We start from the raw sequence: 144,179 nt of genomic DNA on the forward strand, positions 1-144,179 counted from the left end.
CTAAAGGATACCACAAGGCTTGCAACCAGGGGAGCAATAAGCAGCTGCAGCTCATCCTGGGCTAACCCCCTGAGCCTGTCCCCTAATCCCCTTTTCTCTGATTCTCCAGTGAGCTGACAGTAGCCCCACCTTGATTTATTTTCTATAACATTTTTAGGAATCAAATCAGCACCCCCCCAAACCCTCACCCTTCCTTCCCCGCCACCTCCAGGCTCCCTCTTGTTGCTTCTTCTAACCCAGAAGCTTTCCTAGTTTTACCGTTTCTAGTTTTAATAAATATATTATACTATCCCAAAAAAAACTTTTTAAAAAGTGTTTTGATTTTTCTGTAAGTGTCAACGGTAGAATTCTTCTTTAAGTGTCAACAATATAATTCCCTTAGGGATTATATTTTCTTTAAGTGTCAATAATTACTCTATTTTTTAAAGTAGGGACTTACTACATAATCCTTTAGGATCCCTTCCATGTTTATGGCTTTTTGAATTTCAGGCATCTTAAATAGTTACAAAAACATTTCTCAATTATACTTACAGCTTTGTGAAAGTGAAAACATTAATTAATCATAAAGGAATGTAATAGAAGATAAAAAATTAGGTATTTTTCATTAATAGTGAAGAAAATATAGGTATGTAATTTAGTTGTGGGATGCACTACATTGACTCCATAAAGGAGGACATTTAAAGTAGTTATTAAGGTATGTGCGTGTTTTGTATTGGTGTGTTTTAAACCTCTATTTTTTTGATAAAGTCAATGCAGACAAAACATTCCTGTAGCATACTTTATTTTTTTAAAATATATTTTATTGATTTTTCACAGAGAGGAAGAGAGAGTGATAGAGAGCTAGAAACATCAATGAGAGAGAAACATTGATCAGCTGCCTCCTGCACATCCCCTACTGGGGATGTGCCTGCAACCAAGGTACATGCCCTTGACCGGAATCGAACCTGGGACCCTTCAGTCCACAAGCCGACACTCTATCCACTGAGCCAAACCAGTTTTGGCATCCTGTAGCATACTTTAGTATATAACATACATTTAGTATATAATGATTTCAGAGACAAACCATTAGTTTTAAAGGGAAAAATGAGTTTAAGATGAACAAGAAAGAAATCCCCAGTCTAGGCTGCTTCATCTCCCCAAAAAGTGGCAGCAAAATGACATTACTAACTGCTTTAAAAATCGGAAATCTGTAACAGTAAAGAATAGCTTACCTGATACTCAAAAATGCACTCAAATGCCTCTCAAAAAAATTAAAAAAAAAAAAACTAAACAGGACAGTCACAAAAAGAATACAATTGTAAAGGTTTGTCAGCATTATTTCTTTTTTTGAATAACATATTAAAAGTTTAAATACCTATTTAATGTTTGCATACATTAGGGCTTACCATGTTTTAGGCACTAAGTGCCTTAGATAGTAATTCATATAACCCTCATACCTCTAGGAGGTAGTACCATTATTATCACTATTTTTCAGTGATAATAGGAAATGGAGGCACAGAAGTCACATTAGCCCAAGTTCACATGACCAGAAACTACTGAAACAGAGATTCAAATCCAGGCAGTCTGGCTATGGAGACCACATCACTGGAACAACTAAACTACTTACTTCTACATATTAATATTTGATAACAATTTTGAAGTTTGCAAATGTTTATAGCCTGCAGAGTTAGATGTATAAAAGTAAATAAGTGGAGATAAAAGGTAACTTTTCCAATTCCAAATCTGAACAGAAGAGCTTTCTTGACTAGCTTTGTGACATACATACATTGGTAGAGTGAAGAATGAGAAAAGACAGATATTACCGGTACATTTATTTTAAAGGCATTTGCCAAGAAATTACTGCTTGGATAAGATTTAAGTTCGATAGAATCTTGGGCTATCTGTTTTGAAAGACATAATTCACAAATATGATGCCTGGCCAGTGTGGCTCAGTGGTTGAGCATTGACTTATGAACCAGGAGGTCACAGTTTGATTCCTGGTCAGGGCATATGCCTGGGGTTGCAGCTCAATCCCCATTGGGGGGTGTGCAGGAGGCAGCCCATGGATAATTCCCTCTGTTCACTGACGTTTTCATCTTTCTTCTCTCCCTTCCTCTTTAAAATCAATAAAAATATATATTTTAATATTAAAGAAAAAGCACAGTCAGATTTTGATTATTTAATTACATGACTGACTAAAATGTTAATAATATTTTTAATTAAAGAAGAATATAATTGGGTCTTAGGCAAGTAAATAAAATTATGATTCAGAATAAACAAGCTTCTCTCAGTAACTTTTTTTCTATGATAGTATAATCACTTTATTTCTTAATGGAAATACCATTGACCTAATCTGTATGCTAGTAAAAAAGGAAAACCATACCAGGTACAATGTAAGCATAGCACATTAAACTCACTGTAAAACAAACAAACAAACAAAAGAGCTGATTTTAAAGATTCTACATAGTTCTCACATGTTCTAATGCTAAAGATATGTAGGTCTAATATAACTTATATCTCCTTTTAGCACTTGTGAAATTAAAGTCCTTTCTAGTTATAAAATTATCAGTGCATTCAACACATAGTACTAAGTACATTGAAACGAATATTGCCAAAGGCTGACTTTTTGACAAAAGAGGAAAATGAGGAAAATGGCCTACGTACTTCATCATGGCACTAACAATGAGTTTGTTCTTCTCAAGGTTAGTGTTTAAATGGATACGTGGTGAAATAACCAAATGTTCGCTCAGTAAACTAAAAGGAGACCTTTCCTAAAGCGTTTCTATGAGTTTCACATATATATTTTGACTAGAGGCCCGGTGCATGAATTCGTGCATGGGTGGGGTCCCTCAGTCTGGCCGGTGATTAGGGCTGATAGGGGCCAGCTGGCCAGGGGGAGGGACCAAGGGAGGTTGGCTAGCCATGCGAGCCCACTGGGGCAGCTCCTGCACTGAGCGTCTGCCCCTTGGTGGTCAGTGAACATCAAAGTGACCAGTCAACTGGTCATAATGGTCACTTAGGCCCATATATATATATATATATATATATATATATATATATTATCTCCTCTCATTACCCTCCTATCATACTGCACAATACATGTTAATACATTCAATATGCTATTGTATATTCACCTATCATCTTTCTCCACCTCTTGGCCCAATTTAACACAGTTAATCCTACTTTGAAAATGCCTTCGTCTGGTTTTCTTCTCATCCCTTAGGAATTATACAATATGGGGCCTTAGGCCATCTTTTGAACTCTATACCTAAGTTGCTAGTTGGTAGCCTCTAGTGAGTCCATAGGGCTCTTAAATAAACTTAAAATAATAAAGTTGAATTTAAATTAAAAATTAACTTCTTTGGTTGCACTAGGCCAGTGGTTGGCAAACTCATTAGTCACCAGAGCCAAATATCAACAGTACAACTATTGAAATTTCTTTTGAGAGCCAAATTTTTTAAACTTCTTCTAACACCACTTCTTCAAAATAGACTCACCCAGGCTGTGGTATTTTGTGGAAGAGCCACACTCAAGGGGCCAAAGAGCTGCATGTGGCTCGCGAGCTGCAGTATGCCGATCATGGCACTAGGCACTGCAAGTGCTCAATCACCACAGGTGACTCATGGCTATCATTCAGGGCAGGACTTCCATCACCACGGGAAGTTCTCTGGAATAGTGCTGCTGCATACCAGCCCCGAGCGATCTCATTCGTGTCTGTGGGTGAAAAAAGGGGGTTCTGTGGAAATTTACCTCTCAGGGTGATATGACCATAAATTCCTAACTGGGCAGGTCATGGCGGGCAGTCATGCCCCTGGCATATATTATTTTAGTAAAAGGTTTATCTTTGCGTTAAGCAAGCCCTGTCCATTGTTTCTGTGTGTCTATATTCACACACCTTTGAAATACACCATCCATTCTTAAGAGAGCACATTTTCTTGTGAACTATCCTGCAATCCAGTCCTCGCCTTGCTTTCTTCCTCCTCCATGTGATGTTCCTTACATTCCCTCCTTAATTTCAAATGCATAAATAAGCTGCAAAACTGTAATTCTATGGAGCCTTTGAGATCTTGCTCCCTGGCATATGTCATCAGATTGGCTCAATAAACTAGTAAAAAAATTATCTATAGGTTTGCATTTTTCTTATGTCGACATGTCCATGGTGTCAGTTATCTATTTGCACAAGTCTTCCACATTACATACTCTCTTAGACTAGTACAAACTTCCCCTTTGAGCTCAAAACCCATGTAGTCAAATAATTTTCCTCACTTTTTCACTTGGAGGACTCAAAGATACCTCAAACCCAGTATGCTCAATAACAAATTTCTTATTTTTCTCCAAACCTAGTTTTAGAATGTCTTCTCTTTTTCCTATAACATCACCACCACTTAAACTCAGGTAAATGTAAGTTAAAAAACTCATTTATCCCTTATTTTCCCTCATAGTGTCAACCCTTTTCCAAGTTCTATCGTTCTTTCTTTTTTTAAAACCTCATTGTTGAAAGTATTATATTTGTCCCCTGAAATGGAGGAGGTCATTTCCAAGTTCTCTGAGTTATCTTTCCAAATTTTCTCCTTCCCCATATCCCTGGCAGCCTCTATAATCCACACTTCTATAGCTTGATTAGTGGAGAAATCACCCTGGATTCAAAATCTTGGTTTTGGCTGAGTGACCTGGGACAAGTTATTCAACCTTTTTTTTCTTAACCAATTGTTTCATCTGTAAAATGGAGGAAATAATAAGATCTTCTTCATAGTGTTCTAAGAATAAAGATTATGAATGCAGAGTTTAGCACAGTAGGCAGGATATTAAGTTCCCTAATATGTTAGCTACTATTATTATCATCATCTCATGTCTACATTACTAAAATTGTATCCTATCTTTTCATGCTTATTCTTGCTCCTTTCCAATCTTTTCCCCACAAAATAACCAGAGACTGTTAATAAATGTAAATCAGATCACATGCCTCTCTATCTCCCTGGAAACCCATTAATGGTTTCATAGGCTTTTAGAACAGACAGACTCATTAATCTCTTAGCACTCTTGCCCCTTAATCACTATGCTTTAACCAAACTGGCTTCAAGCTCCCTAGAAAGGTCATGTTCACTCCAAGAAGGCTTTTGTCCACAATGTTTCCATTTTTGAAACTCCCCTGCAAATTAGTTTAATCCCAATCAACCTTCAGACTTCAGCTGAAAAGTCACTTCCTCTCTTAAGTCTACTCCCTCTGTTTTACATTCTCGTTGTACCATGTTCTTCTCTATAAAACTTTAAAATATACATATTTTTATTGATTTCAGAACAGGAGAGGCAGAGATAGAAATATCAACGATGAGAGAGAATCACCGACTGGCTGCCTCCTGCACGCCTCCTATGGGGATAGAGCCCATTGCATGGACATGTGCCCTGAGCTGGAATCTAAGCATGAGCTCCTGGGTCATAGGTCAATGCTCAACAACTGAGCCACACCAGCTGAACTTGTCTTAGAATGTCTCAGTTTGCACTTACACATTTTTGAGTGACTGTTTATTATTATTATTACTAGGCAATTATTTGTTTTCTCCAACAGACATCTCAGACTGAACTCCTGGTATTCTTACTGCACAAGGTTTCTCCATTTACCATCTTCTTATCTAAGAAAAGAGCAACACCATTTTCCTAGATGCAAAGACCCAAAACCCTTGGTTTCTTATTCATACTCTATATCCATCAGCAAATTCTACTGCCCCCTCAGAATTCAACCACTTTCCAAATATTCCCACTGCTATCTATTGTGGTCAAAGCCACATCACCACTTCCTACATTTTTGTATTACCTCTTAGCACATCTCTCTGCTTCCCACTTTGTCCCCATCACTTACTCCCTTCTATATTTACAACGAGGCAGCGAGACTGATCATTTAAATATATTCAAATTGTGTCATGCCTCTACTCAGGATACATTGCCATCTGCCAGGGATGGAATGGTGTCTCTCCCCACCTCCCCCAACTCAACAAAACCTGGCCGTGATGGCATGCTGATCTCACTTTAAAACTGCAAGAAAATAAATTTCTGTTTAAGTCACCCAAACTGCAAGAAAATAAATGTCTGTTTAAGTCTATGGTATTTTGTTAGGGCAGCCCAAGTTGACTAATAGCCTATCCCACTCAGGGTACAAGTCAAAGTCCTTCTAATAGCCTAGAAGTCCTACACCATTTGGTCTGTTATACCTCCAATCTGTGAACTCTCGGACCTAAAGGGCTTTTATTCTCTCTGTCCCTTAAGCAGTTTCAGCCACGCTGGCCCATATGAAATTCTAGGAACATGTCAGGCATGCTCTCGCCTTTGGGCTTTTGCTTTTCCTCTGCTTGGAATATTCTTTTCCCAGATAGTTGTATCACCCACTTCCTCAAATGTCACCCTCTCAGTGGGGCCACACCGTGAAACATTTTACCACCTCCAATCTCACATACATATCCTAGTCCTCTTTCCGTAGCCCTCAAAGCATGCTCTATATTTCTATATTCCTAGAGCATGCTATATACTTTACCTATTTATCATTTATTGTCTTTCCCCCTTCCCTCTCCCCAAGGCTTCATGAGAGAAGGGATTGTCTGTTTGGGCTCACGGCTATAGCCACAGAACACAGGGCACCTCATAGTGGGTGCTTACCATTTGTGCAGGTCAAAGGATGTTGAAATAGCCATCTAATTAGCTTTGGAGCTAAGAGGTACCACACAGGTCAGCTACCAAGGCAGCAGTCCCCTAGCAGAAGGAGCACTGCCTAAAGCACCGCCTGATTTTTCTGGCCTCATGGCTTTCTGCTGCTATTACAATGCTCAAGAGAGGATCTAAGAACTACAGCTACATGACCCAAGGACGGTTCCTTCCTCTCTCCTTCTTCACAGCGAAGATGATAAACCGAGATGAAAAGTTGTGCAGATCAAATAAGGTCATGGTTATGACAACTTTTAAAAACAATCCGGTTGCAGCTTCCCTCACAGGACTGTATTTTTCAAACAGTTCTGCAGACGCTGCGGCTCTTAGATCATAACTGCTAGGATTCAGCACAGGACGGTGTTAGTTCTGATAGATAAAACAAAAAAATACACATAAACACAAGTGACTGGAAAGGGGTTGCAGAAATCATTCATTGTTATGCTTTCATGGAGGGCTCTGGGTAGAACTTAGGCTAAAATGGATTCTGTTAAGGAAGTGGCAAAATAATTGTTTTCCCTTAGAGGAAACAGACCTGCAGAGGACTGTTCTGTTTTAAAGAAAACAGAGGACTCTTCACGGCCTCCGTCGTGCTGAAACTTCCCGGTTAGTTACCGCTCTCGTTTTTCATTTCTAAAACTTCCTCTGCAGTTTTGGAAATGCCGCCAGTTAAAAATGGTCCGGAGACCATAAGGTATCTATCATATCTAATCTCTCTTCTCTCACCTTCCAACATCACAGCTTTTAGAGGAACGGAGTCCTCGGAAGTCTGGACACACCCACGGCATCCCCGCGGGTGTCAGGCTCAGGTTATGCAAATAGGACGCTGCCCTGCGGGTGAGAGCGCGGAGGAAACCCTGCCTCCCCGCGGCTCCGGCCGCCGCCGGCGGGAGCTCCGGGCCGGCCACCCGGGGGGTGGGGGTGGGGGACCCCCCCTCCCCCCCCCCCGCGCCCGCAAACCCGGAAGCACCTGCGGCCGCCCGGCCGGGAGCGCCCCCGGCGTCACCCTGAGGAGCTCGGGCGGGCGGCGGGTCCTGCACCGCCGCGGGTACCACACGCCTGAGGGGAAGCGGCCCTGCAGCATCTCGCGAGATCTCGCCGGCTCAGCCCGAGTACTGCGAGTTGAGAACTTAAAAAAAAAAAAAAAAAAAAAAAAAAAAAAGCCAGTGGGCTCGAGCTCCTTGAGCCGCCGCGGGAGCGTCCGCGATCCGCGATTCGCGTGCGCCGACGCGGGGCCCGGCGCCTCTCCGCCGGCCGTGCCGGGCGCCGTCCGCCGCAGCCTGGTTGACCGTGGTCCGGGCTGCCGGGCCGTGGGCCGCAGCCCGGGAGGCGGGGAGAGCAGGCGACAGCCGCGGGCCCACTCCTCAGCTCCGCAGAGCGGGGCGGGGGAAGGAGGCGGAGGGGCGGGAGGAGGGCGACGACGGAAGAGGAGGCGGCGGCGCGGAGATCTTCCCGGCGACAGCGGCCCGGCGGCGCGCGGCCGCCCCCCGATCGCGTGGCTGGTGCCGCCTGAAGCCGGGCGCGGGCCGCTCTCGCGGCGGGTAGCGCGGCGCCCCCGGAGGGCCGGGCGCCCGGGGAGCGGCGGCGGGCGGCCCCGCAGGAGCGCGGTGGGCGGGCCGAGGGGAGGGGAGCTCGGGCCCCGCCTCCCGCGTGCTGCAGCGGGAGCCGCCACGGCCGCGGCCGCGCCGCCGAGCCTTTAAACAGCGGCCCGCCCCGCGCCGGCCGCACTCTCGCGCAGACTCGGCTGCCGGTGGGTCCGCGCCGGCCCGGGCTAGCGGCGGGGAGCCGGCTCCTTCCTCTGGTGTCGCGACCGCGGCCGCCGCGGGTCTGAGGCGCGGAGAGCGTGCAGCCCGCCCAGTCCGCCAGGCTCGCCGGTTCGCCGCGGGTCGGAGGCGATGGATCCGGGGCCTCCGGCGCCCTCCTCCGGCGTCCCCAGGGTGGCCCGAGCGGGAGAGACGCCGCCGGCCGCCTCCGGGGTGAACCTGCCCGGCGCGGCCGTGTCCGCTCCGCCGGAGGATGCTGCGGCCGCTAGCCGGGGCGGCGAGGGCGGCGCGGCGGCCGGGGACGGGCAGGGCAGACCGCTGGGGCCCACCCCGAGCCTGAGCCGCTTCCAGGTGGACGTGGTGTCCGAGGGCGCGGGGCGGGCGGCCGCGGCGGCGGCGGCCGGGGCCGGGAGCAGGGAGACCTCGGTGGATGGGAAAGCCAGCGGCGAGAGCGGGCCGGCCAAAGGCAGCGAGGAAGCCAAGGGCCGCTTCCGCGTGAACTTCGTGGACCCGGCCGCCTCCTCGGCGGAGGAGAGCCAGTCGGAGGCGGCGGGGCTCGGAGGCGACGGGCCCAACGTGAGTTTCCAGAACGGAGGGGACACGGTGCTGAGCGAGGGCAGCAGCCTGCACTCGGGCGGCGGCGGCAGCGGGCACCACCAGCACTACTACTATGACACCCACACCAACACCTACTACCAGCGCACCTTCGGCCACAACACCATGGACGCCGTGCCCAGGATCGACCACTACCGGCACACCGTGGCGCAGCTGGGCGAGAAGCTGCTCCGGCCCAGCCTGGCGGAGCTGCACGACGAGCTGGAGAAGGTGAGCGCTCCCGGCCCTGCCCCTGCAGCCCTCTGGCCAGCCCGCCCTCCTCTCCCCGCCGCAGGGCAGCGCTGGCCCTGGGATGTGGCCGCCCGCTCTCCGCCGGTGGGTGAGGTGGCCGGGATGGATGTGCACCACTCGCTGGCATCTCTGCACTCAGCTGTCAAGGGTGGAATTGCAGAGGAATGTAACGTAATCTCCTAAAAGTTTGCAGCGATACTGGAGAGGCTGCCTTTAACCTTCCCCGTCCAGGTCCAGTTATAGCTGTCAGTGCCGCTGGGTTTCTCACCCGCGGTTAACCATTACTGCCTCTCTGGATGACAGTTGTGAACGTGCAGGAGGTTTAAGTGAGGACATCTCCGGAGAGCACGCTTACCATTTGTGTCCTTTTTAAAGGTTGTATTGTTGTATGGCTCAGGGACACCCATTAGGGATCCCAAGAGTGTAGGAACTTTAGTGTTGGAGGGAAAAATCTTAACGGGGCGTGTTTGTGGTCCATGAATTATTAAAGCTCAATTCCTGCGACCTCGAATATGCAAAGATCATAAGTTTAGAGACATGCTGTTCTTGATAATGCTATAAATCCATTTTTAATGTTAGCCTTTTGGGAGAGGGCTATAAAAATAAGATGGGGAAGATTGAGGGGGAGTGATTTTTTTTTTTTTTTTTTTTTTTTTTTTTCTGTGGAGGAAGTCCAGAAAAACTTTCTGGGGTCTTGCATAGATGGTTATACTTTGTTAACAGAAAATAATCCCTACTATTTCTGTAATTCCATTTTATGGCCACATATGACTTTTATTTCTTGATGGTACAAAATTCTTATTTTGAGATAACTTTGATGCTTTTGAGATTCAACCAATATTTAACTATTTTATGGGAATACTTGAAGTTTGCTTTTACAATGTGTAATGACTACATTGATGAATTTTTAAAAAAATATATATTTTATTGATATTTTACAGAGAGGAAGGGAGAGAGTTAGAAAGCTAGAAATGTCGATGAGAGAGAAACATCGAGCAGCTGTCTCCTGCACACCCCCTATTGGGGATGTGCCCACAACCAATGTACATGCCCTTGGCTGAAACCGAACCTGGGACCTTTCAGTCCGCAGACTGACGCTCTACCACTGAGCCAAACCGGTTTTGGCTACATTGATGAAATTTTGTGAATGCAAAGAGTTGGTACCATACAAATTGAAAAAATCATAGTGTGGAAAGTTTAAATACAGAAGTATGTAATTTCTTTTTGATGTGATTATTTGATCTCATACAGTCATTTCATACAAAACTACTTGTCCCAATGTTAGATAATGTAACATTCATACAGTTTGAAATAATTATAGATGTCTCAACCCTTAACAGCTTATTGATTAGAAGCTTGACATCTTTTAGCTTTGGATAATGCTACTGCTATTCTGTTGTGGTATTTTGTTATATTAGAAGAAAAACACTTTTATAACACTCTGTAATTTCTCTCAAATCTGTTACTTTTTTTCCTTTTAAAACTAAAATTCTTTGTAGAGTAGCTATGTAGCTGGTAATTTTTCTTTCTTTAGAGAACTTTTATTGAACATATTAATGCAGGTGAATTTCAGGTATATTGCACCAAAGCTGAGCAGTTTGGCAGTAAAGCACTCTATATTTACCCATGAGTTTTAGAAAGGCATATATATGTATGTGTATATATATCATTGAATTCAAAGAGGAAGGGAGAGGGAGAGATTGAAGCTTCAATGATGTGAGAGAACCATTGATTGGCTGCCTTCTGCACGCCCCCTACTGGGGGATGGTGTCTGCAACTCAGACATGTGCCCTGACCTGAATCAAACCATAACCTCCTGGTTCATAGGTCAATGCTCAACCACAGAACCACATCAGCTGATCTAGAAAGACTTTTCAGATTAAAGGATGCTATATTCCTTGAATTTGTTTGCTTCCTAGGAAAGTTTTTGTTATTTTTAAATTCAGTAACCAAGCATTTGAAGTTCTACAAAACTTCAGGTTTTTTGATGTTTGTTTTGGCATTTTTGGTTCAGTTTACATTGTCTAAAAAAAGAACACCTGTATTGTAAGCTGTATTGTACTTGAAGTTACCCAGCTTTTCAGCCTCAGTTTTTTCAACTTTCAGGGTTATTCTGAATATTAGGAGGGAAAAATGCACAGAAAGGCCCATGTGCAGTGCTTGGAAAATAATTGCCAATGTAGTTATTATTTTGATCTTATATTGGTCCTTCAGAAAGTACATAGTTAAACACTAGGTTTTCAATTTTAGATCCTCTTAATACCTACATTATTAAATGAATGTAGCATGTAAAATGTTTTGTTAAGTTTCATTTATGCAACAGATAGTAATGAATTCTTTGTAAGTTTTTATCATATACAACTCTGGTCCTTAATGGCCAAAAAAAAGTTTTATTAATATATGATAACTAAGCATAGAATCTCATATTGAAGATAATTTTGCTTAGAATTCAGCAAATGGATTATAGAAGTGTTTTGTGTTAAGGAGTACAAATCTGGCCATACTGCTGTTGAAGGAGGGCAGGTGAGAGGGGTGATAGCATAAGTTGGGCAAATCCCTAAAAGTTATTCCTCGCCCTGTCTAAATTGAGTTCTATCTACTTAAACACTTTTCTAATGCTTCTAGCCTTCAGTGAACCCTATTATGTAGAATTTTATGACATTTAATTTTAGCACTTTGATTATTATGTAGTACTTTGGTCACTAAATGCTTTAAGTAACTACCAGGGATCTGACTGTGTGCTAGGAACTATTGAAGAATAAAAAAAGTAAAAAGACAGGCACTCCAGAAACTTCTTAGGGGAATTTGTCTTCCTCCTACTTGAATTCCTTTCATTGCCTAGCACTGGATTTTTAAAAAGTATTTGCCTAAAAATTCAACTGAAGGGAAATATCCATGGCATATCTTGTATTATGCAGCCATTCTAGGGCCAACACTCATGAGTTTTCTGTTTCAAATATTTATTGGTGAAAGGAGTTAGGTGTTGGACACATGACGGTGGCACTGTGAAATGATGCAGTGATTAGGGAAACAGATACTGACTCTGCTTAAACATACATTAATCAAATAGTTGCACATAACATAGTTATAGTTTTTTTTTAATGCTAGGGAAGAAGAGTATAGGCTTCTAGTGATGATATAACAGGACCTAATTTTAACTGGGTTGGAGAAGCCTGGAAGCTGAAACTTGAAGGATTTTGAAGATATGGTAGGAAAACATTCCAGGCTGAGGAAACAGCATGATGACGGTGCTAAGGTGAGAGAGGGATAGATCTCAAAAACAATAAGATGACCAGTGAAAGATTTTACCATAAATGTAGTCTGAAGTGATAGAAGGATTTTGTGTGAGGTGGCAACATGATCTGTTTTGTTTTAAAATTGGCTGCTGGGTGGAGAGTGGATGGCAGGAATAAGAATGGAAGCAGGGAGATACAAGCTATTAACTGTGGTCTGGCTAACAGATAAGGAAGGCTTGGTGGCAGACTGAATTGGATGTAGATGGATTGGATGTAGGAGTGGAAGAGAAGCTGATTCCTAGGTTTTGGTCTTGAGCAACTGAATAGATGGCAGTACTGTTGCCTGAGATAGGAAATACTGGAGAAGGAATAGATTTGAGGTATAAAAAAAGAATTCTGAGTAGCCTGTAAGACATCTTAGTCCATGAATCATTATGAGGGAGGGGAGCAGAAAAAAAAATATATAAATCATTATAAAAAATCGTGTGTGTGTGTGTGTGTAGTGGTGTGTTTGTGTGTTTGTATAGTGTCTAAGGTTATGCATGAACCTATTTAAGGAGAGTGATTGATAAGAGAACAGGTATGTGATCTGGGATCAGGCCTAGAAAATGTCTAAAGGAAAGGTCTGTTAGAGGTTGAGGAGACACTAGCAAAGGAAATTAAGGAGCTGCTATGCTCGTTAGAAATAGCTAGGAGAGCTGTTTCAGGGAAGCTGAGAGAAAAGTTTTCAAGAAGGCAGAAACTTCAAAGCTAATGCCTGGAATTGTGTTGTGTGTTTGTGTGTGTGTGTGTGTGTGTGTGTGTGTGTGTGTGTGTGTTTTGTTTTTTTAGTATTTCAAAAAATCAACTCAAAGTAGTGATTCCTGCCTCTACAGTAGGGGTGTCGAACTCAATCAGAGAAGGGGCCAAAATCTAAAATCCAGCCTAAATCGCGGTCTGAATGGTTTACTGAACAGTCATAAACTGACAATGTCATAAACTGACAGCGGAGTGCAGTGATGACAGCGCGGTGCGGGCCACATTGCAAGGCCTGGCGGGCTGGATTTGGCCCGTGGGCCTTGTGTTTGACACATGTGCTCTACAGGAAGAAAAAAGTGGAGGGAGAGCAGCATGATTATCAAATGTGGAAAAATATGATATAATAGCTCCTACTGGATCTAAAGCATTAATGTTATTATTTGAAATCACTGTTTGTTTTTAAATTGATTTTTTTTAAGAGATCAAGAGGAAGGGAGATAGAGAAACATCGATTTGTTGTTCTACTTAGTGATGCATTCATTGTTTTTTTCCTTGTATGTGCCCTGATTAGAGATCAAACCCCGATCCTTGGCATATCAGGACGGTGCTTTAACCAACTGAGATGCCTGGCCAGGGTAAAGCATTATTAAAACAGTTTAAAAGGTAGCATTACTTTGGCACAGTTATCATTAGGCCATGGCTTGGGAGCCTTTTGCTGGTGATATGTGGCCTTTTTAGCCTTTTTCATTAATACAAAGGGAGCATTAAAGAGAATAACTATATCATCGCATGTCTTTTATGTCTTACTGAGCTTGTGGATTTTTTAATTATTATGAAATAGGTCTTATCACATTTTACTCATGATAAAATGGGACCATTAGAAGCTGAAGAAATTGTTTAGTGTCACTCTCATAGAAAGTGATGCAAATGGAATTCACACCCAGGTTTTTCTGACTCCAATGCCAGGACATAGTATCTTCTTCTTATCTTTTTTGTTTTAAAGATTTTTTTAAAATTGATTTTTAGAAAAGAAGGGAGAGGGAGAGAGAGAGAGAAACATTGATGTGAGAGAGAAACTTTGATCTGCTGCTTATTACACACTCCCTACCAGGGATCTAGCCCATAATCCTGGGTATGTGCCCTGACCAAGAATTGAACCTGCAACCTTTCGGCGCATAGGAGGGTGCACAAGAGGACACTCAACCAATTGAGCCACACAGGCCAGGGCTTTCTTATTACCTTTTCTTCCTATCTATACCCCTGACCTACTCTGAGATGGCAGGGGTGTTGAGAGGGACACAATGAGGATTACCACCATCACCTCTCTACAGTGACGTCCCAAGAATAGAATCCTTATATAATAAAAGGCTAATATGCAAATTGACTGAACGGTGGAATGACTGGTCGCTATGACACACACTGCCAACCAGGGGCAGACACTCAACACAGGAGCTGCCCCCTGGTGGTCAGTGCATTCCCACAGGGGGAGTGCTGCAAAGCCAGAAGCCGGGCTTACAGCTGGCATGAGCCTCTCCTGCCTCCATGGCAGTGCTAAGGATGTCTGACCTTAGTGGGCCTAAGCCATCAGTCGACATCCCCTGAGGGCTCCTGGACTGCCAGAGGGCACAGACCAGGCTAAGGGACCCGCCCCCTCGCGCCCCCCCCCCACAAGTGCATGAATTTTGTGCACCTGGCCTCTAGTGATTACATAACAGAAATGCGTAGGAATTCTTGTGATGATGTATTATATGATTTGACTGCCTCTTCCATTGGATCTGAACTTGTATCTCGGTCATCTCCATACAGAGAATAGGTATTTAATAAAGATTTGTTCATTGAATGTCTCAAGGTGGACAATTCCTCCTATTTAACAAAGACTTCCTATAAAACATAAACAAGTATGTTATTTCCTCTAATGCCTGTAGCTGCTTCCAAATGGGCTTTATTGATTCTTGGACAAGAAATTTCATACACTAATTCAGTATGTAGCTTGAGTTCTTAAAAGTCACCCTGGAAGAACAAGAATGGCCCATATCCCTGGGGTTAGGGAGTAGAATAGTTCCAGGATTGAGTAAAGTTGGAACCCTGATAAGAAATACTTGCATGTAGCAAAGTCAAGCTTGGATTATTTCACAATTTTGCCAGAGGCTTCACCCGGTTAAACCCATGCCACCAGCGCTGAAGTCTGGTTTACCCATAATAAAATATACATTCTCCTAGTATACACCAACTGACTGCCTGGGTAAAAGGAAAGATAAATTTGGGGACTTAAAATGTGGAAAATAAATGTGCACTGCTATCATAATTGATGTTTTCTCTATGTATATTTGTGTTTAGACTCATATTTCTAATTCTGTGCAGTTGGGATCTCAAGGACTGGAGTAGTGTTTCTTGGTTCTTATTTATTGAGTATGCTTGCTTCATTAATATTTAATTACATATTTTATATATGTGTTTGGAAAGTCTGGTACTAATTAAAACGGTTTCTTGCTGAAGTGAAATGAATATGAACAAATTGAGTACCAGCAATACTTTTCTAAGCATTGGGGATAATACAGCAATGAACACAACAGAATTATGGGGCTTTCATTTAATGGTAGGAGACAATGAACAAATAGGTCAGATATAACTGAAGGTGATAAATGGTTATGGCTGGGGTGGTGCTGTTTTAGAGTAGTTAGAGAAAGCCTCTCTGATATGCGAGCAGACACTAGAAGGGAGTAAGGGATCACCCCATGCAAAATACCTGGGGGAAGAACACTCTATGCAGAGGAAATTGCACACACTAAGATCCTGAGATGGGTGTGTGCTTGGTGTGATTGAGAAATAAGAAGGCCAGCAAGATGAATGACAAGGGGGAGAGTGAGAGGAGAGGAAGTCAAAGCAGTAGTGAGGAATAAAGAAGTAGATCATGATACAGACTTAGGATTTTACTCTGAGTGAGATAGGGAGTCGTGGAGGGTATAATGCACAGACTTGACATAATTCAACTAACTTTTAAAAAATATCATTCTGATTGCTCTGTGGAAAATATCCTTCTGTAAGTGGGTAATTGTGGAAGCTGGGAGACCAGGATTTCAGTCAAGATGATAGGACTTTTATTAAGGTAGTAATTGTGTTTGAAACAGTGATGTGTTCATATTCTGGGATATTATAAGGTAAAACTGTTGGGATTTGCTGATGGTTTGGATGAAGGGGTGTATGGAAAAATAATGCCAAGGTTTCCCACTTTAGAATGGAGTCTATAGGATGGAGATAGGGAGGTCTTTGGGAAGAGCAAGTTTGAGAGGTGGACTAAACAGTTGGGTTTCATTCTATAAATTCTACAATTTGTTCAAACATAAAATTGCAACTACTGATTAGTAAAAGAAAATAACTTAAGAAAATGGGTTTTAAATAGTTGCATAAAAATGTGCTTTTATGCTACAAATTTAGGTAAAGCCATGAAAATCAGTTTTTCAAATAGAATACAAAGGGGTGGGGAACTAATAGGCAGAAACATAAAATGAAAGTGTTGAGGGACGGACTACAGGGAAAACTACTTAAAATACTGAAGTTAAATGGCTTCCTATTTACAATAAAGTATGAAAGCTGTCATCTGCCAGTGGCTTTATTATTCTTTCATTTTTTTACTAGATTCAGTACTGTCTTAAAGCAATAATACAAACCATGGAGCTGATAAAGAACTTGGTGATTTCTAATTGGAAGAAGGGGAAAATCTGAAAAGCAAAAATAGCTTAGTGGAATGTTATCTCTCTGCAGAAGCTAGTAACAGGTTGGTGTGTTTGTACCACCCTTGGGCTCAGAAATTTCTCTGCTTTAAATGTTCACTATGCTGTTCCTGAACATTCACAAATTAGATATTCATCGAGGTTAAGAATTCTAAAAACCAACTGGCAGGGTTGTCAGTTGGTGTGAATTAGTTCTTTGAGCAATGTGAGTTTAGTATGCAAATCATTTTGGAGTTTTTGTGGTCAGGTGGCTTGGTAGGACAGGCTTGGTTACTCCTGTGGAGGGAAACTTAGAGGATCCAAGACTTGCTGTAGTATGACTTCTTCCCCATCATTTCACCTAAATAGTTGTTAAAGTCACCAGTCATCTCCATTCTTATCACCAATTCCAGGACACTTTATTTTCCTCCCCTGCAGCATTCAACCTTCCAGCAGCATTTGATGTTCTTTTGCAGTCTTTTCATCACTTACTTGGCTCCCATAATAGCACTTTTTTTTTTTAACTTACATTTATTGATTTTAGAGAGAGAAGGAGAGAAATATCACTTTGTTGCTCCCCTTTTGTATTCATTATTTGCTTCCTGTGTGTGCCCTGACTGGGGATGGAACCCACAACCTTGGAGCATCGTGATGGTGCTGACTTACCAGCTCAAGGCATTACTCTCTTTTCATTCTTCTCCCTTTCTGGCTCTTTCAGCCCAGTGTCTTTTGCAGTTTCCTTTATCTCTAAACTGAGCCACCTTCAGGGCTTGATTCTGGCTTTTCTTCTTCTGGCTTCTTTCTTCTCTCCCCTTTAATTTTGTTACCCACCCTTACCCCTTTTCTGAGTTCTTGGCATCCAATGCCTGCTGATATTTTTGCTTGGATCTCAAAGGCACCCCAGACTCACAGACCTATAATTGCCTCACTCCCACTTCAGAAACAAAACAACCCAAGTCTTCTTTCAGCGTGTCCTATGTCTCTGTGAATGGTACCACCATGCATCATATTGCACAAGTGAGAAACATGAGTCATCCTTGACACTTTCTTTCATTCCTTCACATCCAATTCATCTCCAAGTCCTGTCACCTTTATTTCCTAAATATTCTTTTTATCTTCACTACTACCATCCTAGATCCAACTGCTGCACACACCCTACAGTAACCCAAATTCACTGTGCCCTCCCATCACTATTGTGCCCAGAAGGATCTTTTCAAAACAGAAAATTGATTATGTCATCCATAAGCTTAAAACTAGTCCTTCATTGTCTACCTCTGAGTATTAAAATTACTTAAAGACACAATGGGAACCATAGGAACTATTTGTGATACTGTGAACTCTTCCTTCCTTCCACCTTATACACACAGTTAACATTTCAGTTTAGAGATTTCACTTTAATCCTTATTTCCTATGAGAGGAAGCCTTATTATTCTCCAGTTCAGAACAAGCCCCCTTTCTCTTAAAGCACTTATTTCATGTATATTTATTAATGTGGTTATTTGACTCAACTGGATTGGACTTCAAGCTGTATGGGAAGCAGAATATGCTTGTGGCTGTTTATTAAAAATATATATCTTATATTTGTTATGTAGACTCTCTATAGTTCATTTGACAGGCATATTGCCACAATTTGCATATTTGGAGTTTAACACACAAAAAGAGCTAAGGAGCCCTTACAGAGTCATAGGGCCTGTAACAGGCAGCACCAGGGTTGGAACTTGCAGCAATCATTCTGACTCCCAGTTGGTGCTACTTCCAAAGATTTGTATTCCTCAGCTTCACTGTATGAATATATATTTTCCTAATAGAAATATCTTCAAAAAGAAATACAAAAAGGTATCTTATAAATGGAATCTTCCTAAGTTTTTTTTTCCTTCCATTTCCTCTGCCTTTCCTTATCCATGGCTCTCAAAAATGCAACCTAGATTTTTATAAGTTTTAGGGTTGTGTTTTTTAAATTCTGTAATCACTAGTCACATGTGGGCTATTAAACTCAGTTTAAATTAAAACTAAAGCTTCAGTTAAATTACTCAAGCCATATTTTAAGTGCTAATTGCCTACATTTGGTTGGTGGCTATTGTATTAGACACTGGAGATATAGAAAATTTCTATTATCACAGAGGTTACTATTTTACATTCCTTTTCCTTCTTTTTTATATATATAGACTAGACGGCCGGTGCATGAAATTCGTGCACAGGAGGTGTCTCTCTCAGCCTGGCCTGCACCCTCCTTTTCCTTCTTTTTTTAAAATATATTTTATTGATTTTTTTACAGAGAGGAAGAGAGAGGGATAGAGAGTTAGAAACATCGATGAGAGAGAATCATCGATCAGCTGCCTCTTGCACACCCCCTACTGGAGATTTGCCTGCAACCAAGGTACATGCCCTTGACCAGAATTGAACCTGGGATCTTTCAGTCCGCAGGCCAACGCTCTATCCACTGAGCCAAACCGGTTTCGGCCCTTCTTCTTTTTTTTCTTCCACATTAAATACTCACCACGAGTTTAAAATTATTCACATTCAAATTTTCATCTAATTTTGTATAGGATTCTTCCTCAAAGGTTTCTAGAACAGAGCTCTCAGTGAAGTATTTATTGAATCAGGGAATTCATTTTTTTTCTGAGAGTTAATTGGAAAGGCTGTGGAATTTAATATTGTATAAATTGTTAGAGTTTCTAAAGCACTCTTAAACTATTTGGTCTTCAAATCTAGTTTGGAGGAGTTGGGTTTTCAGAAGGTCTTGGAGTAGCAGACTCATTTTGCAAAGTTGTGATTTGCCTAAAGCCACATAACTAATACCTGATGAAGCTGAATTTTTTATTTTTTTGAAATTAGGTTTCTGTCTCTCTATTCTTTTCTTCTGGACCAGTGATCCCCAAATTTCTAAAAGAATCACTTGGAGAAAAATTATAGAAGTTTCTCTTTCAAAAGAATATATAGGTAGTTTTTGCTGAAACCGGTTTGACTCAATGGATAGAGCAACAGCCTGTGGACCGAAAGGTCCCAGGTTCGATTCCGGTCAAGGGCACGTACATTGGTTGCGGGCACATCCCCGGTGGGGGGTGTGCAAGAGGCAGCTGGTCGATGTATCTCTCTCATCGACGTTTCTAGCTCTTTATCTCTCTCCCTTCCTCTCTGTGAAAAAGCAAAAAAATATATTAAATAAAAAAAAAAAAAAGAATATATAGGTAGTTTTTGAAAAACTTTCTGGTGATTCTCAGAAAGTCAGGTTTGAGAAGCAGTATCCTAGAACATGTTTAGAGAGTTGTACACTTTGATTTTCCCTATAACTTAGTAAATAGTTATTTTCTTGGATGTGCTGATTCTTTACTTTGAAATACCCTATATAGACAAGTGTTAACAATCAAAGATTTGGCTTTAACCATGTATACTGAATTGTATTAAGTGGCCCTTTTAAAAAATATTTTTTATTTTTATTTTTGTATTTATTTTTAGACAGGAAGTGAGAGGGAGAGATAGAAACATCAATAAGAGAAACATACATTGTTTGGTTGCCTCCTGGGGAGGCTGAAACCTAGGCATGTGCACTAACTCGGATTTGAACTGGTGACCTCTTCTTGGTGCATGGGAAGACCCTCAACTAACTGAGCCATACCAGCCAGACTTTTTCTTATAACTTCAGTAAGGTTCCCCATAGTCTTCTTTTTTTTAAAAAAAGATTTTTTTCTATTGATTTAGAGAGAGAAACATCGATGTGAGAATGAGACACCAATCATCTGCTTCCTGCCCCCCTCCCCTTCCCCTACTGGGGATCAAGCCCACAACTTAGATATGTATCCTGATCTGGAATCGAACCAGCAATCTTTCAGTGCATGGGATGATGCTCAACCTACTGAGCCACGTCAATATATTATTAATTAATACTGGAAGGTACAAATTTTCTGGTAATTTGAATTAAAGCTAATAATTTTTCAAGTTATTAGCTTGTTGACAATAAGTTGTATGGGATTTGAAATGATAATTATGCTATTCTTAATGCATTCTGTTGTAACTTAGTCTTGAATAATTAATAAAGAACATGATGGGCTAGGTAGAGGACTGAGTTCTTTAACTGCAATTAGCAGTTCAGACTTGGTTTATTGTAAAGTCACATGGCCACGCCATCACTTTTATCTGTGGCACTTGAGTTTTGAGCTTTGCATTAATTCCGCTGGGTATTAATAGACCATTGTTAACCAGAGCAGATTGGACTCCTGTAAAACAATACTTGTTTTGAGAGAGTAGTCTGTGTGGGGAGCATTACACTGAATACACCAATCACCGACAGCACGGATAGGAAAAGTTGGTAGCTTTGGGATGAAGTAACTGGCTAGGGGTTGGTAAAAAAAACTGTTAGAATAAATCCAGCCACTTTGGCATCTAAATTTGCATGTGTGTGCATCATTTTTAGTTACTCATTTGGCTATGTGTCATGGTATTAACATTTTGCTTAGTATCAACCAGATGCTATTAAAATATATTAGAAATTTTTATCTTTAAAGTAACTTTATTAATACTTGATTTCAGAGGCTTGTTTTTAGAATTTTAATCATAATTTTGGGTGACCTTGAACATTTTTGAAGTGTAATTTGGAGTTTAAGTCAATAATAAGATGCTTGTAAATAAAACAATAAATTCTTTTATATTAACAGTGCCCTGAAATAAAGACTTCCACTCCATTGGCTGTCATTAGCAAAGATTTAACTTGCTTAATTAAAGCTGAGTCCAGAGATTTTGATAATCCAGTATGAACCTAAGCTAGCCCTGCTGTATGTAAGGTGCATGTTGGTTGCCACTAAAGGAAATAGGGAAGAAAGGAAGTTACTTATTAAGCACATTTTAATTTTTTTAAATATATATTTTATTGCTTTTTTATAGAGATGAAGGGAAAGAGATAGAGAGTTAGAAACATCAATGAGAGAGAAACATCAATCAGCTGCCTCCTGCACACCCCCTACTGAGGATGTGCCCGCAATCAAGGTACATGCCCTTGACCGGAATCGAACCCGGGACCCTTCAGTCTGCAGGCCGGTGCTCTATCCAGTGAGCCGAACCAGTCAGGGCCTAAGCACATTTTTAGTTACAGAGAAGTTGCAAAACATTTCTAGTACATGCCTCAATTATGGGTTTGATCTCTGTGAGGGGATATGCAGGAGGCAGTGGATCAATACAATATTCCCCTCTCATATTGATGTTTCACCTCTCTCTCCTCCTCCCATCAAAGTCTTAAAAAAAAAGGGGGGGGGGCATAATTCACTCTCCAATCCTGTTTAAAAAAAAATATATTTCTAGTAGTGCCATCTTTGATCATTAAAACCCACATTCTTCACACTATACCCTACTGACTTGCCAATGGTATCTATAATAATAAAAGCATAATATGCTAATTAGACCAGAAAGCCGAACAACCTTCCAGATGTCCTTCTGGACAACCTTCTGGGTGAAGCCAGGGCTTCAAGGCCGAGCCCCTTGCACAAATTTCTTGCATTGGGCCTCTAGTAGATAACAAATCCTTTCTCAACAGGCAGAATGGTGATGCCATGTTTAAATGTAAAGTTCCTCTAGAGGTGATTTGAAACTCTGCCAATATCAAATTATACGACGTATGTAGTAGAGTCTAGATCAGGGGTCTTCAAACTTTTTAAAGTGGGGGCCAGATCACGGTCCCTCAGAGAGCTGGAGGGCCGGACTATATGAACTACTAATTCCTAGTGTAACACCTCTGCTGCACTCACTGCCTAAAAAACCTGGCGGGCAGGATCAGACTCCTCTGCGGGCTGCATGTGGCCCGCGGGCCGTAGTTTGAAGACCCCTGGTCTAGATGAATGACGTTTTGCAGTATCTATTTTTTGTGTTTGTTCAACATCCAGTTATTTAAACTCATTACATGGGCAGTTGTAATAATAGATCACTTATTTCTTGTTCATAATATTAGCCAAAATTTATTTAGCACTTATTTTGTTAATGTCAGGCAGTATACCAAACACTTAACATATTTTTTGCTTACTTTTTTAAAAGGCTTTCTTTTTATTGTGGAATAGAGCAGAGAGAAACCCATAAATATATAACTTACTCAAATGATCATCATCCAGGTCAAGAAACAGTTCCTTGCTGGCACCCATAGCCTCTGTACACTATTTTCTGATCCCTCCATCAAAGTAGCTGTTGTCATGACTTAAAGGTAATAATTTCCCTTGGGCCTTTGACCTGACTTTTTCCCACCCAAAATGATTTTTACTATCTTTATGTATTGTTGAAGAATATTAAAGTTGGTCCTTGAGTGGCACAGGTTTGAACTGTTCCTGGTCCACTTATATGTGGTTTTTAATTAGAAAAAGAAAATCCTAGGTACATAGAAAGGGAATGACTGGCCTATTTTACCTACTCTCTCTACCAGGTTAAATAAAAACACATAACTCTATCTACTACACAATTTCATACTTAAACATTGGACATGCCTTCCAGATGGATTATGTTTGGACACTAGCAATTCTTTCTCCTCAATAGGTGGTTGGGGCAATTGTCTGTAGTAATCCTCTAGGGCAGAGTATCACAGATACTGTAAATCCTGGAGGAATTTCTACAAAGCACAGAGATAAAAAATAAAAAAAAATCCACCTAGTGCCATCCAGTGCAGAACTAATGTCATTTTTATGAGGACCATGTCAGAAGCCCTTAGTTTGGAAGCACAGGAAAGAAGGAAAGGTGAAGCGAGGTGAGGAGTGGAAATAGATGGGAATTGGGAGGTTCGAGCAGGACAGTTTCCTGAGTTGAGTGAGTTATCTATCTTTTGTCCCCTTGCCCAAAATAGTAAATAAAATAATTTTCCTTGTGTAATTCTACCATTGGGAAGATTCTCTGCCCTGCCACATTAATAGATATATGATTTGGGGTAAGTTAACGTCTAAAAGACTGTCTCCTCATTTGTTAAGTGGGGGTCATAGTATGTACCTATCTCTCAAAGATGGATAATAGGACAATCTGCAAAGAAAGAAAGAAAAAAATATGAGATCATTATTAATTCAGGACAATAGGACACCTAAGCATTAGGGAAGTGTGACACACAATAGGCTTTCAGTAAATCGTAGTTGTTATTAAAGTAAGCCTGGCAGATTATGAGGGTCTCATAAATCAACTTTTGGTTTATCAGTAACCATACCTAGATGATGTACAACCAGATTTTATAGGAAACTCTTGTTTCTTCAAGTCAGAAAAACTATTTTGTTATATCTTGCAATATTACTTAGCAGAAAAACAAAATCTGGTATATATCACAGTAAACTTGAATTGTGTTAGGGTTCACTTCATCCCCAAATATGGAAAGCCAAATTATTTCCTAACCTACAAACCAGTTCTTATCAAGAATTATACTGGGTTGTTCATTGATATGTGAAAAAAACCATCCCTTCCCATTGTATTTTCAAAGTGTTTGTGTAGTTATATCAAACTAGAGGCTTGGTGCATGAAATTTGTGCATGGGTGTGTGTGTCCCTCAGTGTAGACTGCACCCTCTCCAATCTGAGATCACTCTCACAATACAAGACTGCTGGCTGCCAACCGCTCACCTGCCTGCCTGCCCTAACCGCTTCTGCCTGCCAGCCTGATCACCCCCTAACCACTCCCCTGCCAGCCTGATCAATGCCTAATTGCTTCCCTGCCGGCCTGATCACCCCTAACTGCCCTCCCTTGCCAGCCTGGTAGCCCATAACTGCCCTTCCTGGTTGGCTGCCTCCCCTGTAGGCCTGTTTCCCCCCAAATGCCCTCCCCGGCCAGCCTGAGTCCCCCCAACTGTCCTCCCCTGCTGGCCTGATCGCCCCCAATTGTCCTCCCTTGCAGGCCTGGTCCCTCCCAACTGTCCTCCCCTGCTGGCCATCTTGTGTATTGGAGTAATGGTCAATTTGCATATTTACTCTATTAGATAGAAATTGTAAGGGTATTGCTAAGAAACATATGGAAATAAGGAATATTTAACTACTAAGGCAGTTTGTTACACTGATAACTAGTCTTTTCCATCTTGTTTTTCATCCAGTGCAAGTGTTAATTGGGTTAGAATTTAAAATTAACTTCTGAAAGAGATTGCTGTATTATTGGTTTTATTTGTGTGTGCTCTTCTTTACTGTTGGACTTGTAATTTTTTTTTGGTAGTTGTAGAATTTTTTAAGCATTTAAATGATGTGGTCTTCCAGAATAATTTGAGTTTGGATAACCTGAATGAGGTAAACATTTATGTATATTTTAAATTTTTTGAATGCTCTACAATAGCCATTACCTTGCACCTTCTTCTGAATGAACAGTTGTTAAATGCATTAAAACTTTGTAAACACCCCCCCCCCCATTTCCCCCGTTTATGTTTTTTCTGTCATGTTAGATTATTGAGTAAAGTTGATTTACTGTGTAAAAAGATACATGAATGATGATTGGAATCTAAATGGTATTTCCCAGATCAGAATGCTAGACACAGTATGGTTTCCTAGTCTTTATTTGGCAGGATTAGTCATTGTTGACCCATGTTTTGTGACAGCCTGAAGCTGATTAGCTAATATATATGACTTTGTCTTAATGAAAAACTTTCTTTCTTTGTAGATTTCTTCATCTTCAATAAATAATCAACCTTGTTTTTTGGTATATGTGCTGCTGAAGTGAGCACTTACCCTTGTTTATTTTTTGTAAATCAATATCTTATCTTACACAATATTTACATTAACTATGTAACTTATTCAAGGGCCAACTGTAACTATGTATTAGTTTTAAGAACCACTCGCTAGTTGCAGAGGTGATGCTAAAAGTAGATTTTGTTCTTTTAAATAAACGGACCTTTATACAGAAGCAGTGAGTCCATGACCAAGAGTTAATGCGATATGTATTTCAGAGACCCAGTGAGGGGGCAGAATTCGATGAATACGAATAGATCGATCTAGAGACAAATGGTAGGGAAGGGGGGTTAGAGAACGACCAAAAGACTTATATGCATGCATATTAGCATAACCAATGGACGCAGACAGTGGGGCAGGGGGGGCTTGCCCGGGCTGGGAAGGGGTTGGGGAGGGGATCAATTGTGGGAAAAGGAGACATTTAGACAAAAAAAAAATCAAGAGAGTAATAATGAAAATTAAATAAATTAAATGAAATTTAATCATCAAATTATGTTGATCATTACATCCCACATATGACTGAGATTATGTGATATTTATCTTTTTCCAACTGGCTTATTTCACTTAGCATAATGCTCTCCAGTTCCATCCATGCTGTTGCAAATAATAAAAATTCCTTTTTATAGCAGCATAGTATTCCATTGTGTAGATGTACCACAGTTTTTTGATCTTACTCATCTGCTGATGGGCACTTAGGCTGTTTCTAAATCTTAGCTATTGTAAATTATGCCTCTATGAACATAGGGGTGCATATATCCTTTCTGATTGGTGTTTCTGTTTTCTTGGGAAGTGGAATTTCTGGGTCAAATGGGATTTCATTTTTAATTTTTTGAGGAAACTCCATACTGTTTTCCACAGTATTTCTGATAGTTAAGTATTCACTAGAAAATTCAGGAAATAAAAACTAATCAAAAAAGGTAAATTATTTTTCTTTTTATTTAGGGAAAGTTGCTGTTCATCACACATTGACAATTTCTTATTTTCATTTGATAAAAATTAGAATAGTAAACATTATGAAATATCTAAGTGGCAACATCAGTATGTACCTACACAGGGCTGAAATTCAGAGGAGTCTGATCTGGAAATGAATGGAGGCCATCAATTATTACTTAACACATTTCGATGTTGCTTATAGCTACAGGTCTGGTAAGATGACCTTAGGAAGAAAATATAGAGAAAAGAAGATGGGGTTTAGGATCAAGTTGAAGGGACTCTTACTATTTAATTGCTTGATAGAAGAGGCTGAGAGAAAATGTGGTATTTCAAGAAATGTTTCACGAAAGAGGGAGTGGTTAATACATTGTATATTGTTTCAAAAGTCCAGCAAGACAGGGACTGAAAAATGTATATTAGATTTGGCAGCAGAGAGGTCTATGGATGTCTTATAAAACTAGTTCAGTGTTGTGTGGCAAAGCTAGGTTGCTCTGTATTGAGGAATGTGCTGAAGTATTTTAATAAGTTTGGCTGGGCTTCTGGTGACAGATAAGGGAAGTGGTGTGCAATAATGTTAACCATAGTTAAAGGAGAGAGAATGACCAGGTTGAGGTGAAAATTGAGTATAAAAGAGAGATATTATCCACAGTGTAAAAATTATTTTCTCTACACCCTGCAAAGAAATAATGATCATGGAGACCAAAGTTCCCTTCGTATTTTCTAAGTCCCCAGAAAAATGTTCAACTCCTCCTGCTTTCTCTCTGTAAGTTTCTCTTTTCATTCTGTTTCCATAGCTTCACCCACTGGCTTGTTAGCCTGGCCCCTCTCCTAAGTTCCAATCATGAATTTTTTAACTGCCTGGTAGAATTCTTTAATCATCTCATGACTCCTCAAATTCAGCATGTTCAGTTGAATTAATCATTTCCTTTTCAGGCTGACAATAATTATTTACTAGTTCTCTATTTCTTTCATTAAGAGATCCTTTTAGTTACTGAGGGTCTTCTTATTTAGGTCTTCCATTATCCTCTCTCTTTTCCTCTCTTTCCCATTCTCACGTCACTCACCCTCAATCCCTGCTTGGTAGATTGAGAATCACTGCTCCTTTTTTTGAAGGGTTATTTCACCAAATAAATCCAAATTAATTTATTCCACCTCATTTAATATGGTGCTTTGCATAAAATCATTTATGTTATTTTTTTTTTAACATTTTATTCATTATGTGAAAAACAGTAAAAGAAACATAGGTCCATCATTTCTGTGAAAATGGCAGATTGAAGATTTTATTTATGTACCTTGGTATCAGCATAATTTATAGTTCATAATTGTGTGAAATTTTCTTAATTATAAGTTTTAATGTGTAGACAATTTACTTATTTCTCTGAAACTGATGTATTTAAAGAAACAAAATACAGGTACCCCCACTTTTTGAAAGTTTACTTTATGCCACTTTGTTAAGACCTGCAGCCAGGCTGGTGTGGCTCAGCAGTTGAATGGCCACCCATGTGCCAAGAGGTGGCTGGTTTGATTCCCAGTTAGGGCACGTGCACTGGTTGCAGGCTCAATCTCCAGTAGGGGGCATGCATGAGGTAGCTGATAGATATTTCTCTTTTTATCCCTCTTTCTTTAAAATAAATAAATAAAAAAGACCTGCATTAGTATCTATTTTAGCTAATTGGGGAGGAGAGGCGGGGGGAGAAGAACCTCCAAGGAGGAATTTTGCTTTTAATGAAAAAAAGGCAAAAAGCAAGAATAGCGTTTTGCATTTGTTTTGCAGCGAGCCATTATGGAGGCAGGGCACAGTGAGAGTAACTTTCTCTGGAAACTGCACTCAGCCTCTTGGTATCAAGCCATCATAAGCTTAGAACTAACTAACTGTGAGCATCTGAGTTTTTTGTGTGCATTTGTTAGCAAGATGCATCTTAAAGTAATTGCTTCTTTGCTTTATGCCATTTCAGCTTATGAAAGGTTTCATAGTCACACTCTACTTTTAGATAGTGGGAGAAACCTGTATGTGTATTCTACTTTGGTTTCCTCTTACTTCAGGAAATTGACACAACTGTAAACCCAATTTCTTACATTTTAATATACTGATTGAGCTATAAATAATAACATTTGTGTTTTAATTTTTGAGTTGTATGTTTGAGATTACTAACACACTTTTTGAAATAGAACTACCGGAACATAATGAAGAAGATAAACTGTCATTTTATGTGGACCCCATCTGTATTTTAAAATACTGTTTCATATATTATAGAAAATATTACTCTGTTTTTTAATATAGTCCTCAATATAGTGAAAATTAGCATAATTACTGCTAAATCTTTAACTTTGAAGTGGAATTCTGGTGGACATCCACACAAAAATTTTAAGGTGCTTGCATAGACCTTTGCATTGTAAGATGCCGCATTAATATGTGCAGAAAATAGCCTACTACATACACACATCTTTAACAGAGATGGAAAAAGAGATGTCTTTTTGTGTATACTATGCACAGTTACGTTTTTCTGGTGATACTTGGAGATTATGTAATATTTTAAAGTCATAAATTAACTGAACAGTATTAAATATCAGAATGAAAAATGAGCAACTGTTGTCTACTTTAGTTATTTGAATTTACACAAACATTTTTGTTCTGGCTTTTATTTGAATAATTGAACAGTTAAGTCATCAGTCTTTATGCAGGACCTTTTAAAAAAAAAAAAAAATCTGAGGTCATCGATACTTGACCATCTAGAACATATCTAACAGAAGTAGCCAAAAGTGGATTGCTCTTGTAAAGAATAATTTTCTTTTCTACTTATACATATATCTAACAAGTTTAATGGTTATTGGTTTTAATGTTTACATGAGTGTAAGCAAGGGAAAGAAATAACAACAAGTAGACACACTGACTGAAATGAGGTGTGACAGTCTGTAGTCTGATATTAGATGAGAAAAATTACCAGAAGTAGTCATTTCAAAAGTTTTCATGATCCCAAAATTCCATTCCTAGGTGTATGCCCAAGGTAAATGAAAACTAATTCCACACAAAAATTTGTAGACAAATGTTCACAGCAGCATTAGTCCTAGTAGCCAAAATGTGGAATTAGCCCAAGTGATCATCAATTGATGAATGGAAAAAAGTTTTTTAAAAAGTTTAGTAGATTGGGGTTATTAAAAATGTTTTTATGTGAGTGGTTAGTTCTAGATACTGTTAGCCTGAGGCATTCCTTATAGAAGAGTATGTAATTGATACAGTGGTTTTGAAACTATTTGTTGAAAGGTTAATTATGATAATTTCTTTTAGACTTTTGAACTATCAGAAGTGGTTAACATTAAAATTCATTTAAGTTCTTAGTGATCTTTGATTTATTTTCTATGTATTTCACATAGTCAAAGTTATAGCTGTCTGTTAATACAAACATGGGGATTAGTTGACAATTTGATTATTTTTCTCTTATAATTAAAAAGCTTAGGTAAAGTAATTTCCAAAAGATACACTTAAACACATTGTAGCATCTAACTTATTTTAATGTTTCTTTTGTTGCATAAAAATCTAAATGTTAGCAGTAGTTAAGATATATCAATTGGAATCTAAGAGCTAATCTAGGTTGATAGTACTTTGAAAAAGCATATAGTAATAATGCATTGAACAGAATTAAATGAGTCTACTTGGCTAACACATTGGTCAAGGAAAATAGGGAAGTTTGATCATGACAGGTTTTGCTCTGAGGTAACACAGAACTTGCAACAACTTGTTTCTATGAAAATGTATTTATGTTCAAAATTAGCTAGAGGGTATCAACCACTGAAAATGGTTTTATAAAAAGTGCTATAGGAAATCTAGATCACGGTTTTCAAGCTCTTCTGTATTTAAAGAATGATGCTTGAATATAGCTGCTTTTGTTCCCTGCTGTTAAGAATATGGGTAGAGGAAGAACTATGGGGATAGTGTTAGGGACATGACTCTAGATCTAGAACATTTTCTATCTCTCAACATCTCCTTCTACCCTATTTAAAGCACTGTTACTGGTTTGGAAATTTGTCATGACTTGGGTGTATTGGCACTGAACAAAAGTTGAGAACAAAGAACAGAGGGAAAGAGAAAATAGAGGACAAAAAAAACTAAGAATTATAGAATTATATATGAAATATAAAAATCTAAGAAGGGAACACTGTTTATGGAAATGCATGTATAACTAGCTCATGTATGAATGTGAGACAAATTACAAAGGAAAAAGTGAAGAGAACCGAAGTGACTGAGTGCAGACAAGGAGTATCAGGAGTTCTGAGTGAATGCTGGGATCCTTGTAATTCTGCTGTCATAGATTATAAAGAGAAAATTGTTCATTGGTGATGAAGAGGAGTTATAAATTTTTTTATTATTGATTTTAGAGATAGGAAAGGAGAGAGAAATATCCATTGGGGATAGAGCCTGCAACCTGAGTATGTGCCCTGACCAGGAATTGAACCCACTACCTTTTAGTGTACAGGACAACACTTCAACTGAGCCACACTGGTCAGGAAAAAATTGTTACAGCTGAAATTTCATATGTGGTAAAGATGCCAATTAGGCAGTGTGAATTTGTGGTTCGAGAGACAAATTTTGAATTGACTCACCTAGCTAACCTGTACTTAACAAACAGTATTCACTGTGTTGTCCAGACATTGCAAAGGTGTTAACTAAAATTGGAAATGATTAAAATGGGTTTACTGTCATAAGATTTAAATATTTCAAAACTCAATAATTAAGGTTTCTTTTGCTTTATTGCTTTACATTTTCCTCAGGTAAGATATTCGGAAAACCTTGGTCCTTGGGAATCTGTATTATGTCCTTCTAAATATGGTTAAGTGTATTTAGTGATGTTTGTTTTTATCAGGTGATTTTAAATAATTCTTAAGCATAATTCACATTTTTCCTTTTATAATCAGGAACCTTTTGAGGATGGCTTTGCAAACGGGGAAGAAAGTACTCCAACCAGAGATGCTGTGGTTACATATGCTGCGGAAAGTAAAGGAGTTGTGAAGTTTGGCTGGATCAAGGGTGTATTAGTATGTACATATACACTTAATTTTAGAGTTATAACATTTCTATTATTTATAAAATCTTCCTAATAGTCTCATCAATTGTCGAGCTTTTTTTTTTGAGTATTACAGAAGATCAAGTTAATAACTTATACTTCCTTTCCTTGTGCATATTAAATTCAGTAAAATAAAAATATTTTTAATATTTTTAATTTAGAGGTATACTTGATTACCTCTAAACTGTATTATATTGCCTCTTGCAAATTTCACATATTGTCACCTTTCAGTACATGTGACAGGAGCATCACAATCAAGCAAGCTGAACAGGCAATAGAGCTAAAATATGCCTGTTTCCTTTTCTGTTACCCCCATGACTTTTTTTTTGCATTTTAATTTCTTTATTGATTAAGGTATTAGTCAATAAATCATCCCCCCATCACCTTTTGATGAGAAATGTGTAGAAGTTACAGGGAGCATAATAAAAGGAAAATCCTTTTCTTAAGTGTTGGGGTCACTTCAGTAGACAGCATTTAAGGTTTATTTATTATATTTTTAAATATATTTTATTTATTTATTTATTTATTTATTTATTTATTTATTTATTTATTTATTTTTACAGAGAGGAAGGGAGAAGGATAGAGAGTTACAAACATCAATGAGAGGGAAACATCGATCAGCTGCCTCTTGCACAACCCTCTACTAGGGATGTGCCTAAAATCAAGGTACATGCCCTTGACCAGAATCGTACCTGGGACACTTCAGTCCACAGGCCAACGCTATATCTACTGAGCCAAACTGGTTATGGCTAAGGTTTAGATTTAATTCTGTTTTTCTATGTTTGAAAAGCCACTAAGGATTTGATTAGAGTAGATAAGCTAAAATAAGCTCATTGGGACTTTGAAGGCGCTTAGAGTTGTACTGAATTTAGGGGAGAGGTAGAGGGAAATCCCAGTTCTGGTAGTAATTTTATTGCCTAGCTAATAGAGTAAATGTGAAGGTTCAAATATTTAGTTTGCCTATTCTTAGATTTTAATATTTTAGAAGGCTATGTTCTATGAAGGAACATAATAAACAAAGTAAAAGTAAACTGTCTTATAGTTAGGATTCTTGAAAGATATGTGAGCAATTGGCATTTTGTGTTGATAAAAATATAAAACAAATCTGTAGAAATCATGAAATGAGGATGTTATAAAACAAACAAAAAATTAAGCTTACGTGGATTGATAGAGAGGAGCATGAACTACTTTTTTTTTTTTTTTTTTTTTTTTTTAAGGATAAATCTACCTACTTCGGTTGCCTCTGCTGCTTCCGATAATTGTGATGGGTATGTGATGGGTTAATACACAGTCACATATTACACTTACATTAGCTCACATTCAAGTTCTCATTAAGCTCTTTAAAAAAAACTCTTAAAATGACTTTCTACATCTTAAATGGCTAGTTTAGCATTTATTGCTGTATTATATACTTGATCACTTTTTTTCATCAGTGAATCGGCCTTTTTTCCTTTCCTAGGTACGATGTATGTTAAACATTTGGGGTGTGATGCTCTTCATTAGATTATCATGGATTGTAGGTCAGGCTGGAATAGGTAAGTGAAGTTACGTACTTCTTGTTTCATTTGAGAATGAATAAACAAAAGGAGCTGTGTGTGGGTCTAGGCTCTAAACTTCGTAAAATACAAGCAGCTGGAATCATTCTAAGCTTTGTTCTCCTTTATACAAGATTATTGTTTTAATGTTCCTTTTTCATAATTCTCATTTGATTTCTCAAAAATGGGATAAAAATAAGGTAATTATTAAGAAGTTCTGTATAACTGGACTAATCATTTCTAAGTATGGCAGGGTTAAATAAGATGTAAGTTTTCTTAGTCCTTTTTCTTCTTCTCTAAAGGTCTGTCGGTCCTTGTAATAATGATGGCCACTGTTGTGACAACTATCACAGGATTGTCTACTTCAGCAATAGCTACTAATGGATTTGTACGAGGAGGTAAATTCAGTCTTTTCACATTATTGTCATCAGATTACTGTTACTAGAAAAAAAAAGAGATTTAAATCTTATATATTTTTTTTTTTTACCTTTAAAAAGCAGCATATTGGTCTATATAGACAAGAAAGTTGCTACTAAGCACTTTCAAACTAGTATATTTGAATATAAAATTTTATATTGACCCAACATGTATGCTTTTAGTTTTTTTTTTTTAGTTTTTTTTTTTTTTTTTTTTTTTTTTTTTTTATAAGTTTTTATTTTTCATATTATTACAAATGTTCCTTCCCCCCCCCCCCCCCCACCATTGCTCTCCTCCACCAGGTTCCCACCCCACCCTCTGCCCTTTCCCCTCTCCCCATTGTCCTCATCCATAGGTGCACAGTTTATGTTCAGTCTCTTCCCACGCCCCCCTCTCCCTTTTTCCCCAAGAATCGTCAGTTCACTCCCCTTCCATACCTCTGATTCTATTATATTCAACAGTTAATATTGTTCATCAGATTTTTTTAATTTCCTTGGTTTTCAGATTCACTTGTTGATAATTACGTATTTGTTGTTCATAATTTTTATCTTTGTTTACTTTCTCTTCTGAAAGAACCCCCTTCAGCAATTCATATAATTCTGGTTTGGTGGTGATGAACTCCTTTAGCTTTTTTTTATTAGTGAAGCTCTTTATCTGGCCTTCGATTCTGAGTGATAGCTTTGCTGGGTAGCTTATTTTTGGCTGTAGGTTCTTGCTATTCATCACCTTGAATATTTCTTGCCATTCCCTTCTGGCCTGCATGGTTTCTGTTGAGAAGTCAGCTGACAATCGTATAGGTGCTCCTTTATAAGTTACTACCTTCTTTGCTCTTGCTTCTTTTAATATTCTCTCTTTATCTTTTGCTCTTGGAATTTTAATAATGATGTGTCTCGGTGTGGTCCTCTTTGGATTCCTTTTGTTTGGAGTTCTGTGCGCTTCCTGGACTTGTAAGTCAAATTCTTTCACCAGGTGGGGGAAGTTTTCTGTCACTATTTTTTTCAGTATGTTTTCGATATCTTGCTCTCTCTCATCTTCTGGAACCCCCATAATTCTGATGTTGGTTCGCTTGAAGTTGTCCCAGAGGTTTCTTACATTATCTTCAATTTTCTGGATTCTCTTGCCTTCTAGCTTCTGTGGAGGAGTGTCTTCTGGCTCTTTATGTTCCAAATCTTTGACTTGATTCTTGCGATCTTCCCTTCTGTTTTTAGGACTCTGTAGAATATTTTTTATTTCAGACAATGTATTCTTTATTTCTTGTTGATCCCTTATCATTTCTTGTTGACTCCTTATTAATTCTAGTTGATCTCTTTTCATATCCTCATAGGCCTTATCCATCTTTTCTAGGAAATTCTTGAAAAACCTTATAAGCGTAGATTTGAACTCTATATCCAGATGCTTTTTGTCCTCCATTTCTTTTGTTTGTGATCTATTTTGTTGTCGCATTTCGCAGTTACAGATGGGGCGAGGTTTCAGGGTGGAGCCTGCAGCTTTGGCTTCCGTCAGCCCCGCCCTATGCGGGTCCTTCAGTGCTCGCTGCCGGCGCCTCTGAGAGAAAGGTGCCCTCGATTTTCGCCTGCTGCCAAACAGTCTATGCTCTCCCCCAATGAGCCCGGTATTGGGGTTCAGTTCAGTTGGAAGTGGAGTTGGAGGTGGCGTTCACAGCAGTCTGGAGCCCCAGTCTCCTTCCCGTCAGGGCAATCCCGCAGCACAGCCGACCGTCCCTTCTCTGGGTGCAGTGTGCGCGCCTCCGGGACCTCCTTTCTCCGCTACCCCGGGGTTCCGACTTACAGCCCAGCTCCCTATGGCTGAGCCTGAGTCCCCGGGGTCTGGCCCAGATCTGGGGTTCAGAGCAGTCAGGGGCCCAGCACAGTCGGAGTTTTCTCTCCTTCCCGCTTGGGAACGCCCGCCAGGCACTCGGCCTCCCTCCTCTCCGGCTCCGTCCTCTCCGCGCCGCGTGTCTCCGTACCTTAGGCTTTTACAGCTCCTCCGTGCTTCCTTCTGGTTTTCTCCTTGCTTCTCGTTGTAGGATTTCCAGTCAGTCGACTTTCCTGTAGTTCTGGGTAATGTCCATTTTATATTTTAGTTGTATTTTATTAAAATTGTTGTGTGCGGCTGCGGCTAGTTGCCTACCCGAGCAGCCATCTTGGATTCTCTTCTGCTTTTAGTTTTTAGGGTGCTGAGTGTATTTGGCAGCAAGAATGGAGTTTCTAGGTGGGTTTCTTCTCCACAGGGCTGCCCCTTGTTGCTCCTCTTAGGCTTTAGCCCTTGGATCAATAGAGCTAAAGGATCGTCTTGCATTTGGTCCATATTGTGCAAGCATAACCTCATTCCTTCTCATTGAAGGAAACGGCACAGTTCTTTCCCCATTATCTAACAACTTTAGTGAGTTATATGTGTGACCCTGAATTCACATCCTCAACTCTAACTGTACTCTGAGGTTCCTGAGGTCTCTTTCATTGGAGTTCACAAGATCTGTCTAGTAAGATTTTACCCCCCCTGGGAAGAGCATCCAGAAGACCAGGAGAGTGGCCATGGAATCCCTATGAGCAAGAAGAAAAAACTCCATTTTTCAAACAAAGCTCATCATCCAGCTAGAGAATGGAAAAAGAAATATGTACCAGCTTCTGTAAATGATCATAGCAAGTCACCTGAGAAAAAGATCAACCTGTTCCATCTGCCTCCACTATTTTTCAGATCTGTATTGGACATTATATACACATAATTTCTGATTTATCTGTATTTGATTTTTTTTAAAATTTCTTTTTTTTAGAGAGATACCCAGATTGAGTGTTTCATTGTCCCCTGTTAGCTTCATATTTCTTACTTACCAGAGGATTCAAATCACTGTGGTCCTTAGGGAAGCTGATAACTCACATCAATATGATTATGACTATGCTGAACATGCATCACTATTTGCTGAAGTTTCATGTATACATGAGTCTGGATTGAGTGACAGTGGAGTGTAAGATGTGTATATATCCAAAGAGTTATCAGGTAATACTGGAAGTTGCCTTTTGGCTTATGTACTGGATGCCCTGTGTTTAAGTGGAAGGACAAAAGGAATGGGGTATTAGCTATTTGAGGGAATCAGAAAATCATCAAAGAATTTCTCCTTTAGCTCTTCAAATCTAGGTTGTGAGCCTCAAGGGGAATGGGACACGAAGCCACTGTCAGCATGAACCCTGAACAATTTTCCACATGAATCCAAATTTATGGGAAGTATTGATTTTCTTGCATTCTGACTAAAAACCCATTTCATCTTTCAATACTACCAAAAGTTTTTATATATATTCACAAATATATCTCAGAGACTGAGATATATATAGTCATCTGTCCTGGAATACTAAGGAAGTCTGAGAACATGGAGTGTTTCCCAACAACTTATATGTTGCAGTTTTGCCTGCGATCCCTCAAAATGATAGAACCAGCTAAGGAAGAAATTATAGGGACACCCATTGGATCATACGTACAATTCAGATTTCTTCTGTTTTCAGATATTCATACAAATGAGAAAGTAAATACACTTGTTGAAATAATGAAACCAATAAAGGAAAAAGGGGAAAGGCATTAATTTAAAGAAATAGGCCGAAGCCGGTTTGGCTCAGTGGTAGAGTGTCGGTCTGCGGACTGAGGGGTCCCAGGTTCGATTCCGGTCAAGGGCATGTACCTTGGTTGCGGGCACATCCCCGGTAGGGGGTGTGCAAGAGGCAGCTGTCGATGTTTCTCTCTCATCGACGTTTCTAGCTCTCTATCTATCTCCCTTTCTCTCTGTTAAAAATCAATAAAATATATTAAAAAAAGAAAAAAGAAATAACCAAGTATTTGGAAGCTATGCTAGACGGTATTCATTTTTCACTTGCCAGTTGTTGACTGGACACCTGGCTGGTCCTTTACAGAATATAAATGAGCTGCCTCATCTATACTAAATGAAGATTCCTTCAATGAATATAAGCCCCTTCTGTTTTCTCTGCTTTATGCACTTGGAGAACTCTAACAGGATTTACTGGCTTCTTGAGAAAACCATACTTTCCACATGGAAGAAAGTAAATACAGGCATAAAACTAATGAAATTACATTGCATCCTGAACTCATAATTCTAAGTTGAAAGTATCAAGTCAGTATGACTCATAGATTTTATCAAGAAAGGACACGTTATTTAGCTTTGTTCACAAAAATTACCTGTAAACAAACGATCAAGCCAGTAGCAAGGAGCACCCCCAGTGCCCACATTGTGTATTTCTATTAAAGGGAACGGTTGCATATCTGGGCAGGAAATGCACTAGAGGAGTCTAGACATCATTCACATCGGAAAGTAAAGAAGGTAACAAAAACTACTAATTTCACGCCATAAGGACCCAGCTTGAAAAAACTAATAATGACTGAAGTTTTTTTAGTTTGAACAGCAATTCTACTACTACTAATAACTGATTTGGATGAGAACATCTAAAAATCCATGAGATCACAGATACAACAAAAAAATCCTATTTTTCACCTTTGAAGAATGCTATGAAATTGATAAAGATGTCGAATAAAGCTTTCATAAATGAAAGTTTCTTTGTCTGAACTCAGTGTAACCAATAAATTAATAAATGATTTTTTTCTTTATATAATTTACATAAGTGAAGAAGGAAAGAGAATTAGAAGATTCCAACTCTGTAAACCCTTTACTTGGTAGGAGTACCTATAAAGTATTGTTTCCTAACAAATTTAATCTGAAATGTATCATGCCTGTAGCTTCAGGAATCATTTTGTAGAATATGCATGCAGGGGAGCAAGGGATTTATTAAATGACTAGAGGCCCAGCACATTAAATTTGTGCATGGGTAGGGACCCTAGGTCTGGCCTGTGATCAGTGCTGATCTTCCCCGGCAGCCAGAAGCCAGCCCTATTCCCCATAGCCAGCCCCCTTCCCCATTCCCTGTCGGGCAATCGAAGCCTGCTGGCCAGGGCAATCAGAGCCTGCTGGCCAGGGAGAAGGACAGAGAGGTTGGCCATTCCCACCTGCTTGCCAGCCCTGCCCCCCGCCACCCGTGGGGCAATGGGTGTGGCGATCTGGGCCCCACTTGCTTGCATCCGACCTGCCACCCACTCCCCAGTTCCCAGTTCCCTATTGGGTGATCAGAGCCTGCTGGCTGAGGGGAGGGACCGTTTCTGCCCGCTGGCTGGCTCTGCCCGCTGCCACCGGTCACCCTCTGTGTGTGGAGTGACCAGTGGGGTGATCAGGGCCCTGCTCATTTGCACCTGCCTTGTCCTGGTGCAGCTCACATCTGCCACCACCCACCCGGTTCCCCGTTCCACCATTGGGTGTTCGGAGCCTGCTGGCCAGGGGGAGGGACCTAACGCATGGGGGTAACTCATGCATTAAGCGTCTGCCCCCTGGTAGTCACTGCGTGTCATAGCGACTGCCGTCCGATCTATTTGCAAATTACACTACACACACACACCACTCACTCACTCACTCACTCTATAGGACAATAACAGCAAATTCCACACTGGCAATCTCCCTGGAACAAGAAATTTTAATTCAAATTTTTCCAAGGAGCAAAAGAGAGAGGGAGTTATGATTGAGAACAAACTTTAAGAGTGTGATTTTGCTTTTCTTCTTAACAGTAAACCATTTTATGTTTTAGTAGGATAGGACCAAAGTGCTGGATTGGATCTCTTCTAGCTCGGCCACTGAGGGCTTAATTTGGGCTAATTCCTTATTGAAAGGTCTGCACAGGGGGGGAGAGAGTAATAGAACTGTGCAGAGGATCAAGGTGCCAAAGGCTTAGATAGGAGAAATGGAGGGATTCTTTGGGAATAATGATGTCTAGAGACCCCTAACAGGATTTATTTTGGTTTACAGAGACCCATCTTAATTTCCTATGAACTTAAAGTTGTTAATAAGGGAATTAATAGAGAAATATTTAAAATTTTGCTTAAAGGTCGCAGTTGTTTAGTAATTTCTATTGGAAGAGTTCCTTTTTAAACTTGTGTAGTTATTAATAGAACTATTGAGGTAGTACTTTACTTGATAGTTTATTTTTATTTATCTTGATTCTTAAGTTATGACATTTATCTATATTTTATATTGAATAATATTTTATTCTTGTTTTGTAAGGTATGTGTCTCCAGTCTTGTGAAATGTATACTTTTCCTAATGTTATGTCCTTTTTGCCACAGGAGAGATTTGATATTATTAAGTAACCTTAAATTGGCTTTATCAACATCTTTTAGAGATTAAACAGATACCAATCTAGAAAAGTGTAGGTTGATTACCCAGACAGAAAGTGCTAGGAACCTTTTTTTCCTTGTATTGGCAGTGTAAGTCATTTTTAAAAAAATGAACTGCTTGTAAACATGTAATAATGTTCAATTATGAAGCCTAGGATAAAAATGATATGGAAACATTCAGTGTTTCTGAAAAGAAAAAGTCAAAACTTAGAAAGTAAAAGAGTCTTAAAGATTTCAGGCTTGATTAGATTTTAGTGATGATTTTTCGAGGGTACTGCTTAAAGTTACTGGCAGCAGATTAATGAATCATCCCCTCAGTTCTCTGTCTCCACAGAGTAAGAATAGTATCACACCTTACCTTCAACTCTGGCACAGCCCTGCCTCAGCAGACAGTTATGTTCTGCAGATGGTTGCAGCTGGATGGGAGCCCAGAGCTCTTTCCTGTTCTGCAGATCTTGTCAGTCTTCTTAAGAGTTTGGATTTGACAGAATTTACTTGGGCTATGGCAGCAGGTTCTGTGACGTAGGTGATCCTGGCCAGCAACCACCTTCACTCAGGCCAGCATTTCCTAGATTCACAGAGCAGAGGTCTCCCGTCCTTAGTCTGTGATATGGACTCATTCACTTATGAAGTAGGGGACAACCACAGCTTTTTATAAGATGAAAGTGTAAATTCCGGTATTTTCATTCCCTTAAAGGTGTCATTCGAAGAGTAGTCTTAGCTTTTTGTTATTGTTAATCCTCAACTGGGGGTATTTTTCCATTGATTTTTTTTAGAGAGAGTGGAAGGGAGGGGGAGAGAGAGAGAGATACATCATTGTGAGATCGATTAGGTTGCCTCCCACATGAACCCTGACTAAGGCCAGGATTGAGCCTGCTATGAGGAATGTGCCCTTGATGGGAATTGAACCTGTGACCCTTCAGTCCTTGGACTTTTATCTACTGAGCCAAAGTGGGTAGGGCAAGCAGTCTTAGTTTTGATTACATCTAATTTATCACTTATTTCTTTGTTGGATTATGCTTTTGGTGTGGTATATAAGAAATCCTGCCTCATCAAAGGTCCCAAAGATTTTCTTCTAGAAGTTTTATAACTTTAGGTTTTCAGGTATATCTCTTATTATTTTTAGTTAATGTTTATATATGGTACAAAATAGGAATCAAGAACATCAAAAGTCATTTGGATATCCAGTTACTTTAGCACAATTTGTTAAAAGATTATTTCTTCTATTTCATTGCTTTAGTACTTTTGTAAAAAGTTAATTGACCCTAGTTATCCAAAGCCATCTATAGATTGAGTGAAATTCCTATCAAAATTTCAATGACATTTTTCACAGAAATAGAAAAATGTATATTAAAATTAATATGGAACCACAGAAGACCCTGAATAGTCAAAACAATCTTGAGAAAGAACAAAGCTAGATATTGGGAAAATTGAATATTCACAGGTGAAAGAATTAAAATGGACTCTTTTCTTACACTATTCATAAAAATTAGCTCAACGAGTATTAAGGACTTAAATGTAAGCCCTGAAACTAAAATTCCCAGGGGGGAAAAAAAAAAAAAATAAATAATTAAAAAAAAAAAAAGGAAAAAGCTCCTTGCCAGGAGTGTTGACAGTGAAATTTTATTTTTTTATTTTTTGATATGACATCAAAAGCACAAGAACAAGAAAGCATCAATGAGCCGGGACCGGTTTGGCTCAGTGGATAGAATGTCGACCTGCAGACTGAAAGGTCCCGGGTTCGATTCTGGTCAAGGGCATGTACCTTGGTTGCGGGCACATCCCCAGTGCGGGGTGTGCAAGAGGCAGCTGATCGATGTTTCTCTCTCATCGATGTTTCTAACTCTATTCCTATCTCTTCCTCTCTGTGAAAAATCAATAAAATATATTAAAAAAAAAAAGAAAAGAAAAGAAAAAAAAAGAAAAAGAAAGCATCAATGTGTTTCTTTCACATCGGATATTTCTCTCTGTCTTTCCCTCTCTCTTAAGATCAATGAAAAATATCCTCGGGTGAGGATTAAAGAAAACACACACACACACACACACACACACACACAGCAAAAATTAACAAATGGGACTACATCAAACTAAAATGGTGCAGCAAAAGAAACAAAATGAAACGACAACTAAAAAATGGGAAAAAATAATTGCAAATTATTTATCTGATAAAGGGCTAATATCCAAAATAGATAAGGGTTCATATAACTCAATAGCAAAAAAATAACCAATCTGATTAAAAAGCGGACGCAACACTTGAATAGACATTTTTCCAAAGAAGACAGCAAGTTAATGAAAAGGTGTTCAATACGACTAATCATCAGAGGGATGCAAATCAAAACCACAATGAATTAGAGTGGCAATTATAAACAATACTAGATAATCTAGATAATAAAAGCTGGTGAAGATGTGGGAAAAACAGAACCATTCTGCATTGTTGGGAATGTAAATTGGTACAGCCACAATGGAAAACAGTATGGAGGTACCTCAAAAAAACAACTATCATATGACCTATCCCACTTCTGGATATTTATTAGAAGGAAATAAAATTATTTGGTTGAGATGTTGCACATCTATATTCATTGCAGCATTATTCATAATAGGCAAGACATGGAAACAACGAAACTACCTAAGTGTTCATGGATGGATGGATGGATGGATGACGAAAATGTGATATATGTACACTCACACACACTTGAGAACTATTCAGCCATCAAAAAGAAGATTTTGCCATTTGCAACAGCATGGATGAAACTGGAGGGTATTATGCTAAGTGAAATAAGTTAGAGAAATACAAATACTGTATAATCTCACTTAGATGTAGAATCCAAAAAAGTGAAATCATAGAAACAGTAAAAAAAGTAGTTTCCAGGGCTATGGGGTGAGAGAAATGATAAGATGTTGGTCGAAGTGTTCGGGCTTTCATTTATAAGAAAAATAAATTCTGGGAATCTATAGGAAGTATAGAGACTATAGTAAACAATACTGTTGTATACTTGAAAGTTGTTAAGAGTAAACCTTAATCTTTTAACAATAATAAAAAAGTAATTGTGTGAAGGATAATGTTAACATTTTGGTAAACATTTTGCAGTGTTTTGGTAAATATTTTGCAGTGTTTATGCATATCAAATCATCACATTGTATATCTTAAACAATGTTATATGTCAATAATTTATTAAAGCTGGGGGAGATTAATTGACCCTACATTTGTGATTCTATTTCTGGAATCTATGCTGGTCCATTATCTATAGATATGCTATTATGGTACTGTAGCTTTATAATAATTATTGAGACAATTGCATGAGTCTTCCAACTGTGTTATTTTTCCAAAATTGTTTTGGCTGTTCTACCTTTTCATTAAAAATTTTAGAATTACCTTACCAATTTCTGTGTGGAATTTTGATAGGAATTGTGTTGAATCAATTTGGAGAGAATAAACATCTTAACTATGTCTTCCACTCCATAATCATGGTGTCTCCATTTAGTTTTTCTTTGGGTTTAAGTTGTCAGTACACAGATCTTGCAATTATTTTTTAGATTTAGACTTAAGTATTTCCTGTCTTTAAGTACTACTGTAGGTAGGTTACTTTTTAAAATTTCAGTTTCTAATTGTTCATTGCTAGTACATTGGAAAATGGTGGATTTTTATATATTTACCTTGTAACGTGTCTGTCAGCATTCTTCAGAGAAACAGAATAGTGTGTGTGTGTGTGTGTGTGTGTGTGTGTGTGTGTGCGCGCGCGCGCAGATTTATTTGAAGGAAGTAATTCCCATGATTATAGAGGCTGGGAAGTCCAAAACCTGCAGAGTGGGTTTGCAGTCTGTAGGCCCAGAGAAGAGCTGATGGTGTAGTTCCAAGTCTGAAGATTATCTGCTGCAGAATTCCTTCTTCCTTGGGGAATGTCTGTCTCTGTTCTATTCAGGCCTTCAGCTGATCATAGAGGAGGACAATTTTTTTCATCTTTATTGTTGAAAGTATTACAGATGTCCGTCCCCCTCTCCCGCCCCCTCCCCCATTGAATCCTTCTAGCTGTACTCACCCCCTCTCCCGCCCCTCACTGGAGGAGGACATTTAAAATACTAACTTTGGCACTATTCTTTTTTCTCCTTTTCTTTAGGAGGAGCATATTATTTAATATCTAGAAGTCTAGGGCCAGAATTTGGTGGTGCAATTGGCTTGATATTCGCTTTTGCCAATGCTGTTGCAGTTGCTATGTATGTGGTTGGATTTGCAGAAACTGTGGTGGAGTTGCTTAAGGTAATTCACCTTTCTTCTAGTCACTTGTTTCCCAAATCTTTATTGAGGGCTTATGTGCCAATCTCCATATTAGATGCTAGGAAAGCAGTGATGAACACAAAACTCATCCTTTAAGTTCAGTGTGTGAGGCAGAAAAAGAGGAAAACCATAGAATGTCAGAAGTGGGTAACTGTAGAGACCTTGGCAGCACAAAGGAGGATCACTTGACTTACCATCCAGAAATGGGATGACAGAGGAGTGTCAAGGAAGGGAGTCTAGGCTTCAGCAGGCAGATAGGAGAGGGGGCATGTGGAATGGGGTGAACAGTGAAGAAAAGGAAACAGACCTGGAAGGGTAGAGTATGGTAGGTTAAAAACACATTATATTTCTGTATGACTGGAGTACAAAGTTGCAAGAGATTTAAGACTAGAGAAAGGAAAAAGTATCAAGTCAGGAAGGGTCTTGTTTGCTATTAAAATAGAGCTTATCTAGATTGGACTGGGGGACCATGACTTGATCAGATTATCATGATGTGACCTAAAGAAATATCTGATCATGGGGTAGAAATTGGATTGAGTGATCACAACGGGACACTGAGACCATTTAAAAGGTTGCTGTAGTTTTCTTGGGAGAAGAGATGTGGCTTATATTAAAACAATGATGAGTGGGGCTGGGGAGGTGTAGATGAATTTGGCAGATTTAAATAATGTTGAATAAGTCAACTGATGATTAATGGGATGAGAGAGATTAAAGAGAAAGAAGGATTTAAAGTTTATACACAAATTTCTGAGTTGGGGATTTAGGTAGAATGTAATGCCATTCACTTGAGATAGAGAACATAGGACAATTTAGTTTTAGGTGTCTAATTTGAGGAACCAGAGGTGTATCTAAGTAATGCTGGCCAGAAAGTAGTTGATATACTGTTCTGAAATTTAGAAGAGAACTTGTCTAGAAAGAGTCATTAGGATGTGTTGATTTAAAGCAGTAGAAGAGAAATAGGATTCAATATTGTTAAATGATAGGAACCTCAACTGACATAGTTGTTCATGTCAGGCTGTTGTAACTTTTTCTGCAGTAGTATGTGGTACATTATAACATGTAAAATTTGAAAACACTGACATTTACATTGGCATTGCCCTTATCCATGTAGGCTAAAAGGATGAGTGAAAGGTACGGCTGTAAGCAAGCAAGCAATATAATCAATAAGAGTTCATGTTCTTTCATTGTTTAATTTAGTATGCTAATTTCATTGATACTCAACCACAAATACTTTTTGCTTATAGAATAGGGACACTGTATGAAGGTATATTCACCACCTTTTATGCAAACTAAAAGACTAAAGCATGACTTCACTAATCAAAATGAATGCAAAATATTTCTGCTATGTAACTTAAGAACGTTTATTAGAACTAGTTAGTTATATGATTTTTGTTTACTTGTCAGCAATTCCCTTTTTGATATATCACATCTGATTAAATATAGCATTATTAATTTGACCATATTGATATCATATACTTGAATGACATCAATAGTAAATATTTTTTTCATTGGATTCCTATTCATTTGTTAAGTAGGTATTTATTCATCTTCTACATGTAAGGCACTGTGATATCTAAAATGTTTCAAAATAAGGACTATCTAAAACCTAATACTGCTTATTTATAACTTTCTTTTTCTAGGAACATTCTATTCTTATGATAGATGAACTCAATGATATCCGAATTATTGGAGCCATTACTGTGGTGATTCTTTTAGGTATCTCAGTAGCTGGAATGGAGTGGGAAGCAAAAGTAAGTAATGATATTACTGGAATATCAGTAAATATTTAATATATGAACTTTTATAGCTCTTATTTTAAGAATGCAATAAAATGTGGTAAGATTTTTAGATTTTAAAAGTTCCTAAGTGGCCTTTTTCAGGGAAATTTATGTATAGGGTTATTTTCTAATTGACAAGATGGGATATTTGAAGATAGCCATTAGTCTAGGATCTAGTTAAATACAGTATTTTTTTAAATGTTTTACTTCCTACCTCCCCTCCAACCCCTATTCTTTAAAAAAAAAAAAAAGTATTTTATTGATTTTTTTCACAGAGAGGAAGGGAGAGGGATAGAGAGCTAGAAACATCGATGAGAGAGAAACATCGACCAGCTGCCTCCTGCACGTCCCCTACTAAGGATGTGCCCGCAACCAATGTACATGCCCTTGACCGGAATCGAACCTGGGACCCTTCATTCCGCAGACCAACGCTCTATCCACTGAGCTAAACCGGTTTTGGCACCTCCAGCCCCTATTCTATGATTTACATTATATAGAGATGCTTAGGTGAGTTAGGTAGCCCAAATTAAACTGCTGGCTTTGTAATTTATTTAAATTTCAAAAATAAACATAGGGGCAGTAAACTTCAAGTTAGTGCCATTAGAGGTTGGAGAAGCTAATCTTGCTCCTAGCTTTTGAAATGTCAGAAATCTGACTACCCAAACAGGTATCATTGTATTGGGGGAAAATTGCTGAATTCACATGTTAATATATATGCAGAGCACCCAACTACATATATTTCTGTATCTCAGAGGGAATATGGCATAGTATTGCTCTTGTTTCCTGAATAATGCATATCTACAAAAATGCTACTGAGCAACTCAAAGTCACTTCAGGTTTCTTTGTGTTTATAGCTTGTATAAAATCACGTATTTGTATTGTATGTGAGCTATGATAATATTTATTAGATGAAAAATTAGCAAAGTCTGAAAGAATATTTTTCCATGGTAGGTAACTCGTTACTATAAAATTAAATCATTTACTTATAGATTAAACAACTTGACTTTACTAAAAAGAATTTCATCCAACAAATATAAGTGGTCCTTATTCTCACAGATGACAGTTTTTCATGAGTATCTGCCCAGTTTTATTGAGAGGAGGAGGAGAGGTGAAGTGGGCAAAATGGGTAAAGGGGTCAAAAGGTACAGATTTGCAGTGAAAAATAAATAAGTCATAAATGTAATGTTCAGCCATGATGACAGTAGTTAATAGCACTGTATTGTATATTTGACAGTTGTTAAAAAGAGTATATCTTAAAAGATCTCATCACCGAAAGAAATTGATATAGTGATGAAACTTATAGTGATCATTTTGCAATATATAAAAATATCAGATCATTATGTTATACTCCTGAAACTAATATATTGTTATATATTTGTTATGTATCTGTTATATCCTATAGAACAAAACAAAAAAGTGAAAGAGGAGAGATGGTAGTTTGCATGGATTATTTCTTTCTTCCAGTCCCACTTCTACTTGAATTTCCCTCCTGGGCGTTGTCTTCTTTTTATACTTTCCCTTATTTTCATATAGCTGTCACACATTCAACACTGTGTTTGAACTTGATATAAAACCTGGGTGTTTAACAAATATATTGTACTGTATGGTGGAGGGGACAGGAATGAATGATGCACAGAATGAAAAGCCTACGGTGTTTTGGAATGTATAGTGTTTTATGATTTGTGGGAAAGCATGTGTGTCATTAATTCATTTCAAAATATATGGCATCATTATACTTTTGCCATTTTTTTTTTTATGGAGTGCCTACCCTGTGCTTGGCATTGTTTGATGCTCCAAGGAAACAAGACAGAAATCCTTTCCCCCATGGAAGTTGTATTCTAGTGGAACTGAATGAACAACATATTTTATTTTATTTTTAATGTTTAAAATTTCAGGCTCAGATTGTTCTTTTGGTGATTCTCCTACTTGCTATTGCTGATTTCGTCATAGGAACATTTATCCCATTGGAGAGCAAAAAACCCAAAGGTTTCTTTGGTTATAAAAGTAAGTAAAAAAGCTAGAATATTTTTAAAAGTGTATATTATACCATTCTATTAGTAAGTAAATTTAGTACATTTTAGATATTTGTAATGTAATTGATTTTGGTATGGTGACTTACTGGCAATTCAATATAGTTTTGTATACTTTATGTTATAATTGGAGTTAAAAATCATTTTTATTTGTATCTTTCCTTTTCATTATTAGCAACAAAAGGTAATAGAATGTAAAAAACAAAACAACAAAAAAACCAATGCTACTGAAAAAAGTTGCTTTCTCTACTAATTTTAGGAATTTGTAAGTGAAAGGTAACTTTTGTTCTGATGTTGACTTTTTCATTTAACACAACAGTCAAAAAATGTCTGAGACTGAAAGTAACTAGAAATATTAGTTTTTGTGTAATCATATAAGAAAAGAAGAAATAAGTGAATTAGGAAATATTTAAGAGTTTAACAGTTACTTGAACTGAAGAAATGTCAGGGATCATACATACCACTTACTCTTGACCTAAATTATTATGGTTTAATCTCCTTTCTATTAATTACCAAAAGTGTTTTGTTCTTTACAGCTGAAATATTTAATGAGAACTTTGGACCAGATTTTCGAGGGGAAGAGACCTTTTTTTCTGTCTTTGCCATCTTTTTTCCTGCTGCAACTGGTATTCTGGCTGGAGCAAATATCTCAGGTGATCTTGCAGTAAGTACTGTATTGATTTATAGTAAAAAGCACTATATTGATTACATATTTAAAAAGGTATACATTTATTTTTAAAGGTAGACTTAAAAAAAATCTTCTTGTTTTCTAGGATCCTCAGTCAGCCATACCCAAAGGAACACTCTTAGCCATTTTAATCACTACGGTGGTTTACGTAGGAATTGCAGTATCTGTAGGTAAATAGCTTTACATTTCTTTATATGTTTCAGAAATTTTAGTTATTTTTAAATTCAGAAATATTTCCGTCAAAAGACATGGTATTGCATATTTTAATTAAAAAAACAGTTTAAGTAAACTAGTAAATGATTTTATCTAGACATTATCTAAACCACCGAATGCTCCTCCTCCAGAATTTTAATTAATTATATTAAGTTAGAAAATATATAAAATCATATCTGCAAACTCTTCAATTTCAGAAATATATTCATAGAAAATATCATTTAAATATAAAAGTATATGCATTTAACTTTCATCTTTACACATTCTTGAATATTATTGTTTATGGTGGTTATTTAATATTTTCTCAAAATCCTACTTTATGAAGATTGTTTCAAGACGATTAAGTGCAGTGCCTAGCATTTTTAAACTGATTTTGTTGAACAGTACAAAGTACATTGAATTTAAAAACTTACATCTTAGTGAATTGAATTAAAATGGTATTTAACCATTTTACTACATTTATGGGCTCATAGCATTTTAGAACTTGAAAGGACGTAAGTGGTCAACCAATCTCTAAAATAGATAATGGAATTGGTGCTTAGAGATTTCACTACTAAGGATAACTGGTGCTTGCTTTATAGAATTGCTTTCATAGTAAAGTGGGTTTTGGTTTGTTTGTGTGTTTTTAAAATAAAGTCTTTAAAGGCTATTTATAATTCCGTGTTTCCCCGAAAATAAGACATCCTCCGAAAATAAGACCTAGCGCATGGAAAGATAAGTCATCCCCTGAAAATAAGACCTAGCGCAACTTTGGGAGAAAAAATTAATATAAGACACTGTCTTATTTTCGGGGAAACAGGGTAGTAGGTTTTTTAACTAAACATTCTAGTCTAGAAAAAAATTAGATAACTATTAACACATATAATTTGCATGTAGTGATTAAAGGAATTGTCTCAAATTTATTATACTTCCATTAAAGTGTATACTTTACCCAGGAAACATATCCTTTAATTGTAAGCCTTGCTTTTAATGTATAAACTCTAATTCAAATTTTATAGTTAAATGTTTTAAGCATATTGCAAAAGTAAATCTTATTTTAATACCAATTTAAAGAATCACAAATTCTAAATTCATAGACTATACAATAAAGTTTCCATAGTATTTCAGTAAGAAAATTTCACATTTGCTGTACATTCAGTCATTTTTGGGAAGTCCTGACAGAAATGTTTTTACAAACTCTTCTGCTAATTTCCATTAATGTAATACTGAAATATCAGTAAAAGAGAGTTGGAAAAGCCAATAATCAGTATTATTGTAGATGTTAAACTAAAATTTAAAAAAGGAATTATATGCATATAAGTACAACCAATGGACACAAAACTCTGGGAGGGAGGGTATGTAAGGGGGGGGGGCAATGGTATACCGTATGTACAAAAATAATAACTTAATAAAAAATATATTTAAAAAATAAATAAAATAAAATAAAAAATTAGATTTCATTTAGCCTTAAAATCCATACACAAATATAATTTTAAAAAAATAAATTATATGCTATTTATAATCTTATCAAAATATTTTTTGTTTCCTTAAAAGTTTCTACCTAGTATTCTTGTATATTCTATACATAAGCTAAAGAAAATTTAGTTTTAATTTAACAAATGATTATATTTTAAATTGGAAACTAATTTGTTATATCAGATAAGTATTTTCTGTTTGTTTCTGACCCTCTAACACAGGGGTCCTCAAACTTTTTAAAGTGGGGGCCAGATCACGGTCCCTCAGAGAGCTGGAGAGCCGGACTATATGAACTACTAATTCCTACTGTAACACCTCGGCTGCGCTCACTGCCCAAAAAACCTGGCGGGCCGGATCAGACTCCTCTGCGGGCCGCATGTGGCCCGCGGGCCATAGTTTGAAGACCCCTGCTAACACTACTGGTCCACATACTCATTTTATTCTGCGTACATTAGCCCTTGGAGCAATAGAAGTAGCCCTTTCTCCCTGGTCTTCGGTGGCTGAACCAGTAAAGATTGCCTCTACACCAGTGATTGGGTAACTAGTACAAAACAATGAAGCTTTTCCCAAAAAAACATATTTTGGAACATGAAACACAAAAAACACATAAAAGCATAACTGCTTTAGGTATAGACAGGGCTCAGTTCTCCCCTCAGTCCCTATGGTTTCAGAAGTACCTTTAAGAAAACACTGCTCTGAAAGTTAGATTAAGAATCTACCTAATAAAAGTAACATGCTAATTGACCATACCTCCACGAAGTCCACCAGCCAATCAGGAGTGCATATGCCAATTAACCCAACAAGGATGGTGGGCTAATTTGCATATGCGCCTGGCCGCTCTGGGCCTCTGTGCAGTGTAGGAAGGTGGAAAGGCAGCTCTGGCCAGAGCGAAGGCGGTGCTGGCAGCCAGGGAAAGGAAGGCCCATTCTGACACGAATCTTCGTGCATTGGGCTTCTAATTTAAGAATAAAGAACTATGTGTAGCTCTTGCTGGTGTAGCTCAGTGGGTTGAGTGTTGCCCCATGCATCAAAAGGTCACAGGTTCAATTCCTGGTCACAGCATTTGCCCAGGTTTTGGATTTGGTCCCCAGTTAGGGTGCCTATCTTTCTCTGTACCTCTCCTGTCCTCTCTCTTCAAAAAAGAAATAAGAGACTATGTGTAGTCTGTTTAGTCATTAAAATATTCTTCCCTTTATTGTTCAGTGTTTGCTATAATGCCTTGTATATGATCAAATAGTAGTGTTAAAATGCTTCAAAAGTAAAAATATATGAGGTCTAAGGAACGATTATTACTTACTATGCATCATGTTATTTCAAATAATGAATTTCTTCAAGAAAACTTAAAATTTTTATTATTGGAGTTTTCAATTTTGCATAAAAGTAGAGAGAATTTTCTAATGAGCCCAATATAACTATTATCCAGCTTCAGAAAGTTTTCAAGAATTATCAGTACATGGTTAATCTTATTTCATCTATATCCATTCACTCTGCCCTAAAAGTTATTTTTAAACAAACCTGAGATACCATATTTTCCTAATACCAGGTTAGACTTATTTGAGACAAAAGTTTAAATAGAATTATAATTTATTAATGTTCATATTGTTCAAAGTATTTGAAGTATAGGAAAATACCTCTGCCATATGGAACTCTTTCAACGCAAGGTTTTTATATTTGCTTACGGACATCTTAACCAAATAGGCCAGGGAATAGTTTTCCTAATATACCATTTATAAACATCGATATTTTACAGCTTGTTAAGTGTATATGTGTAAATACTACCCAGTTCCATTTCACTAAAATATTGGGGACAATGATGCTTTCCCAATTCTGTTCCACATAAAGCTATCTTAACTGTAAATGCAGTTTAAGCCAATATAAGCAAGTTCATATGCAGTCAGTATCATAATTTCTTTACGGGTATATATAATTTGAAATGAATATAAACATTAGCTCTATTATTTGTTCTCATTGTCGCTTGTGCTTCAGGTTCTTGTGTTGTCCGGGATGCCACCGGGAACATTAACGATACTATTGTGACAGAGCTCACAAACTGTACTTCCGCAGCCTGCAAATTAAACTTCGACTTTTCTTATTGTGAAAGCAATCCTTGTTCCTATGGCCTAATGAACAACTTCCAGGTGAGTATTAAATTTATGTTATAACACATTCTGTATTTATCTAGATGTCAGACTACTATCAAATCTGACCATTCAGAGTACAGCAGTAATTTAGAAAGGACTGTTTTTATATTATATCTAGATTTAAAAAAAAAAAAAAAAAGACTGTAGGTAACTAATTGGACAAACAGAAAAATATGAAAAGGTAAGATCTGAAGCCATTCAAGAGCAGAAGGACCCCCAAGTGTAATACTAAGAGTATAATATATGTAATATACTGTTTGAGAAAGGATGAAATCAAGCATAACACATGGTTATGTTTGCTGAACCTATTTCTGGATTCTCTGTTCCATTGATCTGTGTGTTTATTCCTCCACCAATGCCATACATTATTGATTACTGTAGTTATGTAAATCTTAAAGTCAGATTGATTGATATTTCCCATTTTATCCTTTTTCAAAATTGTTTTAGCTACTTTAGTTCCCTTTGCTTTTCCATATAAATTTTAGCATAATCTTATGTTTTCATTCTATCTACAAAAAGTCCATTAAACCCTATTAAACTTGTGTATCAATTTGGGGGAGCACTGACATATTTATACTATGTTGAGTGTATCAATCCATGAACACAGTATGCTTTTCCATTTACTTAGAACTTCTTTCATTAGCATTGTGTAGTTTTCAAAATACAAGCCTTGTACATATTTTGTTAGATATACACCTAAGTATTTAATTTTTATTTTGAGCAGTTTAAATCCATACTAACCTAAATGAGTTCAGTTTTCTAATTAAAGGTATATAAATTGCTTTAAATATAAATACCCCTTTAAAGATTCTGGTCATTTTATTTTTTATAAAAGTTACAGGTTTTTAGAAATGGAGAATAGGTTATATAAAGGGAGAAGGATCCTTAACCAGTTAGCCTGAGTGGATAGAGCACTGGCCTGTGAACCAAAGGGTTCTGAACTCAATTCTGGTCAAAGGCATGTACTCTTGGTTGCAGGCTCCTCCTCACCTGGGCTGTGTGCAGGAGGCAACCAATTCATGTGTTTCTTTCACCTTGATATTTCTCTTTGTCTTTTCCTCTCCCTTTCACTCTCTCTAAAAGTCAATGGAAAAATATCCTGGGGTGAGGATTAAACAAAATAATATAAAATAAAATAAAGGGAGAAGGAATTACTAAGATAATTTTCAGAGTTGCTTGAAAAGTCATAGAATGCGAGAAGGAAAAATAACACAAAGATGTAATAGATTCGGGAGACTAAAACATCTATTTTTATAATAGATATAATTTTTTACAATAGATGATTCTAATTAAAAGTAAAAAATAAAAATTTTGCTTTCTAGTGTTTTTGCAATATTATGTAAATATATTAAGCAGAATAGTTGGATTTAATATATTTCAGAAAAGTAAATTTTATGTAGAATATATACATTTTTTATAAAAAATTTAGGACTTAAGTTTTCAATGGCATTATTTTTATTTTCTATTGTATCATTTCATGCAATTGACTGCACTTTCTGTGATATTGAACCCAATTATGTAACAGAAGTTTGTTTTTGCTAGTCACAAGATTAGGCAAAATTATAGAAGTGAAAGGAAGTATTCATGTCCAGCTAATGTTTCAGGCCAATTCTGATATTGATATTGTGTATGAAAGGCACAAATGTTAGTCTCTGCCCGGTGACTGAAATGCCAATCAGATTTCTGTGCTGCTGCCTTAAAATAGAAAAGTACGTTGTCTTTATCAAGTCTAGTATGTACTCATTCAAATAAAGAGGAGTTTTATATGCATAAATCTGATTTTATAATTAATATAAATGAGAGTGAGAGAGAGATTGCCTCCAAGTACGTGCCCCTACCGGGACTGAAACTGCAACCTAAGTATGTGCTCTCACACTGGAAATCAAAACTGAAACAACATTCTAACCAGCTCAGCCACACCTGCCAGGACTCAGTTTGGTATTTTGACAAATTTCAAAGGTGTAGAAAGAACAGTGCAATGAATATCTGTGTACCTACCCTTCACTTATATTTACTAGTTGTTTATATTCTGCCCCACTGCTTATTTTTCTATGTATGTATATTCTTTCTCTCCTCAAACATCTACCCTGTTCCCCCGAAAATAAGACAGTGTCTTATATCAATTTTTGCTCCCAAAGATGCACTAGATCTTATTTTCAAGGGATGTCTTATTTTTCCATGCACTAGGTCTTATTTTCAGAGGATGTCTTATTTTCGTGGAAACACGGTATATAATAAAAGCCTAATATGCTAAGTGTCTGGTTGTTGGGTTATCTATCCAACCAATCAAAGCAAAACATGCTAATGGTATGCTAAGGCCACTCAACTACTCACTATGACATGACCACCAAGGGGCAGATGCTCCAACTGGTAGGATAGCTTGCTGCTGGGGTCTGGCTGATCGGAATTGAGCAAGATGGGCCAGACACGCCCTGGAGCCCTCCTGCAGTCTCTCCCCAGCTGGCCAACCTCCAGCATCCCTCCTCAGCCACGGTTGTGCACCAGTGGGGTTTCTTGGCCTGACCTGTGCCCTCACAATCTGGGACCCCTCGGGAGGTGTCGGAGAGCCAGTTTTGGCCCAAACCCACAGGCCAGGCTGAGGGACACCCACTGGTGCATGAACTGGTGCACCAGGCCTCTAGCCACTTTTAAGTATTTAAAACATTCTGTACACGCACAGTACAATTATCTCACTCAGGCAATTTAATGTTGATAAAATACTTTTATCTAAATATACCATATTAATATTTCCCTGCTTGTCCCACAAATATCATTTACAGCTATTTTTCCCACATTTAGGATCCAAACAGGGATCATGCATGACAGTTAGTTCCTATGTTATTTTAAAATGCTTTAACCTAGAGGAGTTCCCAGTTTGCCTATTTTAATCTTTCAGTATACTGACATTTTGAAGAGTTAGGGCAAATTGTTCTGCATTGTACCCCTCAGTTTGGATATTGTACTCCTCAGTTTGGATTATCTGATTGTCTTATGATCTAAATGATCTATCCATTTAAAAAGAAATACTTCATTATGTGAAAATGTTTGAACACATACAAAGATAGGGAAAGCAAAACAAATACACACAAAAAATCAAAAAACATCATAATCAATACCCATGTATTATTTTAATATCCAAAAAAATAACCTTCCTGACGGAAGTATATCACATCACCTTGAAATATTCTTGCCAGAAAATTTGTACTTCAATCTGACTAACTCAATATCTACTTAGCAGTTGACTAAAATTCAGAGGTGAGAAGAAACACGTTAAACAACAAAGTGTAAATGCAGTCAGCAAAATCCAGGGGGGGGCAGATTTATAGGAGAAATGATATAAAAATAATAAAATGTAAAGGAAAAGATGAGCCTGCAGATTTAAAGAGACTTTTAAGAGATACATTAAATGTAAAGTACAATCTTTTTGCCAATACTTATTTGCATAAGCCAGTTTGAAAAGCAAAAGGACAGTTTGGGAAATTTGAATGCTGTGTGGCTATTTGGTGCTGTAAAGAAATTATTTAGTTTTTAAGCGGTGACAGTGGCTTTGCAGTTACAGGTTTTAAAAGTTCTCACCCATCTATATATATAAAAGCCTAAGCGACTATCCAGCCATTCAAACGGTTGCTATGATGCGCACTGACCACCAGGGTCAGACACTCAACGCAGGCATGGAAACATGAAACAGACTTACGAATCTCAGAGGGAAAGAGGGTGGGAAGAGATTAACCAAAGATCTTATATACATACTAGAGGCCTGGTGCATGGACTCGTGCACTAGTGGGGTTCCTCAGCCTGGCCTGTGGGGGATCAGGCCAAAACTGGCTCTCCGACATCCTGGGGGGGGGGGGGGGCAGGGGGAAGGGTCCCAGGTTGTGAGAGGAATCGGGCTCCCTTTTCTCCCAATATTATGTCACTTTCTATATCTTCTTTCATCTCACTTTACCCTAAGTTTGGGGGTAACGGACGACTTGTAGGCATTTAACTGCAAAATGTAATTGTTTAGCAAACAGGATTTACTTAGCCTGGAATCTAGTTGGCCTGGGGCAGGACCCTGCTCAATATAGGCTCCCACCCAGGCCCTTCTGCTCAGGCGGAGCCCTGTGGTGTCAGGAACCTCCTTCTTCCCACCTGAGCTGCTCCTTCGTCTCCTTCTCTCCCCGAGGTGGTCCATTGGTGCTACTGTCCACCCAGAAGGAGAAAAGCCACGGCTAAGAGTAGTAATAGGAAAATTTGCTGCCTCCACTGGAAGTTGACATTAAGTGAATGGGCTGGCATGGCCACCAGATGTCGGGGCTGCAGCCAGTAGGTCCTGTGTGTCTCATCATTTAGCTAATTTAATTGAAAAGTTTCTATAAGGGCCAGACCCATGATCTCTGCAATGTGCTAGAGGCCTGGTGGGGACCCAGGCCCAAAGTGGGGAGTCAGTGGAGTTCCTCGGCCTGGCCTGCAGGGATTGGGCCAAAACTGGCTCTTCGACATTCCCCGAAGGGGTCCCAGATTGTGAGAGGGTGATTCTTGGGTGACGCACCCTGGAATCAGGCTTCCTCCTCTCTGATTCCGGGTGCATCACTCGAGAACCATAGCTGCCAAGTCACTGCAGCTCAGCAGCTCCTGCGTTGAGTGTCTGCCCCCTGATGGTCAGGGTGCGTCATAGCTACCAGTTGGCCAGTTGCTTAAGCTTTTATATACTAGTATATAGGTGGTATCTGTAGTTTGGTTCACAATAATGTGCAGATTGGCCCTGAGTAGGTCATTGTTGAAACTGGGTGATGGGTCCTTGATGGCTCAAGATGCTCTTCTCTCTGTCATTGTGTGTCACAATTTTGTAAAATGAAAGGTTTTAAGGTAAGAACTAGTGGTAGATCTATTTCTGAATTTGTAATGACCATAACAATTTATTACTGTCTCCTTCATTAGAATAATGATGTATAATATTGTATTCTTTTCATAATTGTTTTTAAGACTTATTTTTCCATTTTATCCCACTTTTTTTTAAGGTAATGAGCATGGTGTCAGGATTTGCTCCATTGATTTCTGCAGGTATCTTTTCAGCCACTCTTTCTTCTGCATTAGCATCCCTTGTGAGTGCTCCCAAAATATTTCAGGTAAGTACTTTCACATTATAATCTTTATTAAAGGAGTGTTTAGGTAATATAATCTGAGATTGTTACTATTTTTAAATTAATTGCTTCTGTCAATCCCAAATATATACTATCACACACACACATACAACAGGTATATTTAATTTTATGCATATGAAAATATATATATTTTGAATATATATATTTATATAACATTTGTGCATTTACATACTGTTATAGTCTTTGAATTGTGTTTCTGGAAGTAGTGATTTTTTTGCTTTTTGGACATTTTCTGATAGTATAAATTTTCATAGTGTTGTACCAAAGACGAGGAGTGCGCTCCAAGACCATAAATCAGAAGAATTAAAGTATCTTGTTTCCAATAGCATGACACCAACCTAAATGTTTTATTTTACAGATGTTTGAATGCCTAATAAGTGCTATACATTGAGTTTAATGATGAATGAGATGGATATTACCTCCCTTTAATGAGCATTAAATGAATAGCTGATACTGAATAGGAATTTTTTTTTATTACTAAATCAAACCAACAAAATGTTGATTCTGCAGCTGTTTTTAATGTTGTAGTTGTAGCCAGTTAGTAAAGATGTAGGGTATTTTTCTTAAAACAGTTTTCAGGCCCTGGCCAGTTTGGGTCAGTGATTAGAGTGTTAACCCTAGGATTGAAGGTTCGATTCTGGTCAAGGGCACATCTCAGTTGCAGGCTGAGTCCCCGGCCCCAGTTGGAGTGCATATGGGAGGCAACCAATCAAGGTGTCTCTCTTATATAGATGTTGCTATCTCTTTGTATCTCTCCCTCTCTTCCATTCTCTCTAAAAGTCAAAGAGAAAATATCCTCGAGTGAGGATTAACAAAAACACACAAAGAACCTCAACCAGTTTATAGTATTGTTTTAAGAAAAATAATTAAGTTCTGTAATTTGGATTCTTACCTGCTGTAAGTCTAGCATTTGGACTTGTTGTAAAGCAGTTCCCATCTCTGTCATACTTCTCAAGCTTCTGAATTTCTTCTATTCGTATGCCTTTTTTTTCTGATTCTTTCTTCATAAAAGAATTTCAGCATGAGCAGGGAGTAAGGTGGACAAAAACTTCTAGTATTCCATACTCTTTTTGACTCTTAAAAATGTGTGACTCTCCTGTACAATATGTAGGTGAAGCAGTATGAGCTAGAGAAATCGAAAGGACAAAGAATTAGAAATATGGGCTCCATTCCTGACTAACCAGCTGTAACTATAAGGAAATCTGTGTGTCTAATTTAAAATGTTTCATTTTATTGTTTACATTTCTTCATTAGGCTCTATGCAAGGACAACATCTACCCAGCTTTCCAGATGTTTGCTAAAGGTTATGGGAAAAATAACGAACCTCTTCGTGGTTACATCTTAACATTCTTAATTGCACTTGGATTCATCTTAATTGGTTAGTCAAATAAATGGTGTGCTAATGTAGATTTTGGTGCATTTATAATGTTAGCTTTAAACATAATGTTACTTTGCCTAATTTACTAAATTAGTTCCTGATCAAAAGAGTGCTTAAAAATACTGCAAATAATAGCACTCAATACATATTTTCTTAAATTTTTACTATCACTAAGTCCCTATTACTGGTAGAAAGGACTGTTAGGTTCTTGTCCCTAAAAAATTCAATAACAGCATAAAGAAAAGGATTTCAGCATGTCCTCTAAAAGTGGGGCCTCTTCTTGCCTGCTCTTTGCCTCTGATCACCTGTCCATTCGACTTTTATTAAAAGTCTGATTATACTACCAGGTGTGGAAACTAACTCTCATGTAATATTAAGTATGTATTTGGTATAGCTGCTTTTTGAGAATAAGTTGACAACATTTAGTAAAATTTCCCGAAACTCAGCAGTTCTCTTTAGGGGAATGTACCCTACAGAATCTTGCATTTATGCCCATATACAAAAATGTTTTTAGTGTTAATTATAATAGTGAAAACTGGAAGCAACGTGAATATCTATCAGTGGAAGAACAAAACTGCAGAATAATATTTAGCAGTATAAAAGAATGAACTTGGTTTCCATGTATCAATATGGATAAACTTCAAATATAGAAAGTGTAAAGTCAAATTGCGTGTAACTTTTAAAACACCCAAACAATACTGCATAATACTAGTTGGCTATGTTTTATGTATGTAGTAAAACTATACAGAATTGGAAAAAGAATATACCAGTTTTAGAAGAGTGATGTATACAGGGGGTTTCAACAGTAACTTTCAGATTTGATTTCTGAAAAGTAAAGTATGTTATTTAATCTGGATAGCCAATATAGAAATAGATTAATTCCATTATCTGATGTTTTGAAATGATTCATAATTTTGAAAAGTTAAAAATGTCTAATATGTCAGTAAATGTGCCTTGTTTCTTTTGCAGCTGAACTGAATGTTATTGCTCCAATTATCTCTAACTTCTTCCTTGCATCCTATGCACTCATCAATTTTTCAGTATTCCATGCATCACTTGCAAAATCTCCAGGTGATTTTACACTTTTAAAAAGTTTTTTAAATGTAATGTCTTTGATTTTAGAGGAAATAAAACATACATTTTAGAAAATAGTATGTGTGGGATTAGCTCATTAATGCTCAGTCTGCCTTTATAATTGAGTCAAATTGAGTCTTCAAAGATCTCTTTATTGTGAAGTTTACTGGTAATATTTTGTATTTTGTTTTAAAAATCTGAGCAGCACTGTGAAAGACTTTTTTGTTTTGTTTTCATTTATCTGCTTTGTCTTTCAGTTCTAAGAATATTATAATACTCAGGACCCAGTGCACAAATTCGTGCACCTTGAAAGGAACTGTGGGCCACAAGGCTGCAGTGGGCACAGGGGCGGGTCTTAGCTGGCCCCTCCTGCTGCAGCTGCTGGTGCTATCTGCCAGCAGCCCCACTCCCACCACTGCTGAGCGCAGAGCAATTAGGGTTGGCGCCAGTAGCAGATGCAAGCAGGGCTGGCACCAACAGTGGGTACAAGCAGCAGCTGCTAACCCGATTGCCCGTCAAGGGCAATTGGGGCTGGCAGCTGCCACTTGCACCTGCTGATGGACCCGAGCCACTGGGACCAGCGCTGGGGGCTGGTGGTGGGTGTGAGCAGCAGCTCTGGTGATGGCAGCAGGTGCGAGTGGGTCCATCGCCGGCAGCGGGTGTGAGAGGCAGCTACTAGCCCCAATTACCCCTCAGAAGTAGGGGGAGGTGGAGAAGCCCTGAGGGGCGATTGGGGCCAGCAGCGGGTGCAAGCAGTGGCTCTAGCTGGCATCAGCAGCAGGTGCAAGCACCAGGCAGGACCATGGTGTGGGGGAGCAAAGAATTTTCAGTAACCACCAGAGGCCCAGCCAGATGACAGCGACTGGCACCCTGCCTTGTTCTGGTGGTCCCCACCCCAACCTGATCCACCATCCCACCATGGCCAATGCCCACCATGTTCCACACACACCCCTTGGTGGTCAGCACATATCAATAAAAGAGTAATATGCAAATTGACCATACCTCCGCTACACCTACCAGCCAATGGGAAATGAGTATGCAAATTAACCCAACCAAGTTGGCTGCAGCCAGGGAGCAAGCAGGAGGCTTGGGTTTCCTGAGCAATGGAGGAAGCCAAGCTTTCTACTCACTCTGGCCTGCCATGAACTCCACTCAAGGCTACAAAGTTTCAAATACAGAAGATAAATAAATCCCAACAAAAATGGCTGTGGCCACGGAGCCAGCAGGAGGCATGGGTTTCCCCCGCAATGGAAGAAGCCAAATTTCCTAGCCTGCCCTGCCCTGCACTCAAGGCTACAAAGTTTCAATTATAGAAGATACATAAATCCCAGATATCAGGGTCTCCGCTTGGGTCACCAGAGGATGTGGCCAGCCTGCAAACCACGACAGGCCACTTGCCCAGGCTGTCCCACGCCCTAGGGAAGCCCACCCTGATCCGGACTCCCTTCAGGGCAAACCAGCCAGTCCCCACCTGTGCATCAGGCCTCTATCCTCCTATCTAATAAAAGAGTAATATGTAAATTGACTGTCACTCCAATACACAAGATGGCTGCCTCCATGTGGTGAAAGATGGCCACCAGAAGAAGGAAGTTGGGGGTGACCAGGCATACAAAGGAGGGCAGTTGGGGGTGGTCTGGCCAGCAGGGGAGGGCAGTCTGGGTGGTCAGGCCAGCAGGGGAGGGCAGTTGGGGTGATCAAACTTGCAAGGAAGGGCAGTTGGGGGTGACCAGGCCTGCAGGGGAGGATAGTTAGGGGCAATCAGGCTGGCAGGGAAGCAGTTAGACATTAATCAGGCTGACAGGGGAGTGGTTAGGGGGTGATCAGGCTGGCAGGCAGAGTGGTTAGGGGCAATAAGGAAGGCAGGCAGGTGAGCAGTTGGGAGCCAGCAGTCCTGGATTGTGAGAAGGATGTTCAACTGACCAGAAGGATTGGGCCTAAATGGGTAGTTGGACATCCCTTGAGGGGTCCCAGATTGGAGAGGGTGCAGGCTAGGCTGAGAGACACCCCACCCCCACTGTGCATGAATTTCATGCACCAGGCCTCTACTATTATATAAATAGTTAACCTTTCCAGAAATATTTTTAACACAGTGTGTTTTATGGAGTTATTTTATAGGAGGTCTTTATCAACTGAAAATACTTTCTGTTAGAGAATTTTTGTTATAAACCATGACACCAGTTGGACCTCAGGGAAGGAAATGGAGGAACAAAAGTAGTTTTCCTTTAAGGGACCTAAAAGTCTCTCAGAATAAGAAAGAATAAAGTACGGAAACTTAGAACATGAATACCTTAGTTTCATATTTTACTTTAAAAATTTAAATTTTAGAGATGGGTGTGGCTGTAAATTTGTAACACAGGGATCTTTGTGTTGGAGTTTTTAATTTTAATTTTATTTTTAAAAATATATTTTTGATTATTTTACAGAGAGGAAGGGAGAGGGAGAGGGATAGACAACTAGAAACATCGATCAGCTGCCTCCTGCACACTCCCTACTGGAGAAGTGCCCACAACCAAGGTACATGCCCTTGACCAGAATTGAACCTGGGACCTTTAGTCCGCAGGCTGACACTATCCACTGAGTCAAAACTGGTTGGGGCTGTGTTGGATTTTAAAAACATATGTATTTATTAAATTAAAACTGCTTTAATTTGAATGTATGAATACCAATATCTTAGTTGTGAAGTTGTAGTATCATTTTGCAAGATGTTATAATTGGGAGAAACAAGGTAAGGGTAACTGGAATCTATTATTTCTCAGAACTCTGTGTGAATTTATAATTATCTCAAAATTAAGTTTAATTTTAAAAACATAAATTGTATAGAATAGATTTAACATAGTGCCTGTGGAACTAACTATGAATGAACATTTTAGAACATGGTCTTCAACATTTTCTTCGGTGAAGCTTAATTTATAAATAATTCACCAAATGGGAAGATATGTTTCTATTATTAACTCTTAGGTGTGTTTTGTTGTTGTTTTTAGTAAGTAGATGAATTTTTTTTCTTTAAAAAAAATTTTTTTTTGATTTTTTTTTTTTTACAGAGAGGAAGGGGAAGGGATAGAGAGTTAGAAACATCAATGAGAGAGAAACATCCATCAGCTGCCTCCTGCACACCTCCCACTGGGGATGTGCCTGCAACCAAGGTAAATGCCCTTGACTGGAATAGAACCTGGGACCCCTCAGTCCACAGGCCGACATTCCATCCTCTGAGCCAAACCGGTCAGGGCAGTGAATGAAGTTTTAACAATGCTCAAGAACATTTTGTTTAAACTGGTTGGCATATTCATTAGAATATGGATATGTCTCATACTAAAAATCAAGAAAAAACCACCACACTATTTAGGTCTCAATTTAAACTTCTTTTTAAAAACTGTCTTTAGTTTTAAGTGTTCACTGTGATAGGCTGATTTACACGTTTTTGGGTAAAAAGTTTACTGGATACAGAGCTAGTAAGATAAATAATGTGGAAGTAAATAGGTGTACCCTTTTCATGACCATCAAGAATTATGAAATCATGATCTATGATAGTCTATGACTTTACTGTTATATTTAAAGCCCTCTCTTGGAGCAGCCATAAAGAAAGTTATTTTTGCATACATGTGAACTATTGTCTAAAGCAGATGAGGCGAGGTATGTGACTGACTTGTATTTTATCTATTTTATTTGTTATTGATAGGATGGCGTCCTGCATTCAAATACTACAATATGTGGATATCGCTTATTGGAGCAATTCTTTGTTGCATAGTGATGTTTGTCATTAATTGGTGGGCTGCATTGCTGACATATGTGATAGTCCTTGGGCTATATATTTATGTTACCTATAAAAAGCCAGGTCAGTAACCTTTTTTATTTAGTATTTCAAGCTAGAAACACCTAGCAATTCTTTGTTATTTTCCATATCAAAGCATCATCTGATACATAATTAAATGGTACTTGGTATAGCCAAATTGGTCAGGGTTATATAAAACTTCAAATATTTTATTTCCAAATACATGTAGTTTTATTGAAAGAATTGTGACATTTTACTCTATGGAATTCTATTCTTCCCCATAAATTAAATTTAATCTTACTTGTAGAAATATAACAAGTTTATGAATTTAACATTTTGTAGCACTCAACAAATTTTAAAATTATTATTTGAAAGGATTAGATTTGCAGTACTATAGAAGCTTGATAGCTTAATAAGCATATATATGTATGATCTACCTATTGTACCTACTGTAATAACATGAAATTCACAGAATACCAGAAGACTTAGTATCTTCCCACTAGCTCACTGTGTGGCAGGGAAAACTGGACTAACATGTTTTAACTGCGAAATGGTCAAAGATTACCTCGAATGTGTTTTATTAATATCTTGGTATATCTTCACATCAGATGATGCTAAGCTATATTAAGGATTGGTCCACTATTCACTATGGTAACCTGTAACACTGAAGAAAGATCCAATGATACAGGTTTAAAAGATTTTGGCTTAACAGAATAGATTAGGAAGAGATTACAAGAGTAGTTGCAATGTAGTCGTGAGGTAACATTACGTAATTCTAATACTACAGGATGAAGTTTTGGATTACAGTGGTGGCTTTAGAAATGAAATGGACAAAGAATATATTATTTTAACCATCTTAGAAGGAATCATTTCTCTAATATGCCTATTTAGTCTCTAAAGTAACAAATGCCAAAAATCATTTGTGTTTAGGCTGTTTATCAATAAGAAAAAAAATTGTCTTATTAAAATAAAACTGTTAAGTACTATAAATAACATTTGGAGAGCTGCCTCTTTTCCTTTTAACCTTTGGCAATATAAACAATAATTTCAAAATGTTTCCTTTATTTATAAAACACTCTTGAATTGCACGCATAGTATGTCTGCAGCCCTGTCATCTCCGTCTTTTCTAAATTGTACTTTCTCTTTAAATGCAATTACAGTTCACATTAGCATTTTCATAATGTCATGCTGTGAACTTCAACTATTAAAAGTTTCAACTATAATAGTTTATTTTAGCAACTGACTTTTTAAACGGGAAAGCATTGTTTACTTCTCTTTGTGTCTCATTGATTACTGATTGGCTGTTAATACTGGTGTTCTGCATGAACACTGTCTTCCCACAGATGTGAACTGGGGATCCTCCACACAAGCCCTGACTTACCTGAGTGCTCTGCAGCATTCCATTCGCCTTTCTGGAGTGGAAGACCATGTGAAAAACTTTAGGTAAGTGATAAGGTGGCAATCAGTTATTTGTCTTAGGTGGCAATCAGTTATTCAGTTACTGTTCAGTAACATTTTTATATACTGGTATTTCATGAGAAGTTCTCTAAAAGTATACATAGAATATTAGTTGTTGTTGGACTTGGGCAGTTAGTCAAAAACAAGACTGAGGTTCTTAGTTATCAAATTTTACAAAGAGGTAAATTATCATCTACAAAATGTCATCTGAAGACTTCTATTTTTATATTTTTCCATTGATTTTTTTAAAATTTTATTTTAGAGAGAGAGAGTGGAAGAGAGGGAGGAAGAGGAGAGAGAGAGAGAGAGAGAGAGAGAGAGAGAGAGAGAGAGAGAGAGAGAGAGAGAGAGATATTATGGTGAAAAGATACATTGATTGGTTGCCTGTCACACATGCCCCAACCAGAGCCAGAGATTGAACCTGCAACCCAGGTGTGTGCCTTTGAGCAGAAATCAACCCTGTGACCCTGTGGAGGTTGGGCCAACACTCTAACCACTGAGGAGCAATAGTGGTCAGGGCTCACCTGAAGACTTTGATTTATTTATTTTAAATATTTTTATTGACTTCAGAGAGGAAGGGAAAGAGAGAGAGAAATAGAAACACCGATGAGAGAGAATGCCTCCTGCACAGCCCCTACTGGGGAGAGAGCCCACAACCTGGGCGTGTGCTATGACCAGGAATCAAACTGTGACCTCCTGGTTCATAGGTGGATGCTCAACTACTGAGCCACACCAGCCAGGCTCATCTGAAGCCTTTTAAATGGTAGGCATCATCTTCTCTGTGACCACTGAAATCATATAAATAGTTTATAACTATTAAGTAATAAATCCATAACTTTTTGACATCTTGTATTTTGTAATTTTATGGTGTTACATATTTTCATGTTAATTGCTTCTTTCTCATCTTTGACGAACAGAAACCAGTTTTAATGACAGTCAATGTCGTACAATAGAGTATTTATTACTGTTTTTCTCAAATGACTTTATATTTTAATATTTTTGCACAGTTAACTTAAAAATTATTCCATAATGTAAGTAAACACAGAAATATGTTGCATGTTTGTCAGTGAAGCAAAAGGGAAAATGATTTTTCAGAAACCCTAAAGAGAGGATAAGCACCAGCAAAGACTTGCCATACCAAATTTTTCCCAGTAGGAAAAGTTTTTGTGTGTTCTTTTGTTATTTATTTCGATCCACCTCTCCTTTTTTGTCAAATGAAAAGTTCCCAGAGACCACAGATCTTCAGCTTTGGAGTAAAGAGAAACTGAAAAAAGAAAAAGTAATGAGAGGCCGTCTCTAGCAAGTGAGCCCTAGCTAATAGGACTGCAGAAGGACATCGTAATGATGGGAATAATTTGGGTTTGTCTAGTTGCTTCTTTTTTACCCCCTCACTTGAGGATATGCTTTTTTTTATCGATTTCAGAGAGAAATAGACATTTATGTGAGGTAGAAACATTGATTGGTTTGTCATCCATACCATGAAACCCAGGGATGTGCCCTGACTGGAAATTGAACCAACTGAGCCACCTGGGCCAGGGGTGTCAATGAGAACTTTAAACCACTCCTTATTTTAGTTTCTTTAACAAGTTGTGTGCGCCCCCCCCCCCCCCCCCCCCCCCCCCCGCCATGTCCAGATGTATCTAACTGCCTCTAACTCCTAGGCTTTTGGATAATTTTTTTAGATGTAAAATCATGTAGCTTCACAGATTTCTGTTGTGTTCATTTAGGATTTAGCTTTTTCCTAATTTGTAAAATCCTTTATTCTTCCATCTATTTTCTAGCTATTAATAGTTCAATACTGTTGTAGCCTATTGTAAATATTCTTTATATTTTCCTGGTGTTGTGCCTTAAAAAAATCTCATGATATCATGAGATGTTCATACTCTGTCATTGTTATTAACCGTCATCCCTAATATATTTTGTGCCATACCTTTTTTGGTATGATAAAACTGTACCAAATAATGTATGCCTTTGTGCTATGTTTACTATTAAGATAAGAACTACAAATTAATTTCCCAAAGTAATATTGAGTATAACTTAAATTACCATAACAAAAAGTTGAAAAAAAATAGTGCCTAAATAAGATAGACATCGGTGTTATGTGATATTCCAGAGACAGATGGATGATTCATGGTAATTAGATTTGCTGCACTTGGTCATTCGGGTCACACATTCTTTGTATCTTCTCAGTCAGCCATTCCATAGGAGGTGTTTTTGTCAAAGTGGTCAATGTCATTACTCCATCCATCGTCTAGCTTATAGGAAAGTATGGAAGGTGGCCAGCTTCCTTATTAAAGGACACAACCTGGACACAGGAATATCATGTGGGCTGTAGACCAGTCAAGAGGCTAGTTTTAGCTGCTAGGAAGGCTAAAAATGTAATCTGTGGCTGGGAGCCTACCTAACCTGCTAACGCTCATGTGGGGCAGTGGACTATATAGCGGGCCGGGCCACAGAGGATGATTTCATGTTTAATTGCTCCAAAGCAGCACTCCCAGACTGAACTGGTTTTTCAGACAGCTTGCTAAAATGGTGAATGTTAATATATTTTCCATTTCAGGATTTCATGCTTATTGTATGAGTATGGTCAGTAACTAACCTAATAATTAGTGATGAAGGCAGAATTTTTAGTCTACTTTTTGTTATTTTGTTTTAATTATACAAATTCTTGTTCTAAATTTTTTTTATCTGTTTGAAATTACAAAAAGGATACCTAGATATTTTTTCATCAAAAAACTGATTTTTATTTGTACTCAGGGAAAGTAAATATGTAAGTTATGCCTCTGTCATTTCAATTGAATTTTTTTTTTATATATATTTTATTGATTTTGTACAGAGAGGAAGGGAGAGAGATAGAGAGTTAGAAATATCGATGAGAGAGAGTCATCGATCAGCTGCCTCTTGCACACCCCCTACTGGGGATATGCCCGCAACCAAGGTACATGCCGTTGACCGGAATCGAACCCGGGACCCGTCAGTCCCCAAGCCGACGCTCTATCCATTGAGCCAAACCGGTCTCGGCTCAATTGAATTTTTGTTCTCACCTTAATTAATTAGATTGAAAACCTTTAGTCCAAATAGAACCCTTTTTTTGTCACCATAGATGCTTTTACTTATATGGCAGCAGCCATAAAAATTAGGCTAGAATATAGAGGGCTAATATTACAAAGCAGAAGTACTAGTAATTATCATGTGATCAAGCTAAGAAGGATAGTGACCTGTTTTTTGTGCTCTGAGGAAGTTTTATGAATTCCATGAAAGAACTGGGATATTTATTACCTTTAGAAGATGCACAGTTGTCACATAATTTTTAATCAGTATGGTCGTTTCCCTCTGTAATACCTACCAGAATCTTGATATATAATACTACCTATCACTTTTGAAGAACATTTGGATGATGTTTGTTCTAAGAAGGTTCTGTTTCTGCATTTCTCATATATCAAGAAACCCTGGCTACAGGCATCTTTTATGAGAATCCTCTGGCCTGGGTCTTGAGGACACTTACATAAATGAAATTCTAGTGTAATAATATGTTCTTCGAGAAACAACTTAAAGTCATGTCCTTGTTGCCAAAAACCTAAACTCTAATTTTGTTTTTATTTTCAATCTTAAACTAGGCCGCAGTGTCTTGTTATGACAGGTGCTCCAAACTCACGCCCAGCTCTACTTCATCTTGTCCATGATTTCACAAAAAATGTTGGTTTGATGATCTGTGGTCATGTACATATGGTAAGTGTTTGTTTTCTATACTAAAACATTTTTTTACTGTGTATATAATTTATAATTTATGGGACTTCCTAAACCTGAAATAGTTTTATAAGATAAACAAATCTGTTGCATGTGTTTTTTGAAAGAGGCAGTTATTTTTGTCATAATGTTTTTGCTGCTAAACTGTCTTAAAGTCCTATTTCTAAAACGATATTGGAATTTGAAATCTTAATTGTTTTTTTTATTTATTTTGAGTAGATTTAGCAAACTATATTGCCCTTATAGAATGGTTTGGTTAGGCAAAGTAGCTTCTTGATAACCAAGTAAGGGGGCTAAATGAAATGTAGTATGTACTTTTTTCTTACTGAAATTTCTCATGAAGTCCTGAGAATATTTGCTTACCAGGAAAAAAGGTTGGAGGAGGTAGACAAATCACCATGAATATTTCTAGTACCAGTATATAAGAAGAGTAGAGCGAATACTGAATTTACAAGTTCAAACCCTTTTAATTATTCATTAATTTTTGTTTTTACCATGAGTAAAAAAATATTAAAAATAGTGGTAAACCTTTGTCCAAAAGTAGTTTTCTGTTTTTTGGCATCTTGGCTATTTGAAAACAGTCACTAGAAGATGAATCACCTGTTCTGCATAAGAAATTAGAGTAATTATTTGTCAGATTAGCATTTCTCCCAAGTTCTATTGTTTGGCACTAGAAATGTGTATTGTATGTCCATTTCCAAGCCCCTGCTAGATTTGCTCTTCTAATTAAATAGGAGCAAAGTCAAAGCTGTGTTGTGTGTGTAGGGTGGTCGAAGAACACATTGAGACACTGATCCCACTTGGGACCTGAGGAGTTTTCTAGTTTGTCTCCAAGTTCATCAATTCAAGTGGGAATATTGAGCATAAGAAATTAGATATGGGGCAATTTTTCTATGAGGAAAGATAAGTTGTATTTTCTTTTACTTATTCATGTGTAATTAGAGAATGCTCTTAAACTTAGTTTTAGATTTTTGCTTTATACATCCTATCTAATAAAAGAGTGATATACAAATTGACCGTCACTCCAAGAACACAAGATGGCTCCCCCATGTGGTCAAAGATGGCCTCTACAAGATGGCCTGCAGGGGAGGGCAGTGTGGGCAGTTAGGGAGGACCAGGCCAGCACAGGAGGGCAGTTGTGGATGACCAGGCCTGGAGGGGAGGGCATTTGAGGGGAGACCAGGCCTGCAGGGGAGGGCAGTTGGGGGTGACCAGGTCGGCAGGGGAGGGCAGTTAGGGGTGTCTGGGCCAGCAGGGGAGGACACTTAGGGGCAATCGGGCTGGCAGGGGAGTGGTTAAGAGGTGATCAGGCTGGCAGGCAGAAGCAGTTAGGGGCAATCAGGCAAAGGCAGGTGAGTGGTTGGGAGCTAGGACTTCCTAAACCTGAAATAGTTTTTACTAGAACACAGTGTAGCTTCGGGTAGAGAACATGTACACTGTGTTCTAGTAAAAAGCCTGCTCAGATTGGCCAGAGTCAGAGAGGCGGTCTATTAAAAAAAGAACTGGTGTTGCCTCGGAAGTGGTGGGTAGTCTTATACAGTCTTATACAGTCCTGGAATGTGAGAAGAATCCCAGATTGGAGGGGGTGCAGGCTGGGCTGAGAGACACCTCCCCACCCCCCATGCATGAATTTTGTGCACTGGGCCTCTAGTTTGTATATAACACATTTATGTGTTGCTTACAAGGATCAGATTGAATTGCAAGTTTAAAAAGCTCATTTCCAGCCCTGGTCAGTGTGGGTCAGTGGCTAGAGTGTCATCCTGAGCACTGAAGGGTCTTGGGTTCCATTTCTGGTCAAGGGCACACTCCTGGGTTGCGAGTTGGGTCTCTCCCCTCTCAGGCCCTTGTGAGAGGCAACCAATGAAGATCTCTCTCTCTCTCTCTCTCTCTCTCTCTCTCTCTCTCTCTCTCTCTCTCTCTCTCTCTTCCTCTCCCCCTTCTTCCTTCTCTCCCTTCCATTCTTAAAAGCAATGGGGGAAAAAATATCCTCAGGTGAAGTTTAACAACAACAATGAGAAAGAAAGATGTACTTTATGTTTTTCAGTCTGTGTTTCTTCCTCTTCTATTCTCTCTTCTACAGGCACTCCCTGTGTGCCTTTACTGTTTCATCACTCCATCTTTTTTTTATAATCAAGTATTGGAAAGAATTCACTTACATGAAAATGAAATGCCTTATTATACTCTTCTCCCCAACCCCCAATGTTTAGGCACCTTGTTTAAGCCAATATACCGTATTTCCTGGCGTATAAGACGACCCCCTAATTTTACAGTTAAAACATAGGTTTAGGCCTATGTTCGCTGTATAAGACTACCCACCACTTCCGAGGCAACACCAGTTCTTTTTTTAATAGACCGCCTCTCTGACTCTGGCCAATCTGAGCAGGCTTTTTACTAGAACACAGTGTACATGTTCTCTACCCGAAGCTACACTGTGTTCTAGTAAAAAGCCTGCTCAGATTGGCCAGAGTCAGAGAGGCGGTCTATTAAAAAAAGAACTGGTGTTGCCTCGGAAGTGGTGGGTAGTCTTATACAGCGAATATAAGCCTAAACCTGTTTTAACTGTAAAATTAGGGGGTCGTCTTATACACCCGGTCATCTTATACGCCGGAAAATGGTAATAGATTTTTATAAATGAGGAATAGATTATCTTTCAATTAAAGATATTAATATTTTTACCTTACAGGGACCTCGAAGACAAGCCATGAAAGAGATGTCCATTGATCAAGCTAAATATCAGCGATGGCTTATTAAAAACAAAATGAAAGCCTTTTATGCTCCAGTACATGCAGATGACTTGAGAGAAGGAGCACAGTATTTGATGCAGGTAAATTTCTTATGCCTTTCAAATGATATTTTAGTTTATTGTAAGCTCTTAAAAGCTCTCATTCTATTTCATTCTTCATATTGATATAGATGGTAAACCTTTTAAAATATCTGTATTAAAGTAAAATACGAAGATATGTATAATTTGAGAGTTAAAGGAACTATAAAAACAATATGCTTTTGGCTTACTGAAGAACCTATTATCTTAGCCTATTTCTCTAACTGTATTGGGTTTTGTTTTGTTTTGTAGGAGTATGATGTAATGGCAGCCCTTATTTAGTTTTTTAAAAAATTCTACGTAGTTCTTTCTCACTGTTTCTTTACTAGTACTAAACTTAGACTTCTTTTTCAGTTTATGCTATGGCATATAGTAGCCCGATTGTTGGATTTAGAATCAGCTGTATGTTTAAAAGCTACACTGCCACTTCCTTATTATGGAATTTGGACTGAGCAAGTTAATAAAATTATCTGAAACTCAGTTTCATCTCCCCTAAAGGTTGTGGGAAACAAAAAAAAAAATGGGTTGATACAGTGTTTGCCAACAGATTTTTTTATAGGAACCCCTTTCTTCAAAAGAAGCTTTCTCATTGTTAATTGTGGAGCTGTTTTTGCTAAATCAAAGTTGGAGGCTCAGTACTCTCACCTAAGCCCTTTCTGTTTTGTGTTTCTTTAAAACTTGACAAACACAAGGTTAAGAATAGGTTAGGCAATCCTCAGGATTCATAGGAGGTGAGAGTGGAGTTGCTTTGACAGATATGAGACTATAGTTTTTAAGACACTGTGGTATTGCAATGAAACAAAATAGAAGAAATAGAGCCACCCATTTAGGAAATTTAATATTTGACTGAGGTAGCATTGAAAGGATGAGCTGGGATGACTGATTATCCATGGATTAAAGACATGTATGAAAGGCCAATTTTTAAAAACTTTTATAGGAAAGATTTTTAAAAATATATATTTTTATTGACTTTTTACAGAGAGGAAGGGAGAGGGGTAGAGAGTTAGAAACATCGATGAGAGAGGAACATTGATCAGCTGCTTCCTGCACACCCCCAACCGGGGATGTGCCCGCAACCAAGGTACATGCCCTTGCTGGAATCGAACCTGGGACCTTTCAGTCCACAGACCGACACTCTATCCACTGAGCCAAACCTGTTTTGGCTAGGAAAGATTTTTTTTAAAAAATGAGACAATGCTTTTCTGCTTATTATGACAACGAAAAAAGGAAGCCATACACCAAAGGAGATAGATCAGAATATACAGGGTAGATTTACGGTTAAGAGTACTTACATTAGTAACTATCATATTATTTTCCATACGAACAATTGTAAACCTACTTTTGTCCACCATGTATAAAGCAATACTATCTATCTATACTAATAAAAGAGAAGATGCAAATTGACCATACCACAATGCCCACTAGCCAATCAGGAGTGGGTATGCAAATAAAAACCAACAAAGATGGTGGGTTAATTTGCATACACAGGCACCATGTGGGCGTGGGTGGGATGCTTGCTTGCATTGTCACCATGGCAACAATGCAGGTGTTCTGCATGGCCCCAGCCACACTGGGCAGCGTGGTAAGGCAGAAAGGCGGCTCCAGCCGGAGTGAAGACAGTGCCAGCAGCCAGGGGAAGGAAGCATCATTCTTGCACAAATCATCATTCATCGGGTGTGTGTGTGTGTATAAAAGGCTAATATGCTAAGTGTCCGACCATCCAACCAACCGCTATGACACGTACTGACCACCAGGGGGCAGACTCTCAACGCATGAGCTGCTGTGACGCACACTGGCCATTTACAGAGAAATGGCACCATGGATCTGATGCCCACGAAGCAATACTCGTTTCCCCCCAAGTGGGACAGAGGCCCCACCATCACTCCAGAGCAACATCCCACCAAATCACAGTCCACACTGCTGAGACCCCATAGTGCAAAATGGAGCCCACAGCCCAGCCCAGCCCGGAAACATGGCTGTGGGTGCCACGTAATGACATCACATAGCAATGCCCAGCTTCCTCTCCCTAGTGACTTTCCTCCTTGGAGCTTCTTTAGCCCAGGAACACAGATGGAAACATTTTACACTTTAACCAAATGTCCATTAAGTGTTTTCCTGTGCCTCATCTTATTTGTTCCTCACAGAAGTCCTGGAATAGGTAGATAGGAGACTTGGTGGAATCCTATTTTCTTTTCATTAGCTGGAAAATGGAGATTTAGAAAGTTTAGAAACTTGACCTGACTGAAAAGAAGTAATAAATGGTGGATCTTAAAAATGTCTTCAGGTTTTCTCACTGCGCAGAACATAGTCAAACTCTGCTGCAGTTAAATATTTTACCCTTTGTTCTCCCTGTGTAATCTACAATAATAATGTGCTTCATGTTGATGTTTACTGCTGTGTTTCTGACAGTTACCTGGAAGAAAAGTTGGGGTGCTTCTCTGGGCTGAAAAAAGTTTAGCTAAGGTCTAATTAAGCAAATTTATTATAGAAAGCTCTCACTGGCACCAACCACACGCATGTGTTTCAATCTGTCATTGTCTATCGTGAATTTGGTTGACACTTGTATTATAGGGAAAAGGCGAGTAGTGATATTAACCCTTTGCACTCTGCTGTCCCCTCTCAGGGGACATCGGAATTCTAGCATATCACTCGGATGTCCCCTCTCAGGGGGGACATCGCAGTTTATTAGTGATTACAGGGAATTGAGTTAATTCAATGCACGTTTCCGCCGCAAAGTAGCGTCGAGTAGCTGGTAGCCAATGTCCAGAATGGTTCGGAGTGCAAAGGGTTAAAATATTTCTTAAAATATTTCTTCTAATTAATTTCCTTTCAATGTACATGGATTCGTGCACTGGGCCACTAGTAAATTAGTAAGAGAAAAAAGGGAGCAAAGATACAAGGTGAAGAGGAAACCTATATGATAGAAATAAAAATTAAAACTGCATACCTATCAAAGTAACCAAAATTAAGCCTGCCAAGTGTTAAAAATTATGTAGAACAATTGGAATCTTTGAACTGTGTGGTAGATTGGACAGTCACTTTGGACAGCAACTTGGCAATGTCCTGCAAATTTCTAAGTGCGGATATCCTAGGACATTTCATTCTTAAGATTATACCTTAGAGGAAATTTTACATGTGAAAAAGGCTATCTGAAACTTCTGACCAACACCATATGTGATAGTGGGGGGGGGGGGGTGGAAGAAGAAGAAGAAACTTCAGCCTTCAGCTGTCAATCACAAAATTAAATTGTGGTGTAATAATACAATGGAACTCTATATAACGGTAAAAGGAGCCTTATATATCAAAAATAAACTTTAAAAAGTATTAAGGAAAAACTGCAAGTTATATGAATAATTTTAAAATACAAACTTTTTAAATATGTAAGCTTAAAGTATATACGTATGTATGTCTAAATAATGGAATATATAGTGAAAATACAAATGGTGCATGAGAAAGATACACAGGACACTTGATGAGTGTAATGTTTACTTTTTTAAGCTAGGCGGTGGGTGGGTACATGATTATTTACTACATTATTCACCTTTGTGTGCAAAATATTTAAGTAATTCAAGTAGAATGTGACTCCCGTTCACCAAGTTGGTTCTAGTGGGTAAATCTTACTGCTTTCCTACAGTTTATAGGAACATTTTGGTAACTACTTATATATTTAATAAACGTTATGGAAGAAAGTGTTTTCTTAGAGCAATGGTTCTTAAACTTCATTATGCAGGAGAATCACCTAATAGACTTATTAAAATACACACTGCTAGGCCCCCCTTTGAAATGATTTCAGTAGGTCAGAGGTAAGACCCAATAATTAGCATTTCCAAAAAGTTTCCACATGATGCTCTTGCTGTATAGTTCAGGCACTTTACATTGATATTTCCACTTGTAGGGAATATCTAGGATAAGCAAGACTAAAGGCAATGTTACCAGGTCTGGAGGAAGGTGAGAATGAGTGATTATTGCTTAATGGTTACAGAATTTCTGATTTGACAGATTTGGAAATAGGAGGTGGGGTTAGTTGTATATTAATTGTAAATATAATTAATGTCAATGAATTGTACATTTTTAAATGGTAAAATGTTTTAATTTATTTTACTACAATAATACACACACCCTGGGAATTGAGTTTTAAAAATCTTACAAAAGGAGTGGTTCATTGTTTTTTGGGGGGCATTTAGTATTGATGTGATTCAGAACTGTAACCAACAATGCATTTAGCCTTTAGATTAGGGGTGTCGAACTCAATCAGAGAAGGGGCCAAAATCTAAAATCCAGCCTAAATCGCGGGCCGAATGGTTTACTGAACAGTCATAAACTAACAATGTCATAAACTGACAGCGGAGTGCAGTGATGACAGCGCGGTGCGGGCCACATTGCAAGGCCTGGCGGGCTGGATTTGGCCCGCGGGCCTTGTGTTTGACACATGTGCTTTAGATGTTTTAATGGCTATTTTCAAAAGATGTAACTGAGAAAACTCCTGTTACTATGATTTTTATAAAAGACTAAGTATATCTTTAAAGTTGTATTTTTCTTATATTTTAGGCTGCTGGTCTTGGGCGTATGAAACCAAACACACTTGTCCTTGGATTTAAAAAAGATTGGTTGCAAGCAGATATGAGGGATGTGGATATGTATATAAATGTATTCCAGTAAGTATCCTTTTAATTCAATAACTTAGTTCAGAAAATGTTAATTTTGAAAGCTTTCACTGATTTTTGAAGCCTGTTTTTCATATAGTCTTTAGTAGTAGAAGCATAAGAATGAAAAGAATCACACTTATCTGGGTTTGTAATTGATCTATTAATGAAACATTTTGACTGATCTTTTGTCTTTATATAGACATGAACATTCATACACATATAGGGTGTCCAAAAAAAATGTATACACACACTTTGAATAATTATAAAGGCAGTGTTTATTAAAAACACATTTTCTTTTCAAAACTGAACTATCAGCTAAAGTTTGTATAGATTTTTTTGGGGAAATCATACACACACACACACTGAGTGGCCAGATTATTATGATCTCTGAACATATAATAATCTGGCCACTCAGTGTGTGTGTGTGTGTGTGTGTGTGTGTGTGTGTGTGTGTGTAATTAGAGGCCTGGTACATGAATTCCTACATAGTGGGGTTTGGCCAGCCTGGCCATGGGGACATGAGCAGTTAGCCGTTCTGCCTGCTGGTAGAGGAGACAATTTGCCTATTAGCCTTTTATTATATAGGATGTACACTGAGTGGCCAGATTATTATGCGTTCAGAGATCATAATAATAATGCCACACACACAAACACGCATTTCTCCTTTGAGAAATGATCCCTTCATTCTCTACAATCTGATCTAATTCTCAGTAATAAAATCCATTTTTGTCTTCATGTATTTCTCTTGACTTTAGGGATATAAGTTTAAATTAAATAATGGTTTGGCTCCATAAATTTAACTTGTTTCTGATAGGATAAAAATAGTTACTGCTTTAAATAGCTGCTTTAGGTAGATTATCAATATTATAAAGATCTTTATGCAAACAGTTTTAGAAACATTACAGTAAAAGAGAAAGGAATGGTATTGTATTTGAAACTATCTTGGCTCACACTATGGTGAGCATATTAAAGAATTTTAAGCATATTAAAGAATCAGACATTTAAAGCTGAAAGTAATTTTAAAAATCTTCAATTATTGCCTTCATTTTAGAGAGGAGGGACAATTTTTTTTTCTTTTTCCTATTATAGTGATGCCTTTGACATACAATATGGAGTAGTGGTTATTCGCCTAAAAGAGGGTCTGGATATATCTCATCTTCAAGGACAAGGTAAATCTTTTTTGAAATAACTTTTTATTTTAAATATATAAATTACTTTGTTAGAAAAGTATGTCTTACAAGTCCTTCAATAATTTTAATGTTTATTATCTGTTGTGTTATGTACTTAGTTAATGGCATTTTAAGATCAGATCTGGTTTCAGCCAGTGTGGCTCAGCGATTGAGTCAACCCATGAACCAGGAAGTCATGGTTCGATGCCTGTCAGAGCAAATGCCTGGGTTGTGGACTTGATCTCCAGTAGGGGGTGTGCAGAATACAGCCAATTGATGATTCTTACCAGTGATATTTCTGTCTCTCACACTCCCTTCATCTTTCAGAAATCAATAAAAATATATTAAAAAAACAAAAAAAAAGGTCACATGTTTGGCTCCACTAAAGTTTGTGCTTTTTCATTCATTATACTAACTTGGATAATGGCTAGTGATTACAGAATAAAATTCAATACAATCATCAGTTTAAGAGAAACAAACATTGGTAACGATTCTAAATTGGCCAAATTTGTAAAAATATCCTATATAATAAAGCCCTAATATGCAAATCGACCAAACAGCAGAACGACTGGTTGCTATGATGCACACTGACCACCAGGGGGCAGACACTCAATGCAGGAGCTTCCTCTGGTGGTCAGTGTGCTCCCATTGGGGGAGCATTGCTCAGCTAGAAGCCAGGCTCACGGTTTGTGAGTGCAGTGGCAGCGCTAAGGACCCCTTGGGAGACGTCTCACTGTCGGCTTAGGCACACCCTTCCCTCCACCCCACCCCCCAGTGCACGATGCCATACACCGGCCTCTAGTGTAATACATAAAATAGTTGGAGAAAAATAAAACTAATGAGTGCTAAATTGTTAGACATGTTCATGTTTATTTATGCAAGTCATGCTTTACATATAGAGGCACATCAATAGTGAAAAACTAAACTTTGTGATAAAGTTTACTCTGTCTCTGGAAAAGACCCTCGAAATCATTTTTAAATCATTTTATTCTGAAATAATTATAGATACACAAGAAATTATAAAAAAAATAGAGAGGTCCTGTGTACCCTTCATTCAGTTTCTCCCAATGGTAACATCTTACATATCTGCAGTTCTATACATGCACATATGTGTACTTTATGCTATGTATCATGTATTTTGATTAATGTAACCAGCACCATAATCAAGATAGATACAGAACTGCTCCATCACCACAAAGATCTCCCTTGTTCTACCCCTAAATATCAATAGCTTTCACCATACTCTTCCTCTCTCCCCATCCTTAAACTCTGACACTCACCAATTTCTTCTCCAACAATATAATTTTCAAATCATTTAAAACTTCAGTCCGCAGGCCAACGCTCTATCCACTGAGCCAAACCGGTCTCGGCACCAACCATTTTTTAAAAAGTGAAAATTGAAACCAGTTATGGTATATTAGCTTTTGCAAACTTTTAAAAAACCATGGAAAATTCCATAGCCTCTAATGACTTAAAAATATATTAAATGCTTAAGAAAAATTGCATACCTAATATTTTACCATTATTAGTTGATTAACCAAATCATCCAAATTGGCTAAAGCCTAAATAGCTGAAAGATATATAATGAACTTTTGTCATCTGTTCATAACCATAATTTAAACTGTTTTATTCTTCCCACTCCCTCCACCACTTTAAGGATATTGTGCATGCCAGAAATGAATACTTTAAGATCTTTATCCATATAACACAAAAGTATAGCTTGCTGAAAATGCACTTTCTTACTCTAGAGTAGGCCTTGCAAAATACTATTTTATTTAATTTATTGATTTTTTTACAGAGTGGAGGAGAGGGATAAAGAGTTAGAAACATGGATGAGAGAGAAACATCGATTAGCTGCCTCCTGCACACCCCCCACTGGAGATATGTCCGCAACCGAAGTACACGTCCTTGACCGGAATCGAATCTGGGACCCTTCAGTCCGCAGGTTGACGCTCTAGTCACTGGATTTGGCCAAAATACTATTTTGATTCTCACTTGCTCAGAGTAATTTAGGTTTAGGGTATCTATTAACTCTGCATAATTATTTGTAGTGTTCCCTTTCATTAAAAAAATATCAGTTTAGCCAATAAATTACATAATTGTATAGTTTACTGAGATTTTGAATATGATTGGAACTTGGGAGTATTTTTATGTGTTTACCATCATGAAAATTGTCTTGAAATTCTTGTTATTCATCATTAGGATCTGAAGACAGGGGTTTGATTTAGCACAAGGATTAAAGAACAGTCATATCTGCTTTAGAAATCCCAGCTTTTTTGTCTAAGTAGTTTTGTAGTCTGGGCAAATGTATTGACATCCAAGCCTCAGTTTCCTCATCTGTTAAAATATAATTACTTCATAGGGTCGTTGTGAAGATTAAAAAGGAGGTAAGGCTTGTGAAGCTTTTAGCAGTGCCTGCATGGAAGCTCACATAGTTTCTATTGTTATTTCTCTTAATGCAAAAATCAGTGATGAGGATTATGGACAGATGATCCAATTCATATTATGTTTGTCTTCATGATAAATATTTTTATGGTGCAAGTTAAATGTTTCCTAACTCTTCCCCCCTCCCCCCCAAAAAAACCCAGAAAATGAAGAAATGGCACTTTTACCATGAGTTGGGAAAGGACTATTTCCTCGTTTTGCTTTGTAGTTATGGGTGTAATTTTTCAGTGTTGTCTGTCACCTTACATATATATGAACATCTGTCACATTTCACATTTTTTATGTGTGTAAATGACTTTAAGAGTAGAGTTGATCCACATTTCATACATCATTCTTTTGTCTACCAGATTCTTGTGTTTCATGAATCTCATTCATTACTGATTCCCCAGCACCTTATTCAGATGTCTGACACTTAGTTGTGGCTCAAGATATTGAAGTGAAGTCTTTTCAAAACAGCACATTTGTTTACATCAGAAATCATTTATTATAAACTTATTTTATAATGAACTTTGCTTGAAATGGTCATTCAGTTGATATTATACCATGATGTTTTCCTTAATAGTTAAAATAAGGTTAGATAATATTTTAAACACTTTCATATCTACAGAAGAATTACTGTCATCACAAGAGAAATCTCCTGGCGTCAAGGATGTGGTACTAAGCATGGAGTATAGTAAGAAATCAGATTTAGATACTTCCAAACCATCTAGTGAAAAAACCATTACACATAAAGGTAATTTTTATTCAAACAAGAGCTTTCATTAATGGTCATGTTTTAATTTGGGGAGAAATGGGTTTATTATATAACATATTGTAGTTAATAAGGTAACCTTTCCTCAAATTTTTACTTTTCATTTCTAGTTGCTCAAAATTTATGGCTTTCAAAACTATCTACAAAATAATTAATTTTTAAGGTATTAAAGTGGATCACAGAACAAAAACTATACCAATTAATTATCTACTAATATTTTCTTATATGTTTTTATTTATACTTGTTTCAAAGAAAACATTTTAATTTGAAGCTTTGGTTAAATCTGAACTGGTAAAGAAACATAATTTTAAAGTGATGTACCTATTATAAGCACATGATAATATTGAAAGAAATTAAGTTTATATAATTAACCTTTTTTATTCTTTTTAGTAAATCAAGGTATTTAAATGCCAGGGTTTTTATTTATGTGCTGAGATATTCAGAATATTATACTTCTGCATCTGAAGTTTAGGTAAAACAATGAAAAAAAAAAAATCAAGTGCAATTTTCTTAATTTAGTCTTTCTGAAGAAACAAGCTATTTGTATTTGGGTGCTAAACTATTCAGCCAAAATTACAGACATAATACCACTGGTATCTCATGTGATCTTAGCCACAAAGTGATTTCCAGGTTTCATGAGACTTTCAGATAACTTCATCCACAAATCTATGTCATGTTTATGAGAAGGAAAGAGAGATGACTTCCAAATCTTACTCTCCCACCCTCACTCTCCTACCTCTGTTTAGTTTAGTATCTCCATCTGTCCTATTCCCAATTGACATGCAACAAGAAAAATCTGCACTGTAAATCATCAAACCATATCACATTTTTATTTCTGTAAAATAATTGTCATTCTTTGTCAGGAATTCCTATCTCAGAAAATTGATCATTTTTAGATTATTTAGAAGCATCAATGTTGCTTTTTATTTCTTTCTTCATTTATCTGTTTGCTTAGAGTAATGGTAGTTGACAACTTAGTTGAGGCCCATTGTTTCTTTCAGTTCTTTGCTGACTTGATTATATTTTTTTCTGTTTCATCTCAAAACTCTATAAAACTGATTATGACAGCACTCTGCTTATGTTTCTGCATTTATGTTTAGTTTAGGTATTCGGTCTTTCATTTCCTCTTACTTTTCATTTGTCCTTTTCTCTTGCCTAAAACAAATCCTTTCCTTTACAGAATCTGCTAGAAATTAATAGATAAAACTATGATGGAAGGGGAAGAAGTAATATTTATCAAGCATCTACTTAGTGCCTTCCACAATTTAGTAGATATTACCCATACATTAGTTCATTAATGTGTGTCATAATCTTATAATCATTATTTTTATTAAGTAGGACACTGGGTCAGTATATTTCTATTTGTTATAAAAATTTAAATAATTTTAATTTAGTTTAAATCAAAGTGTCAATATTTCCTTGAAATTTCTGAGCTCTTTGAAATCAATACAGAATGTCCAAAGTTATATTTATAAATGTTTTTTTCTTCAAAGACAGATAATATCAAATATCTATAGGAACAATATTTAATATTAAAAAATTAAAATATTTGAAATGTTTCCTGTTTCATAACAGGCGTAATAAATTAGCATTCAAAAATAGCGTGATTATTTTTCTGTTTTGCCAATTTTTTCAAAATTAGCATAGAAATCATAGAAAAGTTTATACAGTTTTAAAAGTTCAGAATTATGAAAATTCTGATATGGTTATTAAGTAGTTATAGATATTTGATATTTCTGCCTTGATTATTGAGTATTCAAAAGAACAAAAAAGCACCCTTTTATTTTGTGCTAAGCACTGACTTAAGTGCATTAATGTTTGCAATATAATAACATTAAGAGGTAGATACTGTTCATCCTCTTTATTACTGAGGAAAGTGAGGGGTTAAGTCACAGCCAGGAAAGGGGTCAGTAGTGATACTAGAATACTGGGAGTCTGGCTCAAGAGCCCACTGCAGTGTACTCTTTCCTGTCCAGGTTGGAAGTTTTATATGTTATATGCCTTAAACAAATACTGCAAGCTTATATTTGAGTGAGTGAGTGAAGAGAGAGATTAGAAAAACTGTTAACTCTAGGAAGACATTTATAGGTATTTAAATAGACATGAAGACATAGCTGTATATGCATATATACAATTTTATGTAATGGAAAAAAACCACTCCTATATAACCTGGCATTTTATATAAACCAAGAGACTCTGACATCAAATTTCTTAATATTTCCAGTGGCAAATGATTTGTACAAACACCAAATATCCCTTAAGTGTTTCTAAAATTACTTTTCAGTCATTTGCATAATGATTAAAGTTTATGTGTTATCTGGAACGCCAATTTTTTAATGCCATATTTCTCCTCTATTAGCCATAGTTCAACATCTTGTCAACTGATTTCAGACATGAAAGTTTAAAAGTTTAAAAATTCTACTAAAGTTTTGGTCAGTTGTAGAGGAATACAATTTTAGGGGTGAGTGTTAATCAGTAGCCCCCGTTGGAGAGGTCTAAAATGTTTGCTTTTTTAAATCCTGAACACTCAGTGCAGAAAATATTGATCTTCAGTCTTGATTATTTTTCAGACCGTTTCTTCATACTATGTTTTATTTATAAATATGCTCTATTTACATTTCATTATTTTATTAATATAAAGGCAATTAACTTATATTTTGTGTTTTTTAAACATAATCTAGATGAGGAAGAGGATGGCAAGACTCCAACTCAACCACTGTTGAAAAAAGGCAGGCATTTTTCATCATTTTATTTTAATCCCTTTTTCATACTAGTAATTCTTTATCTCCAACCTTATTATTTTTTTTATCTTAGTTTTTATTTTCATGGTGAGGTGATGTTACAGTTATTTATTAAATGCAGATTATAAAAATCATCATTAGCCTAATTAAAGAGTTAAATCACCCCAGGAAAAGGTGATTTATCAAATACAAATTCTTTTAAGTCATCATAGCATTTCTTAAATATTCAAATCCTGAAAGTCAGTATTAATTTTTTAATTTTAACTGCATGGTTTAGACGATAAGTAGAGACACTGAAATAGGTTTATTTACAGTGTCACTGCATTCTTTACCATCAGTGGTACCCAGCCAAGTCCTTAATTTTGATACTAATATATTTTTCATTTCAAAAACTACAATATTTCTCACAGTCCTGCTGCGTTTGGGAGATACACAGTCATGTCAACGTACATGAATTTTATGAGAAGGAGATAGAGGTGAGAGTTATGGAGCAGTGTGGTTTGGTAGCCATATTACTTCATCATGCAAATCATTCGTCATGTTTGCATACATCGTGGCAGCATGAAAAGTGAATGATAGGCATTCTGCAAAAGTCATCAGATTTCCTCCTATGGATTTCTGCTTTAAAAATTTGGTCTAGGAGTTCCATAATAGTCATTTGCTTACTCACAGAGCCAATGTTGATTTCTTTTTTTTAATTTACTGGGAATATATATGGGAACTCCCTTAGTACCGTATATTGCTCTTTCCACTTGTAACATATGGGTGCCCTTCCAGGGAGTTCCCACCATCTTTCTGTGGTTCAAAGAAAGATGTGATGTTTATGTGGCTTTATAATTGGGTATTGCATATTAAGAGGAAAATGTTAGATAAAAAGAGAGTTTTTCCTTAGACTAAGGTTTCGCTGTGATAATTGTAAGATTGTACTGGTATGTCTTCCACTTCCGTCTTTCATATTATTTCAATTTTTTTTTTTTTGAGTTTTAAATTATTTAGTAACTAGATTACAAAAGAAGTATATTCATAGAAAAAGCATAAACTTAATTTGTCCAGTTAGCCTAAAACATCTCTTCAAAAATCAAATTCCAGCAGTTAGTTATAATTTCCTTGATTGATATTTATGATTCTCTTTTATTCAGAATGCTGCAAAATACTGGAAATTAGGCAAGATGGTCTGAATGAGTTTAATTGTTGTGAAGATGTGTTTATCTTTAGCCATCTTAAACCTATGTTTAAATTATAAACAATTGAAAGCTTTTGATTGATACCATATACTACTACCCTCAAAATAAACATTTGAATATGTGAAAGTTAGGAAACTAAAGGAATTCAGCAAAAGGGACTTTAATATTTAGCTTCCTTACATCTTTTTCTGCTTAATTCTTTAGAATCCAAAGGCCCTGCTGTGCCTTTAAATGTAGCTGACCAAAAGCTTCTTGAAGCTAGTACACAGTTTCAGAAAAAACAAGGAAAGAATACTATTGATGTCTGGTGGCTTTTTGATGATGGAGGTAAGGTTGTTAATACACTTTTTTTTTTTTTTAACAGTTTTAAATTTACTGAAGTTGTGGGAATAGTACTAAAAATCGGCATGTATTCCTCACTCATAGACCACATTTTAGTTTAGACAACATCCTCAAAAGCAACAGGATTAATTTCAGAATCAGGTGTTGCATTTAGTTGTCATATCTCTTCATTGTCCTTCAATTTTGGAGTTGCTAGGTCTTTCCTTGAGCTTCATGACCTTAATATTTAAAAAAGTATTACAGACCAAATATTTTGTAGAACATCACTTAATTTGGAGTGCTATTTGATGTTTCACCATAATTCAAGTTATGTATTTTTAGTAGAAAAATATCACAAGTGATGCTGTGCTCTTCTGTCTATATCTCATCAGGTGGCACATGATGTTGCTTTGTCTCATCACTGGTGAAGTTAGCTTTGACTCTGGAGTAAGGTGGTTTCCACCAGGGTTATACACTGAAGAGTTACTGTTTTCCCCTTTTATAATTACAGGTATTTGGGGGATGAAGAGTTACTTTGAGACTATGTAAATATACCATTGTTACTGCAACTTTTACCACCATCTTTAGCATCCATTGATATTTCTGCCTGAATTTATTGTTGTGGTGTGTTTGTGGTTGCCAGATGATAATTTTCCAGTCCTATTATTTCCTACCATGGATTCCTATTTTATTCAGTGGGATATAATTTGTCATTCTCATTATTTATTTTGATATTCAAATTGTCCCAGATTTCCTGTTTAGTCTGACTGCTATATCCATGTGGCATGTCCCAACCACTCTTTGTTTTCTAATACAGTAATAAGTTCCAGGCTCAGTTTTGTACTTCCCTACAGCATCCATTGAACCACTCTTTATCTAAGGAGCCCTGATTTCTTTTAGTGGAAAGTGGTATTGAGGAACAAAAAACGGGGTATTAGATGTACTCGTTGGTACAGTGTTTCCCCGAAAATAAGACGTCTTCTGAAAATAAGACCTAGTGCATGGAAAGATAAGACATCTCCTGAAAATAAGACCTAGCGCAACTTTGGGAGAAAAAATTAATATAAGACACTGTCTTATTTTCAGGGAAACAGGGTATTAGGGTATCACTGCTCCCAGGCTCTCTCAGTGGATAGATCTACACTAATAAAAGAGTAAGATGCAAATTGACCATACCTTCATGGCACTCACCAGCCAATCAGGAGTGAGTATGCAAATTAACCCAATAAAGATGGCAGGTTAATTTGCATACACAGGCCCCCAGCTGCTTCGGGTCTCTGGGCAGCATGGGAAGGCTGAAAGGCGGCTCTGGGCTAGAGCAAAGGCGGTGCTAGCAGCTAGGGGAAGGAAGGCCCATTCTTGCACGAATCTTTATGCATCGGGCCTCTAGTACACATGTAAGTGTCTGTAGGTGTACTTATAGGCTGAAAACTAATTCCAGCCCAACACTGCAGGGTTCAATCCAGCTTCTCTGTTTTTCATTTTAATGAGAAATGTTGCTCCCAAAATATTCTCATTCCTCCCTCTTCTTGTGTGGGACTAATCTCCCAACTCTGCCAGGCCACAATCCTATTTCACTGACTTCCTCTCATGGGCTCTGACTCCACTGGGTCTCCCTCCTAGTTCAGCCCCACCTATGGCCTTATGACTGAATCAAGAAAGGACAGAAAGAAAATTTTAGTTTTACAGAGTTGTTGTACACATGTTTTTAGAGACTAAATTGAATTAAAAGTTTTTAATTAAGAAATTAGCACTTAGTATATGATTTATTATATTTTTATGATTTAGGTTTGACCTTATTGATACCTTATCTTCTGACTACCAAGAAAAAGTGGAAAGACTGTAAGATCAGAGTATTCATTGGTGGGAAAATAAACAGAATAGACCATGACCGGAGAGCGTAAGTCTGCTTTAAATTGAAGGGCATTTATCTAGCAATACTTTATTATTACTACATAGATTTGGTAGAATAATCCATAGGCAATCCATAAAATGTCAGTTATGTTGTTTTGTTCTCCATCTTTAATTTTAATTTAGTCTTTAAGTTGTAGATTGTTTTACTTATATGTAATATTTTTTAAAATATTGGCATTTTAGAAAGTATTAATATTTATGGCATTAAAGTGTTGAGCAACTCTTTTTTTTAAAATCGGGGGAGAGTGTACAGCCATTGTCATCCACTCCCTGTCCTTGTTGTCACAGTTCTGGTTCTGGTTTCAGTGCTTCTCTAAGTGCCTATGGTGTCTCTGTTTGCATATATTTTGCACATTGCTCCCAATTTCAAGTTTGGAAAGCAGAGCTTGATCCCATGATTCCTCTGTCCAAATATAACTTTTTCTCTGTAACATACCATATAAGGTCTATGCTAAAGGTGGCAATCAAAGTCCTTATAACCTATCCTCCTATTCCCTATTGTTATCTCCTGGTCCCCCATTTATGCCTTATACTTCAATTTACATTTCTGTGCCTGCCTTAAAAATGCAGATGATTTCAGACTTTCACTCCTTTGCCTACTCTCATCTCTCTACTATTAATAGCTTTGTACTTCTTGGTTAAAATACTTCATCCTTTAAAGTTCAGGACAATTACCATCTTCTTCATTACACCTTCCCTAATTTTCTCCCTTGTCCCCCACTAGCTGTTACATTTCCTTCCTGAATCACAATATACTTGATAACACTCATCACATTCTGGGCTCCTGTTATGTTTACTTTATACCAGAATTCAATTAGGTTTTTATTCATTTCAAATAGTGAATTATGCAAGTAGTAGTAGAAATAACTTAAAAGTTAAACCTGCCTCTCATCTGTTTTCTAATATCTTAATTTAGAAAACTCATTAAGAATAAAATCCTGTTTTGTTCATTGCTTTTCCTGTTTGTATGTTTGTTTCAACTTTTCTATTGTTGCCACCAAGGCTTCATTGCCAGCTCTGCCTCCAAAAATATATTTACTGAAAAGTCAGAGGCTGTTGGAGCTCATATCCCATGCCTGCCCAAGCCCACCTCCCATACCTCCCAAAAAATGTGAGCTTAATCTACTCTAAGTTATAACTTCAGTTTGGTCTAAAAAGTCATATTTGGACCTTTTGAGATGGTGGCATTCGCCACGGATGGAAGAATAATCCAAAAATAATTAAACAACTAGTTTTTATTGAAATCCTATACTTAATATAATTCCACTAAAATTAACTTAAAAAATACTAGTTGTATTCAAATTTCATTATTAACATCTTCCACTGTCCATTATGGATGAGATTTAGAAAAAGTAAAATAACAGAAGTCTTCTCAGGCATTTTTTATATCTACTTTGTGAATGTACAATGGAAATTAATTAAGATGGACTTGTTTTGCATGTGATAAATATTTTTCCTCTAAATCATGCTTTTCAGATAAACAGATTCAGCTCTAACTAGAATAGAAATATCTATATACAGCCTTCATGTGTCTAAGTGCTATTTGTTTTTGTTTTAGGATGGCTACTTTGCTTAGCAAATTCCGGATAGACTTCTCTGATATAATGGTCCTAGGAGATATTAATACTAAACCAAAGAAAGAAAAGTAAGTTATTGAATAAATTACTTTGTACAAATTTCTAATACTTTTAGACAACCTACTCAGTCACTCCAATAACAGATAATTCAACTTAAACTAACAAATGGCCTTTTGGCCTGCTGTTACATGTGAAATCAACTTTTTAAATTTTGCACTGAAAGTTGGCATGCTTATAGCAGATTTCAAAGTAAGTCTAAAGGCCTTCAATTTTCAGCGAATTCAATTACCGCTTTATAAGAAATTTCTGAAAATCATTAATACCACAGAAATTCCACATGGTTCTTTAAATTTCCATTGTTTGTGCCCACATTCATTATGACCACTCAGTCCTTATTCCACGTAAGAAATTAGTCACACTGTTTTATTACTAAAATAGAGAAGTCTAAGAATTTGCCTATAATAGTTGCATTTGCAATTCTCAATAAGTAAAAGATTTGTGGAATAGTGTATCTGAAATAATTGTGGTTGTTATCATGATATGTATATTACTGGGCAGAATTTTAATAATTCTATGTTGAGTAAATGATGAAGCTGGTGTAAAAATCCATTTTAAATAAAAAAAAATAGTAAGATTATACTGTGTAAGGTTGTAATCAGGGAGAGGTTTCCTGTTATAAAACAACTAGAGGCCTGATGCACGAAATTCGTACACTTTGGGGGTAGGGGGGTTCTCAGCCTGTCCTGTGCCCTCTCAATCCAGGAGCCCTTGGTGGATGTCCAACTGATGGCTTAGGCCCGCTCCCCACGGGAGAGGCTCCTGCCACCACTGCTGCACTTGCCAGCAGTGAGCCCAGCTCAGGACCTTTTGCTGAGCAGCATTCCCCAAGGGAGTGCACTGATCACCAGGGGCAGCTCCTACCTTGAGTGTCTGCCCCCTGGTGGTCAGTGCATGCCATAGTGACCAGTCGTTCCACTGCTTGGTTGATTTGCATATTAGCCTTTTATTATATAGGATAAGAACCAGGTGCTTTGTATGAGACATACTTGAAAAGAGTGTTCAAGGATTCAATTCCAATGTGTGTGTGGAGGCTTCCCACACCAAACGATTCTCAGACAGAAGCAGAGTATCGAGAATTCAACTCAATTAGGACACCATCTACCTAAAGATAGAATCAAATTACACAGGTAAAGGGCTCAGCCTCAAAAAACTGCCCTCCACTTAATTTTTTTTATTTTTTAAATGTGTTTTTATTAATTTCAGAAAAGAAAGAGGGAGAAAGAGAGAGAAACATCAATGATGAGAAAGAATCATGATCAGCTACTCCTGCACTCCCCACACTGGGGATTGAGCCCATAACCCAGGGGCATATGCCCTGATCAGGAACTGAACCATAATTCCTGGTTCATAGGTCAAAATTCAACCACCGAGTCAGCGAGGCTGTCCTCCACATTAGATTCCAGCCACAAGCACAAGTTGTTACCTATACTTCTGACAGACTAGCTATAAATCAGAGGTTCACATGACTTCCCTTTCCAATTTCAGTTTGCTAGAATGGCTCACAGAACTCAAGAAAACCCATTCACTCATTAGATTACTGATTTATTACAAAGGATACAAATTAACAATCAAATTGAGTGAGGTCCCCAACATAGGAGCTTCTGGCCTTGTGGAGCTTGGGACTTAGCAGGGTGGCACCTGGAAGCATTCTGGTCTCCAAAAAGGAGGGAAAAGGACAAAGGAGCTGTCCTCTCAGTTTTTCTGAAGCTTCATTACTTAGTCATGATTGAGTTATTGGTCATTGGCTATTATTCTCAATCTCCAGCACTTTCCTTTTTGGGGGACATTGCAGGTTTGTGGGGAGACAACTGAAAGATCCAAACCTCTAATCACAAGGTGGGTTCTCCTGGCAACCAGCACCACCCTTAGGTTGGGTCCAAAAGTAGAGGATTAGGATGCTGGTCATGTTCTTTTAATGTCTTTTGTCCTATTACGTATTTTTGGATTTAGAAATTAATTCTTTATCTACTTAAATGTTTAGTATCTACTCTTTCCTCCCTTCTAAATGTTCTGGTACCTTTTCTTATACTGCTTTTATGTAGTGGTATTTGAACTGGGAAAGAGAAGGCCTTTGAGTATTTTGAGTAAAGGAATAACACAATTTGACTTATTGCTCAAAGGGATCATTCTGGCACTGTGGTGAAAATTTACTTTGATTGGGATGGGGGCTTGGACAGAGGAGCAGGGATAGATATGAGATCAGAGTAGAGGAGAGCACAATAGATGGAAAACAATAACTGCTTAAGTTATTTTATGTTTCAAGATTTTACTGTTAAGTAATTCAAAATAAGGTTATCAGTATTTTTTCTATTGTTTTTAAGTATTATAGCTTTTGATGAAATGATTGAGCCATACAGACTTCATGAAGATGATAAAGAACAAGATATTGCAGATAAAATGAAAGAAGATGAACCATGGCGAATAACAGATAATGAACTTGAACTTTATAAGACCAAGGTATTCCTTTTTTTTCCTGCTTACTTTTCATTAACCTTCCATGTGATTGTAAAAAAATATTTAATTCATAAAAGTAAGTATCAAGAACTGCAATTTGTTACAGAAGGAACCAGTTGTATAAATTAAATATATTTTATTTATTTATTTTTAAATATATTTTATTGATTTCTTACAGAGAGGAAGGGAGAGAGATAGAAAGCTAGAAACGTTGATGAGAGAGAAACATCGACCAGCTGCCTCTTGCACACCCCCTACCAGGGATGTGCCCGCAACCAATGTACATGCCCTTGACCAGAATTGAACCTGGGATCTTTCAGTCCACAGACCGACGCTCTATCACTGAGCCAAACCAGTTTCGGCTAAATTAAATATACTTTAATACTTTAATTTGGGTTTATATGTGGGCATTGTAAAGAATAATTTTGGAACTGATTTTTATTCTACCAAAATTGGTTTTGGTTTCTTTTTTGTCTACTTATAGTTTTATGAACCGTAATAGCTTCCAATTTTCAAATGGTCTAGGAATGACTTTGTCTTGTTTCATTTCAGACATACCGGCAGATTAGGTTAAATGAATTATTAAAGGAACATTCAAGCACAGCTAGTATCATTGTCATGTAAGTAATACTTGCACTAAGATTTTCTTAGGTATTAATTTTTATGATAATGCAATTAGGGTTAATTTCTATACAAGTACATTTCCATTTAATATCTATAATGACCTAGTAGTTGTAAGGAGGATAAACAAACTTTTTAAAATATACCTTGCTCTAAGCATTTGAGAAGAAATTAAAATAGGAAAGAAAAATCTTAAACTTATATAAATCTAAGTAATTTTTTTATTATTGTATATTTTGGAATTTTCCTTTATCCTTTTCCCACCTTTTAAATGTGTTTAGCTTTGCCATGTTTGAATTATATTCATTTATAGTTTCCACTTTTACATTTAGATGGAAACACCATTTTCTCTTAAAAGAATTCTATACTTACTGAAGGGGAAATTTAAGGTTTAATGTTAGATACCAAATGGGTTATGCTATTTGTAGGAAGAAATTTGTTAGAACTTGAAAAAAAATAGGAGTAGTGTTATGGTACTACAGTAGTTGCTATACTATATGCAGAATTTCCCCACACTTAATAATATGCTATAACTGTAGTAACTTTTAGTTACTATATTGTGACATAATCTAATTTTTATTACATTTTATTCTTCTCAACTTAAATGCATTGCTGAATTTCCTTTCTTGTCTTGATACCAGGAGTCTCCCAGTTGCACGAAAAGGTGCTGTATCTAGTGCTCTCTACATGGCATGGTTAGAAGCTTTGTCTGAGGATCTGCCACCAATTCTCCTAGTTCGTGGGAATCATCAGAGTGTCCTTACATTCTATTCTTAAACCTTCTACACAATGGACAGCACTTCATTACCTAGTGAAGTAACTGAAATCTTCAGTGACACATTAACATCACAATGGCGAACTGTGACTTTTCTTTCACTATTGCATTAATTTGAAAGCACACAGGGAAGTTGTTCCATTGACATGTATATGGAGACTTCAGTTTTAGTCAGTAATGTATCTCAATTTTAATGATGATTCCTTGTTGTTGGACTAAAGCTCATGAAGTAAAATTTTCCTTTGCTACTTGAATAGCAATAAAAGTATGTTATTTTCTGATTGACGAAAGGAATACAAAAAGCCTTTAGCCTTGAGGTGCCTTCTGAAAATAACCAAATCTCATCCATATATCCTCTTTTATAAATTTATAGAATGTCAAACTTTGCCTTCAGCTATTAGTTTTATTTCTAGTCTCTTCCACTTTAAAATAGACACTGCTTTTCTTCCATTACCAGTTAGTGTTGAGTACTGTATGTTTTCTATTATTTTTGTAAAGGTATATGTTAGACATTAAAGGTGAGAGTTAGGGCAAGTTAATGGAGGGAAAAAATGGGAACCAAAAAGTGACCCCAAGTTTAGGTTGTATGAGTATGTATAAATGTAGACCTAGGGGCAAAAGGCCCAATAAACTTTTTTTTTTTTTTTTAATATCTAAATGGTTCTTATTTGTATTTTCAGTCAATTATTACTACGTTAGGGAAGGTTGGAGATTTATCTAGTACTTCTATATACCGCTGAAAAATTACATAGTCATTCTTTAGATAAATTATATAGTTATTCTTTTGACAGAAATTCTCAAAATCATTTGTATTTATTAAAAGAGATTTGTTCTAATTTAGGGTTTTCTTTTGTTCTAATTTAGGGTTTTCTTTAAATCTAAGACTTTTAAGGAATGCTAAAAAAATTTTTCTGGAGGAAAATCATTGCCATTTCATAGAATATTTCAAACACTACATGGGATTTCACTATACCATCCTTTATAAATCATTAAAATAATGTTTCATCAAATGGTTAAATGGACCACTGGTTTCTTAGTGAAATGTTTTTAGGCTTAATTCATTCAAATGTCAAGTACACTTAGTCTTAATTAATATTCTCAGGTTTGAACAGATTATTCTGAACATTTAAATTTAATCCATTCTTAATACTTTAAAACTTTTGTGTTAAGAAAAACTGCCAGATTGTGCTTTTGAAATGTCTGTTTTGACATCATAGGCTACTAGTACAAATATGACTGTGTATGTACTGTTATTAAAAGCTTTATATACAATTATTAATGTAAAGTTTTTCAGTTTTTATTCAAAGAAGGATTTCCTAAAAACATTTCAAGGGATCTATATCCACATATATGTATGTGTGTGTGCATATGTATAAACATACACAGATGGATATGTATATATAATGATATTTATGTTGCTGTTTTTTTGCATTTTAAATGATCAGATTCATTAAATTAAAATGGTTTTGTTTTAGTAAACATAAGTTCAAAATTAGATTGAAAGAGAGGTTTCCTGGAGAACAAAGATGATTATTTGAAGGGCATGTAATTCACAGTTATCATTCAGATATAGAATGGAGAACATTTCATCTGAAGTACTGTTCAGTGGGTTATAAGTTTCAATGGTGAAGACTTTATACAGGTTTTAATAAATCTTGATAGATATCTATAAAATTACTGTTGTCAACAGTGCAGTATTTTTGCTGCATAAGTGAACTAAGTTAATATAAAAATGAAGATCTAATAATGATTTTGAATTCAGAATGTTAAGAAAATGAAATAATTGGTTTTTTTCCAAAATACTTTTTCCTATGTTATTACGCACAGCATTGTTGCTTTTTTGGCTGGTTTTGTAGTGTTTGGGGGCAAGAATTGTAGAAATGTCAGATTAGTCAATAAACTATGTTTGAATTTTAAAAATGGATAATAGGGCATAAACTAAGTGCTGCTATGTTGAAATGTGCACAGGTACACTTACCCATCCCCCCCCAAGTTTTTCCCATTCAGAAAAACATCATTGTAATCTGTACTACAGGAACCAAATGTCATGCATCATACATTATGTATAAAGTACATAAAATATATCTAAATATGCATAATGGGGGGAGGGTAATATTGTCTGTGAAATAATGTAAGAGGCTTTTCACTTTTTCAAAACGTTCATTACTTTTACTTCTCACTAGACACCAGGTCAAAATTTTTAAGGTTAATATACTGCTCTAATAAAACTCAATAATTAATTCTTAGAGATGCTAGCTAGTGTCAAAGCTATTCTAGTCTTTTATTTATACTGAATTTGATTATTTTAATGCTTCTGTTTTTCTAATCATTGGTGATAACTTGGAAACAAATAATTATGCAATGGCATTTGAGCATTCATTATTTCTAGAGGTAAAAATTCAATGGGTTTAGAGAGAATGGTGGTATTATGCTAATTATTAATGGTTAATTAAATCAGATATTTATTTGTTACATTACTTCATTTGTATTTTAGGTTTTCTTTTACATTCTTTTTATATACTTTCTGATATTACATATTTTTAAAGACTACGGAAATAATTTAAAGATTTGCGCTCTGGTGGATGTTTACTAAGTTTGAAAATGTAATATTTTGATAATATTGTATGATAACTGTCACTTGCTTTTCTAATGTTTTAACATTGAGTATTGCAGTTGCTGCTTTGTACAGAGGTTACTGCAATAAAGGAAGTGGATTCATTAAAACTATATAATGTCTACTCATATTTTATGTTTTGTAAGTCTATGTCAGCTTTAACTTAACCTCATTTATATAACTGCTAGAAGTCAGATGCACATTGAAAATAAATTAATTAGTAATTAGAAGGTGTCTGGCAGACAAGACTTGGGGAGATGGCAGGACATGCTCTGGAGCTAACCTGCTGAGGTCCCTCCCCAGCCAGCCGCACATGGGGCAGTGCCAGGGCTTGAAGGGTGTCTGGAATGAGCAGGGCCCTCTGGCAAGTGGGGTCCCTCAGCCTGGCCTGCAAGGATCGAAATCAGCAGTCCAATATCCCTCTGAGAGGCCCCAGTGTGCAAGAGGGCACTCTGCAAAGTTGCTGTCGCTCAGCAGCTCCTGTATTGAGCGTCTGTCCCTGGTGGTCATTGCATGTCATAGTGGCAGTCACTTAGGCTTTTATATCAACACTAATAAAAAAAAGGTGCAAATTGACTCTTCCTTCATGACGCCCACCAGCCAATCAGGAGTGGGTATGCTAATTAACCCAACAAAGATGGTGGATTAATTTGCATATGCGGGCACCAAGGGGCAGGGGCCAGGACGCTTGTGTCATTGCCATGGCAACAACATAGGCATTCTGCACAATACCAGCAGCTCCACAGCGTGGGACGGCGGAAAGGCATCTACGGCTACAGTAAAGGCGATGCCAGCAGCCAAGGGAAGGAAGGCCCATTCCTGCACAAATCTTCATGTGTCAGGCCTCTAGTGTGTGTGTGTGTGTGTGTGTGTGTGTGTGTGTGTGTGTGTGTATATATACATATATATATATATACACACATTTTGATGTTTGGGGTTTTTACAATGGCTTTTATCTTAATATTCAGGCCTTGGGAAAGTTTTTTGAAATTCTTCACTATCCCTAAGCCTATGAAATAATCACTGTTGATACTGACAGTGTGATTGAGCCATATAAGGTGCAGCTCATTTTGATTTTAAAAAAAAATGATTTAGCTTTTAAAATTCTACTTTATCTTTGGAGCAAATCATGCTTTTATAAATGAGGAAGCTGAAGATTAAATGGACTCATAGTTCCCTGAATATAATCTGGTTCTTTTCTTCCTAAGGATGTTTGGCTAAACTGATTTTATAGTTTTCAATGTATTTTCACTTTCTTATTTGAACATTATAGTAGATATGCTATATACACAGTCAGCCATTAAACACTCTTTTACTCTTGAAAAAGCAGCTTTGAGCAATATAGGGAGTTTCCCGGATCATGTGGTAAATCTAAGAAGGATGCTGTCCTGGAGCCCAGGTCTTTCACCTCCAGGAATATTTATATTATGCATGTACTGCTGACGAATCCATAACTTAAGAGGGTTGTGCTAGATTTGCTAGATTGCTAATTTTCAAACTTTTATACAGTTAAAAAAATATAGATTGCGATAACAGATCTGAAACCAAATGTACATGTCCATTGTATGATCTTTGCTTCTTATTCTCAATAAGTTACTACTCAGGCTAGTTTATTAACTGCTTTGGGGAGTTAAAAGAGAATTTTAAGGCAACTATGAATGTAGCATTTCCTATTATCAGGAATGTAATTCCTAAAACAGGATTGTAATTCATCCTTGATCTAGCAGGTTTTTTTGTTCACTCACTAGGAAGAAAGATAAATGCATTTGATATACTAGGATATACTCATCAGAAAGTACTGTTTAGTTTAGCTAGTTCACATACATTAAATGTTTTAGTAGCTTAATCAATTTGATATATATGACTACTAAAATACCTAAAGATCTGTCTCAATGCTCCTAATATAATTCGAAGGCAGTGGTCATAGCTCTGTTTTACATGTGTGACAGGCATTTCAGATAGGCTCTTAAATGCAAGCATTAAGAACTTCAGTCCATTTTTCCCCTTCAAATCTACCACTGAATTTTGTTTTAGACAAGAGTTGGGACTATTATTTTTGGGAAAATGTGAAGGTCTCTGAATTTGTCACCTACTATTGTGCAACCTTATTTAAGGTTGCTGTCCTCACAGATCAGGAATTCATTGTCAAAATGAAAGTGTCTGCTCAACACATCTTTTGTTCCACTATTCTAGAACATAGAATGCAAATTATCAAGATATTCTGCCCAAGGCTACAAATGAAAACTTACTTTTTTGATCTGCGGATATGCAAAGACAGAGGACCCTGACTCTGTACTTGTCAAATTTCATTAGAATATTGCTGAAGTCTTTGAGGTGGAGAAATGTGCATATTTGTCAAGGAAGTGTTAATTTATTCTTATATAATAATAGAGGAATATGTAAATTATCCAGGATACCCTCATGGGTAACGACTGGCAAGGAGCACAAGCGTGGCTGTGTGCTGTGTCAAATAAATAAAATGCATTCACATGCCCTAAAGCACAAACATCCCAGCAGATAATTCAATGCAGATTATTGTGTAATCACAGTGATTACATAAGTCACAATGATTACACAATATTGATTCCACAATAAACTTATTTTCACCAAAAAAACATAACATCTCATTTAAAGATGCCCCAGTAAAGCTGCTGAGGCTTTCATCTGTCCCTTTCTACACCAAAGACGACAGGGTTCCAGTTTAATTTTCTCAGCACCCAGCAAGGAGGCCTTCCTGGGGCGGCTCTCCCGTGGGAGCCCGGAAGGGAGATGGAGCGAAGTGCTTACTGGCTGGGACCCGCTCTCCCTGGGAGGCTGGTGCGGAGGCACTTTCCCCAGGAGCCCAGAAATCCACCTCCTGGGTGACTGACTGTGCAGCAGCCAGGCCCGGTGAGACGCAGAGAGGGCGACCGACCCATGCAGCTGTGTGTGCTGGTGGAGGCCACGCGGCTGCCATAGTTGAAGTCGTCCTTGATGGACGACCAGGGGTAGTGGGGATCGGAGTTGGCCATGTCAGCAATGGAACCCCAGCTCCCTGCCGAATGACTAGAGCACATGGACCTCAACAGGCCTCAGTCACTTCCTGAGCAGCAGCCAGCCCCGATCGGGGATCAAACCCAAAACCTAAGTAGGTGCGCTGACAGAATGGAGCCCAAACCTTGGCTGTGGCAGAGGAGCTCCGGCCCACAGCACGCCCGAGGGGTTTTGTTGAGGGGCCCGGATGGGCAGCCTGCAGCTCAGTGGGTTAGAACCTCCTCTGATACAGCAAGGTTGTGGGTTGGATCCCTGGTCAGGGCACAGACAAGAAGCAACTAAAGAGAGCATAGTAAGTGGAATAACACACTGGTGTTTCTCTTGCTCCCTTCCTCTCTCTAAAATAATCAATCAATAAAAATTAAAAATGAGCCCTTTGGCTTGCATGGTTGCTAAAACAGAAAGCACAGTCCCATCCCTTCCCGTTTATTCAACAAATACTTCATATGCTCCTTCAATAATCACACTGGGCATGGGTGTTTGTTTTGGTTAATCCACACCTGAGGGCATTTTTTTAAATTTTTATTTATTTATTTTTTACAGAGAGTAGAAGGGAGGAAGAAAGACAAAAACTAATGTGAGAGACATCAATTGGTTGCCTCTTGCTGAATCCCTGACCAGGGCCCCGGATGGAACCTACAACCCAGGTACATGCCCTTGATCGGAATCCAACCTGGCACCCTTCAATCCACCTGAAGAAGCACTATCCACTGAACCAAACCAGCATTTTTTTTTTTTTTTAAGTCCTCTAAGGATATGTTTTTTTCATTGATTCTAGAGAGAGAGGAAGGGAGAGAGAAAGAGAAAGAGGAACATCAATGAGTTGCCCAAGCAATATGTCAGGGATGGAACCCACAACCTGTGTATGTGCTCTCACCTAGAATCGAACCCATGACCTTTGGTGCATAGGAGGACACTCTAACTACTGATCCACACCGACCAAGGCCTGGAGGTACATCTAAAAATCTTTTTCAGATCTACCCTGGCCAGCTGCCTCAAATGGTTGGAGTCTCAACCTGTACACCAAAGGATTTCCTGTTGGATTCTAGGTTAGGGTACATACTTAGGTTTAGGTTAGATCCCAGTGGGTCAGTTGGTGCAGAGGCAGCCTACTGGTATTTCTCTGTCACATGGATGTTTCTCTAAAAATAAATTTTAAAAACATCATCAGGTGAGAATTAGGAATATTTATATATATTAAAATTTTTTCAGATCTAAAATTTTATTTGGTTCTTTTTAAAATTTTATTTTTCATTTACAGTTCACATTCAATATCCTATCCTATATAATAAAATCCTAATATGCAAATCTACCAAACGGTGGAATGATTAGTCACTATGAACTGACTACCAGGGGGCAGACGCTCAACGTAGGAGCTGCCCCCTGATGGTTAGTGCGCTCCCACAGGGAGGGAGTGCTGCTCAGCCAGAAGCTGGGCTCACGGCTGGCAAGTGCAGCAGACTACGAGAGGGAACAGGCTGGGCTGAGGGGCCCCACCGCACCCCCAGTGAATGAATTTGGTGCACCAGGCCTCTAGTCCAGTATAAGGGAAGTAGGCTGCTGAGCAATTTTCTATCCAGCTCTTATATCTCTAATGATATATCAAGGAAAAATTTTTAAATTAAGATGGCAGTGTCTTTTATTTGTATATGATACACATAATGGCATAGAATTACAAGACACACAATTACACTTGCTTTTACATTCTAAATAAAATTAAGCCCCAACTCAAGTCATTTCTAAAGGAGATAGTCACAATTTGAAAAGCAGTGTTTTCAGGAATTTATCTAAATAACCAATAATCCACAAGTTATTTTTATTTTAAGCCCACAATTTTGCTTAAGCCATGAAAAATTCTTCTTTGGATTTCTAAGAAATGTTTACTAGTTAAGAAACTTAAAAGATGACAAAAACAATTTGGGATTGGGGGTTTGACAATAGGAGGTGAAGGTATGCTCTAAGAAAAGAGGTTCATAGATTATGGAAGATTTGCCTCTTCCTGGCTAAAAGACTTGCTGTCGTATTTTCTTTTGGGGAATCATAAATTTTGAAAAACGAAAAGTGAGGTATTGTGGTTTTTGTTTTTTTTCCTGAAATTTTACATATGTTAATCAGCATCTCCTATTAGCTGCATGGTACCAATCTCAGAGGTATAACCTACAGCTTCCAGGTAATCTATTTATGGCTTTTCCATCAGTAAAGATAATCTGTTGTTTACTGTCTGTGCACCTGTTGGTTTAGCATTGTTGATATAAAATTCACACTTGGGTTTGTGTGTTTTTAAGTTGATGGTAAGGAAGCACAGGTGTATTATGTATTGAAACACTAGAACAGTGGTTTCCAAACTTTAGTGTGGTCAAAATCACCTGGAGGATTTGTTAAAATGTACTTTATTCCTGCCAAACAAACTTCTGAGTGAAATTCCTCCCTGCCACAAGTACTGCTTCTCAATATAAACCTCCCTTATGTTTGCCTTTGTCATTTACCCATGCTTCACCTACTGCGTTTCTCCCACAGCTATATGTTTGTTCATCTCCTCACCAGCTTTGAATTAAAATAATGACCTCCAAAATCCAGTATTTCCTTTTATAGCAGTTAGATATTGGTCAGTGGCAGGAACAGAACCCAAAGTAGCCCAACAGAAAAAGGAAGTCCAGGGAGACACATGAGCTCAGGAACTCAGGTTAGTGTGAGCAGGGATAGAAGACCATGTCATGAGGACTCTGCCCCTACCTTTCCGGTTCTTCAGGTAAGCTGCACCCACTCAGTGTCCTTGATGGCTTCTGAAGATACCATTCTCAATCCCATCGTTCAGCAACAACTGTAGTTAAAAGGAAAAAAGTGGATGTTGGCCTCAGAATAACCTCATTATCTGTCAGGACCCATACCCTCTCCCTGGGCTTTGCATTGGAGTCTGGGTATTACATAGCCCAGGAAATTAGGGAAAGGCCTCAGATTTCTAGCTCATCATGGCTGGCTGCTCCAGGTGCTAGGTTACCTGGGTTCCAGCTATTGATTTAAAGGTGAATAGCTTTGTAGGCCAAAACCTGGGCTACTGACACCATTACTAGGTTCCCAAATCTGCAGGTAAATGCTTATCAATAGACATTCCTAGCTTCCACTTCAGCCCAGTAGCCACACAGCATCCCCAACTCAAAAGTCTCTTCAGAAGGAATTAGGCAAAGGTTACCTAATTCCTTGTCTGCAGCAGCTGGATCTGCAGCACCTCTCATTCATTCATTCACTTATTTATTTATTTTTCTTGTCTAAAATTTTACATATGTGCAACACCTCTCTTGTCCTTTCACCTCTGCCCACACCAGGGGACAGCTTCTATTTTTCTTCCCCTTTTCATGTCTTCATGACCCATGGGAAAAATGCAGAAAAGCTCAGCTAGTAGGCTCTAGACCACAGTAATGTCTGCTTTTCCTGCAGCATCTAGAAATGCAATAACCACTTAGCAATCCCTTTAGAAATGCAATAGCAGAGTCCTCCCTCAGCAAAACAGGCAGAGTGTTTTTTCTAAAGTAACTAAAAACAATCCGGTTGATTTTTCCTTTTATGTTGCATTAAATTGTTAAAACAGCCCACCTTGTTTCTGTTGAATGTCATACCCACGCAACTGTAACCCAGCAAAAGCTTTAAAAAACATAGATTGGGGGAAGACATTCATTAGTACCCAGACTAAAGTAGAAGTAGAAGGCAGCCAAATGACACTGGTGGCGTGAGAGATGATGGGAGGGAGGGAATGAATCAAGTGAGTAACAAAAAGAACAGAAGGAGAGTTTAGATTCGGAAAACAGTGAGGAAGAATTTAAAAAGCAGTAACTTATAACACTCATAAAAGTTAAAATCATAAAAATATATCAGACTTCTGGGTCCCAGGGACAGAAGCTGGGGGAGGTAGAATTGAAGGAAGATGGTCAAAAGGTACAAACTTCCAGTTGTAAGATAAATATTAGGGATGTAATATATGGTATGATAATTATAGCTAACACTGATGTATGATATAGAGAAAAATTATTGAGAAAGTAAATCCCAAGAGTTCTCATCACAGAGAAAATTCTTTTACCTTTTTCTTTCTTTTTATTGTATCTATACAAGAAGATGGATATTAGCTGAACCTATTGTGGTCTTTCCCAATAAACATCAAGCCATCATGCTATAAGCCTTAAACATATACAGTGCTGTATGTCAGTTCTCAATTAAACTAAGGGCAGGGCAATAAATAATGTAGATAGGAGGAAAGACTGGGTCATGAGATGAGGATGACATTCTGGCTTGGGCCAAGAGTGGATGCTGAGATTGATAAAACAGGAAGTTGAGTAGATTTGGGGAAAGGTGTGCATGTGGGAGAAGAAAAGGAGCTGTTTAGTGTGGAGACAAGTCAGAATGATGTAATATGGGAGACAAAGAGGCAGTCATTTTGTGGTTACTATTTACTTAGGTTTTCTATTTCTTGTTGTGTTAATTTTAATAATCTTGTTATATGTTAACTCTTATGCATTGATTTTTTTTTCTTTTCACCAATTAGGTAGAGCATGCTTTTAATATATTTTATTGATTTTTTTACAGAGAGGAAGGGAGAGGGATAGAGAGCTAGAAACGTCGATGAGAGAGAAACATCGACCAGCTGCCTCTTGCGCACCCCCTACCGGGGATGTGCCTGCAACCAACGTACATGCCCCTGACCGAAATTGAACCTGGGACCTTTGGCTCTACTACTGAGCCAAACTGGTTTCGGCAGAGCATGCTTTTGTAGTTTCAAATTTTATACACTTAATATATTTATTTCTTATTTTACTTCCCTTCCCCCCCCCCATTTTTCTTATTGGATTTCTTTATTTTCCCTAGAAGAGACACTTTTAGATTTATCTATCACTTTAATTAATGTTCTCAGGTGTCATGGCTGAAAAAACAAATGCAGAGAAGCAATGCTCTTTGTTTTAATTCTCGCCCTCATTAGAAATGACCTAATTTCAATAGAACATGTTTTTTTCCCCTCATAATCCTTAAAAAATACACTAAGATATCAATCTATTCACAGTGTTTTTAAAAGATACCAGTATCTTGCAAATCTGTTATCTATAATTATCTGTGAGCTATAATCATCAGATAAATCTGTAGATAAAGGAAAACTCATGCTCTTATCTCCAACAGGCTTAACTGTTCAAAACACCAAAGTAACTTCTATTTCTAAAACTGTGGCACAAAATTAGCTCCTTGGCAGGAAGCTGCACATGGAGCTCAGGTTGCCCAGAGAGCTGACATGTTCTGTTGGATGAACTTCTTGTCCTGGGGTAGCTGATAAACAAGAGTTAGCTCTTGAACTTTTAAAAAAGTGATGAGGAAGAAAGTCACCAGTATGGTTCAGTGAAAGAAATGTTGTCTGTTATTATAGGAGACCATGCTTGTTCTGAGACGTTAACAGTTGAGTGTAAAAATACTGGAAGGCCTTTGTAAGAGCGGAAACAGAAATGTAGACACGGCTTTCCGGAGCCGGGTTTCAGTCCTGCCTGCCCTGCTTATGTGATCACAGCGCCTCTAAGCCTTGCATCTCAGCTCAACAATAGGATAATTCTATCCACTTCAGAGGGGTCCTGTGAGATCTAAGTAAGTTAAAATACGTAAACTTCAGGTGAACACTCTCTTTTCCTCCACCTCTCCTGAATTAGGAGTAAGAAGACAATACTCCACCAATCAGAGCACCGTGATGACTCCATCTTCTTGCTCACAACCCAGGACAATTCATCGTCCAATCCTATTGCTGGTTCTTCTAAACATCTCAAATCTTTATCTCTCACCAACCAATAACTTAGCTACAACATCAATTCCGGTTTTCAGCATGGTGAGACGGACCATGTGAGGACAGTTCTGAGCCTAATGTTATGAGTAGGCAAAGGGGGGTTATAAAAGCCAGGGCAGGGGAAGAACTCCCCCAATCTGGGGGAGGGGCACCCTTGGGTGTTGTTGCAGACCACACTGTCAGCTCCTCCCTCCTGAAGGCTCTCTCCCACCACAGGCCCTGAATGGGGTGGGTGCAGGCCTGAGGAATCAGGGACCACCTCAGAGCTACCCCCACCAACTTGTACCTTTATACTGTCCCTCCTTTGCACTGTTTCTCTACTAGATCTTCAGCAAACCCACACGAAGGCCACTTAAGATGATTCCAAATCTTTATTCTCAGACTCAGACTTAGCGGATTGGCCAAGATCAACACTATTTTTCTCTCATATTACTGCAAAATATGTTTCTCATATGACCCTTCACCTCCCATAATTACATCATTCTAACCCATATCCACCCTAATGCCAGGGTGAAGTTTGTAAAACAAATATTTGATTATGTCACTCTTCTGCTTACAACCTCTTCTGGACTCCCCGTTTCACCCGTTTCCAAGTGCTGCAGCACCTTCCAACTCCTTCCCGCCTCTCTGGGTTAATCCTGAGCCACAGCTGCCCCTTGCCTTCAGCTCTCTACTCCAGCCAGAATAACCAAGCTGAAGAGCACTCCCTTTGGCTTCTAGGCAATTGCATGTTCCATTTTCTCTGGCTGGTCTGTCCTTGACCTCCCTCTTCAAGAGGAAGCTCAAAATCACCTGCTCTGGGAAGTTTTCTCTGATGCCACCAGATTGCATTAGGGGTCCCTTTTCCCTGCTGTGCTCACTCATTTCCCCCTCTCACAGCCTCACTACCTGCAGTCTAATTACCTTGTTTTGTTTTGTTTTGTTTTGTTTTGTTTTACACCAGTCTGGGAGCTCCCAGGTGGCAGCGACCTTACATAGGTACATTACATTTTAATGTTGTGGAATATGTCAGTAAAAGAATAAAGTGAATGAATAAACAAAATAGCTTATTTTTTTTTAATCTTATGAACCCTTTGGAGCAAGTAATTAATTTTGCTTCTCACTTAACCTTAACTAATAGCTAAAGGACTATTAGGAGTTTGTGGAGGGTAGTCAAGGTATTAGGTCTTCCCCTCTCTTTTCACATCATTTTTCTTTCTTTCTCCGTTCCTACTCCTTCTTCAATGATACTATAATATCAGTACATTTCTATAACTAAGTGGAAGTGTTAAAATCTGTAAAAACTAAACAAATTTGTTTTATCATTGTGAAAAAGCGAATTGAGCATATACCATCAATGCCTTATCTTGTCAAGTGTCTGAGGACTAAATGTCTCTCAAACCCATGCTCTTTTAAAAAAAATTATTATTACTGATTTCAGAGAGAGGAAGGGAGAGGGAGAGAGATAGAAACATCAATGATGAGAGAGAATCATTAATCAGCTGCCTCCTGCACGCCCCTACTGGAGACTGACCCTGCAACCTGGGCAGATAGGAATTGAACCATAAACTACAATAATAGTTCATGGGTCCACATTCAACCATTGAGCCACACCAGCCAGGAAAACCGATGCTCTTGAATGGGTTTAAGAATGAGAAAATGCTATGTAAACATTATTTATGACTTTTCCTAATTGACAAAATCCTTCTCTTTCTATATGACACAGCTCAAAGTCACCTTCTCAGACATCCTGTAGCCACACTCCTGAAGCCCTCTCACCTGTCTCCTGTGCCATTTCACTGTTACTTACTCGACTTCCCAATTAGATTGAGCAACTGAATCATTTCATATCTTTAACAGCTTATCTTAGCTGTGAGCAGCTAGGAAATCTCAACATAGTATTTAATTAATATTATAAATATCTACTGAACTACCATGGGCGGAAAGTACTATGAGAACGGCCGGGGGCATAAAAAAGGAGTAAGATACAGTTCCTGTCCTCAAAGAAATCACAGATTCCTGTTGTAAATAAGTAATTGAAAGCAATGCCAAAGTCCAAGAACAGTGAAGCATGTTTTTTAAAATGCTCCAGAAAAAAAAAAAAAAAAAAAAAAAACACTTGCTGAGGGAATAGGTCAGAACAATTGGCTATTATGGGACTTGAGATATACACATGGATACCTTTTTCATCTACATAGTTCATGAGCTGGATGCAAAGAAATGCAGGGGTTTGGGTGCCTGACATGAAGTAACAGCTAGCAACTATCCCCATGTGTTATCTTATTTATTCCCTATCCAGTAAGGCAGTTTCTATTATTATCCCCATTTTACATAAAAGAAAAGAGGGCTTCCAGAATTTAAATGACGCCCTTGCCAAGAACCCTTACTTTGACCTTAGAGAAAAATTCGGTGTGGTGTGCTGCCAGGTGACATAACACTAGGAAGCCCTGTCTCTGGGAACGTGTCAACCGGAGAAGCATAAACATGCCCTGGAGCCCTAACTTCAAGAGGGACCTTCACTATCCCAACATGGAAGCCCTCCTGAACCGGACCTGGTATGTAGAAGGCTGAGCCTCATGGGAGATGAATGTGGCCTTGTGTTCCCTTTCTGTGTTAAGCAGCTGAGGAGTGAGAGAGGGGAGAACAGGAGAAGAACTGGAGATGGGACCTGGGACTGGAGGACTGAACATCCTTAAGAAGCCACTCACAGGTGACAGGAGCCACCAAACCAGACCGGAGAAAGAAGTTGGGTGGGCAGTGTGGCGGGGCAGCCCTGGAGCTCCTGCCCACCTGGCAGGGAGTAAATGCTGAAGTCCAGAAAGGGAGCCAGTATTTAGCTAGGCATCTAAGTATTTGCTTAAGAATCAAACACCTGCTCAGCCGAGTTCAGGCACCAGTTTATATTTTAACTGCCCTTTAAATACTTCTTGATGGATTTTTTCTTTGAGGATTATTGAACATTTCAGTCCCACAGGTGTCTGCTGTTTTGAGAAAACTTTATGCTGCAAAGTACACAAAGGAAGTAAATCCTTATTTATTACTAAACTTCCAGTCTTTTGAGAGGTTCTTTTCTGAGACAGGTGACTCTGAAGGTTGACCTAAATGGAGCAAGCAATTCCTGCTTAACCAGGTTGCTCTCAACTCAGGTGCAAATCAACAGAAGCCTTGGTGGTGTCATTCTTCCCTCGCTCCCTTTCTCTTCCTCTCTTCCCCTCTCCTTTCTTCCCTTGTCTCTCTTTTCTTTCTTGTTCCCTCTCTTCCAATTACTATACCTGCAGTATTTAGGAGGGGAGTGTTTTGAAGGGGGATAAAGTAACTTGAAAATATTTTCTTTTAAAAACAGATCTTTTTTCCTTATTTTGACTTCAGATTTATTAAACGCCAGCTGGCAAAGTGAAAACTGGATGGGGGTCCTTGCAACTGGGGTGCAAGGTGGGGGGGAGAGGGAGAGTCAGGGCAAGTCCCTATTATATATTAACCAACTGCAACCCAGCAGGGACTCCACTGGAGCTCAGGCGGCAGAATCTGAGTTTATGCTGACAAGGGCTCCCCCGTGTGGCTTCAGGGTTAGTAAGGTCTGTGACATGAATACTACTTACTTCCATTCTCTTGTTAGCAGAGAAGACAGTCTTTTCTTTTGAGCACATTTTTGTCTCCCATAGAGCAGGGGGAAAAATCTCAGCTTTTCTCAGGATAACATGGACTCTGACAGAGGAATTTAGCTATGTCCAGTTTTAAGAACCAAATACTGTCTGGAAACAAACTGAGGCAGAATTATTGCGGGATGCATAAGGCTACTCTTGCCAAGCAAATGAGGCTAAGGGGAAAAGACATTAGTGAGCTGAAATTCACCAAGGGCCAGGCACTTTACATTATTATTTAATCTTAGAATATCCTGATTTAAGGAGGAATTATCCCCATTTTTCAGAAGAAGAAACTTAGGCTCTCAGAGGCCCAAGGTCTTAAAATGATATAGGCAGGTGTCAAACTTAGACCTTATTAAGTCCCAAAGCGTTGCACTAGTGAGACCTGATACAAGAGGATATAATTTCCTCTCTCTAGAGTTGTCACACTCAGAGACAGTTCCTTGTGTTTTAAGTCTAATAGCTTCACATCTTTATGACATCTATATGGATTTTTTATTTTAATGGAGCCAAATTTAACAATTTTTTTTATTTTGTTGTCAGGCTTTTGATGTCAAATCTAAGAATCTATTTCTAAATTCAAAGTCATGAAGATTTACCCTTACGATTTCCTGTAATAGTTTTATAGTTTTAGCTTTATATTTAGGTTATTGATCCATTTTAAGCTAATTTTTGCAAATGGTGTAAGAATCCAATTCATTCTTTTGCATGTGGTTATCCAGCTGTATCAGCACCATTTGTTAAAAAGTCTATCCTTTCCCCCACTAAATGGTCTTAGCAGCCTTGTTGAAAATCAGCTGACCATAAATAGATGGGTTTATTTCTGGACTCTGATTTTACTCCATTGATTATATATCTATCCTCATACCAGTATTACACTGTCTTCATTGTTGTTGCTTCACATTTAAGTTCTGCACTTCTTTTGTTAAATTTATTTCTAAGTATTTTATTTTTTTTTTGTTGCTGCTATTGTGAATGGACTAATTTTCTTAATTTTATTTTCAGTGTATCGAAGTATGATTCATTTTTTATATGGAGCCAATATATTTTTAACCTTAATTTGTTGGAATTGCATTTTTGGTAATTGAAACTGAAAGAATGCTAACCAATATTTTTCTCTAGACTTTGCCATAACTAGCTTCCACATAGTTAGAGATATAGAAATATATTTAATAGTGATTACAAAATGCTTTCACATAATTTTACTTATCCACACTCAGGTTGAAAGATATACAAAGTGGGTATTTTTATCTGTATTATAAAGGTGAGGAAACTGAGGCTTGAGAGGGTAAATTACTAACCGAGGCCTGAGCTAAATAAGTGACATATCTGGTATTAGAACCTAGATCTTCAGAATCCTGCTCAAAGCCTTTTGTGTAGTGTCATCCTGAGAACTTCACCAAGCCTCACAGATTTACTGTCCTAATGGGCCTGCTGGGAAGCAAGTGCAGGGCAGAGAAACAATGCTCCAAATAATGACATAGAGGCAAGGTCTCAGAGAACGAGTCTTAACTGAGTTGAAACTCAAGAAACTAAATTCTAGTGACCATCCCAAGGAAAAATGATTACTTATCAACTGCAGAACCTTTTTTAAAAAAAAGTCTTAAGAGTATGGAAAACGAAACTGCAATGCCCCTTCACCCCAAATGGTTTGGAATATTTGTGGTAGATAATTTACACTATCTTAGGAACTATACAAACTCTTTAAACTTTAAGATCAATAGCTGAGAAGTTGGCATTGCATTTTAAAAATAAACATAATTATAATGAAAATTGAGAGTTTTCCTCACAGGGTTTCAGTCGGCCCTGCCCTCCCTCCACTGCAGCCCCAGCTGACAGACAGGGGAGAAGTAAGGAAATCTTTCCAGAAGTGGTCGCCAACCGGCGGGCAGTCCGTGGACCACTGGTGGTCTGTGAGGTCCGAAAGCTGGGTGACAACTGGTCTAGAGGACTGCTTGGATATTGAATTGGAGTACTCAAGAACTGGTTTCAGGACTGAAGAGCTCAACACTCAGGCAGAGCAGAAGAGGACCCCTGAATTACCTTGGCAGAAGGCCTTCATGCTAAGCCTCACCTATCACCTCGATTGGGCAAAGCAACTTGTTGACTCTTCTCAGCAGCTCTTTCTACTCTCTTCCCTTTTACTGTCTCCAAAGCACACAATCATTTGTAGCAGCAAGAGCTGCCTTTCCATCCTCCCTTTTTCTTATTGTTTGGTCTTTTTCTCGGGGCTGATTGGACCAATCACTGTGTCCAGGAAACACAGGCTATGCAGTGAGGAAATTAATCTTCCAGTTTTTAAAATTTTTGAATCACTTTTCTAAAAGACTGACTTTAGGAGGTCTCTAATCTACTCACAGTTCTCTTTGACACCCAGAGGGGAAAAAATAAAAAATGCCTACACACAACTAGCACATCAGCACAGAAGCACTGGCTTTGCAACTCTCCCCATACAATGGTGCTACAAGGGCCTTCACAAGTTGTCCATGTGAAGACAGGGATACGAACAATTCTGCAGCCTTCCCACACTGGGAAATTATGCAGAAATTGGAGGCTCCTAGAATATCCTCTCAACCCCCTAGCTACAAAATCAGGCACAGCATTTCTAACTGGGGAACCTTAGGAAGAGGAGCCTCCAGGGCTACGAGAACACCTGTCAGCTAGGCTCTACTGGACAAGCTGAGCTTTCGGAGGAGAAAGGCATCATTCTTTCCATCCCGACACAGGCCCTTCTGCTTGGTATGCAGATCCACAGTAACAAGAAAGATCCTGGAATAGTCATCAGGTGTTGGAACAAGGCTGAAGCAGAAAGACATAGCTATCACATGGAACCTCCCAGAAGTTTTTTTTTAATCCCTGTTCTGTGTGTGGCACTTTATCGTGTCAATGATTGCTGCCAAGCTCAAAGGGCCTCTTGAAGCACTAAAAGCACTGAACTATAGATGCCCTCCCCAAAGCCTAAATGACAACAATAATAAATATTGTCATTACAAATGATTTCTTCATTGCTATTATCACCAACTGTGTGATCTGGGCAACTCCAGAACTGTAACCAGAACAAGGCAAGAACAGCTTAGGAACTCTCCCACATGTTTCTTTGGTTGTTGTTCTGGAGTTCAGGAGAGAAATCTGAGGCTAGGTAAGTGTGCATAACAGGAGCAGATGCTATAGGTCTGGAACATGTGAGTCCAGAACCATGAGTTGTTATTCTAGCTCTCAGTGCAGGAACAGACAATTAAATATAAACTTTAAACTCTGCCTGTGAAACTGACAGTCAACATTATACTAAATGGGCAAAAGCTATAAGCATTTCTCTTAAGATTGGGAACAAGACAGGGATGTCTGCTTCCACTACTTATTCGACATAGCACTGGCAGTCCTAGCCACAGAAATCGGACAAGAAGGAGAAATAAAAAGCACCCTAAATGGCACCCTAAAGAATTAAAACTGCCATTATTTGAAGATGACAGATACTGTATTAGAGAACCTAAATATTCCACCAAAAACTACTAGAACTGACAAATGAATTCAGTAAAATAGTAGGATATAAAATAAATATCCAGAAATTAGTTTCATTTTAAAAAATAAATATTTTATTGATTTTTTTACAGAGAGGGAGAGTGATAGATAGTTATAATAGAAACATCGATGAGAGAGAGTCATCAACCAGCTGCCTCTTGCACACCCCCTACCGGGGATGTGCCCACAACCAAGGTACATGCCCTTGACCGGAATCGAACCCAGGACCCTTCAGTCCACAGGCTGACGCTCTATCCACTGAGCCAAACCGGCTTCGGCTCAGTTGCATTTTTATCCACCAATAATAAACTATCAGAAAAGGAAATTAAGAAAATAATCCCATTCACAATTGCTTCAAAAATAATAAAATACCTAGAAATAAATTTAACCTAGGATGTAAAAGACCTGTACACAGAAAATTATAAGACACTGAAGAAAGAAACTGAAAAAAAAAAATACAAATAAGTGGAAGTATATTAACATCATTAACATGTCCATGCTATTCAAAGCAATCTATAGATCCAATGCAATTCCTATCAAGATACCAATTGTGTATTTCACAGAACTAGAGCAAATATTCCAAAAATTTATATGGAACCACAAAAGATCCTCAATAGCAACAGTGATCTTGAAAAAGAACAAAGTTGGAGGAATCATGATGGAGGTTCATTATTTGGTCTGAGTGTTGAAAAATTTCTTTGTAATTTTTTTTTTTTCTTTTTTAATTTAAAAGCTGTTTTAGCCATATTCTCATACTTTAGTAGGGCTATGCCATATATAATTGCATGTGTTAATAGTGTCTGTTAACTTAAAAAGAAAAATAGTTACAAAATTCTCCATCTTACTTTTAATTGAGTCAAATTCAAATAGTCTATTCCACTTAAAAGATAATGTATTTTCTTTTACTTCTTATTCGTCTGTCCTGGTAGACAGTGATTGAGAGCAAGTAGGTGGTGCCAATAGTACCTCTGCTTGGTTCAATTCACAAATGAGAGTGGTTCACCCAAAGGAGAAGTGGTAGTGATGGAGGAGGAGGGAGGCTGTAGACTATTTCATAATTAATAGTAAGGAGGGGTTAGGAAATTCACTATTCATTAGGATCCCCCCTTACTACAACTAGCCACATTTCTAATGACTCTGTATCTATTTGAGAACTAGAAATCCTATTTATGATGATAGATTATTGCATATGAAGAATCTACACTAATAAAAGAGAAAAATGCTAATTGACCATACCTTCACTACACACCCAGCCCATCAGAGTGAGTTTGCAAATTAATCCAACAAAGATGGTAGTTAATTTGCATACTGAGGGAGGAATGAAGACTGAAGACAGCATAGAAGGAAGAGAAAGGGAAAGCTGAAAGCAAGGCAGTTGTTGGAGGGAAAGCATGGGCGGGGCTGGTGGGTGGGCAGCGCCCGCAGTGGTGGCGGCAGTGGGAGGAAAAGAGTGGGGTGGAGGTGGGGGGTGGGCGGCAGAGGCGGCAGGGAAAGCACTGGATGGGAAGAAGTGGCGGGGGCGGGAGGGAAGCCCGCCAGAAGCCCTGTTCTTTTAGGAATCTTCCTGCAATGGGCCCCTAGTATAGAAAAGAAAGCTTTTAGTATTGTCCTACCTAGTCAAAGGGCAATATACAAATTAACCATCACTCCGTCACAATGATGACAGCTCCCTCAGCCACAAGATGGCGGCGCCCAGTCCTCTCAGCCCTGCTGGAGTCCCCCTGTCCCAGGGAGTGGCCTGGCGGAATGCTTGCTTCATCGCCACAGTGATGAGGCAAGAGTTCTGCACCAGCCACAGATGGGCCTCTGGACTGAGCACGGAGCAGCCAGGCCCTGCAGAGAGCTACTGGCGCACGAATTCATGCGCAGGGCTACTAGTTTAGAAATATGTACACACATATTCTTCTTTATACACTATTTATATGATGGCAGAGACTCAATTTGATATCCAAGTGGATATTCAGAGGGACCATTTACTACTAAGTGAGAAGGACTAGTTTTCAGAGCAGAGAGTGAGGTAGAATGGATATCCATACTGAGTCCATAAGCTGGAAAATACAGTGCATGCACCTTATCTTCACTCTCTCCTCTCAATGACCCAGTTTAGTGGATAAAGCTTCCAGGAAGGCCCCCAAGCTGCACAGCTTTCATAGCCTGCTCCCATCTAAGAGTTCTGTGGAGGACAGCCTTGCTACAGAGTGTAGGTCCAAAGGTCCAGAGCAACTTGGACTCTGGTTGCCACCAATGGGGGGCTCCCTCCTTCTCTAGGGGAAGCAGCCCGCCACCTGTACCCTTCTCCTTTTTTCCTTCTGTCTTCCTTCTCTCATATGGAAAAAAAACCAGAAAGAATTTTATCTTTGCTTTACTTAGGAAAACTTCCCATTTCTCCTGATGTGTACCAAAGAGTATAAGATCCTTATATCCTCATTGTTCTAAAAAAGAGTTCCTGGCATATAATTGATTCTCAATGAATTTTATTAAAATGAATTGAATATGTAATCACTTTTACTGCACTTGTGATTCTGTTTACTTTACCTCAACAATCCTGGGTAGTTTTATGGGGCTTTCTACTTAAATGTTTACCTCTCTGATTTTGCTTTTGAAGATCAGGAAGAAGTTACTACTTGCCTGTTCTAGCTGAAGTCCTGAGTCCCAATTATGTGTTTATTTGGCAATAGAGAAATGTTCATCTCAAGTAGAAGTGACCATTTTCTTGAGAGATCACAAAAGGCTGAGCCAATATAAAGATCCCTCAAAAAAAATTTAAATGCCAGTTTATACAAAAAAAAAGCAAATGCAAATATTTATCCAGGAAAAATATTCTATCCAGTACAAATTCAAAGAAATTGCAAGTTAAAGCAAATTTGAGGTGTCATTTGCCACTATTAAATTAGGAAACATCTTAACTCACTAATCAGATATGCTAATATGTTTGTAGTAAATCTGATTTATTTTTACAGCATATTGGGAAGCAATCTGACAATATTCATATTTACCAATAGGATCTTAGTGAGTACAACTCCACAATGTAAATGGTGGCCCTCCACATAATGTGTTTATCTTGTAATCTTTGCTCCCAATTTTTTTATAGGACATAATATAAAAGAATTTAAAAGCTGTATGTGAAGGTATTGAGGACTTCTACTATTACCATGTTTCCTCGAAAATAAGACATCCTCCGAAAATAAGACCTAGCGCATGGAAAGATAAGACATCCCCTGAAAATAAGACCTAGAGCAACTTTGGGAGAAAAAATTAATATAAGACACTGTCTTATTTTGGGGGAAACAGGGTAGTAACATTACAGACTTGGTTACCTGAAAAGCTTCCCACTACAAACATCTTCAAACCACAGGTAAAATATAATATATAATAAATATCAGTTAAAATAAATAAATCAGAGTTACATGTATCAACATTACTACATTTCAAAAATGTTAGCCAAAAAAAGTTGTCCATAGAGTATCATGACATTTAGGAAAAAATGTTAAGTGCTAAGTAATATAGCCTATTGTTTTTTATATATACATCTATAGAAAAATGCAGAGCCAGCCAGTAAAAATACCCAATTCACATTAGTTACCTCTTCTGAAATAGTTGGGAGTGTTTTATTAAGAAGGGGCTTCCTACAATATCTTTAAATTTTATTCATTTAAAAAAAAATATCAGAAGCAATATGGCAAATACTTGGTGAATGTTAACATTTGACAAAAGTAGTTGCATGTTAAAAATATTTTACAATAAAAAATATATTCACTCTAGTATTTTAACAACAGAGACAACAGAAATGTTCAATAAATTTTGGAATGATAAGATAAATCATGCCATTTAAATTTTATACATTATGCAGTTGTGAAAAATGAGCATTTATAAGGCATATGGTATAATCAGAATAAAAGGAGGCAGTTTTATAAATAAATTCCACAGAGAAACTCATTCAAAGATATATCACTCTGAAATCTAACAATTAGAAATCAAACTTTCCGATCTAAATTTCTCAAACTGATGTTAAAAGCTCCTCCATTCTTAAAGCACAATCTGCTCTGTTGAAGATGGTGACATAGATAAATGTGGCACTGGCATCCTACCACCATATCAAAATTGCAACCAGTGAACTTGAGAAAATTATCACTAAGAATATTATATTTCTGCACTTCTTATTACTATCTCACAGGCAAGATTACCTACCTAGAAAGCCTCTATCCCTCTTTCCTCCACATTTTTAACATGACTCCAAAAACATTTCATTACTTTCTTGGGTTCTGGATTTATTTAATTTTTCTATTTCCAGTAACTCTGAGCCTGTTCCAATATAAACCACTCAAGCGCATTTCAAAGCCTTTTATTCTTTCTCCTGATCCATTGTGTCATTTCTACAAATTAAAGGCCCTGGAACCGAACTGACAAAGAAGGAATTCTTAACTGGTGAAGGAGGGGGAGTGGCCATGAACAAACGTCATTAATAACTTATTTTTCCTGCTAGTAAAAACAAGTAAAATGTTTAGGATCTATTGTTAAGCAAAGAAAGTTACATTAGAAAATTCATGTTTGCTATGACTTAACTATAGATTTAAACTGAAGTAAGTTCCCACTTCTAGCAATAAGGTGAGCTAGATATTTGAATCAACCTTCCCAGTGGAGGGAAAAAAATAAAAATGGAAAATATAAAAAAATATTTAAAAAAAATATCAAGTGATAAATAATAAGAAATTATTGGGTCAATATCTAAGTGAAGGTGGGCACTAAAAAAGCTAAGTAGACCCCTCAAGCCACAGTGCCCAGAACGCATTTTCCATATCTTTCCAAAATGAGCTTCAGTTTTTAGGACATTAAAGGGCACATGAGGCCAGTGGAAAAACTTCCTGGAACATTCAAAGTAGATGTCTAGCAGATGATCTTCTCAGAAATGCTGAGGTCTCAGAGGTTCACACCCTCAAGTTAAGGATTCTCCTGAAGTAAATCAGTCTAAACTCCTGACTCTAGAAGAATACATTGACAATTGCTCGAGTAAAAGAAAACAAAAAATAATCAATCTTCACTCATCTCTACAAGGATTTGTAACTCAAATTTAATTATCTTTGTGGTCCAAAAAACTCTATGAGCTTAACTGATAATTATTCCAGAATAATAAAGCACTCATGTACCAGGAATAAAACAAAACTGATCTTCAAACAACATTGATCTTCTTTGAAGGTATGTATTTCATTCTATGCCTCATTGAACTCAAGTAAATGATTTCCCCAAGAAATTAAAAGTTAACTGGACTCACTGTGATGCTTACTTTCACATGTCAACTTGACTAAACTAAAAGATGCCCAGATAGCTGATAAAGCATTATATCTGTATGTGTCTGTGACAGTATTATTAGAAGAGATTGGCATGTGAACCAGTAGACCAAGTAAAGAAGATCCACACTCACCACTGTGGGCAAGCATCATCCAATTCCTTGAGGGCCCAAATAGAACTAAAAAGGTGAAAGAAAGGTACATTTTTGCTCTCTCTTCTTGGTCAGGGAATTCCACCTTCTCCTTGCTGGGGTTCTTGTCCCAGCCTTACAAAGGGTTCAGCAATCTGGAGAAAGGGGCTGATGCGTAAATTAAGAAGGAGTCCAAAGAGGAAAGATAATTTTGAGAGGCATTGGGAGTCAGAGGATCTTCAGCTAAAGGAGTTAGAAGACTCCCCTTCTCTAAGGACTCCGTGCTATTTATTAGCACAATTTGTCCTAAGGCAAGGTGGAGATAAACACTTCAAAGGGTAGGGTTTCTCTACAGAGTTCATTGTCAGATTGGGGAATAGCCTAGGTTCTTTAGGTGTTTGGCCAAAGGAGACAATAACATGCAGATTTAAAATGCTCTGGGCTGTCTGGCAGCAGACAATAATATATACAATCTTTAGGTTTGGGGAAATGTCCTGAAACCATTTTCCAACAGGTAATTACATTTGTGGCTCAGCCCTTGTTGAGCCCTGCAACCTTCACCAACCTTTTGGTGAAACTCTTGTAATTATGACATGCTCCAATTGGTTCCTGGCACTCCTGATCTTGTACGTTGAAGCTCCTGGTTCTTGGCCTTTGGACTAGACTGAATTCTACAAATGGATTTCTTGGTTTTCCAGCTCACACACAGAAAATTGTGGGATTTTTGTGGCTCCATAATTGCATGAGCCAATTACTACAATAAATCTCTGTTTCTCTAGAGAACTCTTGACTAGTGCACTCACCATAAGCAAGCACTTGTCAAAACAAAGGAGGAACAGAACCACAAGCCTCATACTGGAATTTTCACACACAGGCTATGAAAATTTTGTTTACTTTATTAAACAAAAGACAATCTAGAAAATATCTATGTGAACAGAAAGCTTTTAACAACAGAGTTATTTAAAAAAAACACACACACAACAGAATGTCTAGACTTAAAAAAATACTTAACATTTTAAAAATTATTTATTGAAAGTATTACATATGTCTTTTTCCCCCATTGATCTCTCCTACCCACTCCCACCCCCCAGCACATGCCCTCATCCCCCTACTGTCCATTGATTATGCTTATATGCATGCATACAAGTCCTTTGGTTGATCTCTTACACCCTCCCCTGCCTTCCTTCTGAGGTTTGTCCATCCGCTTGATGCTTTATGTCTCTGTATCTATTTTTGTTCCTCAGTTTATGTTGTTCATTATATTTCACAAATGAGTGAGATCATGTGATATTTATCTTTCTCTGACTGGCTTATTTCACTTAGCCTAATGCTCTCCAGGTCCATCCATGCTTTTGCAAATGGTAAGAGTTCTTTCTTTTTTTACAGCAGCATAGTATTCCATTGTGTAGATGCACCACAGGTTTTTAATCCACTCATCTGCTGATGGGCACTTAGGCTGTTTCCAAATCTTAGCTATTGTAAATTGTGTTGCTATTAATAAAAGGGTGCATATATTCTTTCTGATTGGTGTTTCTAGTTTCTTGGGATTTATTCCTAGAAGTGGGATTACTGGGTCAAATGGGAGTACCATTTTTAATTTTTTGAGGAAACTCCATACTGTTTTCCACAGTGGCTGCACCAGTCTGCACTCCCACCAACAGTGTATCAGGGTTCCTTTTTCTCCACATCCTCACCAGCACTTGTTGATTTGTTGATGATAGCCATTCTGACAGGTATGAGATGCTACCTCATTGTTGTCTTTTTAATTTGCATCTCTCAGATGATTAGTGACTTTGAGCATTTTTTTCATATGTCTCTTGGCCTTCTGACTGTCCACTTTTAATAAGTATTTAGGTCATGCCGACACCAGTTTGGCTCAGTTGATAAGAGCATTGGCCTGCGGACTAAAGGGTCCCGGGTTCGATTCTGGTCAAGGGAATATACCATGGTTGCTGGCACATCCCCAGTGGGGGGGGGGGGGTGCAGGAGGCAGCTGATCAATGATTCTCTCTCATCGATGTTTCTAACTCTCTCTCCCTCTCTATTCCTCTCTGTAAAGAATCAATAAAACATTAAAAAATAAATAAATAAGTATTTAGGTCCTTTACCCATTTTGATTGGATTATCTTCCTTTTGTTAAATTGTATGAGTTCCCTATAAATTTGAGAGATTAAACCTTTATTGGATGTAACACTGGCAAATATGTTCTCCCACGCAATGGGCTCTTGAATGTTTGGTAAAACTCCCCTGTGAAGCTGTCCAGACCAGGGCTTTTGTTTGCTGGAAGTTTTTTTGATTACTGCTTCAATTTCATCAGTAGTTATTTGTCTATTCACATAACAAAGTGAAGTGTTGTTTCCTTTAGCTGCCCCATAGGGGCTGGCTTAGGACACCACTCTTCTGTTCTGCCTGCCAATTCTGGGCTTCCTGTTAGGTAGTTAGGTGCTCATCACTGTCAGGCACTGTCTGTGGCATTTAGCACCCTGTTGAAGCTCCAAGCGATCCACTGCTCGTCTGCATGTGTCTGTCTCCACAGGCCTTGGCTGCAAGCACATGGGACAAATCTGCCTGCTTTGCCTGCCAGCTGTCTGTCTTAATCACTCAACCATCTGTTTCTGACAGGGCTTTCGGTGGGGGTGGTGTTTCGCTTTCCAGAAGTCAGACTGATGTATTTTCCCTGACCAAGACCTACTCCTCCGGGAGTGGTCTAAGTTATTACTCTGGCCTTGGTTGGTCAGAAATCCTTGTATGAAGGATGGTTGTGGGGTGGTTGGCAACCTGGAGTTTTAGTCAGTCTGGTTCCAAGAATAGTGGGACGGACCAGCTCCTCTTCCAACCCAGTCACCAAAGGCTCTTGCGCGCTATTCAGAGCCTTTGTTTCCTTTGAATAGCTCAAAATGCAGGCAGGGTGTATCAGGCTGTATTTCCTGCCTTGAGGCTATAGGCAGGGGCTGGCTGGCTCTTTTGGAGAGAAATGGTCGCTTAGGTTTGGAAGGTTACAAATGTCCCAATGCTGGAATCCTAGGGATGTCTCCCTTCCCTGCTTCCCTCCACAGCTTTTCCTCAGGAACCTCAAGTCTGTGCCTTTCTCCCTGCTCTACAGCCTCAGGTGAGTTCCTGCAACTAAAAAGTCCTACTAGTATGTTCTGGGTTTAGCGAATAAAGACAAAACAAAAGCAAAACCACCACGAAACTGTGAGTTTCTCTCCCGCCTGCACTTTGCTGCTTTTCAGGGTGCCTGTTGGGGCACAGCCTTTTGCAGCTGTGGTCTTACGTCTAGATTCCCCAGGTGCTAGCAGCCCTGTGGATTTTCTTTTTCTCTGCTGGGTATTATACCTGTTGCCAAGGGATGAGGCTTTGGTGCAATGCAGCTTCCACCTCATCCTCTTGGCCTGGTGGCCTTCTCCCGTCCATATCCCTGTTTCTACTGTTCTCCAGGCGTCCTCTGCCCTTCCTTGTTGATAAATTTCTCCTCAGCTGTGTCTCATTTGTTAATTCTGGGTGGGTGATCTCTAAATTAGTTCTTTTTTCAGTATGGCCATGGGATAAGATGCATGAAACATCTTCCTATTTGGCTGCCACTTTTTTCTCCAATACTTAACATTTTATAAATTGAATGGACAGATTTAATAACAGATTCAATATGGCTGAAGAGAAGATTAGTAGACTAGCAGGTAGGTCAGAAAAAGTTATTCCGAATGGAGAAATGAAGAGATGGAAAATCTAAAAGAGAGACTATAAGATAGAGTGAGAAAGTCAAAATATATTAGGAATTCTCAAATAAGAGAAAGAATGACATGAGACAAAGGCAATGTCTGAAATTAGAACACACATTTTAATGGGGATTGCATTAAATAGGTATATTTCATTGGATAATATGGCCATTTTAAATATGTTGATTCTCCCAATCCATGAACATGGAATATCTTTCCATTTCATTGTGTGTTTTTCCATCTCTTTTAATAAGGATTTGTAGTTTTCAGTATATAGGTTCTTTATTATCCTTTATGAAGTTTGTGCCTAGTATTTTATCCTTTTTTAAAATTTTCATTTTAGAGTACGTTTATTAAAGGTGGGAACAGTGAAACAAGGAAGGTCCTAGGTTAGAAGCAACAGCAGGAGAGGAAGTAGGTGGGGAAATGAGTCTAGGCTTGGCTGCTTTGGTTCATTCCAAAGTCAAAGAAAGGAGACTTGGGGACAGGGTCAGGAGGTTAGCTAGGGATGAACTGCCACTGTCCATTGCTACCCTAGTTGCAAGCCCCATGGGGTCCCTTAGATTTTAGTAGAGGTAAGAAAAGAAAGAAGGGAAAGGCATTGCATTTTATTCTTTTGGTTGCAATTGCAAAAGGAATTGTTGTTTCATTTTTTTTTTTTAAATTTCATTGTTGGGAATGCAGAGGATTTTGTACATTGATTTTTGTATCCTGTAATTTTATTGTATTTATTATTTCTAATAGTTTTTTTTGGTGGATTTCTTAGCAATTTCTATATAAAGAAGAATATCATCTGAAAAAAGTGACACTTTTACTTCTTCCTTCCCAATTTGGATACTTTTTATTTCTTTCTCTTGCCTGATTGCTCTGGCTAGGACTTCCAGTACTACATTAAATAATAGTGATGAGAATGGACATTCTTGTCTTATTTTTTTTTTTTTTAATATATTTTATTGATTTTGTACAGAGAGGAAGGGAGAGAGATAGAGAGTTAGAAACATCGATGAGAGAGAGTCATCAATCAGCTGCCTCTTGCACACCCCCTACTGGGGATATGCCCGCAACCAAGGTACATGCCCTTGACCGGAATTGAACCCGGGACCCTTCAGTCCCCAAGCCGATGCTCTATCCATTGAGCCAAACCGGTCTCGGCAGCCAAACCGGTCTCGGCCCTTGTCTTATTTCTATCTAGGAGGAAAAACTTTCAGTTTTTCACTATTGAGTATGATATTAGCTGACAGTTTGTCATATATGATTTTTATTATGTTGAGGCACATTCCTTCTTTTCCTACCCATTTTATTTATTTTAATCATAAATACAATTACATATGTATCTTATAAATATGTTTTCTGCATCTATTGCTTATACTCCAGAACAACAACAATCAAAACAGCATGGTACTGGCATAAAAACAGACACACAGACCAATGGAACAAAATTAAGAGCCCAGAAATAAAACCACATTATGTGGAAAAATAATTTTTGACAAAGAGCCAAAAATATATAATGGAGAAAATTGTGCTAAGAAAATTGGAAAGCCACATGCAAAATACTGAAAGTAGACTACAGTTTATCCCTATGTACAAGAATTCAAAATGGATCAAAGACCTAAATATAAGACCTGAAAGCATAAATTTCATAGAAGAAAAGATAGGTACTGAACTTATTATGAACCTTGGTCTTAGAGAAGATTTTATGAATTTGACCTCAAAGCCAAGAGAAATAAGGGCAAAAGTAAACAAATAGGACTATATCAAATTATAAAGCATCTGCACAGCAAAAGAAACTGTCAATAAAACAAAAAGGCAACCAATAAAATGGGAGAAGATATTTGCAAACAACAGCTCTGACAAGAGGTTAATATCCAAAATATAAAAAGAACTCATACAGCTCAAAATCAAATAAATAAACAATCCAATTAATACATGGGCAGATGACCTTAATAGACACTTCTCCCAAGAAGACATACAAATGGCTAACAGATAAGAAAAGATGCTCAACTTCACTAATTATTACAGAAATACAAATAAAAACTACAATGATAATTTTTGGTACTGGCATTGCTCAGTGGTTAAGCATTGACCTATGAAGCAGGAGGTCCTGGTTCAATTCCCAATCAGGGCACATGCCTGGGTTGCAGACTCGATCCCCAGTGGGCAGTCAATCAATGATTCTCTCTCATCATTGATATTTCTATCTCTTTCTCCCTCTCCCTTATCTGAAATAAATAAAACTATATTTTAAAAAACTATAATGAGATATCACCTCACACCTGTTAGAATGGCTATTAATAACAAGACAGGTAATAACATGGAGAGGTTGTGGAGAAAAGAAATGCTCATTAACTGCTGGTGGGAATGTAAACTGGTATAGCACTATGGAAACAGTATGGAAGTTCCTAAAAAAATTAATAGAGTTACCATATGATCCAGCAATCCTCTTCTGGGTATCTACCCCAAAAAGTTGCAAACATTTATTTGCAAAAATATACGCACTTCTATATTTATTACAGCATTATTCACAGTAGCCAAGAGATGGAAATAGCCAGTGTCCTTTGATAGATGAGTGGATAAAGAAGATGCGGTACACAAATATTATGGAATACTATTCAGCAATAAAAAAAAGATGAAATACTGCCATTTGGGACAACATGAATGGACCTTGAGAATATTGTGCTAAGTGAAAAAGTCAGTCAGAAATACCTAAGAACCATATGATTTCACTCACATGTGAGATATAAAACTGAAACTCATAGACATAGACAATGGTATGGTGGTTACTACTGGGAAGGAGGGTGGGAGAATAGTAAAGGGGGCCAAATATATGGTTAAAAAAGCATTACTAGGAAATAAAGCAGGCTGATCTTAAAAGATAAAATGTTCAATTTATAAGGGAGGTATAATAATTTAAAATGTACATGTATTTAATAATATATCCTCATCCTATATAAGAAAAGCCTAATATGCTAAGTGTTTAGTCATCTGGCTGTTCAATCAATCATGTTCGCTGTACCATAATTTTAATAACCAATATATGGAAATGACCTAAATGCCCATCAATGGATGGATACAGAAGATGTGATATATTTTATATATATTATAATGCACACACAATGGAATACTAATCAACCATAAAAAGAATAAAATCTTGCCATTTGACCACATGGATGGATCTTGAGAGTATTATGCTAAGTGAAATAAGTCTGATAGAGAAAAGTAAATACTGCATAAGCTCTCTTATATGTAGATCTTAAAAAACAAACCAAAAAAACAAGCTTATAGATACAGAGAACGGACTGATGGTTGCCAGAGGCAGGTGGTGGGAGACGGGAGACATGGTTGAAGGGGATCCAAGGGTAAAAAAACAACCAAGTTCCCTAATTTAAATTTACAATTCCAGTTAAATAAGAAAAAAGAGGAGCTTAAGTGAGGCTCCCCATGGCTTTGTCTTGAGGGAGAATAAAAGCTGAGGTTGCTTATCTGTTCCTGAACATCTCAGTGGCCATCTTATCTAATAAAGATGGAATATGTAAATTGATTGTCACACCATTACAAGATGGCTGCACCCGCAGCAGAGGCAGGGATCCTGTAAACAAGATGGCTGCACCCACAGCGGAGGCTGAGTTCCTGTAATGAGCCTTAACAAGCAATCAGCAGGGACCTTAGGCTGCGTGGCACTAGGCTGGGGAAGGGGATCTGAGGCTGCGCCCCTTGCCTGGTTGGGCTTGACAGGGAACCTGAGGCCACCCCGGTGCCAGGTCAGAGACCTCAGGCCCCAACCCCCGCCCTGGCAGAGCTTGACGGGGGAACTCAGGCCACACCACCCACCTCGAAGCCAGGCTGGGGACCTCAAGGCATGACCCCTGCCCCGGTCAGAGCCCGGGGACTTCAGGCTATGCCCCTGCCCCAGCACCAGGCTGGGGGACCTGAGGGGGGGCTTGACAGGGACCTCAAGGCATGCCCCCTGCTTTGACCGGGCGGGGAACCTCAGGCTGTACCTCCGCCCCCGAACCTGAGGTTGCACTCCCCACCCCAGCGCCAGGCCGGGGACCTGAGGCCATGGCCCCTGCCATGCAGGGCTTGACGGAGACCTCAAGGCATGCCCCCCACACTGGCTTGGGCCAGGGGACCTCAGGCTGCACACCCTGTCTCGGCGCTGGGCCAGGCGACCTGAGATCGTGACCCACACCTGGCGGGCCTTGACATAGGATGGGGCTAGCTGGGTCTGGGTCTCACACAATTTCGAGGTGCATGTGGGTGGGCGGGGACTTGACTCTGGTTCCCGTGGCGCGCCACAGACTCTGACAGGTGGAATATTCTCATACACGTTTTACTAGTTTTCTTTCATCTCTGACACTTCTATTATAGAAAAAGGGCAAATAGCAACATTAAAATATTTCCTCTAATTAATTCCCTTTGAATGTGCACACATTTCGTGCATGGGGCCACTAGTGACTATGAGCAGCAGAGGGGAAGGAAAGAACGTGCGGGTCAGGTATTCACAGCATTTTTTCCTAACATTCTTCATCCTGCTTTTCCCAATAACTGGTTTTGGAGAGTCCTTTGTGCTGCTCTAAAGTAAACGACGCTGCCTCCCCTGGGATGTGCCGCGGCCCGGCTCTGGGCTCTGTCCACTTTGATCCCGATTCCAGGGGTGAAATGATCTGGAAAGGAGCTGGCATCCAGTCCTGCGGTGGAGACAGACTCACTTCCAAAGATGTGAAAAATACCACTCATTCTAAGTCATTTTGCTTCCTGCCTCGAATGTGAAAAGGGGCCCTTGTTCTCAGGGAGGGCGTGTGCAGTGCATCCTGGTATGAGGTAAAGGCACTTTATATTATTTTATTGTCTGTGCAGAATGGACTGTCACCTCCCGGATTATTACACAGGAGTCTTACGGTCTCACTTAGAACGAGAGGAGCACACCCAGGGGCCAGAACAGTCCACCAGAGGCTGAGCTAACAGCCGAGTGTGGAAGAGAGCCATTCTAAGATGAAAGATATTTCCTGGTGCCGAGTGAGGTGATGGAAAAATAAAAAGCCAGACAAGTATGTACACAAATGTAGAAAGGGTACCTCTTCTCCAACTCCACGCAGTGCTTAGGGCTTGCTTTTGCAAAGTGCCTTTCATACAAACTCTTTCCAAAACCACTTTACAGTTAATAAAAAGCTCTGCATTAGCCATTTGTTGGTGTGTGGTAATAAATCATAGTAGAGGCAGAGGAAAAATTACATTCAGGAGATGACACTGCTTCAGCTGTCTGTGGTGGGAACACTTGAAGACTTGGTGTGGGGGCACAGTAGGACTGACTCCACTCTTGCAGGGTCTTATGTGGCTCTGCCAAGTGAGGTGAACACCCTGAACAGTGGCCATAAAGACTGACTTCTTGCTATTTCCCTGGCTTCCCCCACCCTCTTCGTGCTCCCTGCCTGTCCAATTTGTAAGGTGGAGATACACATTGCCATTCTTTAGGTCAGTCTTAAGTATGACAACTGAGGGTGAAAGGTTGAAAAAAGACAGATATACAAGATACAAAATTTGGGAGAAATTTGACTAAATTTAGTTAAGACTCATTCTCAATCTAGAGCCACTTTTGGGCCTCAAAAAGATATTTTCAAACACTGAGTCTCTATAAATCAGTTTATCCTGGAAGTTGAAATATAAACTGAAGTATTCCTTTTATCAAGTAGAAAAAGTTTTGCAGCTTTACTTTGTTCAGAGTAAGCAGTTTCTCTTCGGTGATTATGAAGTGGAAACAGTAGATGGCGATGTTGCCCTTATTTTTGGGGGTGGAAATAGCTGAAACTGATGAACTAAGTCAAGAAGAACATTTAAAATCTGGGATTAAAATGATTCAGTTGTGTTAAAAAAAAAAAAACGTATGCACTACATCCCACTAGAAGACAAAAAGTTTCCCTAAACTTTTCATGAGTTTTTTTTTTATACCTTTCTGCAATGTTAAGGATATACTTTTATATTGCAAGGTGTGACCAGAGGTAGGTATAGATAAGGTAAGAATGATGCTAAACCCAGGCCAGTTGCTCTGACCTCCTAATATACTCATCAAAGGAAGCAATCAGGAGCTGGCAAAAATCTACTGAATTATATTTTTGGAAAAAGTGCCATGTGTTATTTGGATGAAATGATAGACAAATTGTAGAACTGATATGCTGTCACAATAGCAAATTTCAGGAAATGATAATAAAAAAGTAATGACAATAATATTACAAATATATCCTCTATTGAGTGCTTCCTCTGAGCCAGGCTTGTGCCAAGTATTTTACATGTTTACTATTATGTAATTTTTAGGAAAATCTAAAAGGCATGATTCCCATTTTACAGATGAGGTCACTGATTCTCAGAAAGGTTAAGGACTTTTCCTGAGGTTTTAGTTAGTTACTAGATTGGTCAAATTCAACGTGAAGCCTGTCTGACATTTTATTGGCCACTCTGAGCCATAAAAAGAATTTCTCTCACTTGTCTACATCTAGTCAATATAAAGGCAAGTTTACTGTTTTCAGATGAACTTTCAAAATTTAGATATGAGATATATAAATTTCAGAAATGGGGAATAAAGAAGCCTGTGGATGTAGAGGAAATACTTTTAAAAAATCTTAGAACCTCTTCTATCTACCCAAACAATCAGATCGAGTGTTTGTGTATAATATATACATAGAATCTTGAAAATAACTAATATGCCAATGGAATTATATACTGAGAAACCTGTCCACTTGTCTTTTAGCGATATTACTGCCAATTCAAAAGAGCTATGTGGTGCAAAGATAAGTTTCACAAACTACTATCATCTCATAAATCAATAAAAATTTTTCTTAACCATTATATCCTTAAGTATAAAATTTTTAAAAATATATTTTATTGATTTTTTTACAGAGAGTAAGGGACCTTTAGTCCGCAGGCTGCTCTATCAACTGAGCCAAACCGGGTAGGGCCTTAAGTATAAATTTATTTCAAGGAATAATGAAATCTCCCATAGCGATCCAGGCAATAAATTTTCCTGTTGGCAAACTGCTATTGACTCTGAGTCCATAATGATGCCTGGCATCACAACCTTGCATGCTTCCCTCCTATTGGGAGGTTCAGGTAACGATGGATAAGGCCACAGTCAGTACAGGTCACTCAGAATTCCTGCAGCACAGAGTACATGTGCCTCCCTTGTGAAGTCAAGGGAACTCCTTCGAGCCAATCAAATTCTTCTGAAATGTCAACATGATAGGAAAGAATTCCCCGAGTATGTACTTGTGAAGGTAGTTACACTTCAGATAAGCACAATGAGCAAATGAATAAAACCTTTTAAAGATTGCCTCTGAAATACCTGGACTTTGAGAACTTAGGTTGAAGAATAGGAGAGGCAGAAAAAAACAAACAAAAACCTGCCAATCTAGTTGCCACTTGGGGCTTGCTCATTCCTTTGAATGTAAAGTCAAGGCCAAGCAAATCACACCACATCTCCTTTAATTTATTTCAGAACAGTCTGTGAGTATTTATGGAAAGTGGACAGATCTGGGTGAATATGAACTCCAAATCCATACAAGTATCCCTCATGTTTACAAGGTTGGGGCAAGAGTACAAATAAAAGCCCTGAATCCTATTTTCTCATTTTAATGTTATAAAAACTGTTGAATAAAATGTTCTATTATCCTAAGTTGACAACAATACCTTTCTAATGTCCTGAAAAAAGTCTGGATTCTCAGAGCCCTCAAGGTTCTGCATGGGAACATGGACATGCAGGGGAAGCTGACTCAAGAGATGTGTGTGGACACCCCTGTCTACATGTCCATTCTCCAGGTCTGTCCATTCTCCTCACAAAGAGCTGTGCCTTGCACTTCACCCCTTGTCCACCTACCCTGGGCCTTTGGAGGAAGAACTCAAAGAAGAAACTGGCACCTCTTCTAGAAACGAGGCCATTGGAGAAATTCTGGGAATCAGGTTTGAGTTGGGGTGGGGAAAGGGCTCTGGGTCATCATGCTCCCTTGACCCTCCATTCCATGGAGAAGGGCACAGCAGAGGACGGGCAGGGCACACAAAACATGGGTCCTGGCTGAGGCCCTTTGAATGAATCTAAATGCACTAAGTGTTTGATGCTTTATAACTGGTCAAAAGTATCTTTAAAGCTCAGCTCCTTCTGCAGAAAAGAGGCCATGAGAAGAGATAGAAGACCAAGAGCAGGTAAGGAAGAAAACAAGAGTCAACAAAGTTTCTCAAAAAAAGCAGGAAGGGTATAAGATGATAACATTGCATGGCTCAGGCAGATGACCCAAGTAGTTGGAGTAAAGACATCCATTCCTGAACTGTGAGACCAGCATTTTGGAAATGAGAGAAGTATGTGCATCTTTCAGAAGCACTGTCATTAAGAGAAAACCCCACTGTCATAGGAGTTAACATTTTGGTCATTGAAAACATAAATTACAATCATGCTACTACTATTTCAGGTTGGGAGGGACAGAGACGTGCAGGGGCCCGCAGTTACAAATGGAGGGAATGGCCCAGAGCCCACAGTGAGATACCCTGGGAGCTGCCCTGCGGTCATTCACCTCAGCTTTTGCTCTCTTTCCTTCAGGTGGCCATTGCTTATACAGCCCCGCTCTTAAGACTCAGCCTTTCTCCTACACCAGTGGTCAGCAAACCCATTAGTCAACAGAGCCAAATATAAACAGTACAACGATTAAAATTTCTTTTGAGAGCCAAATTGTTTAAATTAAACTTCTTCCAACACCACTTCTTCAAAATAGACTTGCCCAGGCCATGGTATTTTGTGGAAGAGCCACACTCGAGGGGCCAAAGAGCTGCATGTGGCTCACAAGCTGTAGTTTGCCGACCATGGCCCTACACCACTTACTATTGCTACTCCTTAGAGTGGCCCACAGGCAAACCTTTCCAAGAGACACTCAAATTAGATTGTCCTTACCCACTATGAAACACAAAATCTCCTCAGGTCCCTCCCAGCATCCTGCTCCAGGTGGTGACAATTAGCTGAGCTACTGAGCACTTCGAATCCACCCTGGCCAAGGGGACTGGTCACTTGAGCTGTGGCCAGCTTCTTTTCCAAGGTTGGCTGCAGAACGTAACCTAGGCTAGTCCGGGCCTGAGGCCAGTAAGTTAATTTTGTAAAATAAGGCAAACCCTACTCATGATGTCTTTTAACGCTCAGCAAAAGGAAAACACACAAAGGAAATGATTGAACAGAAGGGGAGGCATCTCGGTGGCCAAACTTTACCACTATTTTGTTTTGGCTCGCTGCTCGGTGAAATGAAATGTTTGGATTCAGTGGTCTCCAGGTCCTTTCAGGGAGCACATTTCTTCAGTTTGACTTCATGTCCTGGGCTGCGCTGAGGCCTCGTGGCGGTGAACGCAGTGTTCGCTGACTCTGTGTAGCTCCATTCCCATGCAGTAACTGCCTGCTCTGCTTTCATTACCCCCTTGGAGAGCGGCGTCACCTCCCTGTCCTCTTTCCTCTAAGAATTAGTTGTGTGCCAGACCTCAGGAGGTCATTTTCAAACTCCACAACTCAGAAAAAACACAGACCTTTGGTGACCACAGTGTTGAGGGGGCCTGGCAGAAGTTTTGCCAGGAGCCACGCTGTTGATCCTGGCAGGGTTTCTGCCCTGATGTGGACAGGGCACGGGAGACTAGCCTCGCCTTGCTCTCATTCCCCGTTCCCGCTCCCCTGCTGTGCAGTAAGGCCTGGGTTTCGAAGACTCTCAGTGGGAGCCAAGCAGCTTGCCTCAGGCCAGGGTTTGTGGCCTGTGCCCATGGTCTCCCAAGCCAGCCTTAATGCGCTCAGATGAGCTTATGCCCAGAGACCCACGGCTGGAAAATGACTCAGGGCCAGATGCAATCAAACCCTGGACCAGTCAGGTCTTAATGAAAGCTGGAATACTGCAGATCACACCTAAAATATACATCATATAAAACAAATGCAGTGGGAGGATGTGAATTATTAACTGGAGTTCCCCCACCTCTTTCCACCACTATGTCCTTGCCAGTTGGGCTGAGACCAGAGCCTGGCATTGTCCTCAGGTTGAGGAGGAGTACCAGGAAGAGAGCTGGAGAACAAAGACAGCATTCCGAGCTCTTAATTTCAAAATACCTTGGGTTTGAGTATTTTAGGACCTTGAGCCTATCAGCTATACCTAGTACTCACCCCCACTACATAAAGGTGCTTTCTAGGCTAGGGGAAGGGAATATTGAAAAGAGAAAGAAAGAATATTTTTAACTGACTTTGCCTAATGATACTTGAAGGGGAGGGCAGACTCAACCTGAGTCCTTTTACTTCCTGGGCCAGATCTGGGGAAGAAATAATATCCCCAATGGGTCTATGCCCCTATGACTTGATTCCCAGAGTGCAGCTTTGGGAAGCAATTCCACATCCAGTGTGTGCTCTGTGAGGCCAGCAGAACTAGGGGAAGCTCGTGGAGGCTCCAGCAAGCCCAGCCTCAGTCTTCAAAGTGCTGGGAGAGACCACCCAAAAGTGTCCAAGGCCCTTTGGTTAGGGCAGTGGTCAGCAAACTCATTAGCCAACAGAGCCAAATATCAACAGTACAACGATTGAAATTTCTTTTGAGAGCCAAATTTTTAAAACTTAAACTTCTTCTAACGCCACTTCTTCAAAACAGACTTGCTCAGGCCGTGGTATTTTGTGGAAGAGCCGCACTCACGGGGCCAAAGAGCTGATATTTAATAGTGGTCTTGACATTTTCCCCCTCAAGTCTCTACTAAAATAAAATTTTAAAACTATATAACACCTACATACTATCAATGTTTCATCATAATTTCAAGTGTCTACAAAGGATCTAATCCAGCACATTATGAATACTCATTATTGTAAAGGAAATATTTTACTTATTGTTACTCTTTAAAATCTATTCAATAAAATCTAAATACTAGTGATTGAGACTCAGTTTCATCAACAATGGCATTGGTACAAATGGATGTCTACATGAAAAAATTTGAAACTCACTCCATACATCAAATTTTACAAAGGAATTAACTCAAAATTATCATAGACCTGCCCTAGACAGGTAGCTCAGTTGGTTAGAGCATCATCCTGATATGCCAAGGTAGTGGATTTGATATGTGGTCACAGCACAGACAAGAAACAACCAATGAATATGTAAGAAAGTGAAACAATAAATCTCTCCCCCACTTTTCTCTTCCTCCCTCTCTCTCTCTCTCTCAAATCAATAAAATTTAAAAAATTATCATCGACCTAAATTTAAAACTTAAAACTACAATATAAAATTTCTAGGAGAAAAATTTTGTAATCTTGAGCTAATAAAGTGATTTTAGATGTGACACCAAAAGCATGTTCCATAAAAGAAAAACACTGATAAATTAGACCTCATAAAAATTTTGCTATGTGAAAGATATTGTAATGAGGTTAGAAAAAAAAGCCATTGACTGAGAGAAAATATTTGTAAATCATATATCTGGCAAAAGACTTGAATCTCTCAAAATCCTATATTAATAACACAAACCCCATTTTTTAAATTTAATAAATCTTTATTGTTCAGATTACAATTGTTCTGCTCCCCTCCCCCTCCCCATGGCTCCCCTCCACGCAGTTCCTACCCCACCATCTGCCCTTACCTCCCCCCGACTGTCCTCATCCATAGTTGTATGCTTTTTGTCTAGTCTCTTCCCACACCCTTCACTCCTTCCCCCAAGAATTGTCAGTCCACTCCCTTTCTATCCCCGATTCCATTATATTCACCAGTTTATTTTGTTCATCAGATTTTTTATTCCCTTGGTTTTTAGATCCCCTTGTTGATACATATTTATTGTTCATAATTTTTATCTTTATCTTTTTCTTCTCCCTCTTCTTAAAAAATACCTTTCAGCATTTCATATAATTCTGGTTTGGTGGTGATGAACTCCTTTAGCTTTTTCGTATCTGTGAAGCTCTTTATCTCACCTTCAATTCTGAATGATAGCTTTGCTGGGTAGAGTAATCTTGGTTGTAGTTTCTTGCTATTCCCATCTGGCTTGCATAGTTTTTGTTGAAAAATCAGCTGACCATCATATGGGTGCTCCCTTGTAGGTAACTGTTTTTCTCTTGCTGCTTTTAATATTCTTTGTCTTTTTCTCTTGGTATTTTAATTATGATGTGTCTTAGTGTTGATTCCTTTTGTTTGGGGTTCTATGCTAAGGTGACCAGATCGTCCTGCTTTTGGTGGGACAGTCTCGATTTTCAACAATTTTTCCCATGTCCTGCAGCATTTTAAAAAAGTCCCGATTTTTGGAAAGCGGGACGCAGGGAAAAATCGGGACTGTCCCACCAAAAGCAGGACGATCTGGTCACCTTAGTCTATGCAATTCCTAGACTTGTAAGTCTATTTCTTTCACCAGGTGGGGGAAGTTTTCCGTCACTATTTCTTCAAATAGGTTTTCAGTATCTTGCTCTCACTCTTCTTCTGGGACATTGGTATGCTTGAAGTTGTCCCAGAGGCTTCTTACACTATCTTCAACTTTTTGGATTCTTTTTTCTTTTTTCTTTTCCAGTTGAGTGTTTTTTGCTTCTTTGTATTCCAAATCTTTGATTGGGTTTTTGCAATCCTCTAGTCTGCTTTTAGGTCTCTGTATAATATTTTTATTTCAGTCAGTGTATGCTTACTTTCTAGTTGATCCTTTTTCATATCCTCAAGGGTTTTGTTAAATTTATCAGCCTTTTCTAGGAAATTCTTGAAAAACCTTATAACCATGGTTTTGAACTCTATATCCAGTCATTTACTTTCCTCCATTCCTTTATTTGTGACCTGCCTCTTTGTCTCCACATTTTGGCTGCTTCCCTGAATTGATGGAGTGGCTTTGTGTGCTAGGTGACCTAGCAGGACCCAGTGGCTTAGCCTCCCAAATTACCTGAGGTGGACACTCTTGGTGTGCCCCTTTGTGGGCTGTGTTGTAGTTAAGCCTAGATTGTTGTTAGTATCACTGGGGGGAGTTGACCTCCAGGCCAATTGGCTGTGAGGATCAGCTGTGTCTCCACTGGGAGAGCTTCTGTACTCAGCTTGAATGGGGTGGAGTCTCAGGGTGGGGCAGACAGCCTTGGTTTCTCGTCAGCCCCGCCCTATGAGGCCCATGTCTCAGTGTCCCATGGCAATGGCTGCATGCACCTCTGAGAGAAGGCTGCCCTCAAGTTTCACCCACTGCTAGACAGTCCAGTTTATCCCCGAATGAGTCTGGGTACCCAAAGTCTCACCCAGAACTGGATTTCAGAGCAGTTGGGAGGTTTTGTTCCCTCCCGAACAAGACAGCTAGCTGTGCGCTTGCTTCCTGCCCTCTTCATGTGCCGTGAGTAAGCCAACCGCCGTATTCAGCCTCCAGCTCTTTCCGTGGGCGTGGGTCTCTGCACCTCTATCCTCCATAGCTCCTCTGGGTCTCAGTGTCATTTTATCTTTCCTTCTAGTTTTTAGAATTTCCACTCAGCCACTTTCCAGTGGTTCAGGACGATGTCCGCTCTGTCTTCCAGTTGCAGTTTTGAAAATGTTGTGCAAGGCATCAGTATAGGTGTTTATCTATGTTGCCATCTTGGTTTATTCTTTCTTCTTGATTCTATAATTTTTAATAAAATATTTGGACACCAAGAAAAGGTATATGGATAGCAAATAAGCACATGAAAAGGTGCTCAATGTCATCAAGGACATGCTAATTAAAATTATACTGTAATAGCATTAAACACCCATTTGAATGGCTAAAATTAAAAAATCTAAAATAAAAATCTGACATGATCAAGTGCTGCTTTACTTGTTTTCATGAGGTGGGAGACTGTGGAAGCAGAACCAATCCACCACTGCAGGCATGTTCTCAGGCTAGACATGCCTGCAGTTTGAGGAAAAAGGACATATGGATATTAAAGAACTTCCTGGGTAGCACTTGGAATGACTTGAATACCTACTGCATTCGAGTTCATCCTTCCCCATCTCTGCCTTGGCTGTATCAGCAGCTTCGATCCCCCATCTCCCTTCTAATCTGTTCCCTACCTAGCCATCAGGCTTCTCTCTCTGAATGACAAACTTGACCATTTTCCTAATTGGCCTTTAAAATTCACTGTCTCCCATCTTTCATACACAGCACCCTCTTTATCTACTATATCCAAACTCCTGAGCTGCTCTTTTATGACCTGGGGCATGAACACCCTCATTGCATCCTTATCTGCCCCCACCTCTGCCCTTATTGCTTTGTCTCCCCTCATTACATCCTTATCTGCCCCCACCTCTGCCCTTATTGCTTTGTCTCCCCTCTAGTCTGAGCATTTTGAGAGCACATCCCATACATTTCTCAGCTCTATTCCTAGCAGAATGAAAAGCTTTTTGCTTTTTTGGGGGGTGGGGGGGAAGTGGGGGAGTTAAGCTGAAAATTGAATGTCAGAGAAAGGGAAAGAATACTGTGGGGTTTTTTTTTTTTTTAAATAGCTATAAAGTGTTTCAGTGTGGAATAGAAAGGGACAGAGAGAAGTTACACCTATCAAACATAAGGTTTATAGGACCCTAAAATGATTGGTCCATGCCTGTGTGGCATTTTAATATTTTTATGGAAAGGATATGCCAGATGTGGGCCTTGCCTCTTTGGGCTGTTAAGTCTGATTGGGAAGGGGCCACGTGTGTGTTCTCTCCATTGCTTCACACAGGGTGGGCTCTAAATATATATTAAATGACAATGAATTGCCAGAGGGTTAGGCTGGTTTGTTAATCTTGGCACTCAGGTTAACCATGGTGATGTTAATAACGAAATTTCCTTTCTGAACACAGCCCCTTTTCATCCACAACATGACATACTGTGGCTTTGAAGTCTCATTTTAAGAAGGGAAGAACAAAAAGAATGTTAGTGTTATAAAGTACCAGTACTGTTTCCCATAAATGCATCTTTTAATTGTACTTCCATAAAAAATATGCTCAATTGCAACAGATAGGGACCTTTCTTGTTCTGTCCAAGAAGGAAAACTGAATGAACAGAACACTAGCCAAGTCGCTTGGAGTGTATGGATTTGTACAGTGGCATCAGCCTATGGGGGAAGGCTGCGGGCTGTACCCTGGACTCTGAATCAAGTCTGTGCCACCAGAGGGGGCCAGATGAGTCTCAGAGGGAAAGGAATGCCATGCAGTCCAGTGACAACACCAATCAGCAACCTTCATGGTGGATCAAGGTCCAACCACAGAATACCTTTGGGTTCTGGCTCCCTTTTCCCACCAGAAACTTGACTGGCAACCTTACAGTATTTCCGTTTTACTTACTTTAAAAATTCACCAGTCTTTTATTCAATTTGGCAGCTCCATGGCCTCTCCAGATAATGTGCCACAGACACACATGGGCCCTTTGGAAACCTTGGGGCTTCCTGGCAAGGTGAGTGAAGGAAGCATTAGCAGAGTCAGCTACAGGCAGGGGATTTAGCTCCATCCATTGTCAGCCTGACCTTTCCTCTGGTCCCAGGCCAACAGTTGCTCTATGACACAGCTCTGATAGATCTCCCAACTTACTGAGATTACCAACAGCTTTAACAGGCTTCAGTGCTGAGTGTAAAACCTGTAGGTGGAATGAGTCCAGAAATTCAAGAAGAGAAACTTGCTGGCTTTTTAACATCAAAAAGACAGTGTTATATACAGAAGGGGGACTCAGGAGAGGTGGTGTGAAGGTAGAGAGAAATTGCTGAATCTTCAGCAATAAGAAAAAAAAAAAAAAAGACTGCCTCTTCTCTCCGGTAGCAACGGTATGTGCAACTTCCCACTATTAAATGCCCTTAGAAAAAAGCTACGATGACAGAGAAACTTTTCAGTGTCCTCCTTTGGCCTGGTGGCAGTGGCAACGCTGAAGAAAGAGGTAATTTGAAGAATGGGGATGGTCTGAGAAAGAGGACAGGTTTCAGGAGAGTGAAAGGTTTCAGGAGGGGGAAGGTAGCAGGGCCCCAGTTCCTGGAAGTGGAAAAAAGACTACTTTTCTGGGAGAGGGAATTAAGCTAAAAGAAGTAGGAAGGCCTCAAGTGTAGGCCCAGTGGCCTAGGATCCACTGCTTTGGACAGGAGAAAGTTAAGTGTTTATTCTAGGGAGTTGTGGCAGAAAAAGAACCCAGGCCTGGATCAAACCTGTGTGTCCTCTGAGATTTTCACCTCAGACCACAGTTACTTGAGAAAGAATTGTAAGAGTTGTAGTCTCTTGAGAGATTGTAGCACTGTATATATTTCTTAAAACTTTCTCCCACGTTCACTCTGATGGATAGTACCATATCCACCCTAGTGAAGGAAGCTCCGAGAAGTTGTAAGCCTTTGAGTTAACTAGTGTATTTATGGTAAAAAAATAAGTCGGGACAAGAAACAGACTTATAGAATCAGGTCAAGGTGGGAGGCAGGGACCACAGGAAGGATCTGGATACAACACTTTTATTCTACAAATGAACTGAAACAACAAAATGTTTCTCCCCTGGGTCACACAGCCATAGTAGGAAAATCAGAAAATGCTTAGTGACTGCTAATTCAGTACAACTTAGCACTGGGTCCTTACTACCGTGTGTGTGTGTGTGTGTGTGTGTGTGTGTGTGTGTGTGTGTGTAAAAGGAAACAAAGAAGTGGGGATGGGTATCCATGGGCCCACAGCACATCCACACACATACTTTTAGGCTGATTTATACTAATCCTTAGCAATGACACAGTTACCATTGGTGGGATCTCTCATCTCATAGTATATAATACCCCCCCCACCCCCCCGGCTATGGTGATGGACAAACACACAGTTAAACCCGCCAAAAGAGGCGTAGATCTCCTTTGATGGGGCTGGCTCACTGTCCTCACAAGCTGCTGGATAGTTTAGGGAATGGTTCACTTCCCCTGGAAAAAAATCACTGACTTTTTAAAAATATATATATTTTATTGATTTTTTTACAAAGAGGAAGAGAGAGGGATAGAGAGTTAGAAACATCGATGAGAGAGAATCATCCATCAGCTGCCTCTTGCACACCCCCCACTGGGGATGTGCCCACAACCAAGGTACATGCCCTTGACTGGAATCGAACCCAGGACCTTTCAGTCCGCAGGCCGACGCTCTATCCACTGAGCCAAACCAGTTTCGGCAAAAGTCACTGACTCTTAATGGCATTTTGGATCCTTGATTGTAGGACCCAGGTTTGGAGCGTTGTGATATATGATCTTGAGGGTATGCAGCAATGCAAATTTCTGCTTTGAATAGGACCATATCCTTCTGAAACCCTGATGCCCATCTGACCTGCTCTGGCCCTACCTACCTAATTCAATGCAGCAAAGTTAAAATTTTAAAAGTATAGGTAATTAATTTTTAAAAATTAATATACATAATTTTTAAAATCTTCTGTGAACATTTATTAGAGACATCAATGCCAACCCAGGGATGATGCACATATGCAGGACCTCTGTTTCATCTTAATTATGCTTCATCTGCAGCAAGGAATTGAGATTTGATTCTTTCTAAACTGTGCTATTGGCTGACCTTGCTGGGATTAGGTCATTAAACACCAGTAATTCTAACTCAGATTCTCTGCAGACACTACACATTTGAGCAACCATTTGTTTTACTGTCCCTCTTTGCTAAAGCATCTGTTGTAGTTGGCCTTGTTCCAATTCCACTTAATCAACAAATTAAACTTTCCCAGGAACAAAGAATAGTCCCTAAAACTTATTCAACCAGCCCTGGCTTAAACACAGCCTGGTAAAAGCTGAAGGGTGACTAATGCTACCAAAAATGGGTGTTCCGACTCTTGCATGGTGGTCTCCTTGGCTTGCACTGGGGCAGCATCCCACATACCACAATGAATGTGATATACAGATGGGGATGCAAGCATCTCACAGGCAGGGCCAGCTTGTGGGCACTATTAAATAATGCAAGAAAACCTCAGATATGTTAACTATTTAAACTTCACATTGTCCCACAGCTGTTTTCTTTTTTTTTAATTTAAATTCTTTATTGTTTAAAGTATTACATATGTCTCCCTTCTTCTCTCCCCTTCCCTTCCCCACCACTGACCTCTCTGTCCCAGTTTATTGCTGGAGCCACATGGTAAATACTTTCTCCACTCCCCAAAAAACACATTGGCATGTTCTCAATATTGATGATTTAGTCACAAATATTATATAACACATGCTTTTAAAAGTTAACCTCAACTTAGGCAAGGTCCCTTCCCTTCCCTCCCCTCCCCTCCCCTCCCCTCCCCTCCCCTCCCCTCCCCTCCCTTCCCTTCCCTTCCCTTCCCTTCCCTCTCTCTCTCTCTCTCTCTCCTTTCTTACCCTCTCTCTTTTTCTCTCTCTTTAACCAAGAGGATTTTCTGGCTCCAGCTCATATGTAAATCCCGATGCTCTTTCCTGGCTGTCTTCATTCAGATACCTCACTTTCCAAGCCAATTATGGTGCATTAGCTTCCTATTGCACGTGTCTCCCCCCCACCCCCACCCCTTTTTTATTTCTATACCAACAATGACAAGAGGAAAAGTATTCCCAAAATGAACTTTTGGAGAAGGAAGCTCAAACCCACCCTGGATCAGGATAAAATCCACAGGCTCCCAAGACTCATACTTTGCTTTCCTTTGATCACAGTATAATTTGGGCATGTCCTGAAGAACTTTACATTTTCTAGAAGGTTTAGGGAGGGAGAGGCTGGTGTTACTAGAAAAGGGAGCTGAAATTTCTGGATCGGCAGGGATTACATGCTTTGGCAACTGTCTGATGACTGACGTGTTGAAAAAAAATCATCCAAATTATGGCAAAAATTTATTTTTGACATTCAATACTAAAGATAGTTGGAGGTCACACCAAGATGATTTGTTTCACCTCTTCTAATCTAGACTTCATCCATATGGAGAGAAGAGGGGGAGGCAAATCAGTCATTTGAGTCTTGATCTGAACACAGGAGAGCGTTAGCGGCAGGAAAGTTGGTATCGATATGGAACGGAGGTGGGAACGAGCACCTCACTCTGTGCTTAGAGTTCTAAATGCCCCACCAGCGGTTTGGGGTAGGTAACTAGTAAGCCCTACTTTCACTGAAGTGAAGTAATTTGCTGAGTTCTGGGTCATGGAGGTAGCGCATGCCCGAGCTGGGCCTAGAACCCTTGTATGATTCTGAAGCTCATTGTCTATGCACTGTGTTACCCTGCCTAGGGTTAGTCTGGATGTGGAACAAGAATGTTCTCTTTATGTCCAGTTGCTAGAACTTCTTTACTCAGTGATAAAGTCCATTTAGAACTCATTTTTTTTTTCTAGAATGCCCAGAATTTACCTACATGAAACCCACAAATTCAAATCAATTTCTCCCCTAAATTTAAGTAAAACATTTCAAAAGCAGTTTTCATATTTAGAAATAATGATGAAACACCCTTCCTCCTCCAAAGGCACTTAAAAACGAATATCTGTGTCCACCTCAAATTCGTATGCTGAAACATAATGCCTGATGTGATGGTATTGGAGGCAGGCCTATGAGAGGTGACTAGATCCTAAGTGTGGAGCCCCCATGAATTGGATTACTGCCCTTAGTGGATTACTGTTCTCACCAGGTGAGCACACAGTGACAAGACATCTATGACTCAGGAAGTGCGCTCTTTGCTGGTGCCTTGATATTGAACTTCCCAGCCTCCAGATCTATGAGAAATGGCTTTCTGCTGTTTATAAGTCTATGGTATTTTTTTTTTTTATAGCAACCCAAATGGACTAAGATAGGTACTTAACATTCACCTTCCTTTAAAATTCTTTTAGACCTTGTGATGGGCTGAAAAAGAGGATCTGTATTTTATTTTAGTCATACAGTGACTTCTCTCCTGGAGCTAAGAAGTTAATATCATTGTGCATGAGTCTTTTAATGTTAACTCTGGGGGATGGAGGTGGGGGGGTGGGGGAGAAAACCATAAAACCACTCAAGAGCTCTGGGGCAGGTGTTGCACTCTTTATTTAAGGGCCATACTTTCCAAATCGGATCTCTAAGCAGACCTTTACAGAAGGGCCTCCCTTTGGCCATCCCCCAGAGTGCCTTCCCATACATTTGGGGGAATCCTTCCTCTGTGTGCTCAGAATGTAGTCAGATTGCCCGAGTCTTCCACAACACATAAGGCAAGGGTTTCTCCCAAGAGTTTGACAAATGCTTTCTACTTCCCTTTGCACAGGTAGAATACAGAGAGAAGTGTTTAGAGCCGGCTGTAAAAATCTTTTCAGAACACTTAAAAAAAAAAAAAAAGGAACCACCACAATGGAAAATAACTTTGTCATCTGTTTCTTGTTATTTTCTTATCTGTGTCTCATCCTTCATTTTGATAGGTGAGGTTTTATTTTTAGACTCTTGTCTTTCAGGCTAGAGAGCTCTTGCTGTGGTTTTCCATACATTTTCACCTCTATTCCAGTCAGTACCCTTTTAATGGGGGATTGTTTGGGTTAACTTAACTGCTCAAGTGTAAGTGCTGCTGGCATACAAAGTGCTGGGTCTGAGCTTAAAGCATGTGTGTGGGGAGTGTTACATCTGCAAGCTGAATTCTGGGGCTGTGGTTATTCTACTCAGCATTTCCATTTTTAAATATCTTTGTTTTTTGAACCATTCTTGTGGCAGATCTGATCATGATTATTAGAGCCGGGCTGACTTTCTCACTACCACTTTTGGAAGAAATGCAGCTTTATTTAAGAGCAGGTTGGAGGAAGGATCCATTTTGCTGTTGCTTTTAAGAACCAGGATTAGAGAAGAGACAAAAAAGGCTGTCCAGATATTTACTAATTGCTAACAGGATATTCATTAATCACTGAATATTTAGGTTGCTTTAGGATGCATGCGCTTTCTTTCTGAAGTTACCAGTACTATTTTCTATTCCTTGTTTTACATGCTGCCAGATCTTCCTATTTGCCTTTTTCTTTTCTTTTCTGAGAGGGTAACCACATGGTGGTGATGTTTTACTAATCCAAATTTCTCAAATGTCCTTTTTTCTCCTTGGACATAGCCATAGGGTATGAGAAATTGGGATGAGTTGTGGCACGCTGTTTCCAAGAGCTCGGTTCTGTTTGTGAAATGGATGTGTAGGGCTGGGAGGATTGTGAAAGCAAAGCGGTCCTTTGGGAAATCTTGGTTTTGGATGACATCTTTTTTTTTTTTGAAAATTGAGTTTTAGAGAGGGAAGGAGGAAGGGAGGGAGGGCAGGAAACATCAACCAGTTGCCTCCCATATGTGCCTTGACCGAGAATTGAACTTGAAACCTTTTGGTGTACAGGATGACACTCCAACCAACTGAGCCACCTGGCCAGAGCTGGATTACATTTTCTTTGCTCAATAAAGCCCATGTGGCTTCCACATATTAAGAATCCTCATTGGATATTGCAGTTAGGAGAAAATACTTTTTCTATCCATTTCCTGGATACTTTTGATACTAAACCAGGCTGTACTTTAGGGCAACAGCTTCCTGGTGAGGAAACATATTTTAATGGGACTCATATCAATCTGGTAGAAGGGACAATTCAAATCTCTAGCTTGGAAGAAATGTATGGTGGTTTTAAAAAGTTCACTGCAAAGACCCTTTACCCTTTGTGGAACTCCTACCAGAGCAATTAAAAAGGCACACGATGAAATCATCTAGTATTTTCAGAATGCCATTGGTTAAATGATAATGAAAAAATGTTCTCGCAGGAAAAGTGTCCTGGTCCCAGCAGAGGGGAACAGAGGCAGTTTCTGGCAGGCTCAGTCACCCTTCAGGGAAGCTCCTTAGCCAATATCATCTTTTACTCCTTTGTTTTCTCTTTAATATTCCATACCTATCTTACCAACAAATCCAGATAGACCCAGAACAACTCCTTTCCACCGCCTCCATCACACCTCCCTGGATTACTACAGTGACTTTCTCTCTGATTCAACTTTTGCCCTTGGTTCTCTATGGAAAGTTCATAGAGAAGCTAGCTAAAGAGGAGATCAGATCATTTCATTTCCTGCTTAAAGCATGGTAATGGTTTCCTATTTCATTGAAGATAAGATCAATTCATAAAATTCAGTGTCTCTGTATAGGCCTCAACTTCCTTCACATTCCCCATCTCTCTAGTACCCTCCTTCCTCTCTTTTCTCTGAATTCCACTGTATTAACCTCTTATTCCAATGAACATTACAAATTCAGTCCTTCTTGAGTCCTTAGCATTCGCCATTCTATCTACCTGGAACTTCTTTCACCAGATGTTTGCACGGCTGACTTGTCATTGAGGTCTCAACTCCTTAGCCCTGCCCAGACATCCTTCACAAGGGTCACTACTCAGTTTACTGCCTTCATAGTCCTTGTCACTAGCTCACATTTTTGTCTTCATTTTTGGTCTCCTCTCTAGCATATATGTTACACAACATGGGAACTGTGGACATTTTTTCCTTGCTGAAAGCTCAGGACTTAAATAATGTCTGCATAGTATAGGTTTTTAATACAGTAAATATTTCTCAGTGAATGAAGAAAGCCAGAAAGAGTACATACCCAACAGTACATACAGAGACGATGGTAAACTGGATACAAAAGGTCTTGGCACCTATTTATGCTGCATTTTATCTTCAATCTCCTTATATCTATTCATTTAAGAAATATTTAATTGCAAGGCATTTTTCTAGGTCATGTCGATGGAGCATAAACCAGACAAGATCTGTGCCCTCATGGACATACATTTTAGAGTGAGGACACAGATAACAAATATACAGGATATCAAATGGTTATAGGTGCAAAGAACTCTAAACCAGATTAAGAAAATAGGTAATGTTGGGGCAGGTAAGAATATTTGCAATGTTAAAGTAAAGGATCATCAGGAAAGTTTAAGAACCGCTGCTGTAGAGCCTAAGACCATTGGAAAACACAGATATTTAGATTATGATTCATAACAGTAGCAAAATTACAGTTATGAAGTAGCAATGAAAGTAATTTTATGGTTGGGGGTCACCACAACATGGGGAACTGTATTAAAGGCTCGCCACATTAGAAAGGTTGAGAACCACTGTTCAGCAATTAGGGCTGGACTCAGCTGGGTGATTTTCCTTACCTGTTTGTTTTTTGTTTGTTTGTTTGTTTTTTGTTTGTTTTTATGCGGCTGCAGTAGTCTACTGACTCAATGGGCACTGGCTGTTAGCTAGGCCAAGTATTTCCAGCAGCCTAGCCCATGGCCCCTCACATGGAGGCTGGGTTCTAAGAGGGAGCAAGCAGAAGCTGTAAGATATTTTGAGGAGCAGCTTCAGAAGTTGCACAATGTCATATCCACTGCATTCTATTGATCAAAGCAAGTCACAAGGCAGCCCATTAAGCTTCTCTTGATGGGACGAGCAACTAAGAATTTACAGCCACTTAAAATATACCATATGCCAAATCTGTGGTTCAGATTTGAATGTACAAATTTTTTTATTAGCTTCAATTCACTCCCGGCTTTTTTTATATAACCTATGCTTATCTGCACTACACTTTACGTCCTATTTATATTATCTTGCTATATTTTATATACATTGCAAAACTATCTTTAATACTGTTATTAAACCTTAATATAATTTACAATATATATTATCTTTTTGCCTCAATATCTGGGATGCTTTGTTGTAAAGAACTTTGCCCTTAGCTTTCTGTGAATTTCTATAGTACTTCACAGCTTCAAATGAACTCAAAGTTAGTTATCAGATACTTGAGGGAGTTAATATCTTCCCATCTGGGTCTGGCTACCACTCTCTCCAAAGATTTATTCCATCTTCCTTCAATGAAAAGAGGAAGTTCCAGCATGTAAGAGTGACAAACCACAAAAATTGCTTCAGTGTACATCATGGGAACATTCTATTTTGGTTTCATCTGTGATTTGATGGACTTTGAAACTCATCCACTGGAAAGAAAGAAAAACTCTACTGCTGGTGGATTTAGGAAGAAACATGATCTTTTTGTGTGGTTTCCCTCTTGCCCCAAGCAGCTGGAGAATGAAACAGATCCAATAGTAAAGTGAACACTGATGTCCTTAGCAACTGGAAAGTGATCTATCATGATCAGATTTCTTTGAGGGTTTCTTTGCTATCTTTCCTTATGCCTAACCACCAAACCAAATTCCAGGAGAGCTACTGTGTTGTT

General features: G+C 38.6%; 1 protein-coding gene across 2 annotated transcripts; it reads left to right on the forward strand.

Annotated features, from left to right (window-relative positions):
* The first annotated feature begins 8,432 nt into the window (after positions 1 to 8,432).
* Positions 8,433 to 95,136, forward strand: SLC12A2 (solute carrier family 12 member 2). 2 transcript variants are annotated; one of them, XM_084880947.1, is made up of 27 exons: positions 8,433 to 9,260; positions 31,461 to 31,580; positions 33,069 to 33,144; positions 33,447 to 33,542; positions 43,893 to 44,032; positions 45,691 to 45,801; positions 47,724 to 47,832; positions 48,395 to 48,522; positions 48,632 to 48,716; positions 52,201 to 52,352; positions 57,356 to 57,463; positions 58,754 to 58,877; positions 59,847 to 59,948; positions 63,628 to 63,783; positions 65,064 to 65,163; positions 68,796 to 68,907; positions 71,609 to 71,749; positions 76,295 to 76,401; positions 77,482 to 77,561; positions 80,614 to 80,739; positions 83,439 to 83,486; positions 84,887 to 85,009; positions 86,792 to 86,903; positions 88,476 to 88,562; positions 90,876 to 91,011; positions 91,561 to 91,628; positions 92,271 to 95,136. In XM_084880947.1, exons 1-27 carry the CDS (start codon positions 8,568 to 8,570, stop codon positions 92,404 to 92,406), a joined length of 3,576 nt encoding a protein of 1,191 aa, XP_084737073.1. In that variant the 5' UTR covers positions 8,433 to 8,567; the 3' UTR covers positions 92,407 to 95,136. The 2 variants fall into 2 exon arrangements, with proteins under 2 accessions (XP_084737073.1, XP_084737074.1); XM_084880948.1 differs by lacking the exon at positions 83,439 to 83,486.
* The last annotated feature ends 49,043 nt before the right edge of the window (positions 95,137 to 144,179 follow it).

This window comes from Pipistrellus hanaki (assembly GCF_964339955.1).
Source record: "Pipistrellus hanaki genome assembly, chromosome: 4".
NCBI lineage: Eukaryota > Metazoa > Chordata > Mammalia > Chiroptera > Vespertilionidae > Pipistrellus > Pipistrellus hanaki.

What these genes read in the sequence shown, in the direction of transcription:
- SLC12A2 (XM_084880947.1), top strand. Translation starts at nt 8,568, where the DNA reads ATGGATCCGGGGCCTCCGGCGCCCTCCTCCGGCGTCCCCAGGGTGGCC. An exon ending in TGTTACCTATAAAAAGCCAG is followed by an intron (nt 63,784 to 65,063) that starts GTCAGTAACCTT and finishes GTCTTCCCACAG; the next exon opens with ATGTGAACTGGGGATCCTCC. An exon ending in ACTAAACCAAAGAAAGAAAA is followed by an intron (nt 88,563 to 90,875) that starts GTAAGTTATTGA and finishes ATTGTTTTTAAG; the next exon opens with TATTATAGCTTTTGATGAAA.